Below are 144179 nucleotides of genomic sequence, written 5' to 3' on the forward strand. Positions count from 1 at the left end.
TACCTCTAGTTCCATCCACATTTTTGCAAATGGCAATATTTCTTTTTTTTTTTTTTGATTGCTGAGTGATACTCCATTGTATATGTATACCACATCTTCTTTATCCATTCATCTGTCGATGGACATTTGGGCTCTTTCCATACTTTGGCTATTATTGATAGCACTGCTATAAACATTGGGGTGCACATGTCTTTTCAAACCAGCACACCTGTATCCCTTGGATAAATATGTAGTAGTGCAATTGCTAGGTTGTAGGGTAGTTCTATTTTTAATTTTTGGAGGTACCTCCATATTGTTTTCTGGAGTGGCTGCACAAGTTTGCATTTCCACCAGCAGTGCAAAAGGTTTCCCCTTTCTCCACATCGTCACCAACATCTGTTTTTCCTGAGTTGTTAATTTTAGCCATTCTGACTGGTGTGGTTTTGATTTGTATTTCCCTGATGCTGAGTGATGTTGCACATTTTTTCATGAGTCTGTAAGCCATCTGGATGTCTTCTTTGGAGAAGTGTCTATTCATGTCTTTTGCCCATTTCTTCACTGGATTATTTGTTTTTTGGGGGGTGTTGAGTTTGATCAGTTCTTTATAGATTTTGGACGCTAACCCTTTATTGAATATGTCATTTGCAAATATTTTCACCTATTCTGTTGGTTGCCTTTTAGCTTTGCTGATTGTTTCCTTCGCTGTCCAGAAATTTTTTATATTGATGAGGTCCCAATAGTTCATTTTTCTTTTGTTTCCCTTGCCTCCAGAGACGTGTTGAGTAAGAAGTTGCTGTAGCTGAGGTCAAAGAGATTTTTGTCTGCTTTCTCCTCTAGGATTTTGATGGCTTCCTGTCTTACATTTAGGTCTTTTATCCATTTTGAGTTTATTTTTCTGTATGGTGTAAGAAACTCATCCAGATTCATTCTTCTGCATGCCACTGCCCAGTTTTCTCAACAGTATTTGCTGAGACACTGTCTTTATCCATTGGATATTATTTCCTGCTTTGTCAAAGATTAGTTAGCCATACGTTTGTGGGTCCATTTTAGGGTTCTCTATTCTGTTCCATTGATCTGAGTGTCTGTTTTTGTGCCAGTACCATACTCTCTTGATGATTACAGCTTTGTAATACATTTTGAAGTCTGGGATTGCCATGCCTCCAGCTTTAGTTTTCTTTTCAGGATTGTTTTGGCTATTCAGGGTCTTTTCTGGTTCCTTACAAATTTTAGGATTGTTCTAGCTCGGTGAAGAATGTGATAGGAATTGCATTAAATATGTAGATTGCTTTGGGTAGTATTGAGATTTTAACAGTATTTATTCTTCCAATCCATGAGCATGGGATATTTGTCCATTTTTTTGTGTCTTCTTTGATTTCTTTCATAAACTGTCTATAGTTTTCAGTGTATAGATTTTTCACCTCTTTGGTTATGTTTATTCCTAGGTATTTTATGGTTTTTGGTGCAATTGTAAATGGGATCAATTCCTTGATTTCTCTTTCTGTTGCTTCATTATTGGTGTATAGAAATGCAACCAATTTCTGTGCATTGATTTTATATCCTGTGACTTTGCTGAATTCATGGATCAGTTCCAGCATTTTTTTGATGGAATCTTTTGTGTTTTCCATACAGAGTATCATGTCGTCTGTGAAGAGTGAAAGTTTGACTTCCTCCTTGCCCATTGGATGCCTTTTATTCCTTTGTGTTGTCTGATTACTGAGGCTGGGACTTCCAATTCCATGTTGAATAACAGTGGTGAGGGTGGACATCCATGTCATGTTCCTGACCTCAGAGGGAAATCTCTCAGTTTTTCCACATTGAGGATGATATTAGCAGTTAGTCTCTCATATATGGTTTTTATGATCTTGAGGTATGATCCATTTATCCCTACTTTCTTGAGTGTTTTTATCAAGAAAGGATGCTGTATTTTGTCAAACGCTTTCTCTGTATCTGTTGAGAAGATTGTGTGATTCTTGTCCTTTCTTTTATTGACATGATGAATCACATTGACTGATTTGTGGATATGAACCAGTCTTGCATCCCACTTGATCCCACTTGATTGTCGTGAATAATTCTTTTAATATTGTTGGATCCTGTTGGTTAGTATCTCGTTGAGGATTTTTGCATCCATGTTCATCAAGGAAATTGGTCTGTAGTTCTCCTTTTTAGTGGGGTGTTTATCTGGTTTTGGAAGATAATCTCTATTTTAAATGGCATGTATGGATCAATTACTTTTTTTTAATCAATTACTTTTAATGTAATTATTGGTGTGTTTTTAGAAGTAACTCCAAGCATATCAATAATTACATTAAATTTAAATGTAATTATTTACATTTGTTTCCTCTGTTTTAGTCCTTCACTTCTCATTTCATGCCTACTTTTGCATTATTTGAAAAAATTTTTCATATTCCACTGAAATTCATTTATTTATTATGATTTTGGCTATCTCTTTTTTTTCAGATTTTTATTTAAATTCTAGTTAGTTAACATACAGTGCAATATAGCTTCAGCAATAGAATTCAGTGATTGATCAATTATATGTAACACCCAGTGCTCATTATAAAATGTGCACTCCTTAATACCTGTTATCTATTTAGCCCATCCCTCACCCACTTTCCTCCATCAACCCTCAGTTTGTTCTCTATCTTTAAGAGTCTCTCATGGTTTGTATACCTCTCTCTTTTCCCCCCTCCCATATGTTCATCTGTTTTGTTTACTTAATGCCACATATGAGTGAAATCATGTGGTATTTGTCTTTCTCTTACTGACTTATTTCATTTAGAATAATACACTCTAGCTCGATCCAAGTAATTGCAAATGACAAGATTTCATTTCTTTTGATGGCTGAATAACATTCCATTGTATATCTATACCATACCTTCTTTATACATTTATCAGTATGTTTTTCAGAGTACAGATCTTTAACCTCTTTGGCTAGGTTTATTCCTAGGTATCTAATTGTTTTGGTGCAATTATAAAAGGGATCAATCCCTTGATTTCTTTTTGCTGCTTAATTATTGATATATAGAAATGCAACCTATTTCTGTACATTGATTTTATATCCTGTGACTTTGCTGAATTCATGGATCAGTTCTAGCAATCTTTTGGTGGAGTCTTTAGGGTTTTATGCATAGTGTATCATGTCATCTGTGAAGAGTGAAAGTTTGACTTCTTCCTTGCCAATTTGGATGCCTTTTATTTCTTTTTGTTGTCTGATTGCTGAGGCTAAGACTTCTGTATCTCTTTGTTTAATTAAAAATTAAAAAAATGATTATTTATTTTTGAGAGAGAGAGAGAGAGAGAGAGAGAGAGAGCATGAGTAGGGGAGGGACACAGAGAGAGGGAGACACAGAATCAGAAGCAGGTTCCAGGCTCTGAGCTGTCAGCACAGAGTCCAATGTGGGGCTCAAATGCATGAGCTGTGAGATCATGACCTGAGCTGAAGACAGATGCTTAACCGACTGAGCCACCCACGTGCCCATCATTGTTTAATTTTTTTAAAGTAAGTTCTGAGGAATTACAATATACATGCTTAACTTTTCCTGGGCTACCTAGAATCAAGATCTTACCACTTTAAATAGATGTGGATACCTTAACATCATATAGGTTTCTTTGTCTTCTCCACTTTACCCTTTGAAACACTAATCCCTTGGCTTCCCAGGGGAATTCTACCAAGCAGTTAAAGAAGAGTTAATACTTAATTCTTTTGAAATGTAATTCTTCTGAAACAGTTCCAAAAATAGAAATGAAAGGTAAAGTTCCAAACTCATTCTATGAGGCCAGCATTACCTTGATTCCAAACCAGATGAAGGTGTCATTAAAAAGGAGAATTACAGACCAATATCCCTGATGAACATAGATGTAAAAGTTCTCAAAAAGATACTAGCATATCGAATACAACAGTACATTATAAGAATTATTCACCACAATCAAGAGGGATTTATTCCTGGGTTGCAGGTCTGATTCAATATTCATAAATCAATCGATGTGATAAAATTAATAAAAGAAAGTATAAGAACCATATGATTCTCTCAACTGATGAAAAAAAGCATTTGGCACAATACAGCACCCTTTTTTGATAAAAAACCCTCAAGAAGGTAGGGGTAGAAGAAACATACCTCACCATCATAAGGGCCATATATGAAAGAGACCCATAACTAATATCCTCAATGAGGAAAAACAGAGCTTTTCCCCTAAGGTAAGGGATGTCCACTCTCACCACTGTTGTTCAGCATAGTATTGGAAGTCTTAGCCTCAGCAATCAGACAACAAAAAGAAATAAAAGGCATCCAGATCAGCAAGGAAGAAGTCAAACTTTCACTCTTCATAGATGACATGATACTCTATGTAGAAAACTCAAAGACTCCACCAAAAGATTGCTAGAACTGATACATAAATTCAGCAAAATTGCAGCATATGAAATCAATGTGCTGAGATAGGTTGCATTTCTATATACCAATAATGAGGCAGCAAAAAAGAAATCAAGGGATTGATCCCTTTTAAAATTGACCAAAACAATTAGATACCGAACCAAAGCAAAATATCTGTACTCTGAAAATTATAGAACACTTATAAAAGAAATTGAAGAAGGCACAAAGAAATGGAAAAGCATTCCATGTTCATGGATTGGAGAACAAACATTTTTAAGATGTTTATACTACCAAAGCAATCTACACATTCAACACAGTCCCTATTAAAACACCAACAGCTTTTACACAGAACTAGAACTAACAGTTCTAAAATTTGTATGGTACCAGAAGAGACCCTGAATAGCCAAAGTAATCCTGAAAAAGCAAAGCAAAGCTGGAGGCATCGCAATTCCAGACTTCAAAGTGTATTACAAACCTGTAATCTCAAGACAGTACTATACTGGCACAAAAACAGACACATAGGTCAATGTAACAGAATAGAGAACCCAGAAATGGACCCACAACTATATGGTCAACTAGTCTTTGAAAAAATGGGAAAGAATATTCAATGGGAAAAAGACAGTCTCTTCAACAAATGGTGTTGGGAAAACTGGATGGTGACCTGGACCATTTTCTTATACCCGACACGAAAATAAATTAAAAATGAAAAAAAAATTCTAAAGGGATGAAGGACCTAAATGTGAGATAGGAAACTATCAAAATCCTAGAGGATAACACAGGAAGCAACCTCTTTGGCCTTGTCAGTAGCAACTTCTTACTAGAAACATCACCAGAGGCAAGGGAAACAAAAGCTGAAATGAACTTTTGGGACTTCATCAAGATAAAAAGCTTCTGCACAGTGAAGGAAACAATCAACAAAATTAACATGAAACTGATGGAATGGGAGAAGATATTTGCAAATGACATATATGATATAGGGTTAGTATCCAAAATCTGTAAAGAACTTATCAAACTCAATACCCTAAAAATAAATAATTCAGTTAAGAACTGGGCAGGAGACTTGAACAGACATTTCTCCAAAGAAGGCATACAAATGGCCAACAGACACATGAAAAGATGTTCAACATCACTAATAATCAGGGAAATACAAATCAAAACCATAATGAGCTATTACCTCACACCTGTCAGAGTGGCTAAAATTAACAACACAAGAAACAACAGGTGTTGTGAGGATGCAGAGAAAGGGGAACCCTCTTGCACTGTTGGTGGGAATGCAAACTGGTGCAGCCACTCTGGAAAACAGTATGGAGATTCCTCAAAAAGTTAAAAATAGAACTACCCTATGACCCAGCAATTGTACTACCAGGTATTTATCCAAAAGATACAAAAATACTGGTTCGAAGGAGCAGATGCACTCCAATGTTTATAGCAGCACTATCAACAATAGCCAAATTATGGAAAGAGCCCAAATGTCCATTGACTGATGAATGTATAAAGAAGGTGTGGTATAGATATACAATGGAATATTATTTGGCAATCAAAAAGAATGAAATCTTGCCGTTTGTAATGATATGGATGGAACTAGAGAGTGTTATGTTAAATGAAGTAAGTCATTCAGAGAAAGACAAGTTCTATATGATTTCATTCATATGTGGAATTGAAGAAACAAAACAGATGAACATAGGGGAAGGGGAGGAAAAATAAAATAATATAAAAACAGAGTGGAAGGCAAACCAGAAAAGAGTCTTAACTATAGAGAACAAACAGGATTATTGGAGGCAAGGTATGTGGGGGAATGGGCTAAATGGATGACGGGTTTTAAGGAAGGCGTTTGTGATGAGCACTGGGTGTTACATGGAAGTGATTAACTGGATTCTATTACTGAAAACAATACTTATACTGCATGTTAACTAACTTGAATTTAAATAAAATCTTGGAAGAATAAAAAAATTGGGAAGTAGTGCAGATTATATCTAGTACATTTAATATATAGAAAATAAAAAGACAATACAATAAAAATAAAACACCAATTCTTAAAAACTTTGGATACTGTTTCTTAATTAAGGCATGCCCATCTTTAGGCATCCCTTTCATCTCAGCCTCCTTAGGTTCATCAAAATGATGCTAATGCTAAGGCACACTCATAGAGTCCTATAGGTTTTGACTCTTGCTAACTTGGTTCATGATTCCCACTCTTCTGAATCGTCCCTTAGGAGGAGACTGGATATTCACTCTGTTAGGGATACCTTTGGTAATAGTTTTCATTTTAATTTCCTGACTGGAAAGAGAGATAGAGTGAGAAATATTAACCCTACAACTGGAAACCCTACAACTGGAACTCCTAACCTTAAAGGAGACAGTTTCAGAATTGTCAGAGCAATAAGGATGAGAAAGGAAATTGTCTCAAACTTGAGAAAAGATGCCCTTTATTGCAAGAATGGAACTTTATTGAAAGATGTAATTACTAGCCTCTTCTGGAAAGAGTGTGATAATTTCTGATAATTTGGACAAGTTTCTGAAAGACTTTGATTAAAGTAAGAGCTTCACATATACAGCTAAACTTTACCAGAAGCCCAGGATCATCAGTCTTGTGACATCCTAGTAATTTTTATTCAGCTATTCCCTTCTTGTACCCAGACTAACAATGTTATCCAGTGACATCTTTTTCCTATAAAAATTTATCTACTAAGGGGTTACATTTATATCTTTAAAAATCATATTAGAAATTAAAACAGAACTTACAAAAACTATATATTAATTTGCTTTAAGATAACTATAATAAATACATTTCTTCTTAGCACAAATAATGTATTTTTATTTTAAATAACTATATTCTCAAAATAATGTGAAGAGTTGAATTATCTTACATTTTTGCAACATTTTAAACTGTCAAGTTAAAAAATCTATTAACTAGAAATAAATATGTGAACAATTTTTTGGGAAGAGTTTCCCCTCATTGGCAAGTTTGAAATATAACTTTGGTACCTCCTTACAATGAATTCATTTGAAGCATTGCTTTAATAAGGAGAGGATTAGAGAAGCTTTCTCTATGTTTTCATGGGGAGAAATTTCATGCATATTGTTCAGATTTTCCTTTGAGTTTGAGGTTTTTACATTCACTAAATACTCATAATCTTTCTGGCCACATCCTTGAAGGCTTGTTTTACTTGTTTGTTCCTTAAGGTGTAAATGAATGGGTTCAATAAAGGGGCAACTGAGTTATTGAGCACAGCTACCCCCTTATTGAAGGCAACCCCTTCTTTAGCTGAGGGTTTTATGTACATGAAGATGCAGCTGCCATAAGAGAGGGAGATGACAATCATGTGGGAAAAACACGTGGAAAAAGCCTTTTTCCTTTGCTGAGCTGAGGGGATCTTGAGAATGGTCCAGACGATGTTTGTGTAGGAGAGAATCACCAGCACCAGAGTGACCACCAAGGTCACAACTGCTAAGATAAAGTCAACCAGCTCCAGGAATCTTGTGTCTGAGCAAGATATTTCTAGGAGGGGTCCATAGTCACAGTAATAATGATTCAGCATGTTGGAGGCACAGAAATCCAGCTGACTGGTCAGGATGATTGGGGATATGATGATTAGGAATCCAGCCAACCAAGAGCAGAGGACCAGCTGGATGCAGACTCTGCTGCTCATAATGGTCATGTAATGCAGGGGTTTGCATATGGCCACATAGCGGTCAAAGGACATGGCAGCCAGAAGGTAAAACTCTGTGGCTCCGAAGAAGATGGCAAAGAAATACTGAGTGAAGCAGCCAGCAAAGCTGATGCTCTTGTTTCCAGTTGTGATGCTGAACAGCAGCCTGGGAGTAAAAGTGGTTGTAAAGGAAATTTCTAAGAAGGAGAAATTCCGGAGGAAGAAATACATGGGAGTCTGGAGGTGGGAATCCAGTAGAGTAAGGGTGATGATTGTCAGGTTTCCAATGATGCTGAATATGTAGGTGAGGAAGAGAAATATAAAGATTACAAGTTGGATCTCCGGGATGTCTGATAGTCCCAGCAGAATGAATTCTGTCAGAAAGGTTTGGTTTTTCATTGCTAACCTTTGCTGCCTATAAAGGTACAGAGGAAATAAATCAGTGATGAGAATTGAAGAGGAGCTCAGGAACATTTAGGAGAAGCTAAGTCTTTTCTGTTGAGTCGGTTCAAATATCTATTTTTTGTCAATTTGATTCAAATGAGAGATTTTCTATTGGACAGAGAGGCTGGATCTTCACAAGAATTATTATTTTAAATTTTCATGCAGGAAAATTTTCTCCTTGGTTCCATTTTAGGCTCTTCATGTACTTTCCTAGCCTACCTTCTAAACCAACTCCCAAGTTATCATTCTCTCCATTTTCTGTTTTTATTTTCACTTTGAACATTGAGTCTACTTTTGATCTTTCACTATATCTGGTAACTTGGCAGTGATGTCTCATTTCCATCACTCTCTTGGTCTCAGTGTGAGAAGAAAAGCTGTGTAGTTCACAGTTGAGGAGGCTTTAGGAGGGAATCAGCACTCCCATTATAATTGCAGTAACCAAAGATGCCCTCAACTTCCCTTCAATTTTTTGAATTTGTGGACTGTTGTAACTAACATCATCAGTCTGTAAATCTTTGCTGCCAGTGTCAGCTTTCTTTCGGTCTCAGGACTCCTGTCTTAGATGGTTTTAGCAGTGGACCAGGTGCTATATATCCAAGAAGATACCTGATATCATTTTCTTTCATATCTGTTGGTACTAGTAACCATGTAATTTTACTCTGGCTAGACAAAGAGAACTGAAATCAAAAGGTGCAAACCTCATTTAAGAGTTTGGTGCTGGCACAAAAACAGAGACATATGTCAATGGAACAGAATAGAAAACTCAGAAATGGACCCACAACTATATGGTCAACTAATCTTTAACAAAGCAGGATAGAATATCCAATGGAAAAAAGACAGTTTATTCAACAAGGCTGTTGGGAAAATTGGACAGCAACATGCAGAAGTTGCTTGCGACTAGTTATATCATACTTCAAGAGGTTGAGTATTTTTTAGTTTATTTGAGTAGTTTAGTTGAGTATTTTAGTTTATAGGTGAAGAACATTGTTCTGAATAGTTACATAGCTATTATGATAAAATTTAACTTAAATTTAAAATTCAGACTAAATTTTATTTAACCTTCTCTATAGTTCTCAAATTCTCAGAGCCTTTTTCAGCAGGTAACATACTTACAGTTTATTAATAAGTAAAATTTCCTCTGGCATCATCCTCCACATCTACCTTTCTTTTATCAAGACATTTCTGTCCCTGTACTCATCTTCTCATACCTCTTTTCAAAAGAGTAGATGACTCTTCTTGTGTCAGAGGCCAGTCTCTTTCTAACTCTTGAAAATACAAACAAGTAACAAACATATTTATTTTACCATCTTCTCCATTAAAAAGCATTTTATGTACATTTACTTGGTTATAACTATGATAATAACTGTCATCACTTGAGTTGCCAAACCTTGTCATTATTTTATTTGATTCCCATAATAACTCTTTGAGATAGGTAACCCATTACTATCTCCATTTTGCAGATGAGGAAAGGGAGCTTTGGAGCAGTTGATAAATTGTTCCAAATCCCACTAGTGTCTTGTGGGGCCAGAATTATGTCCCAGTACTGCCTGATCCCTAGTCTGCACACTCAACTACCAGGTTGTACTGCTTTCCCATCCTCATTCAGGAACAGAATGATTTGAACTATTATCTGAATCTTACAGATGAGATAATGTGCATTAATGATATTGTGAGGATAAATAGTGGTGATGATGATAAACTGAGGCTGGTAAAATTTTAGTGGTTTGGCTAAGCACACATAGCTGCAAATTCTTCTATTTTATAATACACATGCACCAGACATGCTTCTTTGTTTTTTAACATATTTATTAAGCAGAGATTGCATATTCTTAAAAAAATTCTGTATTTTTATATTTTGTCTCAATATTGTCTTTGATTTTTTTCCTTCTAATATTTTCTTAATTTCTGCCTTTAGCTAATGGCTTCTTCCTAATTTTTCATCCTTTCTCGAGATTCTAATGATGTTCTCTTACTCTGGCTTTACATTCCTCTAAACACATTTTTCAGAAGTTGTTGCTGGCTTTAGTTTTAAAATGTGTGAAACGATTCTGTCTTATACTTGCCTCATACTGTTAGTCCTGGATTCCTGTTTCATTTTCAGTCCCATATTTTTAACTCTCTATAATACATTTTCTTTTGGACATATTCCCCTCAAATTAAGCTTAGGGGAAGTTAGGGAACTAACAAGAACTTCCAAGAGCCAGTTTAGGATAAAGTTGCTTGAATACAAAAATTGATTTTTTTTCCATTTCCTTTCTCTCTTCCACTGATGAGTGGAACACATCAGGACACATCATGAGTCTTACCTGGTTCTGCTGGAATTTTGAATGTTAAAATATATCTCAGCGTCTTATTTTTTTCCTTGTGATAAAGCCTATTTAAATTTCCAAACTCCTTGATAGGTTTTTTGGTTAAATGTCAAGAAATTTAATTTTGAAAAATAGTAACTCTTAAGAGTCAGGGTTCAGTAAGTGTTGGTTCTCTTGCCCTTCCCCTGCTTTTAAGGAACTTACAGTCTATTTTTAGAAAGATGTCATATACATAAAATAGAAAATGGTTAATTATTGAATAGAATGCGTAATTACATTAATTATTATTTAAAAAATGTTATTTTATAAAAACTGGCAGTTTTATCACTCCCAAGTTTTCTTTCAGAAGGTAGTTGAAAAAGTTATGTTTGTAGACCATTGATCTAAATTTAACTTCCTGTATATTTATCCATATAAATCCTAAAGGAGATTTCTAGTATTTTCAGGCAAACTTTTAATAGGAAGATAGTCCTTACATTAACCCTGAAAAACACCTGGCTCAAGCTACTAGAGTCTTTCTCTGTTTCTATAGCCAAGACACTATAGAAATGGGAATTTATCTCTTCCTCCACTTCTGGCAGATCTCCTTGTGCAAATAGAGACAGAAAATCAGTAAATTGAGTCCATTTGCTAGGCACTATCATCTGAGTAAGACAACCCGTAAAGAGTGTCATTAGCATTTGTGAGATGCTTTGTGGAATTAAAAAAATTGTGGTAAAAAACATGGAACATAAAATTTACCATCTTAATCATTTTTAAGTTCAATAGTGTTAAGTATATTTACTTCAGTGTGCAACAGATCTCCAGAACTTTTTATCTTGTAAAACTGAAATGCTATAGCCATTTAACAACTCATTTTCCCCCTTATTTCCTGCCTCTGGCAAGCACCATTCTACTTTCTGTTTTTATGAATCTATTTTAGTTAGCGCATATAAATAAAATCATACAATATTTGTCATTTTGTGACTGTTTTATTTTGCTTAGTGTAATTTTCTCAAGGGATGTTCTCCTTTTTAAAGGCTGAATAATGTTGCATCATGTATACATCTCATATTTTGCTTACTCAGTCATCTATTGATGGATGTTTGGGTTGCTTCTATTTTGGTTATTGTGTATAATGGTGCTATAAACATGAGTGTGCAAATATATCTTCGAGATCCTACTTTCGGTTCTTCTGGGTATATACCTAGCAGCCTGTATTGTTGGATCATATGGTAATTCTATTTTTATTTTTTTGGGGAACCACCATGCTGTTTTCCATTGTGGCTATACTCTGCGGAATTTTTACATCAAAATGAACATCTGAATATCTGTGACACAGCATAAATGCAGAGAGATGCCTGATTCTAAGATAAGAATTAATGTAAATGATGCATTTTATTCAGGCATTAACTATTTTGTGATATATATTAAGCAGATATATAATTAAGCATATATATCTGTATATATCTATCTCTGTATCTATCTGTGTGTGTGTGTGTGTGCACACACACACACACACACACACACACACACCATCTTTCTAAGAATGGACTATAAATTCCTTAAGAGCAGGGGAAGGACAGGAGAACCAACACTTATTGAATGATTGTAGTGTTGGTTTATGCTAGGCATATTATAAATATATTATTCCTCTTTTTTGGTATTCTTTTATTCTCCAATTACAGTGGCAAAAACACACAGTATGGTCAAAATACATAGTTGTTAAATAAATGAAAAAAAGATAGTGCTCTTTTTTCTCTTCCCCTCCTTAGTTTGTTCTCTTTGGTAATTTACCACATAAATTGTATATATGTTTTTGCTTTTTGGTCTAGTAACTAACAGGAACTTCCAAGAGCTAGTTTAGGATAAAGTTGCTTGAATACAAAAATTGATTTTTTTCCATTTCCCTTCTCTCTTCCACTGATGAGTGGAACACATCACGACACATCATGAGTGTTGCCTGGTTCTGCTGGAATTTTGAGCTGAGAGCCAGACCTCTATCGGCAAGGTGTTTTTTTTTTTATTTTTTTATTTTTATTTTTTAGAGATTATTTTTTTCATAGTTTGTGCTCTTCCATCACCAAATAAGAAAAATCTGTATTTCTTTTATTTGTTATTGAATTTTGAAATGCTTTAATAAATGTAGAGTTTGGGCACACAACTCCCTCATGCTTTGTTTTCAGGATACTTATCTGTCTCTCATGGAAAGAGAAACCTCAGACATCAAATGATTTCAGGGGGGCTTTCATGAACTACTTTAAATTTTTAACACTGACTCTACTCTTAGGGAGAAGTGTTCATCTGTACCTGGACTCCCCCATCCTGTCTATCTAAGCCTCTTGGACAGGCTGAGTCATTTCCTTGGCCCCAATACAGAACCAGGAATTCCAGATATTTTGTTGTAATATTCTTTTTCAAAAAGGTCAGTGATTGTCCTAAGAAAGAAGCCTCAAATGTCTTTGGGCATCCTATTTTTGTTCTGATCTTCTAGGTTCCCTGAAATAAAGAAATCCTAAGACCCTGAATCCTAAGCCCTCTACACCTGGGCTGTGTGCCTATCTGGAACACCAGAGAGCCATCTTTGCTGTTGTTCCCAAGGATGTACTAATCTCGAGGATGTGTAGAATGAGCTAATGTCATCCAATGATGTGAATGTCCAAGCTCTTGCGCTTCCTTGCCTTCATTTTCGGTCTTTGATGAACAGCTTTATGTTGTCATTCAAAAGTTCACATTTACATTCCATATAAATTCTGTAATAAATTCACTTCAATAGTTTTATAATATTGTTTGTAGATGTAAAAAGTTGGAAACAATTTGAATTTCCACCAATAGGGAAATGATGAAAAAATTTTGGGATATCCAAACTACAAAATGCCAATAAAAATGAATGGCAAAGATTTATGTGAACTCATTTGGAAAGATATATTTTTTATATTGCTATGTGAATAAAGCAAGCTGCTGAACTATAGTGTATTGTGTGATCCCCATTGGGTAAAAAAAGATATATCTCAATATCTCTATATCTTATAAAAGTATATTTTTATATGCATAGTCACATAGATCTGGGAGAGTAAAGGATCAGTATTATCTTTATGAAGTTAGATGAGGAAGTGAGGGACATAGGGGAAGCTGTCTGTTTATACTTTGTACTGCATGAATGCTATAAATTATTTTTAAAAATTGAATTTTAGGTGACATACAATGTTATATTAGTCTCATATACAACATAGTGAATTGACCATTCTATACATTACTCAGTGCTCACCACAATGAGTATAGTTACCATCTGTCATCATACAATGTTTTCTCAATATTATTGACTATATTCCCTATGCTCTACTTTTCAGCTCCATGACTTATTTATTTTATAACTGAAAGTTTGTACCTTTTAATCCCATTCACCCGTTTCACCCATCTTACCAATCCTCCCTGCTGGCAACCACTAGTTCTCTATTTATGAGTCTGTTTCTGTTTGTTTTTTAGACCCTACATATAAGTGAAATCATATGGTATTTGTATTTCTCTCTCTGATTTATTTCACTTAGCGTGATACTGTCTAGATTGGAACCGTCAGCAAAATGAAAAGGCAACCTAGTGAATGGGAAAAGTTAGTTTTTAATAAAAACCCCCACACTCATATGATTTCATGCTCCATAAGCACAAACAGGTAACATTGATATAGCTATAAAATGCAAATATACTTACACTTGACTTTCAGGGCAAGTGTGAGATATTACCCATACATGTCCGTGGGATGAATCACAATTTAGGAGTCTGAAGTGGATGAACGATGGCATAAAATTGAACTTGTTTGCTTTCCCACCTGTACTTATTGACCTAATTGTCCACAAATTTCACAAACTTATGAAAATTTAGTAGGAAAAACCCTACTCATCCTGCTCTATATCAGCTTAACTGTGCCACTTTTTCATTCTACATTAATTTAAAATGCACCCTGGACACCCTTGAGATAAGATTTATTTAAATTAAGCATAGTTAAGTAGTGATAACGGGAAGCATCCTTCTTCAAAGACTTTTTCCTTTGTTCTGATTTGTTTGAGCCTGGGTATGTGCTCCTTATGATTTTATAGCAGAATGAAGCACATTTTAAGTGTTCTATTCAGAAGAGACCTCAGCACGATCATTTGAGGACAGAAGGTAAAGATCCCAGGAGACCAACATTTAGAGCATACTAATAAACTCTATTTTGTTGAAAACTCTGGAATTGAACTTTTAATAAAGGGTTGGGGAAGAAGTCCAAAGGGACTCTGAGGAAGCTAATAGGAGAACATCAGCGTAGTACAAAAGCCTTGTGGAAACTGCAGTAATGATAGTAATTAAAAATAATAACAGGCAATAGAAAACAACATGTTTTTTGAGCAGTTTACTACATGCTGTGCATAATGCTAAATAAGATACCTTTATTACATTTATGTATAACTCTAGACAATATAACGTAATTATTTGCTTGATGTATAGAACACTGTATGTCTTCCCAAGGTAAGATAGTAGCACTTGGGGCATTTGCTTTCTGTTGCTGTGGTGATCTTCATATTCGTCAAATAACATGAGATATGGAGGAGAGGTTAATATTTTTCCCAGTAGCCCCTTTTCTTTCCCGTCAGTCTTTTGTGCCCTGATAACTATTCTGAGATGGAAGACTGGAGGCCCTGTATCCTTCTTCCATTTCCTCAGTCTTGAAAAAATCCCTCTTCTACTTCCTGACTGACACTCTTGCTCAAACTTATTCAAATCCATTATCAAAGTCTAAATATTTTATTTTATTTTAATTCCAGTGTAGTTAACATACAGTGTTATATTAGTTTCAGGTGTACATTATAGTGATTCAGCAATTCCATATATTACTCGGTGCTCATTAAGATATTTCTTAATCTCTCTTAATCATCCTCACCTATTTCATCCATCCCCCACCCACCTTCTCTCTGATAACCATCAGTTTGTTCTCTGTAGTTAGAAGTCTGTTTCTTGGTTTCTCTCTCTCTTTTTCTCCTTTGTTCATACGTTGTGTTTCTTAAATTCCACATGAGTGAAATCATATGGTATTTGTTGTTCTCTGACTTATTTCACTTAGTGTTATACTCTCTAGCTCCATCCATGTTGTTGCAAATGGCAAGATTTCATTCTTTTTATGGCTGAATAATAGTCCATTGCATATATATACACACACCAGATCTTTATCCAGTCATCTATTGATAGACACTTGGGCTGCTGTCATAATTTGGCTATTATAAATAAGGTTGCCATAAACTTAGGGATACCTGTATCACTTTGAAATAATGTTTTTGTATTTTTGGAGTAAATACCTCGTAGTGTGATTACTGGATCATAGAGTAGATCTATTTTTACTTTTTGAGGAAACTCCATACTGTTTTCCACAGTGGCTGCACCAGTTTGTATTCCCACCAAGAGTGTAAGAGGGTTCCTTTTTCTCCACATTCTTGGCAACACTTCTTTCTTGTGTTTCTGATTTTAGCCATTCTGACAGTTGTGAGGTGATATCTCATTGTAGTTTTTTAAAGTTTATTTATTTTAAGGGGAGAGGGGCAGAGAGAGAGGAGGAAAGAAAATCCTAAGAAGGCTCTGTGCTGTCAGCGTGGAGTCCCATGTGGGGCTCGATCTCACGAACCATGAGATCATGACCTGAGTCAAAATCAAGAGTTAGATGCTTCACTGACTGAGCCACATAGGCGCCCCGCCCCCCTTTGTAGTCTTGATTTACATTTCCTTGATGATGAGTGATGTTGAGCATCTTTTCATGTGCCTGTTGGCCCTCTGGATGTTTTCTTTGGAGAAATGTGTGTTCATGTCTTCTGCCCATTTTTTAATTGCATTATTTATTTTTTTGTGATAAGTTTTATAAGTTCTTTATATATTTTAGATACTTCGCAAATACCTTTTCTCATTCTGTAGGTTGCCTTTTAATTTGGTTGATTGTTTTCTTCAGGTGCAGAAACTTTTTATTTTGATGTAGTCCCAACAGTTTATTTTTGCTTTTGTTTCTGTTGCCTCAGGAGACATACCTAGAAAAATGTTGCTACAGCCGATGTCAGAAAAATTACTGTCTGTGCTCTCTTCTAGGATTTTAATGGCTTCATGTCTCACATTTAGATCTTTCATCCATTTTGAATTTATTTTTGTGCATGGTATACGAAAGTGGTCCAGTTTCATTCTTTCATATGTTGCTGTCCAGTTTTCCCAACACCATTTGTTGAAGAGAATATCTTTTTCCCATTGCATAGTCTTTCCTGCTTTGTTGAAGGTTAATGTGCCATATAATTGTGGGTTTATTTTTGGATTTTCCATTCTGTTCTATTGATCAACGTGTCTGTTTTTGTGCCAGTACCATACTGTTTTGATTACTGTAGCTTTGTAGTATAACTTGAAGTCTTGAATTGTGATACCTCCACTTGTGTTTTTCTTTTTCAAGCTTGCTTTGGCTATTAGAGATATTTAGTGGTTCCATACAAATTTTAGGATAGTTTGTTGTAACTTTGTGAAAAATGCTGTTGGTATTTTGATAGGGATTGTACTAAATGTGTAGATTCTTTGGGTAGTATAGACATTTTAACAATATTTGTTCTTCCAATTCATGAGCATGGGATGTCTTTCCTTTTCTTTGTGTCATCTTTAATTTCTTTCATGAGTGTTTTATTTATTTTTTATTTTTTAAAATGTTTTATTTGTTTTTGAGAGAGAGAGAGAGCTCGAGTGAGGGAGGGTTAGAGAGAGAGAGACCCAGAATCCAAAGCAGGCTACAGGCACTCAGCTGTCCACAGAGCCTGATGTGGGGCTCGAACTCATGAACTGTAGGATCATGTCCTGAGCCAAAGTCAGATGCTTAACCGACTGAGCCATCCAGGTGCCCCTCTTTCATCAATGTTTTATAGTTTTCAGGGTACAGGTCTTTCACCTCTTTAATTAGGTTTGTCCCTAGTTATTTTATATTTTTGGTGCAATTATAAATGGGATTGATTCCTCGATTTCACTTTCTGCTGCCTCATTATTGGTGTATATAAATGCAATAGATCTCTGTACAGTGATTTTGTATCGTGTGACTTTACTAATATCATTGATCAGTTCTAGTAGTTTTTTGGTGGAGTCTTTGGGATTTTCTATATAGAGTATCATGTCATCTGAAAATAGTGAAAGTTCTACTTCTTCCTTGCTGATTTGGGTGTGTTTCTTTTTGTTTTCTGATGGCTGCACCTAGGACTTCCAGTACTCTGTTGGATACAAGTGGTGAGAGTGGACATCCTTGTCTTGGTCCTGACCTTAGGGGGAAACCTCTCAGTTTTTTCCCATTGAGTGTGATGTTCCTTGTGGATTTTTCCTCTAAGGCCTTTATTATGTTGAGGTATTTTCCGTCCAAGCTTACTTTGTTGAGGGTTAGAGTGAATGGATGTTGTACTTTGTCACATGCTTTTTCTGCATCTATTGAAATGATCATATGGTTCTTATCTATTCTCTTACTGATGTGATTTATCACATTGATTGATTTGTGAATGTTGAGCTACCCTTGCCTCCTGGGAACAAATCCCAATGAATCGTGGTGAATTATTTTTTTAATGTATTCTTGGATTCCGTTTGCTAGTATCTTGTTGAGGATTTTTGTTACCTATGTTCATCAGAGATTTTGGCCTGTAGTTCTCTTTTTGCTTTTTGGTACCTTTATCTGGTTTTGGTATCAGGGTAATGCTGGCCTTGTAGATCGAATTTGGAAGTTTTCCTTTCTTTTCTATTTTTTGGAAGAGTGAGAATAGATGTTAACTCTTTAAATGCTTGGTAGAATTCACCATGAAGTCCTCTGGTTATGTATTTTTGTTTGTTGGAAGTTTTATGATTACTGATTCAATTTCATTGCTGGTAATCAGTCTGTTAAAATTTCCTGTTTCTTCCTGGTTCAGTTTTGGTAGTTTATATATTTCTGGAATTTATTTGTTTCTTCTAGGTTGTTCAGTTTGTTGAACAGGCATATCATTTTTCATACTATTGTCTTACAGTTGTTTGTTATTTCTGTGGTGTTGGTTATTTCTCCTCTCTCATTTCTGATACTGTTTTTTGGTTTCTCTCTTTCTTTCTCTCTTTTTTTTAATGAGTCTGGCTAGAGGTTTATCAATTTTGCTTATCTTTTTAAATAACCAACTCCTGGTTTCTTTGATCTGTCTATTGTTCTTTTTTTTGTTTGTTTCTATATTATTTATTTCTGCTCTAACCTTCATTATTTTCTTCCTTCTCCTGGTTTTGTGTTTGTTTGTTGTTGTTTTCTTTCTAGATATTTTAGGTGTAAGGTTAGGCTGTTGAGATTTTTTTTTTTTTTTGCCTCTTGAGGTAGGTCTGAATTGCTGTAAACTTCCCTCTTAGACCTGCTTTTGCTGGATCCCAAAGGTTTTGGACCAATGTGTTTTCATTTTCATTTGTTTTCACGTAACTTTTAATTTCTTTCATTTCTTGGTTGACCCATTCATTGGTTAGTAGCATGTTATTTAATCTCCACATATTTGTGTTCTTTCCAGGTTTTTTCTTGTGGTTGATTTCTAGTTTCATTGAGTTGTGGTCAGAAAAGATTCATGGCATGACTCAGATCTTTTTGAATTTGTTGAGACTTGTTTTATGGGCTAACAGGTCATCTATTTTTGAGAATGTCCATGTGCACTTGAAAAGAATGTCTATGCTACTGTTTTAGGATGGAATGTTCTGATTATATCTGTTAAATCCATCTGGTCCAGTGTGTCATTCAAAGCCACTATTTCCTTGTTAATTTTCTGTTTCGATGATCTGTCAGTTGATGTAAATAGGGTGTTGAGGTCCCCTATACTATTGTATTACTGTCAGTCAGTTCCTTTATCTTTGTTACTAACTGCTTTATGTATTTGGGTGCTCTTATGTTGGGTGCATAAATATTTACAATTGTTGTATCTTCTTGTTGGATTGTTATCTTAATGATTATATGGTGTCCTTCTTTGTCTCTTGTTACAGTCTTTATCTTAAAGTCTGTTTTGTCTGGTATATGTATTGCTCCCCTGGGCTTCTTTTGACATCCATTTGCATGATAAATGTTTCTTTTTCCTTTCACTTTCAGTCTGCAGGCATCTTTAAGTCTGAAATGTGTCTCCTGCAGGCAGCATATAGATGGGTCTTGTTTTTTTTTATCCACTTTCTTTGTTTTTTTTTATCCACTCTGTCACCTTATATCTTTTGATTGGAGCATTTAGTTCTTTTAAATTCAAAGTAATTATTGATAGATATGTATTTATTGCCATTTTGTTACTTGTTTTGTGGTTGTTTTTTGTAGTTTTTTTCTGATTCTTCTTTTGCTGACTTTCATGGTTTGTTGGGTTTCTGTAGTGATATATTTGGATTTCTTTCTCTTTATTCTTTGCATATCTATTACTGGATTTTGATTTGTGGTTCCCAGTAGGTTTGTACACACATTAGAGTCATTATTAATTGTGATGATCCAGTTGCCCCAAGTTTGGTCAGTGGGAGCCCCTACAAACTGGCTTCTGTGAATTTTTTAGTTTTTCCCAATTTCTTTGGGAGACTTCTTATTTTATAATACAATAAGATGTCCTATCTTACTTGTACTTTCTTTTTACTAGCACTGAAATCAGTTATTCATCCTAAGAGTCCTAGTTTCTTTTGGTGGAGGATGGTTTTTAGAAACCAAGATTTGGGTGGTTTAGATGTGAGGTGTTCTCATTGCTACCAGAGTGCCATTGCTTATAACAGACAAAGCTAGGAAATATATATATTGACACACACATGTACATGTGTGCACACAGATACATATTCATAACTCTTCCTCTCTTTGTTTATATATATTAAACACCATGAGTTCATGTCAATTCTAATCCAACACCACTGGATTAAGTCTAGCCCCCAACTTTCTGTATTTGTAACTCACTTTTATGATAGTGAGAAAACTGGTTCCTATTATTCTTAGTATATTTACTTTCCTCAGTTCCCCGGTATGTAACCAATTTCTTTGCTGGCTGAAAGCCCAGCCCTAGACATGCTGCCTCCTTCTCCAAGTTATTTCTGACTTTGACAAAGATTATGATGTTTTAAATGAAAGATTGAGGAAGTTGAGAGCAACCAATGTATGTGTTGAGTGTCCAAAGTGAAGCTATTCAGTTTGTGTGATAGGACAGACATACTATTGTTATTCAAAAATATCTGTTATTCCTTTCTGGGTATTATAATATCCCACCCTGTTGACATCAGGCTTGGCCTTATGGCTTGCTTTAATTAATGTTAATTAATTAAATGTGAGTGGAAAGGGTATGAATTACTTTATCACAGTGTTCCAGACAGAAGCTTCTCCATTAGTGTGGATACGTGAGTAAAAATAATATGCAGCAGAGCTTCAGTTGTTCCACAATGGACGTACATAATGAACAAGAAATAAAGCTTTGTCTTTGTCCAGGTTGTTACTGCAGCATAATGTTTATAGTCAGACTGATATGTCTGGATTTGTATATTGGAGCCCAGTGAGAATTTTGATAGTCATTGCATCAAAAATGTAGATTACTATGGGTAGTATGAATATTTTAACAATGTTAATTATTTTCTGCCCATGAACACAGAGGATCTTATCATTTATTTATGTCTTCTTCAATTTCTTTCATTAGTGTCACATAATTTCAACATGTAGTTCTTTCATATCCTGGTTAAATTTGTTCCTAAGTATTTTATTGACTTTTATGCCATTATAAATGGGATTATTTTCTTAATTTCTCTCTTTTTGTTTTTTGAAAAAATTTTTTAATGTTTATTTATTTTTGAGACAGAGAGACAGCATGAATGGGGGGGGGGTCAGAGAGAGGGAGACAAAGAATCTGAAACAGGCTCCAGGCTCTGAGCTGTCAGCACAGAGCCAGACATGGGGCTCGAACCCATGGACCGTGAGATCATAACCTGAGCCGAAGTTGGCCACTTAACCGACTGAGCCACCCAGGTGCCCCTCTTAATTTCTCTTTTGATAGTTCATTGTTAGTGTAGAGAAATGCAACTAATTTTTGTATGTTGGTTTGTATCCTGCAAGTTTACTGAATTTATCGATTAGTTCTAACAGTTTTTTGGTGGAGTCTTAAGGGTTTTCTATATATAAGATCATGTCATCTGCAAACAGATCATTTTACTTTTTCCTTTCTGATTTTCACACCTTTGCTTTCCTTTTTTCTTTTCTTCCTTCCTTCCTTCCTTCCTTCCTTCCTTCCTTCCTTCTTTTCTTGGTTATTATTATTGTTATTCTTGTTTATTGCTCTGGCTAGGGCTTCCAGTGTTATGGCGAATAAAAGTGGTGAGAGCGGGCACCATGTCTTGTTCCTGATTTTAGAGCAAAAGTTTTTAACATTTCACTGTTGAATATGATGTTAGCTGTGGGATTGTCATATATGATTTTTACTGTGTTGAGGCATGTTTCTTCTTTACCCACTTTGTTGAGAACTTTATCATGAAAGTATGTTGTATTTTGTAAAATACCTTTTCTGCATCTATTAAGCTGGTCATATTACTTTTTATCCTTCATTTTTGTTAATGTGTTGTATCATATTTATTGATTTGTTTGTGTTGAACCACCTGTGTGTCCCAGAAATAAATCCCACTTGATCATGGTATATGATTCTTTTTAGTGTCCTGTTGATTTAGTTTGCTAGCATTTGATAAGAATTTTTGCATCTAAAGTCATCAGGGTTATTGGCTTGTAGTTTTCTTTTTCTGTAGTGTCCTATCAGTGTAATACTGACCCCATAAAATGGATTTGGAGTGTTCCATCCTCTTCAATGTTTTGGAAGGGTTGAAAGGGATTGGCATTAATTGTTTAAATGTTTGGTAGAATTCACCCATAAAACCATCTGGTCCTGGGCTTTTTTTGTTGGGAGGTTTTTGATTACTTGTTATTGGTCTGTTCATATTTTATGTTTCTTTATGATTTGGTCTTGGTAGACTGAATGTTCCTAGGAATTTATCCATTTCTTCTAGGTTGTCCATTTTAATGGCATATAATTTGTCATAGTAGTTATTCTAATCTTTTGTATTTGTGTGGTGTCAATTGTAACGTTTCTTCTTTCATTTATAATTTTATTTATTTGAGCCCTCTCTCTTTTTTCTTGGTTAGTGTAGCTAAAGCCTTGTCAATTTTATTTATCTATTAAAAAACTAGCCGTTAGTTTGGTTAAATTTTTCTACTGTTTTTCTTGGTTTGTTTCATTTATTTCTGCTCTGATATTTGATAGTTCCTTCCTTCTGCTAATTTTGGACTTAGTTCTTTTTCTAGTTTCTTGAGGTGTAATGTTAGTTTTTTCTATTTGAGATCTTTCTTTTTTCTTAAAGTACGCATTTATAGTTACAAATTTTCTTAGAATTGCTTTGCTGCATCTTTGCTGCAGTTTTAGAATGTTGTATTTCAGCATTATCTAATTTCTTTTTTTTTTGATCCACTGGTTGTTTAGGTGTGTATTGTTTAATTTCCATGTTTCACTGAATTTTCTAGCTTTTATCTTGTTGATTTCTAGTTTCATACTATTGTGGGTGGAAAAGATAATTGATACAATTTCCATCTTCTTGAATTTGTTGAGAGTTGTTTTTTGGCCAAACATATGATCTATCCTAAAACTGTTCTGTATAAATTTGTGAAGAATGTGTATTCTGCTATTATTAGATGGAATATTCTATATATTTGTTAGGTCTAGTCTATTTGGTTTATAATTTAGTTCAAATCTGGTGTTTCTGAAAGATCTCTCTTTGGATGATCTATCCATTGTTGAAAATGAGATATTAAAGTTTTTAAACTATTACTGTGTTGCTGTTTATTTCTTTCTTCAGTTTTTGCTTTATATATTTATGTGCTCTGATGTTGAGTGCATATGTATTTATAATTGTTATATCTTCTTGATGAATTGACCTCTTTATTATAACATAATGACCTTTATGTCTTGTTAGTTTTTCACTTAAAGTCTATTTTGTCTTATATAAGTATATCTACCCCTGCTTTCTTTTGGTTTCCATTGCATGGAAGATTTTTTTCTATTCCTTCACTTTGAGACTATGTATTGTCTTAAAGCTTAAGTGAGTCCCTTGTAGACAGTAATGTAGCTTTGCCTTTTTTTCCCTTCCCCATTCAGCTTTTTGGTTGGAGAATTTAATCCATTTATATTTAAAGTCGTTATTGATAGGTAAGGACCCAATAATGCATGTTTTTAATTGTTTTCTGGTTGTTTTGTCATTCTCTTGTTTCTTCCTGTCTTGTTCTTTTCTATAGTGGTATGTTTTGATTCTCTTCTGTTTATATTTTGGTGTATATTTTTGTGGTTAACATAAGGTTTAACATAAAACATTTTATAGACATAACTGTCTATTTTAAGCTAATAACAGCTTATCTTTGATCACATACATGAACTATACTCTTTTACTCCCTTTCCAATTTTATGTTTTTAATGTCATAATATACTTCTTTTATATTGTGTATCCATTAAGAAATCATTGCTGCTGTAGTTATTTTTAATACCTTTGTCATTTAATGTTTATGCTAGAGTTAAGTGATTACCATATCACTGTCTTATAGTATTAGAGTGTTCTGAATTTTACTATACACTTACCTTTACCTTTTATGTGTTTTACATATTCCTGTCTTTTCATGTTATTAGTTATATCCTTTCATTTCAGCTTGTAGAACTCCTTTAGTATTTCTTTTAAGACATATCTGGTGGTATGAACTCCCTCAGCTTTTGTTTCTTGGGTGGGAAAGTCTTTATTTCTATTTCATTCCTGTTGGACAAACTTGTCAGATAAAGTTTTCTCAGTTGGCAGTTTTTTTCTTTCAGCACTTTGAGTATATTATCTCATTCTCTCGTTGCCTGTAAGATTTCTGCTGGAAAATTGCTTATAGTGTTATGGGGATTCCCTGTTTTTTTTAATGTTTATTTATTTATATTGAGAGAAAGAGAGAGAGAGAGAACAGGTGAGGGGCAGAACCAGAGAAGGAGAAACAGAATCCCAAGCAGGCACTGTGTTATTAGTGCAGAGCCTGACATGGGGCTCGACCTCATGAACCATCTCAAGAACGATGAGATCATGACTTGAACTGAAATTAAAGTCAGATGCCTAACTGATTGAGCCACTCAGTTGCTCCAGGGATTCCCTAATTTTTGAGGATTATTTTCTTCTTCTGCTTTTAAGCTTCTTTTTTTGTTCTTGGTTTTATCATTTTGTTATAATGTGTCTTGGCAGGATCATTTTAGGTTGAAATTTTGGGGGATCTATGAGCTTTATGAACTTGGATGTCCACCTCTCTCCCCAGATTTAGAAAGTTCTTAGCCATTATTTATTTACATAAACTTTCTACCTCCTTTCCTCTCTCTTTTCCTTCTGGAACTCCAATAATGTGTAGATTGTTTGTCTTGATGGTATCTTATAATTCATGTAGGCATTTCTTCACTTTTTTTCATTCTTTGTCCTTTGGCTTCTCTGACTGGATAATATCAAGTGAACTGTCTTGAAGTTCACAATTCTTTCATCTGCTTTGTCAAGCTTGATTTTGAGGCTCTCCATTGAATTCTTTGGTTCAGTAATATTAGATTCTAGGTTTCTATTTCTTTGTTGAACTTCTCATTTTGTTCATTCATAGTTTTCCTATTTTCTTTTAATTGTCAATCTGTGGTTTCTTGTAGTTCACTAAATTTTTTAAGATGATTATTCTGAATCTTTGCCAGACAGACCATAGATCTCCATTTCTTTTTTTCTCTTTCCAAGTTTTTTTAAAAATTTATTTTGAGAAAGAGAGAAGAGAGCAAGTACACACAGCAGAGGAGAGGCAGAGAGAGAGAGATAGAGAGGGAGAGAGAGAGTCCCAAGCAAACTCTGCACTGCCAGTGCAGAGCCTAATGTGGGGCTCGAACTCATGAACCCGTGAGATCATGACCTGAGCGGAAATCAACAGTGGCACACTTAACTGACTGAACCACCCAGGTGCCCCATCTCTTTCCAAGTTTTTATTTAAATTCCAGCTAGTTCACATACAATGCAATATTAGTTTCAGGAGTAGGCTTTAGTGATTCATCACTTACATACAACACCTGATGCTTATCACAAGTGTCTTCCTTAATACCCATCACTTATTTAACCCATCCCTTATGTCCACTACCCCTCCAGTAACAATCAGTTTGTTCTCCATAGTTAAGAGTCTGTTTATTGGTTTGCTTCTCTTTTTTCCCCCTATGTTCATTTGTTTTGTTTTTTAAATTCCACATATGAGTGATATCATATGATATTTGTTTTCCTCTGACTGACTTATTTCACATAGCATTATACTGTTTAGTGACATCCATGCCATTGAAAATGGCAAGATTTCATCTTTTTTTATGACTAATGTTCTGTTATATATGTTATATATGTATATGTATCTATATATCCTATATCTTTTTAAAACTTTTAAAAAACTTTTTAATGTTTATTTACTTTGAGAGAGAGACAGAGAGTGAGCAGGGAAAAGGCAAAGAGAGAGGGAGACACAGAATCTGAAGCAGGCTCCAGGCTCTGAGCTGTTAGACAGAGCCTGACATGGGACTTGAACCCATGAACTGTGAGATCATGACCTGAGCTGAAGTGGATGTTTAACCAACTGAGCCACTGAGGCGCCCCTATCTCACATCTTCTTTATCCTTATCAGTTGATGGATTTCTTCAGGGTCAGTTATTGAAGTTTATTAGTTTCCTTTGGTGGTGTCATGTTTTCTTGATTATTCATTATCCTTGTGGCCTTGTGTTGGTGTTTGCACATTTGAGGAAGTAGGCACTTCCTTCAGTCTTTATAGGCTGGCTTTGGCAAGGAAAACTCTTCACCAGTCAGCCCATCTAGAGATTTGGGTGGGCCATCTACTGGAGTCCCTTTGGCAGGCAAGACTCTTGTCTGGTTCATCAGGTGGGCTGGACTGGTGCCTGGGTCTGTGAGAGTGGGGCTGAGTTTCCTGGGTTGAGCCTTAGTACCTGTCTGTAGTAGTGTTCCTGGGGTCTGGGTCTGTGTGGGTGGGATTGAATCCTGGGTTTGAAGAACTGACCAGGGGCTGGGGCCACTGGGATACGCCTGTGTCTGTGGGCTGGCTGGAGCATGGGTCTGTGAGAGATAGCCTGGAGGCTGGGTACATGGGGCTGGCCTGGTTCTAGGGTGGGCTGGGTGCATGGGTCTGTATGAACTGGTCTAGAAGAAGAGTTATGAAAGCTGGCTTGGTGCTGGTGAGTACCAGTGGTGCATCACCAGTGAAGCTGTGAACTAACTTCACTCTCTCTTTCCCTTGGGAAGGGTGTCTCTGTCAACTGGGTTGCCCAGTCTTGGGGGATGGATGATGGGGGGTATGTGAAATTGCTTTCCTACCCTTTCAGTGTGTCTTTTCTTATTTCTGTGCTTCATCTAGGTGCTGTAAATCCTTACCTGGAATTCTTAGTTCTTTGAACGTATTTTTGCACATGGGGTTGTTCAAATTGATGCTTCTGGGAAAGGATGAACCCTAGAAATTCTTATACCACCATTTTGCTGCTGTCATTCTCGAATGAATGTTGATAGAGAAGAGAAGAGGACTAAGAGCTGAACCTTGGGATGTGCACTTCAACTTTAAGAGATTGGAGAAGAGATGGAACCGTAAAGGAGACTAAGATGCGCAATCAGTGAGTAGGAGGAAACTAAGGGAATTGTGTATCTTGGGAGGCAAGTGTATAGAGGAGAAAGTGATTGGTTATGTCAAATGTTGCTGGTAGGTAATGTGAGATGAGGGCTGACCATTGGATTAGTAATATGGCAAGAGATTCTAGACCATGGAGATTTTCAATTTCTTACAGCAACTCATTTAAAAAAAAGTTTACATATTTATTTTGAGAGATTGAGAGTATGCAAGTGGGGGAGAGGGGCACAGGGAGAGAGAATCCCAAGCCAAGCATGGAGCCTGACACAGGGCTTGATCTCATGACTGTGAGATTATGACCTGAGCTGAAATCAAGGGTCGGACACTTAACCAACTGAACCACCCAGGCGCCCCTCTTACAGCAATTTAACTTGTAGTCTCACTTTTATAGCTCCAAAGCCAATAACTTGTAAAAACTGCAAAGAAGTCTGAGAAGGAGTAAGTAGTGAAAGTAGGAAGAAAAACAGAGTGTGATATCTCAGAAGCCAAGGGAAGAAAGTGATTCCAGAAGGAAAGGGAGATACACTGTATAATGCTGCTGTTATGTTACATAAAATGAGAACTAAGACATAGCCAGTGGGTTTGGCAACATGGAGGTTGTGGTTGACCTTGACAGGAGCAGTTCATTCCTGTGATGGCAGAAGCCTGTTTAGACTGGATTTAAAAAGGAATGTGAAGAAGTACATAGTGAATATCCCAACCTTCTGAGAAGTTTTTCTATCAAGAATAACAGGGAAATGGGAGGAAGAGAGAGGAAAGAGAGCTGAGGGTGCATGCAAAGGACCATTTGATTGGTTGTGAACTGTAGAATACAAGCCAGAGAAGGAGTTATGAGTGTTAAATAATGAATGATGGTAGAATCATTGGGAAGCCATTTGGGGTTGAAGAAGTTTTGGAAAGAAGGAAGGAAAGAGGGAGTGATTTGGGAAGATTGAAAGTTACAGTCATGCTAGGTAGCTTGGAATTGAGGTTTTAGAGGTAGTGTAGTTATTGTAAATGACAAAGTCTAGGGTAATAATGTGGGAGTGGGTGGTTAACAAGGCCACTGGAAGTGATGATGTCAAAAATCAAGAGGCCAGAGTCTTGTCTGGATCATCTATGTAGTTATTCAAGTCACCAAGAATGGTAAGCAGTTTAAGTGGTAGATTAGAAGTAAGCCAGTTGCTAACATTTCAGTGAACCAAGGGCATTTGAGGGAGAACAAGGAATGGTATAGTCTGATGGCATGTGCTTTAAGGGAGCTACAATTTTTGAGGAGAAGGGAGGCAATAATCTGTAAGAGTCAATGGGGAGCAAGAAGGCACATACTCCATCTCCAGCATCAGAAATATGTGGAGTGAAAACAGTCATTGCTTGAGGGAACTGCATAAGAAGGTTTTCAAAGGATAGGAGGTTTCAGTTAGAGAAGGACTGATGTGAAGAGAATTTTCAGAGGAGAAGTTGAGGATCTAAAGGGATTAAAAAAATGACAGATCACTTGGGGGTAATGAAGGGTGATAGATAGCTTATAATTCTGGTGGTGGTTAAGGTAGACAAGGAGTAATAACAGGATGCATATGGTCCTGAAGTTCTCTTTGGGGAAGGAACATCAATTCCAATTATAACCTCTTCAGGGCTTGGTTTCTTAGTCAGTGGGCAGGGTGGCCAGAGCCAGTTCGTGTAATGCCGTTGTAAGTTATAGTAAGGAATTTGGAATTTAAGTAATGAGAAGCCATCAGAGGGTTTTAAGAAAGAGAATGACATGATAAGATTTATGTTTTAAAAAGATCAAACCTCAAGAAGCTGTTTTTCTCATTCTGTCTCACTCCAATTTTCATGGCAGTAGTTAGCTCTGCCAAATTTCTGTAGCCAATCCTGTTTCAACTTGGCTGCCATTTGGAAAGAATGTCACATATTCTAGCCTATAGAGTGTTCTCACCTTTGCACACAAGTTCTTATGGTCTTTTGTCCCTTCACGTGTGTGAGAGATCACACTTCTTGGATGCTTTGCAGTTGTTAACTTGTTTTAACCAGTGGATTTTGAGTGGAGCATGTAATTACAGGTTTGAGACATTCTGTGTCTCTGTGTTTCCTGTTGTGTTCCTTAAAGCATGGCACTTAGAGATGGCAGCCTAATAAGCAGATGTGGGAAGAGCACAAGAGCAGAGTTCACTGCTGATCCACATAGGATATATAGGATGAAAGATTATAAACTTTTGTTATTTAAGCCACTGAGATTTGGAGATGTTCGCTACTATAGTGCACCGGTACACCACCTCTCTTAATTGCATTTTAATAGGATTAAAGACTTAAAATCAAATAATTTAATCCTTTGTAATTATTAAAAGATAAGAGATGGGGAATACATTCTTTTAAAAAAGGTATGTGTGTCTCTTTGACTTCTGAAAATTCCTAGATCTGCTTGACCTCTGCTAAATTCCTAGATCTGTCTTGAATTCCAGATGCTTTGACATTATGGGCATTTAATTCATGCAAAATGAGATTTAACTTAATTCAAAACTATAGCTATCATCTTCACAAACCTTTTCCCCCTTCTTTTTGTATCATTGAAATTAATGACATTTACTCAATCCTTTTGGATTGAAATTCTGTGCTCCTAAAAATAGTATTCCTTCTACCCAGATTTCTCTTTCTCTATTTTTGCTTGTTTGACTTACTCCTACTTGTTAAGACTGAGTTTAAATGGTATCCCCTCTGAAAACATTTATTGACTGTAGCTCAGATTGTGCTTTTTCATCTATAAAATAGCCTTAATAATTTCTTTATATGAAAACTTAACAGGTTGTAATTTATTTATTTCCAGGTCCCTCTCACTGGCCTGGAATTTAACTCTTTCTTGGATATGTAGTAAGTTGGCAGAGGGCTTGGTACACAGTAAGCACTCAACCATTAAAGCTTCAATTCTGAAATTCTTTAAAGATTCACAAGCTTTTTGACTATATCCTTGAAGGCTTGCTTTACCTGTTGGTTCCTTAGGGTATAAATGAAGGGGTTCAATAAAGGTGTGACTGTAGTAATGAGTAGAGCTACTCCCTTGTTAAATGTGTTCTTTTTTTTGCTGAGGGGTTAATGAATGTGAAGAAGCAGCTTCCATAGGAGGGAGAGATCATGGTCATATGGGAAGAACAGGTGGAAAAGGCTTTTGTCCTTTGCTGGGCAGAGGGGAGCTTCAGAATAATCTTGATTATGAACACATAGGAGAGAGTCAGGAGTCAGAGTGACCAGTAGGGTCACAGATGCCACAAGAAAGACAACCTTCTTGATGAGGCTTGTGTCTGAACAGGAGAGTTTCCGAAGGGGCTCATAGTCACAGAAATAATGATTCAGACTGTTGGATGCACAAAAGTCCTGTTGACTCATCAGAGGGATTAGTGGTATAATAACCAATAACCCAGCCAGCCAAGAGTAGAGAACCATTTGGGTACAGACTCTGCTGCTCATAATGGCCATGTAATGCAGGGGTTTGCTTATGGTCACATAGCAGTCATAGGACATGGCAGCCAGAAGATAAAACTCTGTTGCCCCAAGGAATATTGCAAAGAAATACTGAGTGAAGCAGCCAGCTAAACTGATACTCTTATTCCCTGTTGTGATGCTGATCAGGACCCTGGGAATGAAAATGTTTGTGAAGGACATTTCTAATAAAGAGAAGTTCCAGAGAAAGAAATACATGGGAGTCTGAAGGTGGGAGTCCAGCAAGGTGAGGATGAGGATAGTCAGATTTCTGATGATGCTGAGTAAATAAGCAAGGAACATAAAGGTGAAAACCACCACCTGGAGTTCAGGGACATCTATTAGACCCAGCAGGATACATTCAGTCAACCTGGTTTTATTTTTCATTGTTGAAAAATTTTGAGTCTGAAGAGAAAAAAGTGATGATAATAAAAGGTGAGAAAGGAAGAGGTGCTCTGAAATGGACAGGTGAAATGTGAAGAGAACAAAGAGTGATGGACAGTGAACTTTTCCTCTGATGACTTGACCCAGACCAGTGGCCCATTTGAATGGTGTTGTATCCTTTCCAGTCTCGTTTGCCCTGTATAGAGAAGTTCTTGCCATTATTTTCCCACATGGTACTCTCCCCAGTGCCAACATGAGGCAAGTCTCTTCCTCACAGGTGATGTTCAGAAAGTTTGTGGAATGAGTTAGAAAAGGAATGCTTCCAGCAGCTGCTCCCTTCCAGACTAGTTACTATTTTCTCCCCCTGTATTCACTTTCCATACTTCCCATTGATTCTATACATTGCTTTACTTTGTCTACTTAACTTTTCTTAGAATTGCTGTTTTTCTTACTCTTTCTGCTGTTTATTTTTTTCTCATATAATTATAGTAGTCTTTTATTTATTTAAAATTTGTTTTTAAAGTTTATTTATTTTGTGAGAGAGACAGAGTATAAGCGGGGGAGGGGCAAAGAGAGAGGGAGACACAGAATCGGAAGTAGACTCCAGGCTCTGAGCTGTCAGCATAGAGCCCCGTGTGGGGCCGAAACTCACAAACCATGATATCATGACCTGAGCCGAAGTCAGACACTTAACCGACTGAGCCACCCAGGCGCCCCTCTTTTTTTTTGTTTATTTTTGAGAGAGAGAGTGTGACAGAGTGCAAGCGGGGTAGGGAGAGAGAGAGAGAGAGAGAGAGAGAGCAGAATCTGAAGCAGGCTCCAGGCTCTGAGCTGTCAGCCCAGAGACTGATACAGGGCTGGAACCCATGAACCCTGAGATCATAACCTGAGCCAAAGTCGGATGCTTAACCGACTGAGCCACCCTGGAGCCTCCAGGGTTTTCTAGGAGATGCTATATTTAAGCATTTCAAGAGCATTTCAAGTCTCTACTGATTTGTGAACTCATGTGATTTAAGAGTCACATTATGTAGGAGTGTCTTTACTGATTTATTCAAGAAGTTTTCTGTGTGTTGTTATAAACATTTATAAAGCAGTAGCTTTCAAGAATTTTTTACTATAATACGTTCTACATTTTATATCATTTTCTGGCATACATCTGTATCTAACCTCAGTAATAGTTCTACAGAACACTTCTTACTTACTATATGGGATACAATGTGATATTATTTTTTGTTTTATTCTATTTAAAACATTTTTATTTCAAATGCTGGTTGCAACCCATTAAATTGATTCCAATCCACTAATGGCTTGCACTCCACAGTTGGAATCAGGGATCAAGATAAGTTACACAATGTTCTGGATGCCTTTCCCCTCCTGGTTACCAACCTGCAATCTTCAGGGAGTGGCTGAATGTTCACATCTGCATCAGATTCAGGCTTCACAACCACAGAGAAGTAAAATCAATGAAGTTATAAACAGGGAACATACTTCTTCACTTGACTATCATACTAGTCATAGTTGGATTCTATGAGGTGAAATTCTTAGAGGTGAATAAAGATTGTAAGGCCACATGATTAAAAAATAATATATTCGCATTTTCTACATTATCTGCCACCAAGTCCTATCCTGCATTTCATGGAAATAACAAAAACTTCCGGGGCTTCTCATGTAGAAATAGTCTTCTGTTGTCCCTTATTAGTATAGTGGGTATTTACCTGTTTCTATTCTTCCACTAATTCAGACAGGAGCTGAATCAGAGTTTTTGGGTAGTCTATCTTCTTAAAGTGGACCAAAAAATAGGAGATCAAAAGAAGGATGAGGAGCAGAGTAGTTCTGGATGAAATGAGGTTGTTGATTTTTCTCTTCTGGATGAAATGAGGTTGATGATCTCAGAAGGCAGATTATGTGCTCCCCCTCCCACCGCAGATTTATAATTTACTCAGAGTGACACAGGTTATATTTGCTCTCTTGAGAGCATGCACTGGGGAAACAACAGAATGAGGAACACAAGTTGCCTCTGGAATCCTTGTTTGGAACAGGCTAATGAATGTCCTTTGTTGACAATTTTGGGAACAAATTCTGAACATATAGTTAAGGGATGAGGGTCCAGAGAGACTAGCTTAGAGGTGGGGTTGGGAGGAGCAAGGGAGCTACAGCTGATTTGTCTTCCCCATGAGTGGGAATAGCTGCACTTGACCATGGATAAAGAACTTAGCCAGAACCATTTGCGGGCCACACAGTCCTGAAAAAAGTCCCATTTTCTAAACATCACTAACCTAGTTGTAATTAGCCCATCTATAGACTATTGGCGAAAGATAGTAAGCAGTAATTTTCATTTTTTTTTTGCAATACCCATGCAGAAATAAAATACAGAATAGATAAAAGTGGAATGCTCAGATTGAGGTAGGAGTCTTATATTGGCCTGTGAGTTACTTCTGAGAAAACACTTGAACATTTTCGGTTGAAGGCAATGAAGAACTTGTTTTATATATGTGTGTATACACACACACACACACACACACACACACACACACACACATATATTGTGGGAGGCCAGGCCCCGGTGCCAGGCTGAGACCGGGTTGAGCAACGGCTCCCTGTCGACTCAGCCAACCCGGTGGTTCCCCCTCCCATTCCCCCACTTTCAAGGGCATACGAAAGCCTTGTCAAGGCTGAGAAAGTTAATTCCTGAAGCCTGTGGTCTGCAGGTGTTGGCAGTAATGCTACCTCCCTTTTTCTACCCCAGGTCAAATAGAAACAAACATGGGAACTGTGTTTTGCTAGCAATCTATCAACAAGGTCTTGTGACCCGTTCAGAAAGTTCGCAAGGTACACAGAACTAAATGTTTTGGTTGGCAGTGATCATGTGAAACCTGTTTATTCTTAGAATGACCTGATCCATAAGAGTCTTATATTATAAAAGATTGTGTACAGCAACAATAAAGCCGTCACTTGGGCCATCAGCCCAGGGGACCCTCCTGTTCCCAAACTGTCTTCTCTTCTCTCTTTTTTTCTTACATTCCCCTACCCTCAGGACCCTGATCTCAGTGTTTGTTGTGCCGGTCGCAACAATATATGGCTAACCTTTTGCCACCCGAAGGTGCCTTCACAGCAGTTAATTTAACCAAATATAACACAGTGACCCACTCTCTCTTGAATGACACAAGAAATTTCATGTCTCTGAATCTCTCTTTCCTATTCTGTAAAACGGAAATCATAATGCCCATTAAGTAGGCTTGTAATTGTTAAAGGCCAGTAGTTGGTATATGGTATATGCCCCACAAATATTTCCCATTTTCTCTTCTCCAGTGATGGAATCACTATAAAAGTGTATCTGGAAATGTTCAGTTGTTTCTTTCAAATATGTTTATAGAGATGAAAGCAAAAATAAAAATGTATTCTGAGCTTTTGGGTGCATTTTTCTACAAGCATCTATTATATATATATATATATATATATATATATATATATATAATCAATTATATTGATAATATATATATTATCAATTATATTGATCGAATCTTCATTTTACTTACTCATTTCTTTGTTCTATTAATTACTGAGATACAGATATTAAAATCTTTTACTCTGTGTTGCATCTGGCTATTTCACCTTGTGGATATATGTGCCTTATAGATAGATATATAAGAAATATTTGGCCTTTGTCCCTCTTCCTGGCACAGAGCTCCTAAAACTCTTGGAATTTCCTGATTGATAGGGATGTCTTTTACTTTGAATTTATGCTAGTAAGGTGACTTAGGATGAGGACCCTAGTTAGCCTTAGAATGTGGCTGGTCATCAGAAAGACCACATGACTAGAGGACTGGAAACTTTAGCCCCATTTACTGTTCTTTGGGGAGGGCAGAGGGGGATGGAGATTAAGTACTATTAAAAAGTTGAACAAGGTTATTTGGGGAGGTTCTGTGTTGGTGAACACATTGAGGTACCAGGAGGGTGGTGTGTTAGGAGAGGGCATGGAAACTCTGTGCCTTCCTGATCCCCCACCCCCCATGAACCTCTTCCATTTGGCTGTTCCTGAGAGGTATCCTGTATAGGAAACTGGCAGTAGTACATACACCACTTGCATATTACTATGGGCAATATTTGGAAGGACGAACATTAGAATAGTAATGTTTCTTTCTGGATGTTGCAGTTTCTATGAATTTTTTCACTTTTCATATCTGTCTGAATTTTTCTGTAATATTTGTTATGTATGTAATTTAGACAAGAAGGCTTACTTCTTGTTCTTCTTACTCATTACATTTGTATGAATCATGTGTAAACAAATGACTAAGAACAGATAGCTTATTTGTCAGTGCAATCTTATTATTTTATGCTTGGACTGTGTTTATTGCTATTATTGCCTCTTTTTCTCTCTAAAGACATTATCCCCATTGTGCTTGGCTTAGGATTTTTTTTGTCAAAGTAAATTATACTTTAAATTCATTAGAGACTTTGAATCAGGGCCTCCAAGGACTTTTTAAAGTAGTTTTCAGCATGTGTGTTTGGATGGAGGAAATAAACAGGGTCATAAGTGTAAAAACATGTTTGTCCAGAGAAAATCAGAACACCTACTTTTGCAGAGCTAGAGAGGCTTCTGAACTCCTCCTTGCTCTTTAAAGTTTATTATTTTCCTTCCAGTTTCCTAGCATAGAAATGTTTCCCAATTTTAAATTAGAATAGTATTTTTTACAAATTCAGAAACCATGTGTATACATATATGGTTAATATAGGTTCTTGGGGGGCCAGGGATTAGGAATATACTTAGCTGATACTATTAGTATGTTTTTGCTCAACTCTGAGGCTCACTAAGGTCATTTGAGGTATAGCTTCCTGGTGATACAATGAGGAATGTCAAAGGTGAGTACTGGCACGTTTTCAAGCCAACTGTCACCAGATCAAAAATGTGGGAAGGATTCATCCAATTCATCTTTAAGTTGGTGAAATCCCATGTACAGTGATTTGACTGGCAGAAACAAGTTTATAATCACTCTCTCTACACCTCTCCATTTCTCTGTCTCTTCTCATCCATCTATCTGGTATCTATCTATATTTATATCCCATATGTCTCAATTACCACTGGTAAACATTCTATTTTTTTTATATCCACCATTTTCCAGTACTGGTATCACCTGTTTGCAAACCATTTGTCTCATAAACCCAGGGTAATGCCCCTTTTTCTATCATGATATCTGTAACCTGGCAAGGTAGTATAGTAATCTGTAGTTCATGGGAGTTGATTTTATGTATTTATGTATTTATTTATTATTTTTGGAGAGAGAGAGTGAGAGTGCATGAGTATGAGTGGCGGAGAGGGGTAGAGGGAGAGAGAGAATCCCAAGAAGACTCTGCACTCAGTGTGGAGCCTGATATTTGAAAGTGGAGCCTCATATATGGGCTCAATCCCATGACCATGAGATCACGACTTGAGCTGAAATCAAGAGTTGGATGCTTAATGGACTGAACCAAAGAGGCACCCCTATATTACTTAATTAAAATTCATAGTAATCTTATGATGTAGTATTCCTGTTAACTCTACTTCATATTAGGAATTTGGAGAACAGAGAGATTAAATGACTTGCCTAAGGTCACTCAGCTAGTAGAAAACAGATATGATTTGATCCCAAACTGTTTCAAGGTCCATACACTTAATGCCTGTGCATTACTGAAACATGTATCACACTTCTGTTGGTTATGAAGGAGGGAAAGCAAAGTATGTTTTGATAAATCCTTCAGCTATTTGTAACTTTACCCATGGTTTTCAAATTATATTAAAATAATCATTCATTAAAGCCTTCTCTGCTGAGGACAGGGATGGAAAATAAAGGGATAACAGACAAACTTAGAAAGTCAGGAGAAAGGACTATTGAAGGACTGGTTTCTGGGAGAAATCTAGTTGACCTTTAAATAATGCCTAGTTCACTAGGAGAGGGATCTGGAGAATCTAAGTAGGGCATAACCAACATCCTCCATATATTTTGCATTTTATCGGGCACCAAAACATAAAGCAAAACAGTTTTAGGATTTAGCTTTTGAGTACAAAAGTCTTAGAATAAAGGGACTGTATGACCCATCAAAGTATAGCTCAAAGCAGTCAACTCCTGATCTAATAGGGGAAATCTCAACCAAAGTATGAGCTTAAAAAATAAATTGGAAACAAGTGCTGTGAACTGGGAGACCTGGAATATTTGAAAACAATTTCAGTAGCAGCAATTTTCAAGAGAAACTTCCCATAGCTTAGCTTCCCAGTGGTATATTTCAGTGGAGCTGAGAGAATTACCTCATCAAAACCTGCTTATCAAGTTACAGAAGGAAATGAATGTGACTTGGTTTGCTTGGTATTGGTAGTCACTGTCTGATCCTGTCATATTGTGACATTGCTCCTCAGATCCGATTTCTGTGACTTTTATGTGAAGATTGGGCAGTAGTATGAAGTCAATGATGAGAAACCATTCGGCAATAACAATGTTCATCATAATGGGTTTGACAAATGACCCACAACTAGAGATTCTGGTTTTTATCTTTCTGTTTATCACATATATGATAAGTGTAATTGGGAATCTGACCATAATTTCTCTCATCTTGGTGGATTCTCATTTAAAAACAGCTATGTATCTTTTTCTTCAAAATTTCTCCTTCTTAGAAATCTCATTCACAACTGCCTGTGTCCCCACATACCTGTACATGATATCAAGTGGGGACAAAACCATCACCATCAAGGCCTGCTTCAGCCAAATCTTTTTTATTGTTCTCTTTGGAGCTACAGAATTTTTCCTCTTGGCTGTGATGTCCTACGACCGCTATGTGGCCATCTGCAAACCCCTGCATTACGTGACTATCATGAACAACAGAGTCTGTTGGAATCTTATCCTGTCTTGTTGGGTGTCTGGCTTATTGATTATCTTTCCACCCCTTGGTTTGAGCCTCCATCTGGAATTCTGTGACTCTGATATTGACCATTTTTTCTGTGATGCTTCTCTGATACTGAAAAATTCATGTTCAGATACGTGGTTCATAGAGCAGCTGGTCATAGTCTGTGCTGTGTTGACCTTCATAATGACCCTTGTGTGTATAGTTCTGTCCTACATATACATCATTAGGACAATTCTAAGATTACCTTCTGCCCAGCAAAAGAAAAAAGCCTTTTCCACCTGTTCTTCCCACATGATTGTGGTTTCTGTCACCTATGGCAGCTGCATTTTTATGTATATCAAACCTTCAGCTAAGGATGAAGTGGCCATTAATAAGGCAGTTTCTCTGCTCACTACATCTGTTGCCCCTTTGTTGAACCCCTTCATTTATACTCTGAGAAATACACAAGTAAGGCGGTCTTTCCATGACATCCTTAAAAGACTTGCATTTCTTTCAAAGAAATATTAGATTCACATATTGGGAGTTTAAATTGAAACAAAAACAATTTATCATATACTGACATGATATCATATATTACAAACAATCTATTGATTTAGTATATAGATGGTTATTAAGTTATGGGAGTTGTGCAATTCTCATAATATTGAGGAACAATAAAGAAAACTGGGAAGATAATCTAAGGAAAAATTGTGATAGGTGCAGCATTCTGTAGATGGATATTTTTCTTCTTTTCTGAAATGTGTATGTCTTCCTAATTTACATTTCAATCAACTCTTTTTAAATGTTATTTATTTATTTATTTATTTATTTATTTATAAATAAAGCATGAGCAGAGAGAGAGGGAGGGAAAATCCCAAGCAGGTTGGAGCAATCGGTGCAGAGCCCAATGTGGGGCTTGATTCCGTGAACCATGAGATCATGACCTGAGCTGAAATCAAGAGTCGGATGCTGGGGCACCTGGGTGGCTCAGTCAGTTAAGCATCCGACTTCAGCTCAGGTCATGATCTCACAGTTTGTGAGTTTGAGCCCTGCATCGGGCTCTGTGCTGACAGCTGAGAGCCTGGAGTCTGCCTCAGATTTTATGTCTCCCTCTCTCTCTGTCCCTCCCCCACTCACACTCTGTCTCTGTCTCTCTGTCTCAAAAATAAATAAACATAAAAAAAAAAAAGAGTCAGATGCTTAACCAACTGAGCCACCCAGGTGCCTCTTAACTCTTTTTAATCTTGTCATGTATACCTTAACCATTACTCCTGTGTGTTGAATCTATTCCATTCTTGTCACTGCTTTCCCTTCCTTGCAACACTGCCTCTTTCAAAATATTTTCTCTTTTCAAGAGCATAAGAACATTGATTTTTAGGAAACACAAGTTCCCTTCACATTCAACTCCACTTTGTTAATGCTGCCTCACAATAAACATGTGGATTTGAACAAAATTGTAATCCTTGTTCAATTGTAATCCTTGTCTCTTGTAATCTGAAGTTATTAAAACATGTGCAAAAAATCATTAACATAAAAATATAACCAAATAGTCTTTTATGATAATTGATAGGCTTTGTCTTCTGAGTAATTGTTCCAAAAGCAATTACTGAAGGCAGGTAAAACACATGTATCCTTGACTTGAGGGCATCAGATTGTGGCTGAAACAATGAGGACCAGAGGGGTAGATTATGAAAAGGGTAGAATGGTGGAAGGATGAACTAATTGTAAATAGCTGCTTTGGCTCTTGAGGGCATTTTTAGATTCATGACTCTGGTGGATTGAAGATACTTGCAAGTTCTTCGTTACTTTCCAGATCAGAAGTTGTAGTTTCTTTCGTCTCCCCTTTCATCTTGACTATCTTTATGACTTGATTTTGACCATGAAAATGTAGTAGAAATGAAGGTGTAGTACTTCAGAAATTAGGTCTTTGGAGATCTGTAGCTCTCATCTTTTTTGGAACAAACGCTTTGGGGAAATCTGTTGTTATGTGAGGAGTTTGAATACCCTGAGATTGTCATGCAGTGAGGAGCGAAATACTTGCAGAGAGGCTACGTAGAGAGAAATACCTGATAAGGTCCCATCTCTTTCAGCCATTGTAGCTTTGGTGACATCTGATGAAGAACCCACCTTGGACATCAGCTCTGATGAGTCTTCACATGATTCCAAATCAATTCACCAACAATTACGGCTAAATGAAAGACCCATGTGAGAACCACCCAGCTGTTCCTGTCCACTTCTAGAACTGCAAGTGATAAAAAAAAATGTTTTATCCACTAAAACTTAGAGTGATATGTTACACAGCAATAGATTGGAAGAATAAATATTGTTAAAATGTCAGTACCCAAAGCAATCTACATATTCAATGTAATCCCTATCAAAATAACATCAGCATTCTTCACAGAGTTAGAACAAACAATTCTAAAATTTGTATGGAACTAGAAAGACCCGAATAGCCAAAGTAATGTTGAAAATAAAAACCAAAGCTGGAGACATCACAATTCCTGACTTCAAGCTATATTACAAAGCTGTAATCATCAAGACAGTATGGTATTGGTATAAAAAGAGACACATAGATCAATGCAACAGAATAGAGAATGCAGACATGGACTTACAAATGCTTGTTCAACTAATCTTTGACAAATCAGGAAAGAATATCCAATAAAAGAAAAGACAGTCTCTTCAGCAAATGGTGTTGGGAAAACTGGACAGCGACATGCAAAAGAATGAACATGGACCACTTTCTTACCCCATACACCACTTACACCATACACAAAAATAAAATTAAAATGGATGAAAAACCTAAAGGTAAGTCAGGAAGCCATGAAAACTTTAGAGGAGAAAACAGGCAACAACCTCTATGACCTCAGCCTCAGCAACTTCTTACTAGACATATATCTGGAGGCAAAGAAAACAAAAGCCAAAATGAACTACTGGGACCTCATCAAGATAAAAAGCTTCTGCACAGTGAAGGAAACAACCAGCAAAACTAAAAGGCAACTGGTGGAATGGGAGAAAATATTTGCAAGTGACATATTCTATAAAGGGTTAGTATCCAAAATGTATAAAGAGCTTATCAAACTCACCATCCAAAAAAGAAATAATCCAGTGACGAAATAAGCAAAAGACACGAAGAGACACTTTCCCAAAGAAGACATCCAGATTGCTAACAGACACATGGAAAGATGCTCACGGTCACTCATCATCAGGGAAATACAAGTCAAAACCACAATGAGATACCACCTCACACCTGTCAGAGTGGCTAAAATGAGCACCTCAGATGTTGGTGAGGATGTGGAGAAAGGGGAACCCTTTTGCACTGCTGGTAGAAATGCAAACTGGTACAGCCACTCTGGAAGACAGTATGGCGTTTTCTCAAAAAATTAAAAATAGAACTACCCTACAATCTAACAATTGCACTACTAGATATTTATCCAGAGGATACAGGTGTGCTATTTTGAAGGGACCCAGGCACCCCAGTGTTTATAGGAGCGCTATCGAGAACAGCTAAAGTATGGCAAGAAGCCAAATGTCCATTGAGTGATGAATAGATAAAGAAGATGTGATATATATATGTGTGTGTATATATATATATATACACACACATATATATATACACATATATATATACACATATATATATATTATACACAATAGAATATTATTTGGCATTCAAAAAAGTATGAAGTCTTGCCATTTGCAACAACACGGATGGAACTAGAGTGTATTTTGCTAAGTGAAATAAGTCAGTCAGAGAGAGATAAATATATGATTTCACTCATATATGGAATTTAAGAAACAAAACATGAACATAGGGGAAGTGAAGAAAAAATAATATAAAAACAGAGAGGGAGACAAACCAAAGGGACTTTTAAATACAGAGAACAAACAGACGGTTGCTGGAGGGGTGTTGGTAGTATTTGGGTTGAATGGGTGATGGACATTAAGGATAGCATTTGTGATGAGCACTGGGTGTTATATGTAAGTGAAAAATCACTAAATTCTACTCCTGAAACCAACACTACACTATATGTTAATCTTGACTTTAAGTTAAAAAAAAAGAAATAAAAATGCCTGGTTTATTTTATTTATTTTTTTATTAAAATTATTTTTATTTGTTATTTTATTTATTTTAGCCACCAGTATTCTCAGGATAACATTAGAGCAGAGTTAGAGCAAGGAAATAATAGAAACACATGAGAGCTGACCCACCACACTTCAGCATTGGTTCCTCTATCCTCTATTCCTTCATCCCCGGTGGTTATGGACTACAGATACAAATCTAAATACGTAGTATTCTCCCAATGCTTCCCCTTGCAAACAGTTAAAATAAAATTCAAAAGAAAAAAAAAAAGAGTATTTTTTAAGATGGCAAGTTAGGTAAGAACACTTCTATAATACTTGGGCCACCTAGCCTAAGGATCTTCTTTGTCATTTCTCTAAATTTATCCAGAAGGTCACGAATCAGGGCCTAAACTTCTATTCCTATACATCACTAGATAGTAGAGCTAAAGCCTATACATATGTAATGAGTTCAGAAGCCAAAATCTCTGAGCTGTCAGCACAGAGCCCGATGTGGGGCTGGAACTCACAAACCATGAGATAGTGACCTGAGCCAGAGTTGGATGCTTAACCAACTGAGCCACCCAAGTAGCCCTATTTAATTTAATTTAGTTTTAATTTTATCTATTTTTTTTGAGAGAGGGAGAGAGAGATAGCGAGCAAGTGGGGGAGGGGCAGAGAGAGAGGGAGACAGAAACCCAAGCAGGCTCCATGCTGTCAGCACAGAGCCCTGTGCAGGGCTTGAACCCATGAACTGTGAGATCATGACCTGAGCTGAAGAGTCTGACGCTCAGGTGAATGAGCCACCCAGGTGCCCCCCAAAAGTCTGGTTTCTTAAGGTGTATATTTTCCTTATAGATCCCATTTCAGCATACTTAGAAATATCCAGCCTTCTCTATTATAGGAAATGTATTATTATTTCCTGTTATTCCACCCCTTCTCTACCTGTAACTCTTATTATATAGGTTTATTTTGGCATCTGCACTTATCTTTTGTTGTCTAATTACCCAACTACCTGTTTTTCTATCTAATATAGTAACTTTATTGTTTTCGGTTATCTATCTAGTCTCTTTATCTTTTTTTTTTTTTTTTTTTTTTTTTTTTTTGCTTTATGGGAGAACACATCAGATCTGATTTAGCTCACTATTTTTGTTTTATCTCTCCAGGTATTTATCCTCATTGTTTTATTATTTATTTCACTCATTATGTTTTTCAACAGTCTTTTCACCCAGTTTTTAAAATAATGCTTTGTCCTTGATTTTGACAGTATCATTCATATCTTTTTGATAAATTATACTTACTTTAAATTATTAATGTTTCTGTTCCAGTAATTCTTTGCATCATATGTTGTGTGGTGTGTAATTTTGCACCTCGCTGCCAGTGGATATATTCCTAACATGGGTGGTGATTTTGGCTTCTGAACTCATTACATATGTATAGGCTTTAGCTCTACTATCTAGTGATGTATAGGAATAGAAGTTTAGACCCTGATTTGTGACCTTCTGGATAAATTTAGAGAAATGACAAAGAAGATCCTTAGGCCAGATGGCCCAAGTATTATAGAAGTGTTCTTACCTAACTTGCCATCTTAAAAAATACTCTTTTTTTTTTCTTTTGAATTTTATTTTAACTGTTTGCAAGGGGAAGCATTGGGAGAATACTATGTATTTAGATTTGTATCTGTAGTCCATAACCGCTGGGGATGAAGGAATAGAGGATAGAGGAACCAATGCTGAAGTGTGGTGGGTCAGCTCTCATGTGTTTCTATTATTTCCTTGCTCTAACTCTGCTCTAATGTTATCCTGAGAATACTGGTAGCTAAAACTGTTTCTTTTGATTCTTGTGTCCAGTGGTGACAGGAGGGATAATGCCCACTAACTTATACATTTAGAAACTGAACATTCCAAAGTTTTAGCTGCAGGATCGATAAACGCATTCCTCTGTTTATCTATAACTTGGATTACATTCCAAGTATGTGCTAGCATAAAGCCAGCTTAATGAACAGTTTCAGAAGTTGTCTTTTTTTTGACAAGCTCGTTTAGAAGGTAATATGTTTCTTTCCAAATTAATTTCTAAATGCTGATATTATGAAGGCTGGGTGAAGTCCTTTTTAAAAAATTTTTTTAAAATCTTTATTGTTTATTTTTGAGAGAGAGAGAGAGAGAGAGAGAGAGAGAGAGAGAATGAGCAGGAGAGGGGGCAGAGAGAGAGGGAGGCACAGAATCCGAAGCAGGCTCCAGGCTCTGAGCTGATAGCACAGAGCCCGATGTGGGGCTCAAACCCACAAACTGTGAGATCATGACCTGAGCCGAAGTCAGATGCTTAACCGACTGAGCCACCCAGGCGCCCCTGGGTGAAGTCCTTAAAGTGTTCTTCAACTTTGACTCACACCAAGTATCCTCCTTCCTTATCTTGTGTGCTTCTAGGGCACATGGAGTTGAGGTAGCTAGGTCCTAATAATCTGTTGCCAAATGTTCTGATTGGCTTTATCTGAAGTGTGGATAAGACCCTCATTGATCTGGCTATCCTAGGATGCAACTGGACATAAGGGAAATGTAAGCAAGCTGACCTTGGTGCAGAGGGATTACACCTAGAATGGCCAACGTTTATATAGTCCCAGTCATATTAAACCAATCAATTTAGCATCTCTTTTACTAATTAAGCCCCACTTTCTTGAGAAGGTATTGTTCACCATTATCATACTGTTAAAATGGGTATCACTTATTAAACATTTAAGTATTAGCTTTTAAAATGTTTTATGCCTATTATATCATTTAATGTTCAAAACTATCATATACAATAGACATAACTATTTATCCACATTTTAGAATTTGAGAAAAGTAAGCCTTAGAGAGGTCATAAACCATCCCAAGGCAACTGTTGTAAAACACAAATCTGGGATTCGAACTAAAGCATATATATTTTTTTTTTAATTTTTTTTTAACGTTTATTTATTTTTGAGACAGAGAGAGACACAGCATGAACGGGGGAGGGGCAGAGAGAGAGGGAGACACAGAATCGGAAGCAAGCTCCAGGCTCTGAGCCATCAGCCCAGAGCCCGACGCGGGGCTCGAACTCGTGGACCGCGAGATCGTGACCTGAGCTGAAGTCGGACGCTTAACCGACTAAGCCACCCAGGCGCCCCTAAAGCATATATTTTTGACCACTATATGGCATTATCTTCCACTTCACCATAGATTTGGGTAAAAGTGTGGATCTGTGGGAACATAATGATTGAAAGGTGGCTATTTGATAACATTTCTATATCATTTGATAATAGCTCAGTAAATTTGTGTTGGTTCATAACACTCTTGGGAGCTTCTTGGGTGAAATCTGAAGCTGGCCTCTGTACTCAGAAGGCAGGGAGAGTGTGGGGGGCCAGGCCCCGGTGCCAGGCTGAGACCAGGTGGAGCAATGTTCCCCGTTGACTCAAGCCAACCCGGTGGTTCCCCCTCCCATTCATGTGGGAGGCCGGGCCGGTGCCAGGCTGAGACCTGGTCGAGCAACGTTCCCTGTTGACTCAAGTCAACCCGGTGGTTCCCCCTCCCATTCCCCCACTTTCAAGGGCATACGAAAGCCTTGTCAAGGCTGAGAAAGTTAATTCCTGAAGCCTGTGGTCTGCAGGTGTTGGCAATAATGCTACCTCCCTTTTTCTACCCTGAGTCAGATAGAAACAAACATGGGAATTGTGTTTTGCTAGCAATCTTATCAACAAGGTCTTGTTGTGACCCGTCTAGAAAATTCACAAGAAACACAGAACTAAATGTTTTGGTTGGCAGCGATTATGTGAAACCTGATTATTCTTAGAATGACCTGATCCATAAGAGTCTTATATTATAAAAGATTGTGTACAGCAACAATAAAGCCGTCACTTGGGCCATCAGCCCAGGGGACCCTCCTGTTCCCAAACTTTCTCTTCTTTCTTTTTTCTTGCATTCCCCTACCCTCAGGACCCTGACCTTGGTGTTTGTCGCGCCGGTCGCGACAGGAGAGACTGAAGAAAGAAGCAGTCCATTCCAGGTTGGTAGGTGGCAGTTTTAATGAGCAAAGGGAATTTACGTATGAGGCTTGCCTTGGGTGGCAGCAAGGCAGTTGGATCCTCACAGCTGCCCACTGCTTCTTAAAAGTTTATAAATAGGCTTTAACTGGGTTCAGTCACTTATAACGTGCAGGTGTTCTCCACACCATGTAACTATCTCAAGGTTGTGTTCTTGGAGCAGCCTCTGGGAGTGGGAAAGGCAAGTGGAGCCCACATTCCAAGGATAGGGGAGGGAGGGAGGAGCCTCCAAGTATGGGTCCAGCTCGTGGGTCAATCTGTGGTCATGTCTTTTTGATGATGTTCCCCAACAATTTGTAATAAATTAAAAGGCATCACCAATCTCTATCTTAGTCACCAAAGAAATCCAGATATTCAAAATAGCAATGGCTTTACATAAAAGATGCTTTATTCAAAATATGATGCGCTCTTCAATATTTTTATGGTTCTGGAAATTTTCTCTCATAACAAGTCCAATACAGCTTGTTTCTTAAATTCCCAAGAAGCATCATTCCACCAAATAATATTACCACATATAAAGCATGTGAACACATCAGATGATGTTTCACTGGTGCTTCAAACAGTAACCAGCATTCTACAATGCATTAGGATATTACTAAAATATTTACAAGTACTCAGATTTCCAAAAATGTTCTTAGTTCCTTTGAAGTTTAGGCCCATCACCAATTCATATTCAAGTTGTTGTCACCTTAAATCCATGTATAGAGTCCTTGGTAGGGTAGTCTCTATTCCCATTTGGTTGCTAACACTCATAATTTGGAACATTCTAGATATAAAACCATATTAATACTTTATATTCATTTGCAGTTTATGCAAAAGGCATCCCTGGATTATGTTATAAACAAAAGCAAAAACTTGGGGGAAAGTTAAAAGAATGGAGTCATATCACAGAAGGTGTCCTTTCTGATATCTAATAAAAGTAAACAAAATGTGAAAATATAATAGCAAAAAAAAAAAAATCACCAAAACTACCAAAGAGAGAGAATGGGAAATCTCAGTCATTAACTTAAAAAGATGTCAGTGAAGAAAAGCAATAGATCCTGTGTAGAAGTGGAAGACTTTTAACCTTGGCTCTAGAATACTCTTGGAACCATAACTTCTAGAAAATGGATGGGTAAGTTGATAAAAATCTTGAGGGTTTTCACTTCATTTGGAGAAAAGTGGACCAAATGTATATCCTTTTTGTTTTCCTTTATGGAAGGATAAAAGTTGTAATGGCTACAGCGAAAGGTGAATGAAAAGGGGAGGAGAATAAAAATTATTGACACTTTGATGGAAGCATAGTTTCTAGGGCCTCATGATGAAGAAAAATGGCAATCCTAGATTTTGGCCTCTCTTCCTCTAAATTCTTATTTTTCCACTCTTCTAAATAAGCAATATGTTTTGCCTCTTGAATTTCAAGTGATTTCTGGAAAATAGTTAATTCTCTCTAACTGTTCTTTTTGTGGATTCTCATTTATCTTTCTCTAATAGCCCTTACCACGTAATTTTATTTTATTTTTTGTAAGCTTATTACGTAAGTATACAGTTTATATACCTTTCTATCATACTAGGCTGCAGATACCTTGAAATTAGGATATATGCCTTTGATTGAAATGTATTCTGTTTTTAAAGCTTCACAATCTTTTTGACGGTGTCCTTGAATGCTTGCTTCACTTGCTGATTTCTTAGAGTGTAAATGAAGGGGTTTAATAAGGGAGTAATTGAGGTAATGAGCACAGCTATTCCTTTGTTGAAAGCGCCTTCTTCTTTTGCTGATGGATTAATGTACATAAACATGCAGCTGCCATAAGAGAGGGAGATGACAATCATGTGGGAAGAACAAGTGGAAAAAGCCTTTGTCCTCTGCTGGGCAGAAGGGATCCTCAAAATGGTCCTGATAATGTATGTATAAGAACATGTCACCAGCACCAGAGTAACCACCAGAGTCACAACTGCCAAGAAGATGACCATCAATTCTAGGAGGCTTGTGTCTGAGCAGGCAAGCTCCAGAAGGGGCCCATAGTCACAGTAATAGTGATTCAGAACATTGGAGGCACAGAAATCCACCTGGCTCATCAGGATGATTGGGGGTAAGATAGCTAGGAATCCTCCTAGCCAGGAGCAGAACACGAGTTGTATGCAGACTCTGTTGCTCATGATGGTCAGGTAATGCAGGGGTTTGCAGATGGCAACATAGCGGTCGTAGGACATAGAAGCCAAGAGGTAAAACTCTGTTGCCCCAAGGAATATAGCAAAAAAATATTGAATCAAGCATCCAGTAAAACTGATGACTTTATTTCCTGTTGTCACGCTGGTCAGAAATCTGGGAATAAAAATGGATGTGAAGGAAATTTCTAAGAAGGAGAAATTCCGGAGGAAGAAATACATGGGGGTCTGGAGGTGAGGGTGTACCCGAGTGAGAATGATGATAGTCAGATTTCCTAGGACACTTAACATGTAGGTGAGGAGCAGAAAGATGAATATCACAATTTGGACCTCAGGTTGATTTGTGAAGCCCAACAGAATGAACTCAGTAAACGTCCTATTTTTCATTGTTGACCCTTTGGAGATCTGAAGGAAAAAGGTGACTGATGAAAAATGAGCTTTCTCAGGGTAGGAGAGACAAAGCTGATAGTAATGAATCATGTCATATATTACTCTCTATTCAGTTGTCCCAAACCAGTATCACATTGCAGTGGCCTTGGCTCCATGGAAGCCCAATATCTTCTATGTGAATGACCTTAATCCTAAAGTCTTTTTAATTCCCCAGTTGATATGTTTTTGGACACTTAACAGAATCTGTTACAGAATAATTACTCATTTTTCCCCCAGGAGAATATATTTTGAACCTATCCTTTAATCCCCAAGTGTTTACAAAATCTCCATATTTAAGTCACTTTCCTCTGACTCCATTAGTTTTTCATACTTCTGTACTCTTGGTGGAAGTTTTTCTATCAGATTCTGTTTTTTTGTGATTCCTTTTCTCCTCCTTGTGCTCTTTCCCCTTCTCTGTACCGTTTGACACTTCTCTGGCTATCTTCCATAGATCCTCGTCTCCATAATTGTCCAAATCTCTGACTTCCTTGATTCAGCAACCAATAGGAAATTCCCCACATGGATATGGTTGAAGGTTTTGATGTATAAGTGATTTATTCTGCACCCCTATTTCTTTTGAAGCATAAATTTGTAATAGACCTTTAAGACTTATGATCTTTGGTTCAGTATATCTCATATTGTGAGCATATTTTGGTACATGAACAAGGCTATGGTGTCAATAAATCATATTTATTAGCATTTCTTATATGTTTCTCTGCCATGTATATTTGGAATATATCTCTGAGAATAGAGATCTTGAGATACCCACAGGAAGCATCTCAGTGTGGATTTTGCTCAAAGTCTTAAAGATTTCTTAGTGGCAAACTAAGGATGACAGTTTCTCTCTTCTTGGTATAGAGACAAGGAAGAGGGACTTTTTTGTTTCTGACAATGAGTCCTTTGTAGATAAATTGGTAACCCCCAAGGAAGGAAACTTTGGCAGTGGTATCCTGCATACATTTTTAGATTTTTCTGAGTCAGAAGCAAAGACAATGTAAAAGGCCCTTCTAATTCACATGCATATGGGTAAGAAAAAAATCATATCCTCACAATCATTCTTATCAATCTCCCCATACTTCCTTATGCTGTTGGAGGCACTAGGCACTATTAAACATTGACCTGGATTCCCCTACAGCCCTCCCTTCCCTGTTTGTACTAACCTCTGGTCTGTGGCAAGTACTGCATTTTCATCCAGATTTTCGTGACTGATTGACCTCATGATCCACATTTATAGAATAATAACATCAGTGACTTTAAAAACATACAGTGCTCATACCCTTGACAATCTGAATGACTGTAGTGGGACGTTTATTTTGTTGATCCTAAGAGGTAAGTCAAGGGTGAAATGTGCCCTGTGAGTCTTGAGTAGTATAAATTTTGACATGCTCTCTATTGGCTTCCTGTCAACATTCTCCCCTTCACTCTCTCTTTTTGTTGCAGGAGTCACTGGCCATAGGTGGCTATTTCTTTATTTTAAGAAATTGAATAATAATTGACCTACAATATTCATTATTTTCAGGTGTGCAACATAGTGATTTGATAATTTTTTAATGTATTATGAAGTGATCACCAAAATAGCCTAGTTACTGTCTGCCACCATGAAAGTTCTTAAAAACATTATTATCATCTATGCTGTACATTACATCCCTGTGATTTATTATTGGAAGTTAGTCCCACTTAATACCCTTTACCTTTCTTACCTTCCTCCCCCTATTCTCTCCCCACTCTGGTAATCTACAGTTTCTTTTGTAGATTATAAGTCTGTTTCTGTTTGTTGTTGTTGTTGGTTTTGTTTCTTAGATTCCACATGTAAGCATTCCACTTTTCTCTTAATGAAAGTACCCAAGTCTTTGGGGCTTAACTTAGGAAGCATATTACCTTCCATTCTATTAATGCAAACCAGAATCAAATGATACTTCCTGAGAAATACAGTCCTTCACATGTATAATAAAAGAAAAACAAATAAATGAATAACCCCCTACTACAGCAATGATAGAATTAGAAAAGTGGACTTTGATAGATGGAAAATTCCTTAATATTTCTTTTCTAAGAGAGATGATTTTGAAGTTCTTAGAAGGCAGGATATGGGCTTCTTTGCATTCTGTGTTAGGCAGAATGCTGCAGGTTTTATCTGCTCTTTTCAGAACAGGCACATGGGGATCAATTCCCTGAAGAAGTTAAACATGCCCTATGGACTTAAGTTCAAAAGCTGCAAATGAACCGCAATTGTTGACAGTTTTAAGAACAAGTTGTAAACATATGGCTGAGGAGAGAAGGTCCAGAGAGACCACGATAAGGGTTCCATGAGAGAATCTGCCACAGACATGAGGTTTGTGAAGCTGAGAGCCATGGAGTGAGACCCCTGAGGATTGGTGTGCCTGGCCTACTCATCACTTCTATTATTTCTCCCTTTAATAACCCAATTTGGCCAGTGGTCAAATGTGATATAAATGAATTCACTTCGCAGTGAATTACCATAACCTTAATGCCATCATAGTTTTCATTAAGATCTGCATTACTAATTTTACTAAAATTAATAGGAATCAGCAACTGGAAAATATTTTGTTGTTATAGATTTGGCTCATATGTTGTATTCTATGAATAGCTCTTTACTTTTAAAGGAATGATACATTTTCACTCACCTCCCCATGAGACATTTGCCAATGTTCATTCCTTTACACATCTTAACTACGTCCAACTTATTCCAAGAACACAGGTATGGTGTTAGGTTGATAACATAATGTCTTTCTGCAAGGAAATTCAAGCTCCAGTCAGGGTTGGGCCATTGCATCCTATAAAATTCAAGTCCTGCTTACTTAAGTAAAATTTCTGGACATTACTTGTCAGCTCAGGGATGATCCATACCTGATGCAGTAAGGAACCGACTTCTCACTGACATCGGCACTTACTACTTTAAGGTAGACTCAACAGGGGCGCCTGGGTGGCTCAGTCGGTTAAGCGGCCGACTTCGGCTCAGGTCATGATCTCGCGGTCCATGAGTTCCAGCCCCGCGTCGGGCTCTGTGCTGACCACTCAGAGCCTGGAGCCTGTTTCAGATTCTGTGTCTCCCTCTCGCTGACCCTCCCCTGTTCATGCTCTGTCTCTCTTTGTCTCAAAAATAAATAAAACGTTAAAAAAAAAAAAAAAAAAGTAGACTCAACATTTACTGTGTTTATTTGGGTTTCAGAAACAACATCTTTTACATTTACATTTTTTATTTAGATTCATTATACTGTTACTCACAAATTGGCTTACTTTGTTTTTTTGAAAAAAATATTTTTTTAATTTATTTATTTTTGAGAGAGAGACAGAGTGCAAGTGTGTGTGTGTGGGGGGGGGGGACAGAGAAGGGGGGGGACACAGAATTTGAAACAGGCTTCAGGCTCCAAGCTGTCAGCACAGAGCCTGGCGTGAGGCTTGAACTCATGAACTGTATGACCATGACCTGAGCTGAAGTTGGCCACTTAACCAACTGAGCCATCCAGATGCCCCTAAATTGGCTTACTTTGAATGGGCTATCCAATGACAAAAGGCTCTAGAATCTGTCTAAATTGCAATAAATCAGGGGCATCTGGGTGGTTCAGTCGGTTAAGTGTCTGTCTTCAGCTCAGATCATGATCTCATGGTTCATGGGTTCGAGCCCCACATCAGGCTCTATGGTAACAGCTCAGTGCCTGGAGCCTGCTTCAGATTCTGTGTCTCCCTCTCTCTCTGTCCCTCTCCTGCTTGTGCTCTATCTCAAAAATCAATAAACATTAAAAAAATTAAATTGCAATACATTAGGCACTCTCATTTGTGTCCCCCGCAAAAGCTCCTTCATTGTAGAGGCTTCAACAACCTCCTCACATTCCTTCTGGGGTTTTTGGATCAGCTATGGTGGTCATAAGTTGTTCATGGACTTTTGGCAAGAGACTATTTTCCTTGGCCGAATCCTACACACCATTGGGATGGCAACTGTTGGCTGCATTGTGTGCTCTTCTTGAGATAAATGCTTTCACATGTCCTGAGCTTGTGACTCTCTGGACCCAGTTGCCCATTGTGCCTGTGGTCATTGAGTCAGCACTCCACAAACTTGGCATAGATGCTTCATTATTAAAAGGAAAATGCTACTTATGGAGCCAACTTGGGCCCTCTGGCATATCCCACCTGTAAGAGGAAGTGGTTTCCACATTATCAGTCCTTTGCTAGATGCAACAGTGCCTGAAGAGGTCACCCTTTTCTCCTATCCGTTGGCTACCTAACAACCCCATTGGGATTAATTTAGTGAGTAGGAAAGGGAGTTTGTATTCTTTATAGATGTTAGCACCACCATCATGCATGGTAGAACCTACTGAAGAGCTACTGCATTCCATTCCCTAACTGGGACACCCCTAATCAAGCAAGGATGGAACCTGTGGGTCAGCACAGTTATGTTAGCATTAGACAATGTTCTGGCCAACACTTGGCCCCTTCCTCACATTTTTATAGACTTTAGTGCCATTGCCAATGATATGGTCATCTGGTTTGACTAATGGCAGCAATAATAATTCCTTATCTGAGGTGTTCCCCCCTATCTTTCAAGTAAAGAACTTTAGGGATTTTTTGCCTCATAGATCATCAAAATGCAAATCAAGGCCACACATATTCTCCACATACTAAAATTTAGTTTTCAGGGACTCATTATAATACACAGGTAGATAAATTGGTTTTGATTTCTGAGACACATATTGGCACAGCCTCAGATCTGATGCCACTAACTCTGGACTGGTAGGCTTATGAAATATCAGGCCATGGAGAAGCTAATGCCTTGAAGTCCTGAGAAGAATGAAAGGGACTTCCCCTCTCCTCTGCCATGGGTAACGTAGTGACTAATGTACCTTATATGGGAAAATGTGCCACTGTCTATATAATTGATGAGGCTTAATTCCCTGGGGACTATCCGTTAACCAATGGCAAATAGATTTTATGGGGTCGCTGACCCTCTGCAGAAGATACTTACTATTCTCTGACCGTGGTGGTACATTTATAAGGGAATATTACTCGTCTATCCTTATAGACATGTTACCATTGAAGCCACAACACAAGGTACCAACAAGACACTTCTTATTCTCTTCAGACTTCCAGGCATTATTGATAGTAACCAAGGCACACACTTCAGTTCTCAGAATTCACTGTGTTGGGCTCTTGAAAAGGCATTCAGTAAAACTACCCACCCCCTTCACTCTACCCCCGTGCCAGCCTCAGGCTAAAGGCTTTAAGTGCAAGGAAGCTTACTTAAAGAAACCTTGCTAAAATTACATGATTAATACATGGTTTTCCAAATGACTGTCACTGCCATCAGCAACTGTATTTATGCTCAACTTCTGGCAGTTAAGACCCCTTACTTTGTTCTGATCATTGGGCTTACTGGCACCTTATAAATAGAAACCTTCCTGTACAAGACGTTTCTGTCAAAATAGTCACTCCTGTTAGGTCTTTGGTTTCATTGTTATATACCCCAGTCATATCCCATTCTCAGGCCTTCCTCCTAACATCACCTGTATTCTGTGTACCTTTTATGCCAATGTTTTATTTTGGGCAACAGAACTTCCCTCAGTCTCAACACCAACATGCTCTTTTCCTGCTAATTGTGCTTACTTTGCTCACAATCCTGGGAGTCACAGGCATTGCCTTAGGCACACATAACACCACCACACAAACTTATGTTATTAATGCCCACCAGGAAGTATCAAAGATGCTTTATAAACACATGCAACAGCATTGTACCACATTGTATGAATTTATTGTAAAACTTATTTATCCATTTTTGGAGCACCTGGGTGACTCAGTCGGTTAAACATCTGACTCTTGATTTGGGCTCAGGTCATGATCTCACGTTTCATGAGATCAAGGCCTGCAGCAGGCTCTGTGCTGACAGCGCCAACCCTGCTTGGGTTTCTATCTCTGTTCCTCCCTCACTTGTGCTGTTCGTGTCTCAAAAATAAATGAATAAACATAAAAAAACCCACCTTATTTATCCATTTTACTGCTGATAGAAATTTAGGTTGTTTCTGTTTCAGGGAAATTTTGAACAAGTTGCAATGAGCATTTTTGTACATGCATACTACAGCGTTTTTAGAGAGGTTTGTTCAGGAAACATATCCAGGTTATTTGGTAGTGCATTTAAAATATTCAAATGTATTACTAATTTCTGGTTATACTTTTGATATTGATTTCTGGCTTAATTACACTGTGGGCAGAGAACAAATCCATATTTCCAATCTTTTGAAATTTATTGAGATTTGTGTTTTGATCCTTTCATTATAAAAATGTACTGTTTGTTCTTTTGTTGTTGTTTGTTCTTGAAAAGAAAGTGGATTCTGGATTTGTTGGGTACAATATACTTTCCATATTTTTATTAAGTCAAGATTTTAATCTTGTGCCTTAAATCTGTATATTCTTTGTCATGTCCTACTATTGATTTTATGGCTTAAAAAATTCCCCCATAATTATAGATTTAACCATTTTTTCATTACATGTCTACCAATTTTTATTCTGTTAGTTTTGAGGGCTAGTTGTTAGGGGCACAAAAAATTATCAAAGTCTATAGTTAGTTATTATCTTTACCCTCCTCCCAGTCAGCAAAAGGAATGTAGGGCTTTATCTCCATTTCATATATCTTAATTAGTGTGACATTTTTGTTTTATATTTTTATGTTCTATATATTGTTAAAACCCCGTAGTATATGACTGTTACTGATTTTGCAGATGTTCACTTAGATTTACCTATATATTTACCAGTTTAATTGTTATCCATTCTTTCTTTCATGTTATTTCTTCCATTTTCACCCTAATATAGAGAGATACCTCAGAGAAATCTGGTGTACCCTTTACTAGTTTCCCAAGATAGTAACATCTTGCAAAACTATAGTATAGACAGGATATTGCCATTATAATCCATTGACCTTTTATAATTTATTATAGTCTGGTTCTTCTCGTGGCTAATTTTTTAGTTTTTTACATGTGAAAATCTCTTTAATCTTTTGTTTTTAAAATAAATCTTCTTTTTAAATTTAGCATGCAGAAGAAAAGTACACAAAAAAGAAGTGCCACGATGGAGTAAATATCACATCTAAATAACTAGCACCCAGAAATTCAATTGTGATGTGTCTTGGTGTGCATTGCTTTAGCTTTCTTCTGTTTTAAATCTGCTTGACTACTTGAATCTGCAGGTTTATGTGTTTTTCCAAATTTTGGAAGTGTTCAATAATTATTTCTTAGAATCGTTTCTCAGCTCTCTTATTTCCTTCTGGGATTCCAATTTAGCAATGTTAGCTCTTTTCCAATTGTCTCATGGATGCCTGAAGCTTTTTTTATTTTTAAAAATTGTATTTACTCTCTGTTGTTCCAATTGGGTAAATGCTACTGATCTGTCTTCAAGTTCACTGATCTGTCTTCAGTCATCTATATTAATGAGGTCATCCAGTGAATGTTCAAAATTTGTTATTGTATTTCTAAGTTCTGTATTTCCATTTAGTTCATTTTATAACTTTAATTTCTTTGTGAGATATCTATGTTTTCATTTTTTAAAAGAGAATCCACAGCTGCATTGAAGCATTTTTATGATGGCTGCCTTAAAATTCATGTTAGATAATCCCCAAATTTGATTCATCCCAGTGTTGGCATCTGTTGATTATCTTTCTTCATTCAAGTTGTGGTATTTTTGGTTCTTTGTGTTATGAGCAATTTTGGATTGTACTTTTGATATTTTTGATACTTAATTACAATATTCAGAATCCTATGTAATATATATTTTTCAGCAGCCAGTCTCTGTTGAGGTGAAGCACAAGACCAGGTGAGTGTGTGTGTTTGGTCTCTGGCTCAGCCCTGCCAACACCATCCTGAAAAAAGTGGAACTTTCTACCCATGTTGCCTCATGCAGATGGGTGGAGTGGAAGTTCAGCTTCCTTCTCAGCCTTGGTGACACCTTCACACTGAGAGTAGGGCATTGATTCATACTGTCTTTTTGTCAGTGGGAGTATATACTTAAACCAGGCCCTGCTACCATCAGGGAGAGGCAAGCACAGATCTGACTCACACTACTGTTGCTGCAGGGTCGGGCTTCCCAGTTTCATGCTCATCTTTGCTGGCCAGGGGAAGTCTGGCCAGAGGGGCCAACTAGTCCATCTCATACCACTTCATCCCACATCATTGATGGTAGGTAGAGGTGGAGGGTCAGCTCCCCACTGGGCCTTGCTCACACAGAGAAAGGGGCAGTGGAGTATCCTCTACCTCTACCTCACACAACATCATTCTGTCTTGTTAATGCCAGATGGGAGTGGAGGCTCAGCTCCACACTGGCCCCGCTTACACTGTAGGGCACAGGAGTGTTGAATAGACCAGGTTTGCACTGAGTCATTTGGTCTTATTGCCCTTAGGTGGGTGTGGAGTTTCAGTTCCCAATTAGACCTCAATGACTGCAAGGATGGAAGAAAGTAGAGTGTAGCCTCAAATAACACCACCTCCAGGTGGGAGTGGAGGCTGGCTCACCACCTACCTGATGATACTACTCTGCAGAAGGATTGGAAGCATTGCCTATTTCCATGGGATGAGAATGAAAGATTAGCTTCCCACTCAGCCCACTGACAGCACCCTGCCTGGGAAATCAGAGTGAGCTGCTTTCATTGTGTAGGGGATGGACCACCTGCTCCTCTCTTGGCTCTGATGACAGTAGGTGATGGAGGAATTAGAGAGCCACCTGCGACAGTCAGCTATCTTCTCAGGCCTGGCATCATTGCTAGGTAGAGGAAATCACTGCAATACCACTTATGCAGGGTGGGAACATGGAGTTGAAGATCAGCTCCCTGTCTGGTTCCTCTGAAGCTGCAGAGGTTGAAGTGTGTTTTTGTTTGGCTGGAGTAGGGCAGCTATTCCCCAAGGGTTCTCCATTGTTAGGCCACCTTTTTCCTGGTCCTTTGGTTAGGAGAAACAGCCTTTTTGAGGAATTTTTATATTTTTATGCTTGTTGGTGGTTCTGGATTGAAAGCTTCTGAATTTCCCTGTGTGGGATATACAAGAGGTGATAGAATACCCAGAGGTCTCACTGTCGTGGTGTTTCTCAATTCTTGAGGTCCCTAGGTAGTCTTCCTTCTTCTTTCACGTTTCACAGTCTTCTTATGCTTGCTTGTTGTGTTCTCTGAAGGTTTTTTTAGTTGTAAGATCTGTGAAGAATGCTTCTACTCCATCTTTGCTGGAACTAGAAGTAATCTTTAGTTTTTTTCTTAATGTGTATTTATTTTTGAGAGAGAGAGAGAGAGAGAGAGAGCCAGCAGGGGAGGGGCAGAGAGAGAGGGAGACACCGAATTGAAGCAGGCTCCAAGCTCTGAGCTGTCAGCACAGAGCTCGATGCGGGGCTCAAACTCATGAGCAGAGAGATCATGACCTGAGCCAAAGTCAGTCATTTAACCAACTGAGCCACCCAGGCACCCCAATCTTTAGGTTTTAAGGATACTTCATGCACTATAGATTCTAAGGTGACAATTTATTTATTTCTTTATTTTTGTGTATGTATGTATGCATGTATGTATTTATTTATTTACCTATGTTGAGGTATAATTGACATACAAAAATGCTATATGTATGTAATCATCTTGATGAGTCTGAAGTATACACTCGTGAAAATGTCATGATAAACAATGCCATGAACTTTACTATCATCTCTAAAAGTACCGTTTTTCCCTGTTTTTTTTCCTTCCTGTGTGCTGAGAATATTTAACATAAGATCTACTGTCTTAACAAATTTTTCAGTATTATTAACTAGAGGTATTGTACTTTATAGTAGATCTCTAGGACTTATTTATCTTCCATACCTGAAACCATGTACCCTTTGATGAATACTCCCCCAATTCTCCCTCTCCTAGCCCCTGCCAACTAGCATTCTACTCTCTGTGTCTATGAATTCAGTGTCTTCAGATTCCACATAAAAGTGAGATCAAACAGTATTTGTCTTTCTCTGTGTGACTTATCATATATTTATATAAATACACTTATCAATACCAAAATCAATCATCATTTATTACAGCATTACTTCATTGTAAATGCATAAGCACATTATTTTCAGGAGGAATTAGCATTTTCCAGCTTAAAGAACTATTCTCTTTCATATCCAATTTAGAAAGGTAAATATTAACATCCACAAAAACTCTTGTTGGAAGCTTGTCAAGGCACAATGCTAGAAAATTCCTAAATTTTATAATCATACCAAACATATCTGTCCTAGAAAAATTTGCTGAACACATTTCTTGGCTCTACAGTGCATAAATATGGTCTCTGATACTCAGCTCAAGTTGAAGATCTTTCCATAAGTTGCTGTACCAAATGTTGAAGTGGTTTAATTTCCATCTGAACTTTTTTTTTCTGCCAGAAATACATCGTTTATTAATGCTTATAATCTGGGCCTTCAGGCTTTTTTCTTTCATTTTTATTCCTTGGCTTTTAAAATAAACTTTATCTGTCCAGTAAATTTAATTATGACATATAGAAGAAAAATGCTGAAAATGTAGTTAATTATTGCAAAGTGGACTTGTCTGTGTAATCACCACCTAGATAAAGAAACAGAACTTACTAACATCCTGAAAGTTTCCCCTTTACCTAAACAAAACACTCTCCCTCTTTTCCCCAAAGTTAACCCATATCCTGACTTCTAACACCATTGATTAATCTTGCCCGTTTTAAGCATTTTACAAATGGATATCTTATGATATGCATTCTTTCATGTTTGGTTTCTTTCACTCAGCATTGTATTTGTGAGATTTATACATGTTTTTGCATGTGGCAGTAAGGTGTTTATTTTCATTGCTATAGAGTACTCCATTGTATGGATATACTTCATCCATATGTGTATTAACCATTTAGATATCCTCTTTTGTGAAGAGCTGTTCAAATGTGTTGCCTGTTGTGTTAAAGTCATCTGTCTTCTTACTGATTTGTAAGCATTTAAAATATATTGTCTATGCGACCTTTGTAAGTTGTATATTTTGCCTATATTTTCTCACTCTCTGCATTGCTTTTTTACTCTCCAGTGTTTCTTGACAAATGAACTTCATCAGGTTATAAACTGATGTAATGGTAAAGTAGTCCAACTTACTAGACTTTTCTTTTATAATTAGTGCTCTTTGTTTTCAACTTAAAAAATATTCTTTATCCCAAGATCATGGAGATATTCTTCTAGTTCTCACCTAGAAGCTTTCCTATTTTTTTTTCACATTTTTTACGTTCAAGGTTATTTATTAAGGAGACTGCATGGTAGAGTTGTAATTAGTTAATTACCATACTCTGTTTTCCAGAGATATAGTCATCCATATCAAAGCAGCAGGTGAGTATGTACTTGACAAGAAGCATATCTTAGAAGGAAATAAATCTGTGTATACAACTTCAGAAATTATTTCTTTTCTAAAAACAGCTTTATTGAAGTATAATTGGTATATAAATGCACATATTTAATGTATACAATTTGATGTGTTTGGACTTAGGCATATCCCCATGAAACTAATACCACAACCAAGGTAAAAAACATATACATCATTTCCAAAAGTTTCCTTACATCCCTTTGGTTTTTTGAAAAATGTGTTAAGTGCTCACTTAACAGGAGATCTACCCACTTAACAAATTTTTAAGTGCATAATACAGTATTGTTAAGTAGAGGCATTACATTGTATAGTAGATCTCTAGAGCTTATTCATTTTCATAAATTAAAATTCATACCCATTGAAGAACAACTCCCATTTCTCCACCCCCTAAACTCTGATATGCACCTTCAGTTCTCTACTTCTATGAGTTTGATTATTTGAGATACCTCACATAAGTGAGATTACACAGTATTTGTCCTTCTGTGACTGGCTTATTTCACTTAGGTAATATCCTCCAAGTTCATCCACGTTGTTCCATTTGGCAGGATTTCCTTATTTTTAAAGGCTAACTAGTATATTATTGTATGTATATAACACATTTTCTTTAACTATTCATCATTAATGGACATTCAGGCTTTTTCGTATCTTGCCTATAGTGAATAAGGCTGTAATGAACATGGAAGTGCAAAGATCTTGTTTCTAATGCTTTGGATAAATAGCCAGAAGTGGGATTTCTAAGTTATATGGTAATTCTATTTTTAATGTTTTGAGGAACCTCAAAAAATACTATTCTTTATAGTGGCTGCACCAATTTACCTTCCCACCAACAGTGTACAGGAGTTCCAATTTCTCCACATTCTTACCAACACTTTTGTTCTTTTTCATAATAGTCATCCTAGTGTGAGCTGATATCTCATTGTGATTTTGATTTGCATTTCCTTGATTATTGGTGATGTTGTAACACCTTTTCTTGATTATTTCTGTTATTTTCCTTGATTATTGGCAATGTTGTAACACCTTATCTTATACCTGTTGGCTATTGGTATGTCTTCTTTGGAGGTATGTATGTTTAGTCCCTTTGCCCACTTTTGAAAAGATTTATTATTATTATTATTATTATTATTAATTAAACTCTATGTCCAGTATGGGGCTTGAACTCATGACCCTGAGATCAGGAGTCACATGTTCCATCTGTGAATGTGTTTTTTGGAAGAGATTAACAATTAAATTGGTAGACTTTGAGTAAAGCAAATTACCTTTCATAATGTGGGTGAATTTCATCCAGCCAGTTGAAGGCCTTCATAGAACAAAGACTGACCTCCCTGAGCAAGAAGGAATTCTACTAGCAGACTGCCTTTGGACTTGAATTGCAACTCTACCCTTAGTCTCTGGCTTGCTGGCCAACCTTCAGATTTTGGACTTACCATACCTCCACAATTGCATGAGCCAATTACTTAAAATAAATGTCTATTTATACACATCCTATTGTTTCTGTTTCTCTGGAGAACCTAATACACATGATATGGAAAACAGTCCCTGGTATGACACCCAATAATTTCCACCTCCTGGTGTCCATGCCTTTGTGTAATTCCCTCCCTTTGAGTACAGATAAAATCATTTACTTGATTCTAACCAATAGAATGTGAAAAATATAGTGGGACTGTAACTTCTTTGATTTGGTTGTGTTATATGACAATGGTAATGTGATGCCACTCCCATGATTATGTTACATCATATAAGACTCCATCTTAGCAGGCTGAAGCAAAATTCTTTTCCTGCTGGCCTTTAAGAAGCAAGTTGTTGTGACGTGAACTGCTTATGGAGTGGGTCACATGGCAGGGAACTGCAGGTAGTCTCCAGGGGCTGAGAGCCTCAGTCAGTAGCAGCAAGGAACTGAATTCTGCTAATAACCATAGGTACTTGGAAGAGAACTGTAATCTCCAGGAAAGAGGGCAGCCTGGCTGATGCCTTGATTATAGCCTTATGAGACTTTGAACAGAAGACCTAGCTAAGCTGTGTTCAGACTTCTGACCCATAGAAACTGTGAGATAATAAATGTGTCCTGTTTTAGGTCACCTGGGTGGCTCAATCAGTTGAGCATCTGACTCTTGATTTTGGCTCAGGTCATGATTTCACCATTTCATGGGTTTGAGCTGTGCATTGGCCTCTGTGATGACAGCCTAGAGCCTGTTTGGGATTCTTCCTCTCTCTCTACCCCTCTCCCATTCATGCTTGATCTCTCACTCTCAAAATAAATAAATAAGTAAACTTAAAAAAAGTGTGCTGTTTTAACTTATAAAAATTGTGGTAATTTGTTATGCAACAAGAGAAAAATTAATATGGATGGCTATTGCTAAGTGCTATTGGCATTTTAGAAGAAGATAATAAAAAGCTGAGCATGATTAATAAGTGTTCAAAAAGCCTGAAGGCCTGTCTGGTAGCTTGCATAGAGGCTCCCATCTCTTATAGTGAGAGTGCAAGGAATATTAAAGATCAAGCCTTCAGTAGCTGGAAAATATGCCATGTAGAGCATATGTTGGGTTCAGTGTGAGAATCATAACAAAGGTTTGTGGGGTTCTGAGAGACAAGGCTAAACCATCTTCACTGGAGAGTTACCCATTTTTTGAAAAAAACTCCTGGTGTGCTAATTGACCTTTCTAGGTGCAGAGCATATGACCATGGGATAGCAAGTGGTCGTGCTTCTGGAATTACCAATCAAGAACTGAGTTTGGACAGACCAACCATGTTATAATATTGAGCAGGCCTGACAGCAGTACATCATAAGATGCAAGTGGTACATCTGGGATTGAGCAAAAGTTTCTTGTACACAAAGGGAGCAGGGAGGACTATGTGGTGCCCATGTGATACACTTAGCTGTCATTAATCAGAAAAGGCCACATAATCATATGGCAGGAATATGGAAGGATTCCTCTCTTTCCTTTAACTTATTTCATTCCACATGTGTTTTCACCATTTGAAGTACCTAATAAGTGTTATGAACTTTAAATATATACTTTCTTACTTCCATAACAATCTTGAATTATGTGTTCTTTCCTCCACCTTACTACTGACATGGATAAGATCTAGTTTAATTATGTCTTAGAGAGAAGAGAGAATCACTAATCACTAATACCACAGAGCTAAGACTTGTGTGTCTGTACTGGGTGGAGAAGAGTCTTGGATAGGATGTGGAAAGATGAATTGTGTGTGGCAAGATAACTTTTGAGATAATGAATTAAGGGTTTTATAACTTTTATTTCTGAAAGCCTGAACCTACTGAGAATATAGTACAAAGATTAAAAAAAGACTAAATAGATTTTGTGGGTACTCCACATAGAAGGCAGCCTATGCATTCCTCCCTGGCAGCTACAACTCAATGGGATTCACTACATGGTACTAGATCCTAGGCCTAAGATTCCTAGGCCCTTTCTTTCCCAAAGATTTCCAGTTACAAGCATGGCATGGAAACAGAAGAGCTAGTGAACATGAAAGGACATGCAGGTGGGGCCAGTGGATATTTTCTTGGTTATTGCCTAGAAGAGCTTCTCCATGGCCTTGGTAAGACCAAGGACCTTTGTATTACCTGGGTTGGGGTTAGGGGGACAATGGCTGAGGCTATCTTCAGCTCAATGGAAGAGGTGCATGGAGTAAAATTTAACTCCATTCAAAATACTGTTGGTAAGTAAAAGTAGACACAATCTTTGACTTTATGGAGTTTAGTGTTTAGTGAAAGAGAGGGCCTAGTGTCTAGAGCAGTAGAGATCAATTAATAAAATAATAACAACAAATATGTCATATGGTTAGGGGGTTATTCATTCTCAAAGTTTGGTGAAAAAGATAAGAAAAATCATTATCTTCAGCTATACCCTTTGTTTTTATCTATCCTTAGCAAACTAAATATGTCCTTTAATTACTCTTTTAGCTTGCTAATCTCATTTAATAATCAAGCTTTGCTTAGCCCACTACTCAGAATTCCCACAAGGCTTTCTTTCTCATTTTATTTTAAAAAGCATTTTCTGTATCCAGTGATTTCCAGTGGACAGAGTGTGAGTAGGATTGAGGGAATGAAGATTCATTTCCCCTCATGTAATTTTTAGTATAAGAAAAGACTCATTAATTCTTTACCTCTGGCATCAAGACTGCTGATCCATATACCAGTTCCTTAGTCTTCTAAATCAGCTTGGAATATCCCTCTACTCCTAAGTATCCCTGGAATTTCTTGCCTGTTTTCTAGCTACCTTACTCCCTACTTTGTCCCTTCCTGACATTGAAAGGGATGAGGAAAGTTAGAAGATGTGTCTGAATTGGTGGTAGTAAAAGCCTAGTTGCAACTTGGACTTTCTGATTCCTGGTACAGCGTATGTCTTCCTAGAGCATCAGATGAACAGTAGAAAATTATGATGAAAGAAAGGGGTAGTGGGGAAGAGGCACCAACTTGAAAGGCCAAAACTGGGCACTTAAAAATTATTCTTTATTCATTGGTTAATTTTGTAAGCTTTTGTGTTTGAGATTGGATTGTTTTTGAATGTAAAAAAAATCATTACAGTGAATAACTTGGATAACAGAATAGAATGCAAGTTTAAGCTGTCACTTACATTTTATCTGTCCCATTAATCTTTTTAAGCCTGTTAAGATGACATTCCAAAAAGGAAAACAAATGCACACAGACATACACAGAGACACACAGATGATAAGAATATGAAATTCTATTTTGAAAAAAGGCTGGGTTTTTATAAAAAGTTGTACAACTTTTAAGCAAATGGTTTTAGAGGAAAATTTTAGCCTACATTTATATCTCCCTGAAAAGTGAGAGAGACAGAGTAATGAGTATTATCCAATAGAGTGATAGCAGGGTCATTCCTTTAGACCTAGATTCTCATCACTGATGTTCCTAAGAAATTAGGCACTCAGATCAGGACATATCAGTACAAGAGGGGTAGCTGAGCACTCATATGATAGTAATTGATGCTGTCAAATTTCTTAGTCCTATAAGTAAAAGCAGGTGTATTGTTATAAATATTTACTGCAGAATTATTCCCATGTGTTTCTCAGAATAGATTGAACTAAAAAATTAATGTGTGTATCAATAGTGGGCACTAGGTGTAGCAGAATGGGGCTGTATATATATAACTATGAACAATATACAATTAGGGAAAAATAAAACAGAGGTCAAGAATTCTTCTATAACTTGTCATTCTGTCCTCACTAGTCCTTTAGTTATTTGAGATAGATGTAACCTTTCAGATCATGTATTTGAAAGCTTGTACTACTTGCTTGTTCCTCAGAGTAGAAATGAAGGGATTCATCACTGGGGCAAAGGAGGTGGTAAGCACTGACACCACCTTATTAATAGCAACCCCTTCTTTTGCATGAGGTTTGATATAGATAAAGATGCATCTTCCATAAGTAATAGAAACCACAATTATATGGGGAGAACAAGTAGAAAAAGCCTTTTTCCTTTGCTGGGCAGAAGGGAATCTGAGAATGGTCCTGATGATGTATGTGTAGGACAGAATTACACACACCAAGGTGAAAATGAGTGTCAGCACAGCCAGGACCAAGACAAATTGCTCTATAAACTCTGTGTCTGAGCAGGTAATCTTCAGGATGGAAGTAGCATCACAGCCAAAGTGATATATGACATTGGAGTCACAAAACTTGAGCTCAAGCCCATGCCAAATGGTGGGATGACAATGATCAGAGCAATGATGCAGGTTCCAATCAGGAACTTGATGCAGACCCTGTTATTCATGAAGGTTATGTAATGCAGGGGTTTGCAGATGGCAACATAGTGGTCATAGGACATGGTTGTCAGGAGAAAAAACTCAGTTACACCCAAGACAGTAACAAAAAATAATTGAGTGGCACATGCACTGTAGGTAACGTTATTGTCCCCAGATGCCATTGTGTAGAGGAATCTGGGAATGCAAACAGTTGTAAATGACACTTCCAAGATGGAGAAATTCCAGAGGAAAAAATACATGGGACTTTTAAGGTGGGAATCCACCAAGGTGAGAGTGATGATGGTCAGATTCCCTACAACACTTAACAAGTAAATTAGAAACAAAAAAATAAAAAGCAGAATCTGTAGATTTGGGTCATCTGTTAGTCCCACCAGGATGAATGTTGTTATTGCTGTATAATTTTTCATCACGGATTCCTGACTATGGCTTGGTCTGTGTATGAAAATAAGAGAGAAATTAGATCAGAGAGAGAGACTGTCAGCACAAGTTAGCAGTGGGTTGAGTTGAAAATGTTAGCTGAGCCAGGATTTTATTTTATGTGCCACCTGTTAATGAAGATATGCTTGTCATCTTAGTTCCATGTGAGGCAAACAGGGTTGACTGGTTAAAGTTCTGAAGTTAAATCTTTCAGCCTCTGCTTTCTACTCACTGTAGTAATCCAAATTCTCATCTAAAGTATTTTATGCATTTCTGCTCTCTTCTCTTTCTAAACTACACAAAAACACTCTTGCAAGTCCATTCTAGAGATAGAACCAGAATGATCTTTTAAAATAATACATGGGGCACCTGGGTGGCTCAGTCTGTTTAAGTGTCCAACTCTTGATTTTGGTTCAGGTCATGATCTCAAGGTTCGTGGGATTGAGTCCTGCTTTGGGCTCTGGGCTGACAGCCAGCATGGAGCCTACCTGGGATTCTCTCTTTCCTCCCTCCCCCAACCCCCTCTCAAAATAAGCAAGTAGACATTAAAGAATTAAAACAATACATGAGGTGTACTTGGCTGGCTCAACCAGTAGAGCATGTGACTCTTGATCTTGGAGTCATGAGTTCAAGCCCCACTTTGGGCATAGAGCTTTCTTAAAGAAAAAATGCATGAGATCCCCTTCTGTGTTTAAAGCCACTCAATAGGGTTCTGTTTCCTGTGGGATAAAATTCAAACTCCTTACTTTGGTTTATATGGTCCTTCATGATCTCATGGCTGTGTAATTCTAATTCATCTCTTGCTTATCCAGCTGTACTAGTCTTCTTCAGTTTCCTGAAGATGTCAAGTTTTTCCCATCCCAGGGCTTTTGCAATGGTTTCTCTCTTCTTGAAATGCTCTGAATGCATTCTTGAATGGCTGGATTTTATTTTTCAGGTGCCAGCTTAAATATAACCCCTTCAAAGATGCCTTCCTAATGAAGCAACAGAAAGACAAATAAAGAAACTGATCCCATTCACAATTGCACCAAGAAGCATAAAATACCTAGGATTAAATCTAACCAAAGATGTAAAAGATCTGTATGCTGAAAACTATAGAAAGCTTATGAAGGTAATTGAAGAAGATATAAAGAAATGGAAAGACATTCCCTGCTCATGGATTGGAAGAATAAATATTGTCAAAATATCAATACTACCCAAAGCTATCTACACATTCAATGCAATCCCAATCAAAATTGCACCAACATTCTTCTCGAAACTAGAACAAGCAATCCTAAAATTCATATGGAACCACAAAAGGCCCCGAATAGCCAAAGTAATTTTGAAGAAGAAGACCAAAGCAGGAGGCATCACAATCCCAGACTTTAGCCTCTATTACAAAGCTGTAATCATCAAGACAGCATGGTATTGGCATAAAAACCGACACATAGACCAATGGAATAGAATAGAAACCCCAGAACTAGACCCACAAACGTATGGCCAACTCATCTTTGACAAAGCAGGAAAGAACATCCAATGGAAAAAGACAGTCTCTAACAAATGGTGCTGGGAGAACTGGACAGCAACATGCAGAAGGTTGAAACTAGACCACTTTCTCACACCATTCACAAAAATAAACTCAAAATGGATAAAGGACCTGAATGTGAGACAGGAAACCATCAAAACCCTAGAGGAGAAAGCAGGAAAAGACCTCTCTGACCTCAGCCGTAGCAATCTCTTACTCAACACATCCCCAAAGACAAGGGAATTAAAAGCAAAAATGAATTACTGGGACCTTATGAAGATAAAAAACTTCTGCACAGCAAAGGAAACAATCTACAAAACTAAAAGGCAACCAACGGAATGGGAAAAGATATTTGCAAATGACATATCAGACAAAGGGCTAGTATCCCTAGCCCTTTAAAATCTATAAAGAGCTCACCAAACTCCACACCCAAAAACAAATAACCCAGTGAAGAAATGGGCAGAAAATATGAATAGACACTTCTCTAAAGAAGACATCCAGATGGCCAGCAGGCACATGAAAAGATGCTCAACGTCGCTCCTCATCAGGGAAATACAAATCAAAACCACACTCAGATATCACCTCACGCCAGTCAGAGTGGCCAAAATGAACAAATCAGGAGACTATAGATGCTGGAGAGGATGTGGAGAAACAGGAACCCTCTTGCACTGTTGGTGGGAATGCAAATTGGTGCAGCCACTCTGGAAAACAGTGTGGAGGTTCCTCAAAAAATTAAAAATAGACCTACCCTATGACCCAGCAATAGCACTGCTAGGAATTTACCCAAGGGATACAGGAGTACTGATGCATAGGGGCACTTGTACCCCAATGTTTATAGCAGCACTCTCAACAATAGCCAAATTATGGAAAGAGCCTAAATGTCCATCAACTGATGAATGGATAAAGAAATTGTGGTTTATATACACAATGGAGTACTACATGGCAATGAGAAAGAACGAAATATGGCCCTTTTGTAGCAACGTGGATGGAACTGGAGAGTGTGATGCTAAGTGAAATAAGCCATACAGAGAAAGACAGATACCATATGTTTTCACTCTTATGTGGATCCTGAGAAACTTAACAGAAGTCCATGGGGGAGGGGAAGGAAAAAAAAAAAGAGTTGAGTGGAAGAGAGCCAAAGCGTAAGAGACTCTTAAAAACTGAGAACAAACTGAGGGTTGATGGGGGGTGGGAGGGAGGGGAGGGTGGGTGATGGGTATTGAGGAGGGCACCTGTTGGGACGAGCACTGGGTGTTGTATGGAAACCAATTTGACAATAAATTTCACATATTGAAAAAAAAAAGATGCCTTCCTGTGAAATTCTATTTATATTCTGTCCCCACTGCTAAAACAAAAGATATGTTTATTTAATTTAGAGTATAATTAGAGTATAATTGGTAATTTTAGATTCTTTTACTTTTTATCCCTATCCCCTAATTGACGGCAAGTTCCATGAGAACACAGACCATATCTATTTTGTAAACCACTGTAGATCCAGGACTAGAGCTTTGCCTGGAACATAGCAGATAATCAGCAAGTTTTTATTGGATGGATGAGACCAGGCATTTTGTCCTTGACATTGATTGATTAATTATGCTTAAAGTGTAATCTAAAGTTTACATCACCAATCTATTTACATTTTAGGATTTAAATATTCAATTAAGGACCTCAATGTATTGAGGCAATTTTAGGCATCAGGAAGATAAATGGTCACTTTTTGTCATAATCGCCCATAATTACACCAGGCTATTTCATCTGTACCTAAGAGTAAATAATTAATCTTTTTTTTTTAAATGAAATTTATTGTCAAATTGGTTTCCATACAACACCCAGTGCTCGTCCCAACAGGTGCCCTCCTCAATACCCATCACCCACCCCCCATCAACCTTCAGTTTGTTCTCAGTTTTTAAGAGTCTCTTATGGTATGGCTCCCTCCCTCTCTTAACTTTTTTTTTTCTTTCCCATCCCCCATGGTCTTCTGTTAAGTTTCTCAGGATCCACATATGAGTGAAAACATATAGTATCTGTCTTTCTCTGTATGACTTATTTCACTTAACACTCTCCAGTTCCATCTGCATTGCTACAAAAGGCCATATTTCATTCCTTCTCATTGCCACGTAGTATTCCATTGTGTACATAAACATTGTGTACTTTGTGGTCCTTGCAACATTTCACTCACAGAATCCCCGTTAGGATCTCTTATAGGGCTGGTTTAGTGGTGATGAATTCCTTCAGTTTTTGTTTGTTTGGGAAGACCTTTATCTCTCCTATTCTGAATGACAGACTTGCTGGATAAAGGATTCTCAGCTGCATATTTTTTCCGTTCATCACATTGAAGATTTCCTGCCATTCCTTTCTGGCCTGCCAACTTTCAGTAGATAGGTCTGTCACTAGTCTTATCGGTCTCCCTTTATATGTTACAGCATGTTTATCCCTAGCTGCTTTCAGAATTTTCTCTTTATCCTTGTATGTTGCCAGTTTCACTATGATATGTTGTGCAAAAGATCAATTCAAGTTACGTCTGAAGGAAGTTCTCTGTGCCTCTTGGATTTCAATGCATTTTTCCTTCCCCAGATCAGGGAAGTTCTCAGCTATGATTTCTTCAAGTACACCTTCATCCCCTTTCTCTCTCTCTTCCTCTTCTGGAATTCCTATTGTACGGATATTGTTCCTTTTGATTGCATCACTTAGTTCTCCAATTCTCCCCTCATACTCCTGGATTTTTTTTTATCTCTCTTTTTCTCAGCTTTCTCTTTTTCCATAATTTTATCTTCTAATTCACCTATTCTCTCCTCTGCCTCTTCAATCCGAACTGTGGTCAACTCCATTTTATTTTGCACCTCATTTATAGCATTTTTTAGCTCCTCATGGATGTTTCTTAGTCCCTTGATCTCTGTAGCAATAGATACTCTGTTGTCCTCTATACTTTTTTCAAGCCCAGCGATTAATTTTGTGACTATTATTCTAAATTCTTCTTCTGTTATATTGCTTAAATCATTTTTGACTAATTCGTTAGCTGTCGCTAATTCCTGGAGTTTCTTTTGAGGAGAATTCTTCCATTTTGTCATTTTGGGTAGTCCCTGAGGTGGCTCCAATCTGCAGAACACTTCCCCTGTACTGCACAGTAACTTGCTTTGGTGGGCAGGCTGCAGTCAGACCTGATGTCTGTCCCCAGCCCACCGCTGGGGCCACAGTCAGACTGGTGTGTACCTTATCTTCCCCTCTCCCAGGGGCAGGACTCACTGTGGAGTGGTGTGGCCCCTGTCTGGGCTACTTCCACACTGCCAGGCTTGTGGTGCTGCTTTGATGGGATCTGGCATATTAGGCAGGGTGGATCCACAAAGTGCACAGAGGTGGGAGGGTCAGGCTTAGCTTGCTTTGCCATCAGTGGTCCCCTGTGGGAGGGGCCCTGCAGCACTGGGAGGGAGGCAGACCCATTGGAGGGATGGATCTACAGAAGCACAGCGTTGGGTGTTTGCGTGGTGTAAGCAAGTTCGTTCAGGGGAACTGGTTCCCTTTTGGATTTCGGCTGGGGAGTGGGAGAGGGAGATGGTGCTGGCCAGCCCCTTTGTTCCCCACCAAGCTGAGCTCTGTGTTCCTGGGCTCAGCAACTCTCCCTCCTGGTGTCCTCTCGCCCTCCCCACTCTCCGAGAGCAGAGCTGTTCACTTTTAACATTCTAGATGTTAAGTCCCCCTGGATGTCAGAACTCACACAGTCCAGCCTCTCCGCTTTTGCAAGCCAGACTCGGGGATTCTGGCTTGCTGGGCGGGCTGCCCCTCCACTGCCTGGGCTCCCTCCTGCCGTGTAGCATGGCGTGTAGCACACACCGCCTCTCTGCCCTTCCTACCCTCTTCCGTGGGCCTCTCATCTACGCTTGGCTCCAGAGAGTCCGTTCTGCTAGTCTTCTGGTGGTTTTCTGGGTTATTTAGGCAGATGTGAGTGGAATCTAAGCTATCAGCAGGAGGAGGTGAGCCCAGCGTCCTCCTATGCCGCCATCTTCCTGCTCTCAGTGCTTGTAATCTCCAGTCATCTAGATTTAAACTCTACAAGTGACTTAGACTTTTCTTTCCTCTCACTTCATATTAATCAATCAGTAAATATCATTAATTATTTCTAATTTTTATATCTGCCTTAACATTTTGCTTAGGGATTTTGCTGAGGTAGAAAGATTTACCCAAGAGTTTTGAAACATATTCTCATTAATTTGTTTAATACAGGTTTTGTTGTTGTTGTTGATGATGATGTAAGAAATGCTCTGTGCTTAATTTTTTGCCTTTTTAGTTCTTTTTCTGGGTGTAAAGAGAGTTCTGTCTCTTCACAGGGCCTGCCAGAATGGATAACAGTATTGTGTTCTGGTCATTTATGGACTCTGGATCCAGATTACCTAGGTTCAGAGCTCAGCTTTTTTTTTTTATTGTTTTTTAAAAAAAATGTTTATTTTTGAGAGAGAGAGGGCATGAGTGGAGGAGGAGCAGAGAAAGAGGGGGACAGAGGATCCAAAGTGGGCTCTGTGCTGACAGCAGAGAGCCTAATGTGGGCTTAAGCTCACAAACTGTTAGATTATGACCTGAGTTGAAGCTACCTAGGTGCCCCCAGATCTCAGCTTTTCTATCTATTAGTTGTGTGTTTTAGGGTCTGTTTCTGAGTTCCCTTATTTGCATTACAAGAATGATAATGGTGGTTTGTAATAATAATAATAATAATAATAATACTATATTGATGATAATAAGATATAGTATATGAGTTTTAATAGATTCTGTTATTACTGTACATATTTCTTAGAATTATGCCTGACACATAGTAAATAGCAGAAATGCAATAACAATTTCACTTGACTACAGGGAGCTCCCTTCTGTATTCAAAGTACACATGATCTGTGTACTTCAATATATGTTGGCTTGTGCAGTTTCTTGTATTGTTAACTTTTCACATCTGTATATTTTATATATTGTTTTGTTGTCCTGGGGTAGACTTACTTTGTTTATTTTGTATATTGCATAGCAAAATGTTGGACATACATATACTCAAATATTTACTAAATTGTATACAAAACATGTGTTGGAGGCCAGAGAATTTCTAGAGCTTTTTCTCTTAGGAGAAATGACTTGAGCAAGAGACATTAGCTTTCTGGGGAGTTTTTTTTTTTTTTTTTTTGAGGTTTTTTTAACATTCAAAGTAACAAACATTTTTCTCTCTTCAGAGCAGCCACTTGAGATCAATTGTGCTGGCAAACAATACATTCCCTGGGGGTCCTTGTTCTGAGAGACTAATAAAGATCCTTTTTTGCTATCTTCAAGAACAAAAATTTAATAGCTGTTTAAGAGAAGTCATCCCAGAAATATTGGTGAGGATGGTGAAGAAATTGCAACAGGAGATTGAACACAGGTCATCAGCAAGCTAAAGAAAAGAATGAGAGAAATGGAACAATGGTGTAGAATGGCATCCTGTGTTGAATAGCCTGTAAAAGAGATGTTTAAATTTTCTTCCAAATCCATCATTTAAGTAGCTGTGCATTTTTCCAGCATGGAGAAAATAGTTGTCATTTAAAAAAATATTTTAATTATTTATTTATTTTTTAATTTACATCCAAGTTAGTTAGCATATAACGCAAAAATGATTTCAGGAGTAGATTCCTTAATGCCCCTTACCCATTTAGCCCATACCCCCTCCCACAATCCCTCCAGGAACCCTCTATTTGTTCTCCATATTTATGAGTCTCTTATGTTTTGTCCCCCTCCCTGTTTTTATATTATTTTTGCTTCCCTTCCCTTATGTTCATCTGTTTTGTATCCTAAAGTCTTCATATGAGTGAAGTCATATGATATTTGTCTTTCTCTGACTAATTTCGCTTAGCATAATACCCTCTAGTTCCAGCCATGTAGTTGCAAATGGCAAGATTTCATTCTTTTTGATTGCCGAGTAATACTCCATGGTATACCACATCTTCTTTATCCATTCATCAATTGATGTTTATAGCAGCATTATCGACAATAGCCAAAGTATGGAAAATAGTTGTAATTTAACTTATGGATTATATTTATTTTTTAATAGACCTTATTTTTTTAGAACAGTTTTAGGTTTACAGAAAAATTGAGTAGGTAGTATAGCTGGTTCCCATATATCATACGTCCAGTTTCCCCTATTATTAATATCTTATATAAATATTATACACAAACATAAATATGATGCATTTGTTACAATTAATGAACCAATATTGATATATTATTATTAAATAAAATCCATATTTTATTCATATTTTCTGAGTTTTCACCTTTCAATATCTTTTTTCGATTCCAGGATCCCATTTAGGATACCACATTCCATTTAGTTGTCATGTTATTTTTTAGGGTCCTCTTGACTGTGACAGTTTCTCAGATTTTCCTTATATTTGAAGACCTTGACAGTTGTAAGGATTGTTGGTCAGATATTTTATAGGATTCCCCACCATAGGAATTTGTCTGATGCTATTGGGAAGAAGACCACAGAGGTAAAGTGGCATTTTTATCACATCATGTCAAGTAGACATACTGTCAACATGACATGATGGTTGCTATTGATCTAGATTGCCTAAGAGATTGTCATTTTTTCCACTGTTAAGTTATGGAGTATCTACATAAATTATTTGGAGTACTTCTGCACAGAAGATTTATCTCCCTTATTTATTAATCAGTCATTTATTTATATCAGTATGAATTCTTGGATATTTATTTTATACTTTGGGTTATTATCTAATTTTTATTTATTTTGTTAACTAAATTGTTCCAATTTTGGCCATTGGAAGCTCTTTCAGTTGTGTTCTCTGTTCCTTTGACATATGTCATCAATGTGATTATTTTTATTTTCAGGAAGTCCATACTTAAAGAAGGGTTCTAGAGACTAAGGGAAAGAGTGAATTTGGGAGGTCCTATTTACATATAAGCATCATCTTTTTACTTTTTGAGGGTGGAATACAACTTCCATGAGGTCAGAAATTTTGTCCTATCTGTTCATAAAGAGTACCTGGCACATAGTAGTTACTCAGTAATTGTTGAATGAATAAATGAAAGAATGATGACAGGTCTTGGATGGAAGCAGAAGAAACAGTATGGGTAATTATAGTGTGAGGTTTAAGTGATATTAAGTGATACCAAATTAGTTTGTATCTAATCAGGAAGGGAGAATGTGGTTTCATTAGAATTGTTGGAGCAAAGTTAAGTCAAACTCTGAGGAAATAATGTATAAATATTAAAAACATCTACTATCATGTATTATTGAACTATATGAAACCTCTTATAAAAAGAGTTCAGATTAGGCAGTCAGATCTGTACAATTGACACCTAGTATAGAAGTGATAAACTGGCATTTATTATTAAGAAAATTTTAAAATACTTCCTTTGTTAAAGGTATTTGCTCTTGGAGAATTATAGAGACAAGATTAAATGTATAGAACATAAACAATGCAAACCAGTTGGGGAATAATGACAAAATATGTGGAATTAACAAGAATGGGCTGTATGCAAATAGGAAATCATTTGAGGAAGAAAGGATGAGAGGAGGGAAATAGAAGATGGATTTGAGCTGGGCTCTGAAAAATTACTTATGTTTGAATGGGGTATAAATAGATTTGAATAGGGGAAATCTAAGGGTATTTCATGTAGGTGACTATCATGTGAAAAGCTTAGATTTTGGATTAGGGTTAATGTTGAGGAATTGCAGCAAAAGTTTAGTGCGGTTGAACATAGATTTTGGCAATTCCTGACTGCTAAGAGAATGAGTTTCAAAACTAAGATCTAGAAGGTTCTAGAAGATTTAAAGCAAGAAGTAAACGAATTAAAATAGTGTTTTAGGATACTATGTATTGTAATATTGCTTAGGATGACTAATACAGATATCATTGGGCAGTTGTCAAGATAATTCTGGTTGAGAGATAAAATTTTAGATTAGAAACATGATGGGAATATGAGATGTAAACAAGAAACTTTTTTCTGAGATGTAAACAAGGATTTTTCATGGAAGAAACTGATAATACTGAGTGACTGAAATGGGTATCTAGAAGGAAGAGCTGAGGGAGAGCAGTCTGGCTCTAAAATGTGCCCCTTCCATGTGAAGGGAACTTACACATAAAATTTAGTTCAAGAAAGTTCTGAATATTTTCATTATTCAAACTGGGCAAAGTGAAAAGTCATGATCAATTTCAGTAATATTTGAGTTATGTTTAGGAACTAGAATTGGGTCTAAGCATGACCTCATTTGTTTGATGTACTTACTACCCTCAGCTCCAAAGACCTGATATAATGCAACCCTTTTTCATTTTCTCTTAGTGAGTAAGTGAACAAGAGGGGAGTATCTGTTTCATGAACCTACTGAATTTCCAATATTGAACCTATCCAGATGCACTTGGTTCTTTTTTTTTTTTTAATTTTTAATGTTTATTTATTAAAAAAATTTTTTTTAATGTTTATTGATTTTTAACAGAGAAAGACAGCATGAGTGGGGGAGGGGCAGAGAGAGGGAGACACAGAATCTGAAACAGGCTCCAGGCTCTGAGCTGTCAGCACAGAGCCTGACGCGGGGCTCGAACTCAGGAATTGTGAGATCATGACCACCTGAATTGAAGTCAGACGCTCATCTGAATGAGCCACCCAGGAGCCCTGCACTTGGTTCTTAAATGGCAAGTTAGGCAGTTAGGTATGGTATTTTTTTCAATCTACAATATTCTTCCCCTTCCCCTTCCCTTTCCCCTTCCTCTTCCCCTCCTCCTCCTTCTCCTCCTCCTCCTTCTCCTCCTCCTCCTTCTCCTTCATGTTAATTTATTTTTGAGCGGGCTGGGGGGAAGGGAGGATGGAGAGAGGGAGACACAGAATCTGAAGCAGGCTCCAGGCTTTGAGCTGTCAACACAGAGTCTGACATGGGGCTTGAACTCATGAACTGTGAGATCATGACCACAACAGAAGTCGGATGCTTAACTTACTGAACCACCCAGGTGCCCCAAATCTACAATATTCTTAACTTTTTTCATTATCATTCAAAGCAAACAATGAAATTCATATACAAACTTTGCCTGCTAAAGATTCACAAATCAGGGGCGCCTGGGTGGCTTGGTCGGTTAAGTGTCCGACTTTGGCTCAGATCATGATCTCAGGGTCGGTGAGTTCGAGCCCCACGTCGGGCTCTGTGCTGACAGCTCAGAGCCTGCAGCCTGTTTCAGATTCTGTGTCTCCCTCTCTCTCTGTCCCTCCCCTGTTCATGCTCTGTCTCTCTCTGTCTCAAAAATAAATAAACGTTAAAAAAAAATTAAAAAAAAAAGATTCACAAATCAGGTGAAGTGATCAACCCAACCATTAAGTAAATACATACATCATATAGATTCAGGCTTAAATTAATTATCAGAAGGGAAGCTAGGCAACATTTAGTGGGATTTTGTTGTTTTTTTAGAAATTTTAAATGAAAAAAGAAGAAAGGCCTTGGAGAATGGAGTTCCATTTTCCCTGAATATTTTTGAAATGTAAAAGAAACTTATATGATAGCCATTACCTTGTATGAACAATTGAAAATAAAGGGTACACAATAAAAAATACATTTGTGCAACTGGATGATATCTAATAAACATAGATAATGGTTGTATATGTACTATGAGAGCATACAACTTTACTGTCACAATTACTGTTTTTTACCCTTTAAGAGAAAGAATTCCAACTATTTGGTCCAAGGTCCCTAAATAACTGTTACTCGCCCCTCCCCCATGTCTCCTCCTTTTTCTATTATTTTTTTTTGTGATACCTGGATTTTATCTTCAGTAGTCAGTTTATGCTAAGCAACCAAATGCCCCTTCTCAAATTAGTAACATTTTTTATTTTTGATCAGGCCTCCTAATCTGTAACATTTATCTTTTTTAAAAACTGAGGTAAAGTTGATATGTAACATTATATAAGTTTCAGGTCTATATCATTATAATTGACATCTGTATACATTTTGAAGGGATCACCACAAGTCTAGTTACTACCCACCACCATACACTTGACCCCCTTCACCCATTTCGCCCACCTCTCACTAACATTCTTCTTAAATCAAGGGATAATGTAAGTCTGGATATTGAAGAAGTTATCTGACCAGGACTTAGTTGTTGTATCCCTAAATCCAGTCTTGTTCTCCTTGAGTTTATGTTTAAACACCATCAACGATAATGTCAGTAGAACACATTCAGTACTTGGAAGTCTTGTTCTTTTTCTTCTGTAGTCATATCATGTTTCAGGATATGGTACACTCAAAAAATTTCCAGAATGGGCAGAAGATTTTTGAGGATAAATTGGCTTAAAGGAAAGAATCTAGTTAACTTAAACCATTTATTTGGCAAATTTATGAATGTTGCTCATGGGTTATTTGGATTCAAACTTAATTCAATGTAGCCTCAAAGAACAATAGTCTCTTACTTCTTGGTGAGAAATACAATCCGTTTTACTGTGTCTTTGAAGGCATCTTTCACTTGTTTGTTTCGAAGTGCATAAATGAATGGATTAAGCAAAGGGGCAACTGAAGTAGTGAGCACAGACACTACTTTATTAGTAGCTACCCCTTCCTTTGCTGAAGGTTTGATGTAGATGAAGATACAGCTGCCATAAGTGATGGAAACCACAATCATATGGGAAGAGCAGGTGGAAAAGGCCTTTTTCCTTTGTTGGGCAGAAGGGAATTGTAGAATGGTCTTAATGATGTATGTGTAGGAGAGGACTACACACACTAAAGTAATAATGAGTGTCAGCACGGCAAAACTCAAAACAATTCTCTCTATTAACACTGTGTCTGAGCAGGTTATCTGCAAAATAGGAGATGCATCACAGCCAAAATGATCAATCACATTTGAGTCACAGAATTCCAGCTGGAGGCCCATGCCAAGAGGTGGGAGGATGATTAACAGTCCAGCGAACCAACAACAGAGAATGAGGGTAGTACAGACTCTGTTGTTCATGATGGTTGTGTAGTGCAGGGGCTTACAAATGGCCACATAGCGGTCATACGACATGGCAGCAAGGAGAAAAAATTCTGTTGCTCCAAAGAGGACAACAAAAAATAATTGGGTGGCGCAAGCATTGTAGGTAACAGTATTGTCTCCAGTTGTCATCATATACAGGAATCTGGGAATACAGACAGTGGTGAATGAGACTTCTAAGAAAGAGAAATTCCGGAGGAAAAGATACATAGGAGTTTTAAGATGGGAATCCAAAAGTGTGAGGGTGATAATGATGAGGTTTCCAGCCACACTCAACATGTAGGTGAGAAACAAAAATACAAAAAGCAGAACTTGTATTTTGGGGTCATCTGTTAATCCCAGAAGGATGAATGTTGTTACTGCTGTGCAATTTCTCATCACTGCCTTGCACCAAATCAAGAGGGATTCCACCTGGAGAGAGAAGTATCATAAGAAGCTAGTATTGGAACCTGAAGGAAAACATCCTGGCAAGCCTACTCACATGCACTTTCTTCTTTTACTTAATAATCAATTTGTTAACAGAGAGAACATTTATAGGAAATATCCAATATGGATCTTGTGCTTGTAACTCTCTAATTAGAAAGCATATTTACAAAAATGTCAAATAAAAACAAAATGAAACATAAATCATGTCTGATATGCAGTTTCTCAACAATATTGCCATGTTGTACAGATTTTATTTGTCTTTATACTGGAGGCAATTATGTTAGTTTTGAGCCCCCACCCCATCCTTATCTTCCTTTGTTTTTCCACACCATGTTGAAATGCTCCATTTTCAAGAAGGATCTGTTACTTAGTATTTTTTTGTGTGTTTTAAAATTAAAACTTTTTTTTTAGAGTAATCTTAGGATCACAAGAAAATTGAGGGGAAGATACAGAGATTTCCCACACACCTCCTGCCTTCACAAATGCATAACCTCCTGCATTATCAGCATCCGCATCAGAGTGGTAGCTTTGTCATGATTGGTGAAACTACATTGAGACATCAGAGTCCATAATTTACATTATGGTTCACCCTTGGTGTTGTACATTTTATAGGTTTAGACAATTGTTTAACTAGTATTTTATGTTGATCATCTTCTGTTATGCTGAATTTTAACAATAGCACATTCATTTAAAAGCATTAGTTCTGCTCTTTGCACTTTGAATTTTTTCTGAATAGGGAGATAAAAAGTTTAAAATACAAAGATGTAGTTTTGTTTTTCACCCTGTGTCCTAGGCAATGAAAGTATTTTAAAGCCAGGTTGGGACTGCTTAGGCAGAGGTTTCCTGAAGTAGTATAAAGAAACTTTTTCTGGAACTTGAATATAAATCCAAATTTACATATACTTTATGTATAAGTCCAGTTGTGGTGCTTTGGGTCATAGATAGAGCTCAGAGGGAATGATCTGTGGTATTTGTTTCTTTGCCAGCCTGCTCAGCGTGAGCAGCCCTGTGCACTCAGCCTTCAGAATCTGCATTAGGGTTTATCTTAGTGATCTCTTCTTTGAGCAATTTCTGCTGCTCCCAGCTTCAAATCAACTTTCCTTGCTAATTTACCAACCAGCTCTCTAACCCTACTGCTTCTGTTCTGAGTGTTGATATTTGTGACTTGCCCAAGCAACATCCAGAAACAAATAGACACATAATGAACCAATCTTCGTAAACAAGTTATAAAGTACCCTACCTTTCTCAATGACACTTGTCACTGTCCATTTCTGCACCTCCCAGGAGTGTTAAGCCTCCCTGTACTCCAACTTACATTTTTTATCCAGAAATCCCATTAGAGAGATGCTCAGGAAATTCCCCCTCCTTCATGTCAAAACTTAGTCTCATTGAGATTCATATTTCTCTCTCAGCTGCTCTCAGGTATCTGTTCTGTAAAGGAAGATCCAGTAAATGCATTCTCATTGAGGATATCAGTAGTTAATAATAACTTGATATATGGGCCTATAATATGTCTTTGTGTTTTAATAGGGGGAATTGATTGTTAAATGAGCAAATTTGGGCATAATTTAAGTGTTTGTAGGGAAATCCTATACACTTTTACACGAGAGCAAAAACGAATTTCTCATGTTTTAAACAATTGTCCCAGTTATACCCAGTGTATGTTTTCTGAACAGAGAATCAAAATTGCATTAGGTTACTCCTACATTGCTCAAATAAATCATCTACATTTATTTATCCAAATAAATATCTAATGAGCCTCTGCTATTTATTTATTTATTTATTTATTTAATACAATTTATTGTCAAGTTGGCTAACATACAGTGTATACAGTGTGCTCTTGGTTTCGGAGGTAGATTCCCATGATGTATCACTTACATACAATACCCAGTGCTCATCCCAACAAGTGCCCTCCTCAATGTCCATCACCCATTTTACCCTTTCCCCCTCACCCCCTCCCCCATTCACTCTCAATTTTTTCTCTGTATTTAAGAGTCCCTTACGGTTTACCTCCCCTCCTCTTTGTCTGTAACTATTTTTTTTCCCTTCCTGAGCCTCTGTTATTTAAAGAACATCATAACCGAGACTGGAGCTCCAGTCATTAATAAGTTGCTTCCCCAAGGAGATTTCAGGCTACCAGTAGGAGACAATATTTCGTTTTGGTGCATACTCAGTGACATCGTAACACAAGATAACAGTGAAAATGCAGCTTTGGATTTGGGATGATAACTACTCCATGCTTGTTCCTTGGCAATCACTCTTAGTTATATTGGTAGCTATTTATATTTTCCTATATTCACTCAGTTTTTCTAGTTTTTTTTTTCTTTTTATGGAGTTGGCTGTGACATCTGTCATCATAAACTGAGTTAGCAAGGCGTATTGCTCAGGATTCACAGGATTTTGGAACAGAGACAACCTCTCCCCCCCTTACCTCATAGGAGAAATGACTTACTGGAGGGATGGTATCTTGCCATGTACTTGCCAGGAGAAGACTCTGATAGGTCAAACAGAATGATGGGTCAGGTTCATTTCTCCATTCCTAATTTTTCTCCCTCCCTCCCTTCCACTGTAGAAGAGTTTAAATCTTTATACTGGCTATTGACATTGTAATTCCATTTCTCTTTCTCTTAGGAAGTTCTTAGGATCTAAAATTATTCCTCTATTATCAAAATGTTAATTCTTCTACATTGATAAGAAAGACTGACGAACTCAGTCATATTAGCATTTGACTGATCATGAATTTAATGTTTAAAATGCCTAATATGATATGTGTTAACCTTCAACGACACAGTTTTAAGTCATGAAGCTTGTTGTGACTTTTAATAATGCAGTTAAGTCTGTGGGAGCAGATCCTTTGGATCTAAGACTGCTACATTTTGTTTTTTCCCAGAAATCAATCATACCAACGCTCTCTGTTATATTGGGAAAATTTCTCTGGGAGACTAAAAGTTATTTATTTAGTTTGAATTCAGATCAATTAACATTTGAAACAGTTTCATTAAACAAATAATACAGTTTATCACCCTCTTCCCATAAGTAGTGTTTAATTAATGTTCTCAGTTAGGCCTTGAGGACTTACCTATGCAAAACTACCTACTCTCAGTCACTTTGGAAGTTGGATGAGTGACTGAGAGTCAGTTTATTCCTTCATTGACTGCCTATTACAGGTGACTATATTTGAGAGACTTTGATGCTCCTTATGTTTGGAACAAACCTCACTGAGTCTTCCTTTGGGACGGAGGCTGCCCATGTACTAGAGAGTAGAGATTCAAGAAGAGTAAAAAAAGAGAAAAGTGGCAAAAAGGACCCAAATAACAGATAGAGAATAAGGGGAGGTTCCCTGTAAGTTAATTTATAATACTGCCATTATTTTATCTCTATGACATTAGGGTATTATTGGGTGTCAGTGTCTTTTCTGTTGCCTTTTATTTTTCTCTTTATTAAGAGCTTCCTCAGCTCATAGTTATAAATTAACCATGGGAAGAAAATCCTAACTTCATGTTCCTTCAAAATAACAGCATATCAGAAATGATTGTTGACTACTTTTCTGCACTATCAATTATGATGAACTGAATTCCAGATTTTAAAACTGTGTTCACCCTCTGCTCATGTTTGGAGAATTTGGAAAAATGTGGCATGACAATTACGCACTTACTTTTCCAATAGTTCTTTATCTGAGACCCTTGAGGGAACCACAGTTTGAGTAGCATTCAGTTGGTGAAGGGTTCTGTGTGTACTTCTGTTCCCACTCTCATATTCCACCTGTCACAACCCCCAGCCTCACCTTCCACACAAGTGTGTGTGCACACATGCACTCTTTCACAGACAAGCCTGACAATTGACTGACCTCTCCTAGACTACCATGGCTTCTGATATTAGGAGCCCAGTTTCAGCCTCCTCTTCTCTCAGCAAGTCTAAAATGGCACCAGATACCAGATTTCCCAGTCATTCTGTTAGTTTAAAGGACGAAAAGATGCAGAGGTAAAGGAAGTTTCTCTCTAGTTTTGTCAGAGGGGCACATTTGATCTTCCTGGGCAGGGAGGCAGGCTTCCCTGCAAATTCTATAGTAGCATCATTTCTTTTATATGTTAGTATGTTACCAGTGCAGAGGGAACATCTGAGTGAACAAGATAGTCCTTGGTGACCCAGTTTTAAAAATTACTAATGAATTGGTGGCAGTATAATCAACAATGTAAAAACACATGCAGCAATGGGAACAATGTCCTCAGAGACCTTGAGGATGGTCTGATGTCATCTGAATTCCATTTTGATTTCTTTGTTGAATCTTTATATTTCTCCTAGAACTAGACACTCTGGCACTTTATATATATATTATGTATTATTTTTGATATAAATCATAAAGTAAAAAGAAGCTATCCTCATTTTACAGAAGTAACTGAAGAGCAGACAAATGATTGGTCAGGAGTGCCTAGGTGGCTCAGTCGGTTGAGCGTCTGACTCATGATTTCAACTCAGGTCATGATCCTAGGGTGGTGGGATTGAGCCCTGCGTTGAGCTTGCATCGGGTTCCATCTGCTTAAGATTCTCTCTCCCTCTCTCTACCCTGCTTTCTCTCTCTCTCTCTCAAAGACAAACAAACAAAATTAAAAAAACAAAACCAACCAAACAAAAAATGACTGGTCAGAATGTCCCACAGTGGTGGTGCAGGTTTTGGATAAAAGTTTATCTGAATACAAATATCCTTCTTTCCTCATGCTACTCTAACTACTTGTCCTAATATTTAAGAGACTTACCCATATTTAAATGTCAAACTTGATGTTCTCTTAGTGCTACCTGGCCTTTCTTTTCATTGTTCCTCCTTCTACGTAAGACTTTTCAGGTAGCCAATGAAACTACTCTTGGAGGTTGAAGCACTGGAGTTTTGCATCCCAAATACTGGATAAAAAAATTGCCTGGTTCCAGGATATGTTTTTGATTTTGCTATAGTTTATTACTGCCCAGCGCACTTGAATAGAGCTTTTTCTTTGACTCTCTTTGCTGTCACTTCTGTTGCTGTTCCTATTGATCCTGGTGTCACATGATGGAACAGAGGTGTTCTTCCTGTCCCCACAGAAGCAGGTGTCTTTGCTGTCCCTGTACTCGATCCACCCATTGCTCCTCTGCTGAGGTTTGTCACACTGACTAGCCACATCAGATCACACTTTTGTCATCCCATGGTTGGCAGAGAGCGATTCAAAATCTTCCCTGGCATGGGGGATAGGCTGGGGAGAAAGGAGATCTCTCTCTATATTTAGAGTTTTTGAAGAACATCCTGATGGGCTGTGGCAGAGACTGGAGATATCCGGTCTGGTATTTTTCTTCCCATATCCACAGCAACTGAACCTCAATTTTATACAGGGGGCAAAGTGCCTGGATGAAATTCTATACAGCTATGGCTAAGATTATGGCCAATGATACACACATGATACACATGATTTTAATCACTATTGTTGCTATATAGCCATTAATTTCCCTACAAATAGTGCTTTAGGTGCATCCCACAAATTTTGATATTCGTTTTCCAGTTAGGGGTGTTTCTCAGGAAAATTTGTTACTGATTTCTTATTTAATTCCATTTGGCCAGATAATATACTTTATATCATTTGAATCATTTAAAATTTAATGAGGCTTGTTTTAGAGCCCAAAATATTGTCTAACTTGATAAATATTACCTGGGAATTTTAAAACAGCTCTACTCTTTTTGTTCTTAGGGTGTTCTATAGATGACAGATCATGTTGATGGAGCTAAGACTTCTGTATACCTAATGAATTTCTGGGTTATGATTCAGCTAATTATTGAAACATGCGTGCTGACATTTATTACTATAATTCTGGTTTTTTCCTTCTTGCCTGGCAGTTTTTTTTTTTTCTTCATTGACATTGTCCTTTTTTTATTTCTTCAAATTATAATCCACTCTTATTAGAAACCCTAAACATACTAAGGAACCGAGTCTCCGTATTCTGAATATTTTTTTTAAAAAAATAAAGCAATTGGGATTTTCATAACCTTAAGATAGCACAGATTTGCAACTTTGACCAAATTAACCATGACTTTACTGTTATTTCACCAAATAAACAAATTTCAACTGGAGAACTTGAGAATTTCCTCTTAATGGTTTTCTCACTGCAGACTAAATTCCCATACCTCCTCTTCTGATATTTAGTGACTGAAAATAATTTGCAGGGGGGCTTCCTGGAAGCATTCCAGTGCAAACAACCTAGAGAGTTATAGTTCTTCATTAAAAACAGGCTAATTTAAGCTTAATTGCCCTTTGGCTGATCTTTCTGGCTCTAAGCTCATTCATTCATAACCACAAATATAATACAACAAAATATAGCATTTTCTTCTTTATAAAGATTTTTTCCAAAACTATTTTTTCATTTAAAAGCATAATGGCACCACAATGTGGTAGATTGCATTGTTGTTCCCAATTTTTTTCCATCCTAACATCAACACTCTTCTCATGGCCTCATTGTAGGTGGAGTAAACTTTCTTGTCCCTTGACTTTGGGCTTAGCCATGCCACTTCCTTGGGTCAGTGGCCTGTGGCAAGAAATGATGAAACATCATTTCTGAACCTAGACTCTAAGAAGCTTCATGTTATTCCTTGTACCCTCTTGTAGCTCTTGCCTGGCAGTTTTATCAGCTTTTGTGTCATGTATTTTTGAAGCTCTTTATTTATTAAAAATGTTTTTCAATGTTTATTTATTTACTTATTTATTTTTTTTTTGAGAGAGACAGAGCACGAGTGGGGAAGAGGCAGAGAGAGAGAGGGAGACAGAATCCGAAGCAGGCACCAGGCTCTGAGCTGTCAGCACAGAACCCCACTCAGGGCTTGAACTTGTGAACCATGAGATCATGACCTGAGCTGAAGTCGGAGGCTTAATCAACTGATGCACCCAGGCGCCCTGAGGCTCTTCATTATATGCATAAGTTTTTAGGGTAGTTAAGGTTTCTTGAAGAATAAACCCCTTTGTCATTGAAAAAAAACTACTCTTTTATCCTAATTAATATTCTTTGCTTTAATCTACATTGATGCTAATATAGCCACTCCAACTTTTTTTGATTAGTGTTATCATTGTATATATTTTCCCATTTTTAACCCCCCCATTTCTGCCTTTATTTTAAAAGTTAGTTTTCTTTAGACAGCCAAGAGTTGCCTCGTTTTTTTCCTCCCAATGTGACAATTTCTTTCTTTCTTTCTTTTTTTAGTCAAGCATTTATTTGGATAAGAAAGGAGTCCCCAGCACTAGGGTCTGGGGGACTGGCCTGGGTTTCAGGCCTGGGACCCAGCAGCCTGAACAGGCTGGGAGAGGCACTTTTTCTTGCTGAGGTTGGTGAGGGTCTGGGCCTGGCTGGATCAGTAGAGAGCCATGAAGTTCTCTGGAGGAAGGATAGGACCTCTGTTCTCTTCCACCTGGCCCATTGTCAGAAAACTGGCTCCTTTCTTCATGCCGGGGGCACTGCTTGCAGGGCAGGCAAAACCTGAGGGGAGTGTCAGTGAGTGCCGAGGGCATCTTCAGGCCTCCAGTTTTGTCAGCACCAATGAGACTGACAGAGAAGTGAGGCCCTTCCCTGGGCGCCGAACCATGGACTGTGCTGTTGGCAGTCACCACCAGGTTGCTGGTTCAAAAGTTGCTCTGCAAGGTGCCTATCTATCGGCACTGCTTTGGGCAGGGGACACGGGGTGCATTGGGGCTCCCCTGGAGCTGCCTGGGTCTCAGATGAGGACTTTCAGTTTCTCCTCAGTGGGAGTCTTGGCTTGGGGTCAGAGTTGGGGAGTGGGGCATCCTCCCCCGGCCCCGGGCCTGCCCTTCTTTGGCAGCACAAAGAGGCAAGTGTCTTGTAAGAGATGGAGAAGCTGTTGGCCATGACATTGAGGTCAGAGATGAGCTGGAGAAGGAGCTTATTCCCTGTGGAGGAGATGGGACCTGAGGCTGTGTCACAGCAGAGATTTGCCTCTTGGCCTCATCGCTGGCTGCTCCGTTGAACATGCTGATGGAGCTGTAGCAGAGTAGGTGTCAGACTCCAGAAGCCAGACTTCCCCGACGTCAGCGAGATCACCTTGTTTGCAGTGACTCATCACAGGTGTAATTTTACATTTTTGGTTTGAGTGCAAACAGTTCTGGGTCTGCTTTTGTTACCCACCAGAGCGAGCTCAGTGCCTGGGACATACCAATTGGTCAATAAATCTTTGCTGGCTGCATGCTGGAGGAGCCAAAGGCAGCCCGTTGCTGGGGGTCGGTATCTGGTTTGGAGGCATGATGATGTCCCATTGTGACAATTTCTGCCTTTGAAGTTTGATGTTGACAGAATTTACATATGATATGATTGTTGATATGCTTGGAATTAAATATAATTTACTATTTGTTTCTTATTGGTACTTTTTCTTTGTTTCTTTTTTCTAATTTTGTGCTTTCTTTGAGATTAATTCCCTTTGATTCCATTTGTCAACCTATTTGTTATTAACATGTGTTATGTTATTTTTGGATTTATTTTTTTTTAGTTATTTAAAAATGTTTTATTATTTTTGAGAGAGAGCATGAATGGGAATGGGGAAGGGGCAGAGAGAGAGGGGAACAGAAGATCCCAAGTGGGCTCTGTACTGACAGCAGCAAGCCCAGTCCAGGCTCGAACTCACAAACTGTGAGATCATGACCTGAGCCGAAGTCCTATGCTCAACCAGCTGAGCCCCAGGCATCCCTGGTTTCTTTATAGTATACATATTAAACCTATCATAATCTACCTTCATTTGAAGATATATCACTTCATATAATTATATACATACAATATATACACAAGTCATACAAGAGTAAACTATGTTTACTCTTCCGCCTTTATGCTACTGCCCTCATACATTCACTTTTACATATGAACTCCACAAAATAGTGGAGAAATTGCAAGTCTTGTGACTTTTTGGTAGGAATGTAAAATGGTGCAACCATTGTGGAAAACATTATAGAGATGCTTCAAAAAATTAAACATGGAATTACCACATGATCCAACAATTCTACTTCTCAGTATATACCTAAAAAAATTGAAAGCAGCAGATTAAACCAATATTTGTACACCAATACTCATAACAGTGTTATTCACTATAATCAAAAGATAGAAGCACCAAAATGTCTACTGACAAATGAATGGATAAAGAAAATATAGTATATACATGCAAGGAAATGTTATTCAGCATTAAAAAGTAATATAATTCTGACACATGCTACAACATGGATGAAATTAAAGACATTATGCTAAGTGAAATAAGCTGGACACAAAGGTAAATTATTGTATAATTCCACTTAAATGAACTACCTAGTATAGTCAAATTGGTGGAGACAGAAAGTAGAACAGTGGTTGCCAGAGGCTGGATATAGGGGTGATGTGGTGTTATTGTTTAATGGGTGCAGAATAAAGTTTGGAAAGATGAAAAACTTCTGGAGAAAAATGTTGCTACCAATGATATTAGAGAAATCACTGTGTTCTTTTCTAGGATTTTTATGGTTTCAGTTCTCACACTTAGGTCTTTAATCCATTCTGAGTTTATATTTGTGTATGGTTTTAGAAAGTGGTCCAGTTTCATTCTTTTACAGGTAGCTGTTCAGTTTTCCCAGCACCATTTGTTGAAGAGACTGTCTTTTCTTTATTCTTATCTCTTTTGTTATAGATTAATTTACTTAAGGTGTGAGTTTATTTCTGGACTCTCTATTGTGTTCCGTTGATCTCTGTATGTTAACTAACTGGAATTTAATAAAAACTTAAAAAAAAATGAAAATGAGTAGCACTCTTTGTTACCTAATAGAATTTTATTATCATTTGGGGTGAATGTTGGTGGTAGGAATAGCAGGGAAGGTAGGAGATGAGATACCATACAAGATCTTGCCATCTAGCTTAGACATGAGTCAAGCACCCATTAAATGTTGATTTGTAGAAATATCCATAATACTTTACAGTCTTCCTATAAGTAGATGGGTTTTGTCACCCCTTGAATGTTGGCTGCCATTATGGCTTGCTTTTACCAAGTGGCTGCTATCATGGAATGTTTTAGTGGAAAATGAGGAATATAAGAACTGTAACTTTGGTTGTTTATTTTGAAGTATCTGGAGACCTTGCAGAAAGAAAAGTGATTATCTCAGGATTTTAAATTTCCATCTCAAGGTATGAAAAAGGAGTTAGGAAACTATGACTTCCCTAAAAAAAAAAACAAAAACCTGTATCTCCTGTAACTACAGGATTGAAACTTTTGGAAACCCAACCAAGTCTAATCTTGTGGATGAGTTAATTTTGATTCAAATTGAATTCACAATCTCCAGGGGTTACTAGAGGGCACAGGTTAGTAGATTTTACTGAAGCCCCAGAGAAGCAGACACTTACTATCCTGTTCAAGGGTTTGATCTCTTCTTGTCTGAAAAACATGTAATGACCTCTTTTGAGGTCATTTAAACTTGTTCAAGACTTACCCCACTTTATCTCCTTGCTTGGTGTCCAACAACAGACTCAAGTTCAAACAGACTCCAGGGTATTGTAAACACACTATGACCTAGAAAAAGGTAATATATACACCAAAAAAATTTGGAGACAGTAAATTTGTATCAACAAAAACCTGTGGAATATCTATGGGAATAGATCACAAATGTTTTGGAATCAGGATAAAGTGAGAAGTGACATTAGATATCTATTTTTTTAATTTAAAAAATCTTTTTAGTTTTCTAATCCTTTGAAAGAAATGCCATCTTTTTAATTGAGTATTTGAAGGCTTGTTTGACTTGCTTATTCCATAGTGTGTAAATGAAAGAGTTTATCAATGGGATAACTGAGGTTTTGAGCAATGACACCACCTTATTAATGGCAACTCCTTCCTTTGCTGGTCTGATATAGATGAAGATGCAGCTTCCATAGGAAGATGGAGACTACGATCATGTGGGAAGAACAAGTGAAGAAAGGCTTTTTTCTTTGCTGAGCTGAAGGGAGTCTTAAAATAGTCTTGATGATGTATGTGTAGGACATAATTACACAGAATAATGTGACTATGAGGGTCAGCACAGCCATGATTAAAATAAGTTGCTCTACAAATTGGTGTCTGAGCATACAATCTTCAGAAGAGGAGATGCATCACAGCCAAAATGGTCAATGAGATTAGAGTTACTGAAATCTAGCTGGACTCCCAGGCTAAGCGGTGGGAGTATGACAATTAACCCAATCAGCCAACAGCAAAGGACAACCATGGTGCATACTCTTTCACTCATGATGGTACTGTAGTGCAGGGGTTTGCAGATGGCCACATAGTGATCATAGCACATGCAGTTAGAAGAAAAAATTCTTTTGCTCCGATGAGGATGACAAAAAAGAATTGGATGGCACAAGCATTATAGGTAACATTTTTGTCCCCAGTTGTCAGGCTGTACAGGAATCGAGAAACACAGACAGTTGTAAATATTATTTCTAAGATGGAAAAATTCCAAAGGAAAAAGTACATGGGTGTTTTGAGGTGAGAGTCAACCGGAGTGAGGAGAATAATGATTAGATTTCCAGCACCAGTGAAAATGTAGGTGAAAAACAGAAATACTGAAAGAAAAACCTGTAGTAGTGGGCTACCTGTCAATCCTAGTAGAATGAATGTTATTGCAGAATGATTTTTCATCACTGTCTTCAGATATATAATGAGTCTGTATTAATAAATCACAAACCTTGAATCTGAGGAATAGAACATAAAAATAATATTTCAATACCTATATAGTGAAAAGTAGCCCAGCAGGCCAGTAGAAGCACATTTTGACACTTTTATTTGATTGTCAGTAATCTGATGTTACAAGTGATTGCATTGTGCTTCATTTCCCTGGACTCTGCTTTACCTTGGGCTTCAGAATGTGGTTTATAGAATAGATCCTTCTGGAGTTTCATTTCCACTCCAGTTACAGGAGTGGAAAGTTTTTTTTTTTTTAATGTTTATTTATTTTTGAGAGAGAGAGAGACAGAGCGAGTGAGGGAGGGGCAGAGAGAAAGGGAGACACAGAATCCAAAGCAGGCTCCAGGCTCTGAGCTGTCAGCACAGAACCCAATGTAAGGCTTGAACTCATGAATGTGAGATCATGACCTGAGCTGAAGTTGAAAGCTTAACAGACTGAGCCACCCAGGTGCCCCCAGGACCAATTTTAAAGTAGATAGAAAATACCACAAGGATTTCACAGTTCTCTGGGATTAGGGCAGCCTCGGGGATTAAGGCAGTATCCCCAATCCTCAGTGTAGAGCAGGAGATCCATGAATATTAATAAATAGAAAAAATATGTATAAAATTTTTATTTCACCATTTGTCAGGACAGCATATCAGCAAATCATTTTCATATCCTATCATAATATAATACTATCAGTGGCTTGGTTATATTATTTTCCATGCTTTGCAACACTTGTTCCCTTCAAGTAATTCCTTAATCTCCCCAGCATCCTGGAAAAGCCTTTACTGTGTGGGTGAACTGGGAGAATTACATGAAATTTCTTGAGTCCCACACTGCTACAGTATTTCTTCTTTGCTTTCCTTTTATAATAGGCTGAAATATTTGAGTTTTTGGCTTTCCAATATATCAGTTTTATTGGCCTCTGTTTTGTTTCCTTTTCTGAATTCCCATTTAAACATCCATCTGTTGTCTAGAATCCCACCCTTCCCAAGCCCCCCTAGAACACTGACAAGTAGGATGTTCTGATATCCTTCCTAGAAAACAGAATTCTGTCCTTAGGTTTCCATGATCTGTATTGGAGTTCTGTAGTTTAACGCATAGATATTTCAGTTTCCAAATGCCTTCTAAGGCTACTTGCCATCTCTATTAATAACGTAACATCTAGATCCTCCTAGGTGGGCAGACATAGGGGAATACCACTTGGGTAAGGAGTTGCCTTCTTTGCCGTGCTTCCATTCTCTGAAGACTCACTTTGCCTTTGGTAATGTCACTAATCTTGCTGCCCTTATCAATGCTCCTCAGCACTCTGGCCCAAAGATAGGCTCAGCCTGTGCTTATTTCCCCAAAGAACAGTTATTATCAGGCGTTAATACTTAACACAAATTAAATATGACATGGAGAATACATGAATCTGGTTATTAGGTATGGATATTCTTAAAAGCTGAAAAATCACAATCCATTCTTATGAGTTTCCCTACAAGACTATCTCCCTGTGTTGCTTCTTTTGAGGATCCTGTCAAAGAAACCATTGTCACCATCCTCCATGAAGCTGTTGAGTACTTTTTCATTTCTCACATTTCCTACCTATTCATGTACCCTTCCCAGCAATTGTGGCAATACTGTTCTTCTAAGAAGTACCAGAGCTGGAATTTGAACCAGAAACTGGATTAAAGTTTAAGTGTTTCAGGAAATCTGTAATTTTAGGATTTGGGGCAATTGCTTATCCTTACTCAATTCTAATAATCACAAATTCATTAAAATGTTAGCTTTTCAAATGTTTCCTAACCACAAACAGTATTCTGGAGCATCTGTATTTCTTCAGTGAATGACTAGAATGAGGGGCACCTAGGTGGCTCAGTTAGTTAAGTGGCCAACTTCAGCTCATGGTTCCTGAGTTCAAGCCCCGCATCAGGCTCTCTGCTGTCAGCAGGGAGCCTGCTTCAGAACTTCTGTCCCCTTCTCTCTCTGCCCCTCTCTTGCTCATGCTCTCTCTCTCTCAAAAATAAATCAACATTAAAAAATAAATGACTAGAATGAAATCTGTTCATGAGGCAGCAATTATTTTGTAATACGAATATTTTTTAATGTTGCTTTAAGATATTCCCTATAAAGTACTTTAAGTGTTTTTTCCCTTCCATGCATAGGGAAGTCATCATTTCTTTTCTATTGACGAGAGTTGCTGCAGTGTGATAGGGGTTACAGATGCCATCATAGGAAAAGGCTGATGACCTAGGCTTATGGGATAAAGGGTTTGCCTGAGTGTCAGCAGATGAATCTCATGCAGAGATTGCTTTCCTAAACCAAGACATGAAGGTTTCTTAAGAGCTACATATTTTCACTTAGTGCCACTAATGTTCTTCTCTTCATTTTCTTCTACCTGCATCACCCAGTGCATTTGTGTTGGCCAATACACTGACCCCAGTTAATATCACTAGGTTATACACTATTATATATCATAAAATGTGTCATCAATTCGGTGGAAATGGCTGAAATGAGATTTGTAAATAACTTCACATCATTGGATGATTACTTTAAGAGGAAAAGATCAGGATGAAGAAATTAAATACTGAAGTTTTAAACCATGATTGTTTCATTTCCTGACGTCAGGGATAATTTTAAATTATGGAGATTGTTATTATTTTTCTCTTTAAAGATAATGTTACTTGTTTGAATCCTCCATAATAAAATGAGTAGATATTCATTTACTATATTCATCTACAACCAATAAAAAAGTGTAATAAAGAAAGGAAAATCTCCTATAATGACAACACCCACAGTCCATCATTATTATCTTGTATTTATCTACAACCTGTTTGTACATATAATTGTGTTTTGCATTTTACTTATATTTTATAAAAATAATATTATATTGAAATTAACATTTCGTTCTTTCCTCTCTCAACCTCACATTATCCATTCAGTTATTTTCAAAGCACTTATGATGTATTTTCCTCATGTGATTAAATATTCTTCAAATACAATTTTACTTGCTTGTCCTGTCCCATCGTATAAGGAAGTAAATCATAAAATTAGTAGTTCTAATATTGAACATTAAGATTGCTTCCATCTGTTGTCTAATGTTTTAGTGGACATTCTGTATATAAATCTTTTTATCCTCATCAGGTTAATTTCACATTTAAGAACTGGTGGATACAGAGGAAGATGGCGGTGTAGGTGGACACTGGGCTCACTGCGTCCTGCTGACCACTTAGATTCCACCCATATCTGCCTAAATAACCCAGAAAACTGCCAGAAGACTAGCAGAGCAGACTCTCCAGAACCAAGCATAGATGACAGGCCCAGGGAAGAGGGTAGCAAGGGCAGAGAGGCGGTGCACACTACACGGACTGGTGGGAGGGAGCCCGGGAGGTGGAGGGACAGCCCTCCTGGCAAGGCGGAATCCCTGAGTCTGTCTTGCAAAAGCGGAGGGGCCATACTGCATGAGTTCTGACAGCCAGTGGGACTTAACATCTGGAATGTTATAAGTCAACAGCTCTGCTCAGAGAGCGGGAGGGTGAGAGGAAACCGGGAGGGACAGTTGTTGAGCCCCAGAGGACAGAGCTCAGCTTGGCGGGGAACAAAGGCACTCACCAGCGCCATATCCCTAGCCCATCCCCCAGCCAAAATCCCAAAGGGAACCAGTTCCCATCAGGGAACTTGCTTGCACTGTGTAAACACCCAACGCTGTGCTTCTGTGGATCCATCCCTCCAACGGGTCTGCCTCCCTCCCAGTGCCACAGGGCCCCTCCTGAAGCAGACCACTGAAGGCAAAGCAAGCTGAGTCTGCCCCTCCTGCCCCCTGCACCTTGCGGATTCACCCTGGCTAATTTGTCAGATCCCAATGAACTGGTACCACAAGCCTGGCAGTGTGCAGGTAGCCCAGACAGGGGCCACACGACTCCACAGTGAGTCCTGCCCCTGGAGAGGGGAAGATAAGGTACACACCAGTCTGAGTGTGGCCCCAGCGGTGGGCTGGGGGCAGACATCGGGTCTGACTGCGACCCCGCCCACCAACGCAAGTTACTCCAGACAGCACAGAGGAAGAGCCCTGCAGTTCCGCACCACCTCAGGGACTATCCAAAATGATGACACAGAAGTATTCTCCTCAAAAGGAACTCCAGGAAGCAGCGACAGCTAACGAACTGATCAAAAACGATTTAAGCAATGTAACAGAAAATGAATTTAAAATAATAGTCATAAACTTAATTGCTGGGCTTGTAAAAAGTATAGAGGACAGCAGAGAATCTATTACTACAGAGATCAAGGGACTAAGAAACAGTCATGAGAAGCTAAAAAATGCTATAAATGAGCTGCAAAATAAAATGGAGTTGACCACAGCTTGGATTAAAGTGGCAGAGGAGAGAATAGGTGAATTAGAAGATAAAATTATGGAAAAAGAGGAAGCTGAGAAAAAGAGAGATAAAAAAATCCAGGAGTATGAGGGGAAAATTAGAGAACTAAATGATGCACTAAAGAGAAATAATCTACGCATAATTGGTATTCCAGAGGAGGAAGAGAGAGGGAAAGGTGCTGAAGGTGTACTTGAAGAAATAATAGCTAGAACCTCCCTGATCTGGGGAAGGAAAAAGGCATTGAAATCCAAGAGGCACAGAGAACTCCCTTCAGACATAACTTGAATCAATCTTCTGCATGACATATCATAGTGAAACTGGCAAATACAAGGATAAAGAGAAAATTCTGAAAGCAGCTAGGGATAAACGTGCTCTAACATATAAAGGGAGACCGATAAGACTCATGACGGATCTCTCTAATGAAACTTGGCAGGCCAGAAAAGAATGGCAGGAAACCTTCAATGTGATGAACAGAAAAAATATGCAGCTGAGAATCCTTTATCCAGCAAGTCTGTCATTTAGAATAGAAGGAGAGATAAAGGTCTTCCCAAACAAACAAAAACTGAAGGAATTCATCACCACTAAACCAGCCCTACATGAGATCCTAAGGGGGATCCTGTGAGACAAAGAACCAGAGACATCACTACAAGCATGAAACCTACAGACATCACAATGACTCGAAACTCATATCTTTCTATAATAACACTGAATGTAAATGGACTAAATGCTCCAACAAAAAGACATAGGGTATCAGAATGGATAAAAAAACAAGACCCATCTATTTGCTATCTACAAGAGACTCATTTTAGACCTGAGGACACCTTCAGATTGAAAGTGAGGGGATGGAGAACTATCTATGATGCTACTGGAAGTCAAAAGAAAGCTGGAGTAGCCAGACTTATATCAGACAAACTAGACTTTAAATTAAAGGCTGTAACAAGAGATGAAGAAGGGCATTATATAATCATTACAGGGACTATCCATCAGGAAGAGCTGACAATTATAAATGTCTATGCACCGAATACGGGAGCCCCCAAATATGTAAAACAATTAATCACACACATAAGCAACCTTATTGATAAGAATGTGGTAATTGCAGGGGACTTTAATAAGCCACTTACAACAATGGATAGATCATCTAGACACACGGTCAATAAAGAAACAAGGGCTCTGAATGATACACTGGATCAGATGGACTTGACAGATATATTTAGAACTCTGCATCCCAAAGCAACAGAATATACTTTCTTCTCAAGTGCACATGGAACATTCTCCAAGATAGATCACATGCTGGGTCACAAAACAGCCCTTGATAAGTATACAAGAATTGAGATCATACCATGCATACTTTCAGACCACAATGCTATGAAGCTTGAAATCAACCATAGGAAAAAGTCTGGAAAACCTCCAAAAGCATGGAGGTTAAAGAACACCCTACTAAGGAATGAGTGGGTCAACCAGGCAATTAGAGAAGAAATTAAGAAATATATGGAAACAATATATGGAAACAATGAAAATGAAAATACAACAATCCAAACGCTTTGGGATGCAGCAAAGGAAGTCCTGAGAGGGAAATACATTGCAATCCAGGCCTATCTCAAGAAACAAGAAAAATCCCAAATACAAAATCTAACAGCACACCTAAAGGAAATAGAAGTAGAACAGCAAAGACACCCTAAACCCAGCAGAAGAAGAGAAATAATAAAGATTAGAGCAGAAATAAACAATATAGAATCTAAAAAAACTGTAGAGCAGATCAACGAAACCAAGAGTTGGTTTTTTGAAAAAATAAACAAAACTGACAAACCTCTAGCCAGGCTTCTCAAAAAGAAAAGGGAGATGACCCAAATAGATAAAATCATGAATGAAAATGGAATTATTACAACCAATCCCTCAGATATACAAGCAATTATCAGGGAATACTATGAAAAATTGTATGCCAACAAACTGGACAACCTGGAAGAAATGGACAAATTCCTAAACACCCACACACTTCCAAAACTCAATCAGGAGGAAATAGAAAGCTTGAACAGACCCATAACCAGCGAAGAAATTGAATCAGTTATCAAAAATCTCCCAAAAAATAAGAGTCCAGGACCAGATGGCTTCCCAGGGGAGTTCTACCAGACGTTTAAAGCAGAGATAATACCTATCCTTCTCAAGCTATTTCAAGAAATAGAAAGGGAAGGAAAACTTCCAGACTCATTCTATGAGGCCAGTATTACTTTGATTCCTAAACCAGACAGAGACCCAGTAAAAAAAGAGAACTACAGGCCAATATCCCTGATGAATACGGATGCAAAAATTCTCAATAAGATACTAGCAAATGGAATTCAACAGCATATAAAAAGAATTATTCACCATGATCAAGTGGGATTCATTCCTGGGATGCAGGGCTGGTTCAACATTCTCAAATCAATCAACGTGATACATCACATTAATAAAAGAAAAGATAAGAACCATATGATCCTGTCAATCAATGCAGAAAAAGCATTTGACAAAATTCAGCATCATTTCTTAATAAAAACCCTCAAGAAAGTCAGGATAGAAGGAACATATTTAAACATCATAAAAGCCATTTATGAAAAGCCCACAGCTAATATCATCCACAATGGGGAAAAACTGAAAGCTTTTTCCCTGAGTACAGGAACACAACAGGGATGTCCACTCCCACTGCTGTTGCTTAACATAGTGTTGGAAGTTCTAGCATCAGCAATAAGACCACAAAAGGAAATCAAAGGCATCGAAATTGGCAAAGATGAAGTCAAGCTTTCACTTTTTGCAGATGACATGATATTATACATGGAAAATCCGATAGACTCCACCAAAAGTCTGCTGGAACTGATACATGAATTTAGCAAAGTTGCAGGATACAAAATTAATGTACAGAAATCAGTTGCATTCTTATACACTAATAAGGAAGCAACAGAAAGACAAATAAAGAAACTGATCCCATTCACAATTGCACCAAGAAGCATAAAATACTGAGGAATAAATCTAACCAAAGATGTAAAAGATCTGTATGCTGAAAACTATAGAAAGCTTATGCAGGTAATTGAAGAAGATATAAAGAAATGGAAAGACATTCCCTGCTCATGGATTGGAAGAATAAATATTGTCAAAATGTCAATACTACCCAAAGCTATCTACACATTCAATGCAATCCCAATCAAAACTGCACCAGCATTCTTCTCGAAGCTAGTACAAGCAATCCTAACATTTGTATGGAACCATCAAAGGCCCCAAATAGCCAAAGTAATTTTGAAGAAGAAGACCAAAGCATGAGACATCACAATCCCAGACTTTAGCCTCTACTACAAAGCTGTCATCATCAAGATAGCATGGTATTGGCACAAAAACAGACACATAGACCAATGGAATAGAATAGAAACCCCAGAGCTAGACCCACATATGTATGGCCAACTAATCTTTGACAAAGCAGGAAAGAATATCAAATGGAAAAAAGACAGTCTCTTTAACAAATGGTGCTGGGAGAACTGGACAGCAACATGCAGAAGGATGAAACTAGACCACTTTCTTACAGCATTCACAAAAATAAACTCACAATGGATAAAGGACCTGAATGTGAGACAGGAAACCATCAAAACCCTAGAGGAGAAAGCAGGAAAAAACCTCTCTGACCTCAGCTGTAGCAATTTCTTACTTGACACATCCCCAAAGGCAAGGGAATTAAAAGCAAAAATGAACTATTGGGACCTCATGAACATAAAAAGCTTCTGCACAGGCAAAGGAAACAATCTACAAAACTAAAAGGCAACCAACAGAATGGGAAAAGATATTTGCAAATGACATATCAGACAAAGGGCTAGTATCCAAAATCTATAAAGAGCTCACCAAACTCCACACCCAAAAAACAAATGATCCAGTGAAGAGATGGGTAGAAAACATGAATAGACACTTCTCTAAAGAAGACATCCAGATGGCCAACAGGCACATGAAAAGATGCTCAACATCGCTCCTCATCAGGGAAATACAAATCAGAACCACACTCAGATATCACCTCACGCCAGTCAGAGTGGCTAAAATGAACAAATCAGGAAACTATAGATGCTGGAGAGGATGTGGAGAAACGGGAACTCTCTTGCACTGTTGGTGGGAATGCAAACTGGTCAGCTGCCTGTAAAACAGTGTGGAGGTTCCTCAAAAAATGAAAAACAGACCTACTCTATGACCCAGCAATAGCACTGCTAGGAATTTACCCAAGGGCTACAGGAATGCTGATGCATAGGGGCACTTGTACCCCAATGTTTATAGCAGCACTCTCAACAATAGCCAAGTTATGGAAAGAGCCTAAATGTCCACCAAGTGACGAATGGATAAAGAAATTGTGGTTTATATACATAATGGAATACTACATGGCAATGAGAAACAATGAAATATGGCCTTTTGTAGCAATGTGGATGGAACTGGAGAGTGTTATGCTAAGTGAAATAAGCCATACAGAGAAAGACAGATACCATATGTTTTCACTCTTATGTGGATCCTGAGAAACTTAACAGAAGTCCATGGGGGAGGGGAAGGAAAAAAAAAGAGGTTAGAGAGGGAGAGAGCCAAAGCATAAGAGACTCTTAATAACTGAGAAAAAACTGAGGGTAGATGGGGGGTGGGAGGGAGGGGAGGGTGGGTGATGGTTGTTGAGGAGGGCTCCTGTTGGGATGAGCACTGGGTGTTGTATGGAAACCAAATTGACAATAAATTTTATATTAAAAAAAAATAAGAATTGGTAAAAAAAATGGAATAAAATACTTCTCATACTTATTCCCAAACTAGTCCTTTGGAAAATGTGTCTCTGTGTATACTCCCACCATTTGTAAATGAGAATCTCTATTTTCCAAAGCCTTGGGCATTTGGGAATTATTATTTTGAGTATTATTTTTAATATTTTTTCCTAACATGATAATCCTGATAATTGTTTCACTGGCATTTTTCTTATAGGGAGGTACACCACTTTATTCTAAATGGTTATTTCAGTAAAAAATCATCATTACATTTCCCTGATCTTTTAATGTTTTAAATGAATAATAAATGTATTATTTTACATGTTTTTTATTTGACTGAATTCACCAGTAAAAAAAACAATGAACATCAGAGGCTCCAAATCTTACAATGATGTTTAACCTAATTAACATGACATTAATTACTATGAGTTCTTTTAGGACTGAGGGAGCCCAAGAGATGGGCTGGAAATGTTCAAGGATAATTTAACCATTTAGCAGGATGTTTTAGGTGGGTGGTTGCCCCTTTGAAATTATTTCTAGCTCTTGTGTTCTAAGAATCTATGAAAAAGGGAGAGAGAATTTTTGATAGCCTTTTTTTGGTCCTTCTCATTATAGCACAGCAGTAACTACACCCCACCCCCCACCCCCCGCCCCCAGTTGTGTGTGGCTGGCTGGTCTTATCCTTAACTCTGATCTTTTCCAAGAACACTGCTCAAGAATCATGTTCAGATTCATTACTATGTTATAATAAACAAATAGCAGCCCAGAGATTACTTTTCAGATCCTTTCTGCACATGAAAGTACTTTTGTACTCAGATTTTTTAGCAGAAATATCTAAATTCACTGTCTTTTTTTTTTAAGTACACATGGAACCATTCATATGTATTTTTTTTTAATGTTTATTTATTATTGAGAGACAGAGAGACATAGAACATGAGCAGGGGAGGGGTAGAGAGAGGGGGAGCCACAGAATCTGATGTAGGCTCCAGGCTCTGAGCTGTCAGCACAGAGCCTGATGCGGGGCTCAAACTCACAAACTACAAGACCATGACCTGAGCTGAAGTCGGTCACCTAACCAACTGAGCCACCCAGGCGCTCCTAAATTCACTGTCTTTACCCAGGGACAGCTTTTCTACACCTTCTACGATTCCAGTTCCTGAACATTTAGCCACAAAATGACAAATGTTTCATACTTACTTTCTGGTGGTTCCCCATCATTTTTTGGGACATTTAACCCTAAGTTCCTTCTTGGGTCTGAGAAACACTGGGTACTAGTGGCTATAATTTTGAGTTAACTTTGGCATACTTTGAAGCCCCACATAGTCTTCCAGGTAAGAGTGCCTGCAAATGCAAGATAATATGCAGTGGCATAGGGAATGGCACCCTTTGCTCTTATCATCACTAAGTCTAAAATGGATCTGATGAGAGTTCCTATCTCTCTTTAAGCTATCAAATAATATTTTTCCTGAATTCTGTGACTGAAAGAATGGACAAACAATGCTAAGTAAATGTTAGTAACTCTGCCTGGCTGTGGAAGTGAACATGGCCTGACCTCTCTGCAAAGAAATGGGTTGCTCTATAAATTTTCATTAATAGAAATGACATGTGCTTTATTGGTTTTATCTGCTCAAGTGCACAGGGAACAACTAAGTGGAAAAATGAAAATGTCCTTGGTGACTATTCAAACCACTAATGAATCTATGGTGAAATTAACTTTGGCAAACAAAACAAAACAAAGAAAAACAAAGAAAAAAACTTAACCAGCACCTGTGGGGCAGTGTCCACAGAGGTAAGAAATGTAATCATAATAGTATCAGTGGCAGTAAAAAAAAAAAAAAAAAAAAAAAGATGATGAAATTATTCTCACCATGTTCTTTTTACCCTGTTGAAATGCTGGGAATCATCTGATGAGTTCTGTTGTAGGACATACTCATATGATCTACTCAAGTCACTCTTCCCCATCTGATTATTAATTTTTTTTTATTAAAAAAAATATTTTTTTTAACGTTTATTTATTTTTGAGACAGAGAGAGACAGAGCATGAACGGGGGAGGGTCAGAGAGAGGGAGACACAGAAGTGGAAACAGGCTCCAGGCTCTGAGCTGTCAGCACAGAGCCCGACCCGGGGCTCAAACTCACGGACCGCGAGATCATGACCTGAGCCGAAGTCGGCCGCTTAACCAACTGAGCCACCCAGGCGCCCCAATTTTTGTTTTTTAAATATATTTATTTTACTTTTCAGAGAGGGAGAGAGAGCATGAGCAGGAAAGGGGCAGAGAGACGGGGAGACAGAGAATCTCAAACAAGCTCCACACTATCAGCCCAGAGTCTGACGGGGGACTCAATTTCTGAACCTGTGAGATCATGACCTGAGCCGAAACCAAGAGTCAGATGTTTAACTGACTGAGCCACCCAGGTGGCCCCATGGGTCCCATTAAAGCAGAACTAATTATCATTCATATATTCATTAATCATTGCTAATTTATAAGTCAACTGCTGCTATTTCAAACTCAAAACGTGCAGGGAACTTGCTAAACCCAAAGATGTCATTCAGCTTACCAAGAATACAGGATCTGGGTATGTTGTGCTAAGTAACCATCATTTTATCCCAAGTCCAGAGATCACCCCTCAGCCTTCCACAATGCTCAGCAGGGCCAGCTTTTCATAAAGCTCAGTAGCTGAGAACTTGAGAAATCTGAGCTGGCATCAGAGAATCCACATGTGCATGTAAGTGACTTGCTGGCTCGTAGCCCCTGTCTCCACCCAAAATAATAAAAAAAAAATTCTGTATATCCCTATAGAATTGCAGAAGTCACACTTACTGTAGAAATGCCTTCAGATCTTTTACAAATGTGAGTCAGTTATCAAGAGAGAAGGGCAAGCCCTCACAACAATATTAGAGCTTCCTTCTATTGGGAAGGAGGAAATAGGGGCTGAGGTGGGGAAGGAGGGTCCAAGGGAGGTAAGACAGGCTTGGGAAATGGAGACAGGGAAACATTCACATGGGTCTCTTCTGCACTTCCTTTTCTATCCTATTGGTCTATTTTTCTGTACTATTGCCAATATAATTCTGTTCTTTTTCAGGGGTGTTTGTCTAGTTTTGGTTCTCTGAATTTTCATATAAATTTTAGAATCAGATGATTATAGGAAAATAATTTGCTAGGATCCTAATGGAATTTGTTTTAAATTGAAGGGTCAATTTGGGAATAATTTACATTTTTAGTTTTTAATTAAAAAATTTTTTTAAAGTTTGAGAGAGAGAGAGAGAGAGAGAGAGAGAGAGAGAGAGAGAGAGAGAATGAGAGAATGAGCATGAGCAGAGGAGGGGCAGAGAGAGAGCAAAAGAGAGGATCCCAAGCTGACAGCACAGACCCTGATGTGGGGCTCCATCCTATGAACTATGAGATCATGACTGAGCCACCCAGGTAGCCTAACAATTTACTTTTTTATTTTATTATTTATTATTTATGTATGTATATATTTATTTTTGGTGCAAAAATGTGGTTTATTAAAGCACGGACATGACCTGTGGGCAGGAAGAGCTGCCCCAGGACCATGAGGAGAGACTGGTTATATACTATGGAGTTGGGGAGGTAAAGTCCAGGGGAAGTTTCCAGTGAAATTTCCATATGCTAAAGAAGACTCATAGGATGCTGGAGGCCTAGCTATTGTCAAACTAAGGTGGTTTTTCCCTTTAGCAAAGCATTAACATTAAGACAGTAAGGAGTTACTGGAGAAATGTTTTACTTTGCCTGCCTCTTGTATCTGTCAATGGGCTGCAGGTTATAAGGAAGTTTAGTTCTATCTGCAATTTCTTTCTGTCTTTGTTTCCCATATCACTATGGAGGGGTGATGGAGACTTAGGTCTTGCAGGACTGTGATCTCTATCGGTTAACCATTTGTTTTTCCCTTTGTTCTTGGGCAGCCAGGAGTGCCTGAGGAGTATCACAATATCCCATTGGTGGGGGTTGCATCCTGTCAGCTTGCCTTATCCTCCCTCATCAATAATTTTTTAATAAAGTAACATTATGTATTAGTTAATGCCCTCCCAGGAGATGAAAATACACATAAAATGTTATGAGAAGCAAGGGGGAGCAGGAAGGGGGGGAACCATTTAGGCAAACATTGAACTTCCTCATTTTAGAGCTGTGTTAATCTCTTTACAAATGTGCTTTCAATTTTACTTGATTGTTTTAGCAGTAGCAACTTGAACCTTCAAAACCCAGAGCTCTGTGTAGCAACTGGTGGTAGGGGGTTTTTCTCATTAGACTGAGAGACCAGGAGACTTCACACCTCTCCTCCCGGCATTAAGGGGGTGGATGTTCTGCAATTACCAATTCAAGGAAGAAACAAAACAAAAGCAAATACATTTCAGCACGGGCTTGCCCTACCCAGATCTTACTGAGGTCTTTTATTTTTGTCTTTGGTTGTTGTTTGTTTTTTGGTCTCCATCTCCAGTCCAAGGGCATCTTAGCACTATGGTTCCTCTTTTCCACGCCTAGAAGAGAAAACTCACAGGAATATGGTGCCCATGTTTTCTTTCTCCACTCACTTCTAATCAGAATGTGATTAACTGGTTCAATGATCAGTCAAGAAGCTGTGCTGCAGGTTTTTCCTCTCTCCTTTAATCCTCCTTGCTTCCTCACTGGTTATTAGACAGCTGTTAATATTAAACAAAGTGATTTAATCACCTTCTGCATTTTATAAGCTCTACCTTTTTTCTTTCTTTTTTCCTGTAGCAGATTTAAGGCCACTTCTTAGTAGAGACCTGGCCCTGTTCTGAACATTTGGAAGAAACAGTTTTTAAATATAACCTACCAGAGTGATTCCTACACAGATGCTCATCCAAGCTGCTTAGTAACCCAGACAATACCACAGTCATCACACTCACGTGCTCCAGAACGTTTCCAACTAAAAGAAAAAAAAAATCATTACTTAGCCCTGAAAGTCAACACCTGAAAACAACAAATTAATTGGGAATTGGACACAGGTGTTTACAAAGAGGTTCAAATGCTCTCTAATTAATTTTAAAATTTTGTCTTAATTTAAAAAATATAAATATTGGTAACTTTGGTAGACAGAATAATGGCCCCCAAAGATGTTCATGTCCTAACCGGTGCATATATTACCCAGAACTGGTGCATATATTACCCAGAACCGGTGCATATATTACCTTGTTTGGCTGGGGAAAAAAAAAAAAAGTCTTTACCTATGTGATTAGGTTAAGGGTCTTGAGATGGGAAGATGGTTTTTGGTTATCCAGGTGGGCCCAATGTAATCACAAGGATCCCTATAAGAGTGAGGCTGGAAGCCGGAAGTGGGTAGGTGTGCGGTTGGATGTAAGTGCGTGGGTTGGAGCGTTGCAAGGAAGCAGCCATGAGCCACAGAACACGGGAGGTCTTTGGAAGCTCCAGAACCGTAAGAAAACAAGATTGTGTTGTTTTAAACGCTAAGGTTGTGGTACTGTAGTGGTGAGTCACACACAGAGAGTCGGGACATTTAGGCTTTTCTTTCCAGGAGGCAGCTTTCTTCCTGCTGGCACAGGCCTATGGGGCTAAGACCCAAAAGGCTAAGCCCCGAGCATAGCAGGGTGGGAGGTGCCTATTGTACAATTTTTGCTTCTTTGTCTCTCATATATGGTAGCATACAGTCGTCAATTTACATTTTTAGAGTAGTGACTGTTCCAATTCATTAACATGGTATCCCCATTCATTTATTTGGTTATTTTAAAATTTCAGTATTTTGGGGCGCCTGGGTGGCTCAGTCGGTTAAGCGGCCGACTTCAGCTCAGGTCGTGATCTCGCGGTCCGTGAGTTCGAGCCCCGCGTCGGGCTCTGTGCTGACAGCTCAGAGCCTGGAGCCTGTTTCAGATTCTGTGTCTCCCTCTCTCGGACCCTCCCCGGTTCATGCTCTCTCTCTGTCTCAAAAGTAAATAAACGTTAAAAAAAAAAAATTAAAAAAAAATTTTTTTTCAGTATTTTATAGTTTTTTCTTTTGGGTTCGTATGTGTCTGTGTGTTTAGAATTGCACATGACTCGTTAGATTTATTTATAAGTATTCATTCTTTTGGGTGCTGGTGTAAAGGAAATCATTAAAAGTTTTTATCTTCCCAGTTTTCATTCCTATATAAGAAGCAAACATGTTTAGTGAGTACTAATTTTGTATTCATGAACTTTAAGTTGCCTTATAAATTCTGAATTTTTTTCCTTAGATTATTTTGGATTTTCTACATAAAAACAATTTCATTTCTAAGTAAACTTAGTTTTGTGCATTTCTTTTAAGTTCTTCTATTTCTTTATTCCTTTCTCTCGATTTATTGTTCTGGGTAGAGCCTCCAGGACACTGCTAAGTAGAAGTGATGATATCAAATATCCTTGTCTTATTCCTGATCTCAGAAATAAACTATAAACATTTCAACGTTAAGTATGATGTTTGCTAGATATTTGTGGGAATATGGGTATAGTTTATCAGATTAGAGAAGTTCATTTTTTATTTGTGAAAGGGTTTTATCATGAAAAATATGGAATTTTATCAAACTTTTTTGAAATTTATTGAATCATATGATTTTTATATTCTATTAATGTGGTAAATTACATTAATTTTCAGATCTCAAATCAGCCTTGGATCTTAAGAATTAATAAGAATTTATCTTGGCTTATCATCTTATTTTTATTATTTTATTTTTTTAATATGAAATTTATTGTCAAATTGGTTTCCATACAACACCCAGTGCTCATCCCAACAGGTGCCTTCCTCAATGCCCATAATATCATCCTTTTTATATATCATTGGATTAATTTTGTTAACATCTTGTTTGCGAATTTTGTGTTTGATCATGAGTGAGATTATCCTAAATATTCCCTTCTTGTAATGTAACTGACAGTTTTTTTAAGAAAGTTTTATTGATATGTAATTCATATACCATGCAATTTACCCATTTAAAGTGTACGATTCAATGGTTTTTAGTATATTGTGCCACTATCACCATAGTCAATTTTAGGATATTTTTGTTGTAGTGTGACTTAAAATGGGAACTATCCTGCAGAATATGCTGTATGCCCCCCAAGAGGAATGTGTATTCTGTTGCTGTTGGGTGGAATGTTCTGTAGGAGTTTGTTAGATCCATTTGCTTTGTAACGCTATTTAGATCATCTGTTTCCTTATTGATTTTCTGCCTGGATGTTTTATCCAAGAAGTTGGGGTATTGAAATTTCCTATTGTATTTCTGTCTATTTTCCCCTCAGTTTTGTTAATATTTGATTTATGTATTTGGGCACATGTATATTTATAATTTACATTTTCATGATGAATTTTTTGAAATATAATTTATTGTCAAGTTGGCTTACATACAACACCAGTGCCCATCCCAACAAGGGCCCTTCTCAATGCCCATCACCCACTTTCCCCTCTCCCCCACCCCCCATCAACCCTCAGTTTGTTCTCTGTATTTAAGAGTCTTTTATGGTTTGCCTCTCTCCCTCTGTTTGCAAATATTTTTTCTCTCCTCCCTTCCCCCATGGTCTTGTGTTAAGTTTCTTGGTTTCCACATATGAGTGAAAACATATATCTGTCTTTCTCTCACTGACTTATTTCATTTAGCATAATACCCTCCAGTTGCATCCATGTTGCTGCAAATGGCATGATTTCATTCTTATTGTCCAGTAGTATTCCGTTGTATATATAAACTACATCTATATCCATTCTCAGTTGATGGACATTTAGGCTCTTTCCATAATTTGGCTATTGTTGAAAGTGCTGCTATAAACATTGGGGTACATGTGCCCCTATGCATCAGCACTCCTGTAGCCCTTGGGTAAATTCTTGGCAGTGCAATTGCTGGGTCATAGGGTAGTTCTATTTTTAATTTTTTTGAGGAATCTCCACACTGTTTTCCAGAGTGGCTGCACCAGTTTGCATTCCCACCAGCAGTGCAAGAGGGTTCCTGTTTCTCCACATCCTCACCAGCATCTATAGTTTCCTGATGTGTTCATTTTAGCCACTCTGACTAGTGTGAGGTGGTATCTCAGTGTGGCTTTGATTTGTATTTCCCTGATGAGGAGTGACATTGAGCATCTTTTCATGTCAGTTGGCCATCTGGATGTCATCTTTGGAAAAGTATCTCTTGTCTTCTGCCCACTTCTTCAATGGATTATTTGTTTTTCGGGTGTGGAGTTTGGTGAGTTCTTTATAGATTTTGGATACTAGCCCTTTGTCTGATATGTCATTTGCAAATATCTTTTCCCATTCTGTTGGTTGCCTTTTAGTTTTGTTGATGGTTTCCTTTGCAGTGCAGCTTTTTATGTTCATGAGGTCCCAATAGTTCATTTTTGCTTTTAATTCCCTTGCCTTTGGAGATGTGTCATGTACTTAACACAAACTATACTCTGAAAGTAGTTGAGATGGTAAATTTTGTTATATATATTTTACTAAAATTATAAAAAGTAAAATAAAGCATAAACAAAACAAAAATAAAAATATTGAGGGTAACCACAAATCATACAAAAACAGTTAAATCTCTGAAAGTGAGCAATTTGAAAGAAAACTAGTAAAGTCACTATTAAAATATTTACCTCTGTTAATAAACAAATTTGAAAAATAGAACAGCATGGTTCATTTTAAAAGTATAAAGTGAGAAGAATATATATGAAAAATATGTAAGATGCAGATAAATATACATTTTTTTCTGAATATATCATGAGATTCTATGCTAAAAAAATGAAGCATGGCATAAACACAATTAAAGACCAACAAAAGAGTGGGGAAAATATTTGCAACACACATAACAATTAAATTGTTAATATGCATACAAGTAGTAATGCTCACTTCTAGGAAATACTGTAAATAGACAAAGATTTTCAAGAATGCATTTTGCATCACAGCTGATAGTTGATTTAAAAAGAGACAACATGAATTTATAATAAAAATTGTAGAACCATTTAATCAGTTCAAAGTAGTTATTTTTTATAATGGTGAAAACAACTTTTTAGAAATTACAAAGTTTCAACTGTTAGGATTGATATCTAATTATGATGAATTCTCCAAAAAGAAATATTACATGGTACCTAAATGATACAAATTTGTAATTATTGAGATAAAAAGTTTTAAGTTTTTAATTATCAAGTAATCTGAAAAATATGCAAAGAGTGTTTCATATTTTAAAATATAACAATATGAATATATTTACACAGGAAATTTCTTGAAGGCTGTAATCTGAGATATTAGGGTGGTTATTACATTTAAGTTTAACTTGTCTATATTTGTTTATAATGAGTCATTTAAGGTAATGTTACAGAAGGAGAAAAGGGGTAACTGTATTCTGTCAGCAGCTATTAGCAGCTATAGATGTTATTGAATAAAAGGAAGAAATGGTAGACTTGCTCTTTTTAATTTGGTTTTTATTTTGTGTAAAAGTCCTGTGTTGAATATCATTGTCGAATCTTCAGGTCTCTGAGGACATGGTCCCCAGTCCTACATGTTTCAGGATCTTTGCCAAAAGATTACACAAAAGATTCATTAATAACATTGGAACCCAATTCACCTGGGACTTGTGTTTATTCACTCATGTTTGGCACATAAAACAAACATCAATCTTGGTAAAATTCTCATTTTTATTGATTTTGGAAGGTTCAAATATCAGGGCTATGTAAACCAGAGGGAATTCTTGGTTTATTCTCCCAGACTTTGGAGTAGCAATTACCTTTATTTTTTTTTTTTCTTTTTTTTCTTATTTTTTTTTTATTTATTTTTTATTTTTTAATATATGAAATTTACTGTCAAATTGGTTTCCATACAACACCCAGTGCTCATCCCAAAAGGTGCCCTCCTCAATACCCATCACCCACCCTGCCCTCCCTCCCACCCTGCCCTCCCTCCCACCCCCCATCAACCCTCAGTTTGTTCTCAGTTTTTAACAGTCTCTAATGCTTTGGCTCTCTCCCACTCTAACCACTTTTTTTTTTTTTTTCCTTCCCCTCCCCCATGGGTTTCTGTTATGTTTCTCAGGATCCACATAAGAGTGAAACCATATGGTATCTGTCTTTCTCTGTATGGCTTATTTCACTTAGCATCACACTCTCCAGTTCCATCCATGTTGCTACAAAAGGCCATATTTCATTTTTTCTCATTGCCACGTAGTATTCCATTGTGTATATAAACCACAATTTCTTTATCCATTCATCAGTTGATGGACATTTAGGCTCTTTCCATAATTTGGCTATTGTTGAGAGTGCCGCTGTAAACATTGGGGTACAGGTGCCCCTATGCATCAGTACTCCTGTATCCCTTGGATAAATTCCTAGCAGTGCTATTGCTGGGTCATAGGGTAGGTCTATTTTTAATTTTCTGAGGAACCTCCACACTGCTTTCCAGAGCGGCTGCACCAATTTGCATTCCCACCAACAGTGCAAGAGGGTTCCTGTTTCTCCACATCCTCTCCAGCATCTATAGTCTCCTGATTTCTTCATTTTGGCCACTCTGACTGGCGTGAGGTGGTATCTGAGTGTGGTTTTGATTTGTATTTCCCTGATAAGGAGCGACGTTGAACATCTTTTCATGTGCCTGTTGGCCATCCGGATGTCTTCTTTAGAGAAGTGTCTATTCATGTTTTCTGCCCATTTCTTCACTGGGTTCTTTGTTTTTCGGGTGTGGAGTTTGATGAGCTCTTTATAGATTTTGGATACTAGCCCTTTGTCCGATGTGTCATTTGCAAATATCTTTTCCCATTCCGTTGGTTGCCTTTTAGTTTTGTTGGTTGTTTCCTTTGCTGTGCAGAAGCTTTTTATCTTCATAAGGTCCCAGTAATTCACTTTTGCTTTTAATTCCCTTGCCTTTGGGGATGGAGTAGCAATTACCTTTAGAAATAGCACAAATACCTTGGTAGGAAGGTCTTGGCCACATGTTAGAAATGAAATGATTGGATAATCAATACCATCCCAGAGCTGTCTGTGAGGTGAGTCTGGGTCCATGAGTAAGAGCGACCAGAAGTCCACATAAAAGCCCATACAAACATAATCTTCATTTTTCTAATCCTCACGATACTCAGGGATAATCAACTAAAACCATTATGTCTATGGTTTTTGAGAGACTTAGAAAATTATTTTCTCTTAGAAACAGTTTCATATGTCTTGCCAAAATTAGATGGAATAGTTAATTGAATTATAGTTAAAAGAAACAAGAGTTCATAATTTTTTAGTTGATTGAAGATATTGATAGGTCTGGGTTTGTGCAGTATTGAATATCAGGTCACCTAAAAATATGTGAAATAAAGGACTTCAAGAAGCATCCCTGAATTGCAGATTATCTGCCGATATAAGTAAGGTTACCCTTCACTCTAAGATGCTCAGTTCTCTAAAAGACCTAGGAAGTAAATAGGTGTGAATCAAACAAGGGTGTCAATTTATTTTTCAAGATATTTAGGAGCAAGGACATGATCTAGTTTCCAGAGTTGTGTAAGGCATCAATTACATGCCTCAAGTATGAGGAAAAGAGGGGCTGGTGGACTATATATGTAATCCTTTTCTATATCTGGAGTCTATTTTTCACTTACTAAATCTACTGTTAATATTCATTTAATCTGTTGTTACTTGTGTGATACATTCTTGGGAGTGCTCTCAGCTCCTCCTAAAACATTACAGCAGTCCTTCATCTCTTTAATGGAGTCTAAACACTGGGAGATTTATTCTGGGAAATGGGTGGGTGGTGTATAGACAGTATCTTCCACTTCTGGAAGAAAAGAATACTTTAAAGCAATCAAATGAAGCCTTCACATAATCAGTTACTTGGAATTTCCAAAAGAAATTCTGGGTTTTTTTCCTCCCAATTTATTGATGGCCTTAAACAAGCCTTGGAGAGTGAAATAATTTCAGCTGGTGTTAATGTAGTTAGTTGATGTTGGCTGAGGAACAATCCCAGAACAGCTTTTGGTCCAAATCCAGAATTTAAGTTTCTTTAATCTCTGGTGTTAATGTTTCTGATAAGTATATTGAGGAGGCATGAGTGGAAACCGTGAAAGGAAAGCTATTTCTGTGTCAAACACAGTGATAACACTTTTTGCCTTAATGTAGGTATTATATATGGGCTGACAGATCGGCATGGTGTGATTTAAATGCCACTCAGAATATTTTCCCCACCAAACATAAAAGCCAAAAAGAATTCCCTAAATTAGAGTCAGGGATATGGAAAAAGTAAGAGGTGTCAGATTAGTTTTAAAATTGAGTCAACATAATAAACAATATAAGATGATCTAGGTCTGAGGGCAAATATTATCTTTAACTCTATATCAGACTCCTTTAATTTTGTGGTTATTACATTAAACAACATAGAAATCGTATTTCTGACACTTTTTTTTTTTTTAACATCGTCTATTAAGCATAGGGAGTAACAAACCACATAGAAAGGTCATAAATGTGGTTTGTTGTGATTTGGAAAAACTCCTTTGAAGATCCAAGCAGGATACAGGAATGAGTCCCTAAGAGCCAGTTACAGGTCAGAATCAGCAAACAGATGGAGAAATGGGGAGGGGAAAACCATAGATGATTAGATGACAATGTTTTTTCCAGGCAGGTAGTCCATGTAAGATGACTACCACATAACTGGCTCTCACTATGGTGTGTTTTTAGAGTCCATCTTTGTAGCTCTATCTCACCAAACAAACAAAACTTACCCCTTGTTAGAGTCAGGGAAACAGCAAAACTAAGTGAAAGTACTGGCAATGTCAAGAGAATTTCAAGAGAAGTCTAAGAAACAATATAGCTTGATATCAATTGTTAATATATAGCAATAAACATTAGGTTTTGGTCTTTGTATAGCAGAGTAAGACAAGGATCAATAGAAATACAGAAAATGGGGCAATCCGTTTTTAACAAATTCATCTAGAGGGAATGTAAAATTTCCAGGGGCAGGTGTCTAACATTCAAAGATCATTATCAAAATGCACATTTTGAAATATCAAGTTTTATGTGCTAAGTTGAAGTCATGGGATTTAATCAGTTCCCAGGAAAAGCACATACAGAAGCAGCTAAGAGGATTTACGGATGAGGTGTGAGAAATATCAGTGTTACAAAGGTGAGTAGGGGAAGAGATAATTACAAAAGAGAAAACAGAAGGGTGCGGTGGGGGGGGGGGTAGGAACCCAACCAGGAGTGTGGATATCATGCAAACAATGTGTCAAGAACCTCATAAAAAGGAGTGATTGACAAGGAAAAGTGCAAATAAAATGGCTACACTTCACTGGTACTTAAATATCAGGGAAACTCATCAAGAATAATTTCAGTGGAGTGGTGTATTCAGGAGCTGTATCATAAGGAAATGGTTGGAGGTCAGGAATCAGAGAAAATTATTAGAAGCTAAGGATAGAAGTTCGATTGGTGAATGCATTTAATACTCAGAGCTGATTATAACATCAGTGACTTGCTAAGAAGGTCTAAGTATTTCAGTCAGACAAATAGACTGAATTACAAAGCATTAAGGCTATTCTTCAGTTGTGTGTAAAACATTTTCTCACTTATTAGTGAATTTGGTGTGTATCAAAATGTTCTCTGTTTTGCACCAAAGTGGGGCAATCAGTAAAAATCAGATAAGGGCAACAAAAATTTGAGAAAATTGTGGGAAAGATCTGGGAAAGAATTTATTTTATTTTTTAAAAAGTGTATTTTTTTATTTTGAGAGAGAGTGAGAAAGCAGGGGAGGGGGAGAGGGAGAGGGAGAGAGAGAGAGAATATCCTAAGCAGGCTCCATGCTTTTGGCACAGAGCTTGACGTGGGGTTGGAACTCATGAACAGTGAGATCATGACCTGAGCCGAAAACAAAAGTTAGATGCTTGACTGAGCCACCAAGGTGTCCTTAGGAAATAATTTTTTTATATGGAAAAGGTCTTTTGTAGATTAATTTTAGATTTGGTCATGGCAGTGGAACAGTGTCCTTAGCTGCTTGGTAGGTGGATATAGAAACATCTTGTGCCATAACCACTTCTCATGTGTTTCCCATTTATCCAGGAAAAAAAAAAAGCTTCAAGCAGATATTGAAACGGAGTAAAACTTCAATTAGTGATAAGGGAAATATTCTTAGAAAAAAAGATTCCCTGAAGTTTATGATTTCATTGCCATCAGGCTTCGAAGAATAAATCTATTCTAATGGGTAAAGTTAAAGTCCAGTGTAAACTTCAAAATCATAAAAAATTGTTTTACTTGGACTATAAAGAATCCCTAGATTTATTTTTCTCAAATATAGATCATGACCATTTAGTAGAATATGAAGTCAACTTGGTGATTTTGTATTTATTTTTGATGAGATAAATTAGAATAAGAAACATCAGAGAGCAAGGTAGATTTTTTTTTGGACGTTTTTTAATTTCAGTAATATGCAAGTGTGTGTATCTATGTGTGCATATACACTGGACTGTAAAATGTGTATCTTACTATAAATTGTGGTCAAAATATTTGAAAGCTAAGTTTCAAGCATATTAAATGACATGACAACAGAACTGAGAGCATGAATTATTAAAAAAATGTTCATTATCAAAGAAAACAAAATACTATGTGTAAAGTACATTGTTTGGCTTTTCTAAACAAACCCATTGTAACCTTGTTTCTATCCTATTCTCAACTGTTAAGTCCCTCAGTTTTACCTGAATATTGGGCAGAAGTCAGGACCTAGGAATCAGAAACCATACTTCCTTAACCAGTTGCATCCTTCTGGGATTGACAGATAACACTCAACTACAGATTCTCATTTTTATATTTCTACTTATCACCTACATGTTGAGTGTAACCAGAAGCCTGACCGTCATCATTCTCATATTAATGGATTCTCACCTTAAAACTGCAATGTACTTTTTTCTCCAAAAATTTTCCTTCTTAGAAATCTTATTCACGTCTGCTTGTATTCCTAGGTTCTTGTACAGTATATCAACAGGTGATAGGACTATTCCCTATAATGCTTGTGCATGAAACATTTTCTTTACAGATCTTTTTGGTGTAACAGATTTTTTTTTCTCCTTGCCTCCATGCTCTTTGATCGATACGTAGCCATCTGCAAACCCCTTTGTTACATGACCATCATGAACCACAGGGTGTGCAAAAGGCTTATCTTCTGCTGTTGGATGACTACTTTGACCATTTCGCATCACTTGGCTTGGGATTGGACCTGGAATTCTGTGACCACTTTGCCTGTGATTCTAACCCTATTCTGAAAGTCTCATGCTCAGACACATGGTTCCTTGAGCAGATGGTTATTGTCTGCTGTGTGTTAGTCTTCATCATGACTCGTGTGTGTGTGTGTATGTGTGTGATTTTGCTCTACCTGTATACCATCAGAACAACTCTAAGATTCCCCTCTGCCCAGCAAAGGACAAAAGCTTTTTCTACCTATTCTTCCCACATTATTGGGGTTTCTATAACCTATGGCAGCTGCTTCTTTGTCTCTATCAAACCTTCAGCAAAAGATGAAATGACCATTAATAAGGGAGTGTCTATACTTCTTCCATTTCCCCCATGTTAAATCCATTTATTTATACTCTGAGGGACAAAGAGGTGAAACAAACCTTTAATGACTTAGTCAAAAGATTTATGTTGTTCTCAAAGAACTAGGGGAATGTTGAAGTCAGGATCCCTAAGCATATTTTCAATTTTTATTTATTTATTTTTTTAATTTTTTAATTTTTAATTTTTTATTTTTTAATATATGAAATTTACTGTCAAATTGGTTTCCATACAACACCCAGTGCTCATACCAAAAGGTGCCCTCCTCAATACCCATCACCCACCCTGCCCTCCCTTCCACCCCCACATCAACCCTCAGTTTGTTCTCAGTTTTTAACAGTCTCTTATGCTTTGTCTCTCTCCCACTCTAACCTCCTTTTTTTTTTTTTTTTTTTTTCTTCCTTCCCCTCCCCCATGGGTTTCTGTTAAGTTTCTCAGGATCCACATAAGAGTGAAACCGTATGGTATCTGTCTTTCTCTGTATGGCTTATTTCACTTAGCATCACACTCTCCAGTTCCATCCACGTTGCTACAAAAGGCCATATTTCATTCTTTCTCATTGCCACGTAGTATTCCATTGTGTATATAAACCACAATTTCTTTATCCATTCATCAGTTGATGGACATTTAGGCTCTTTCCATAATTTGGCTATTGTTGAGAGTGCTGCTATAAACATTGGGGTACAAGTGCCCCTATGCATCAGTACTCCTGTATCCCTTGGATAAATTCCTAGCAGTGCTATTGCTGGGTCATAGGGTAGGTCTATTTTTAATTTTCTGAGGAACCTCCACACTGTTTTCCAGAGTGGCTGCACCAATTTGCATTCCCACCAACAGTGCAAGAGGGTTCCTGTTTCTCCACATCCTCTCCAGCATCTATAGTCTCCTGATTTGTTCATTTTGGCTACTCTGACTGGCGTGAGGTGATATCTGAGTGTGGTTTTGATTTGTATTTCCCTGATAAGGAGCGACGTTGAACATCTTTTCATGTGCCTGTTGGCCATCCGGATGTCTTCTTTAGAGAAGTGTCTATTCATGTTTTCTGCCCATTTCTTCACTGGGTTATTTGTTTTTCGGGTGTGGAGTTTGGTGAGCTCTTTATAGATTTTGGATACTAGCCCTTTGTCCGATATGTCATTGGCAAATATCTTTTCCCATTCCGTTGGTTGCCTTTTAGTTTTGTTGGTTGTTTCCTTTGCTGTGCAGAAGCTTTTTATCTTCATGAGGTCCCAGTAGTTCATTTTTGCTTTTAATTCCCTTGCCTTTGGGGATGTGTCGAGTAAGAGATTGCTACAGCTGAGGTCAGAGAGGTCTTTTCCTGCTTTCTCCTCTAAGGTTTTGATGGTTTCCTGTCTCACATTCAGGTCCTTTATCCATTTTGAGTTTATTTTTGTGAATGGTGTGAGAAAGTGGTCTAGTTTCAACCTTCTGCATGTTGCTGTCCAGCTCTCCCAGCACCATTTGTTAAAGAGACTGTCTTTTTTCCATTGGATGTTCTTTCCTGCTTTGTCAAAGATGAGTTGGCCATACGTTTGTGGGTCTAGTTCTGGGGTTTCTATTCTATTCCATTGGTCTATGTGTCTGTTTTTGTGCCAATACCACGCTGTCTTGATGATGACAGCTTTGTAATAGAGGCTAAAGTCTGGGATTGTGATGCCTCCTGCTTTGGTCTTCTTCTTCAAAATTACTTTGGCTATTCGGGGCCTTTTGTGGTTCCATATGAATTTTAGGATTGCTTGTTCTAGTTTCGAGAAGAATGCTGGTGCAGTTTTGATTGGGATTGCATTGAATGTGTAGATAGCTTTGGGTAGTATTGACATTTTGACAATATTTATTCTTCCAATCCATGAGCAGGGAATGTCTTTCCATTTCTTTATATCTTCTTCAATTACCTGCATAAGCTTTCTATAGTTTTCAGCATACAGATCTTTTACATCTTTGGTTAGATTTATTGCTAGGTATTTTATGCTTCTTGGTGCAATTGTGAATGGGATCAGTTTCTTTATTTGTCTTTCTGTTGCTTCCTTATTAGTGTATAAGAATGCAACTGATTTCTGTACATTGATTTTGTATCCTGCAACTTTGCTAAATTCATGTATCAGTTCTAGCAGACTTTTGGTGGAGTCTATCGGATTTTCCATGTATAATATCATGTCATCTGCAAAAAGCGAAAGCTTGACTTCATCTTTGCCAATTTGGATGCCTTTGATTTCCTTTTGTTGTCTGATTGCTGATGCTAGAACTTCCAGCACTATGTTAAACAACAGCGGTGAGAGTGGGCATCCCTGTCGTGTTCCTGATCTCAGGGAAAAAGCTCTCAGTTTTTCCCCGTTGAGGATGATGTTAGCTGTGGGCTTTTCATAAATGGCTTTTATGATCTTTAAGTATGTTCCTTTTATCCCGACTTTCTCAAGGGTTTTTATTAAGAAAGGGTGCTGGATTTTGTCAAAGGCCTTTTCTGCATCGATTGACAGGATCCTATGGTTCTTCTCTTTTTTTTTTTTTGTTAATGTGATGTATCACGTTGATCGATTTGCGAATGTTGAACCAGCCCTGCATCCCAGGAATGAATCCCACTTGATCATGGTGAATAATCTTTTTATATGCTGTTGAGCTCGATTTGCTAGTATCTTATTGAGAATTTTTGCATCCATATTCATCAGGGATATTGGCCTGTAGTTCTCTTTTTTTACTGGGTCTCTGTCTGGTTTAGGAATCAAAGTAATACTGGCTTCATAGAATGAGTCTGGAAGTTTTCCTTCCCTTTCTATTTCTTGGAATAGCTTGAGAAGGATAGGTATTATCTCTGCTTTAAACGTCTGGTAGAACTCCCCTGGGAAGCCGTCTGGTCGAACTCCCCTGGGAAGCCGTCTGGTCCTGGACTCTTATTTCTCATTTGTTAGTAGGGTGTTCTTTAACCTCCATGCTTTTGGAGGTTTTCCAGACTTTTTCCTGTGGTTGATTTCAAGCTTCATAGCATTGTGGTCTGAAAGTATGCATGGTATAATTTCAATTCTTGTAAACTCATGAAGGGCTGTTTTGTTACCCAGTATATGATCTATCTTGGAGAATGTTCCATGTGCACTTGAGAAGAAAGTATATTCTGTTGCTTTGGGATGCAGAGTTCTAAATATATCTGTCAAGTCCATCTGATCCAATGTATCATTCAGGGCCCTTGTTTCTTTATTGACCATGTGTCTAGATGATCTATCCATTTCTGTAAGTGGGGTGTTAAAGTCTCCCGCAATGACCACATTCTTATCAATAAGGTTGCTTATGTTTATGAGTAATTGTTTTATATATCTGGGGGCTCTGGTATTCGGCGCATAGACATTTATAATTGTTAGCTCTTCCTGATGGATAGACCCTGTAATTATTATATAATGCCCTTCTTCATCTCTTGTTACAGCCTTTAATTTAAAGTCTAGTTTGTCTGATATAAGTATGGCTACTCCAACTTTCTTTTGGCTTCCAGGAGCATGATAAATAGTTCTCCATCCCCTCACTCTCAATCTAAAGGTGTCCTCAGATCTAAAATGAGTCTCTTATAGACAGCAAATAGATGGGTCTTGTTTTTTTATGCATTCTGATACCCTATGTCTTTTGGTTGGCGCATTTAATCCATTTACATTCAGTGTTATTATAGAAAGATACGGGTTTAGAGTCATTGTGATGTCTGTATGTTTTATGCTTGTAGTGATGTCTCTGGTACTTTGTCTCACAGGATCCCCCTTAGGATCTCTTGTAGGGCTGGTTTAGTGGTGACAAATTCCTTCAGTTTTTGTTTGTTTGGGAAGACCTTTATCTCTCCTTCTATTCTAAATGACAGACTTGCTGGATAAAGGATTCTCGGCTGCATATTTTTTCTGTTTAGCACACTGAAGATATCGTGCCAAGCCTTTCTGGCCTGCCAAGTTTCAAAGGAGAGATCAGTCACGAGTCTTATAGGTCTCCCTTTATATGTATATGTGAGGGCACGTTTATCCCTTGCTGCTTTCAGAATTTTCTCTTTATCCTTGTATTTTGCCAGTTTCACTATGATATGTCGTGCAGAAGATCGGTTCAAGTTACGGCTGAAGGGAGTTCTCTGTGCCTCTTGGATTTCAATGCCCTTTTCCTTCCCCAGCTCAGGAAAGTTCTCAGCTATAATTTCTTCAAGTACCCCTTCAGCACCTTTCCCTCTCTCTTCCTCCTCTGGGATACCAATTATGCGTATATTATTTCTTTTTAGTGTATCACTTAGTTCTCTAATTTTTCCCTCATACTCCTGGATTTTTTTATCTCTTTCTCTCAGCTTCCTCTTTTTCCATAACTTTATCTTCTAGTTCACCTAGTCTCTCCTCTGCCTCTTCAATCCGAGCCGTCGTCGTTTCCATTTTGTTTTGTATTTCGTTTAAAGCGCTTTTCAGCTCCTCGTGACTGTTCCTTAGTCCCTTGATCTCTGTGGCAAGAGATTCTCTGCTGTCCTGTATACTGTTTTCAAGCCCAGCGATTAATTTTATGACTATTATTCTAAATTCACTTTCTGTTATATTATTTAAATCCTTTTTGATCAGTTCATTAGCTGTTGTTATTTCCTGGAGATTCTTCTGAGGGGAATTCTTCCGTTTGGTCATTTTGGATAGTCCCTGGAGTGGTGAGGACCTGCAGGGCACTTCCCCCGTGCTGTGGTGTATAACTGGAGTTGGTGGGCGGGGCCGCAGTCCGACCTGATGTCTGCCCCCAGCCCACCGCTGGGGCCACAGTCAGACTGGTGTGTGCCTTCTCTTCCCCTCTCCTAGGGGCGGGATTCACTGTGGGGTGGCGTGGCCTGTCTGGGCTACTTGCACACTGCCAGGCTTGTGGGCCTGGGGCTCTGGCGTATTAGCTGGGGTGGGTAGGCAAGGTGCACGGGGGCAGGAGGGGCAGGCTTAGCTCGCTTCTCCTAGGTGATCCACTTCAGGAGGGGCCCTGTGGCAGCGGGAGGGAGTCAGATCCGCTGCCGGAGGTTTGGCTCCGCAGAAGCACAGAGTTGGGTGTTTTCGTGGAGCGAGCAAGTTCCCTGGCAGGAACCGGTTCCCTTTGGGATTTTGGCTGGGGGATGGGCGGGGGAGATGGCGCTGGCAAGCGCCTTTGTTCCCCGCCAAGCTGAGCTCTGCCGTCGGGGGGCTCAGCAGCTTTCCCTCCCTTTGTCCTCCAGCCTTCCCGCTTTCTGAGCGGAGCTGTTAACTTATGACCTCCCAGACGCTAAGTCGCGCTTGCTGTCAGAACACAGTCCGTCCGGCCCCTCCGCTTTTGCCAGCCAGACTCGGGGGCTCTGCTTGGTCGGCGAGCCGCCCCTCCGCCCCGGCTCCCTCCCGCCAGTCCGTGGAGCGCGCACCGCCTCGCCGCCCTTCCTATCCTCTTCCGTGGGCCTCTCGTCTGCGCTTGGCTCTGGAGACTCCGTTTTGCTAATCCTCTGGCGGTTTTCTGGGTTCTTTAGGCAGGTGTAGGTGGAATCTAAGTGATCAGCAGGACGCGCGGTGAGCCCAGCGTCCTCCTACGCCGCCATCTTCCCTCCAACCGCATATTTTCAATTTTTATTCCATTTTGTCTCTTCCTGATCTAGACTTGGGTTTCCATTCAGCACTGACTCTAATTGAGTCACGCTTTGCCTCTCCTTATAAGCCAACCTCTTTGAGAATGATAATCTTTATTAAGAAAAAATGAGAATACTTGATTCAGGAAATCTAAGCATGACCTCACTCTTAACCTTTCTTTTACCAATGCTGAAAGGATTGGGAAATGTATCATAAAATATTGGTGTGATAGTACACATCATTCCTCCAGTAAAAACCTCAGGAAGAGAAATAATATTAAAAAGAATCAACACTTTTCTAAGTGTAACAAGCAAAAAAATTTTCAAAACTCAAAATATATTTTAAAAGAAGGAATATTCATAAAGATTTAAAATTTCAAAAAAGCATTTACTGATGAAGAAGCTTTAAAATCACCAAGATTCACTTATTTTGTTGGATGGATCCAATCCAATATCATTTATTTAAAAACTGTCAAAGGGACATGAATTAAATTAAGATGAAGGGAGAAAGGCACTAGTAATTCCTACTAAGGAATTAAAGCCTGCATTGAAATGACATAAAACAGATTGATACTGACATACTAAATGAAATGTTACATCTTGAATGTAGGGTATTTAAATTAAGCAAACAGATAGCATCAGGTCCAAGGGAACTAATAAGGCTAGAAGAGTGATAAATAACCAGCAAGCCAAATATACTATGAATGGAGAAGAGAGAACATATGAATATTAATATCAATACAATGATTTGCTTTTTAAAAATGAAATCTTTAGGGGCGCCTGGGTGGCGCAGTCGGTTAAGCGTCCGACTTCAGCCAGGTCACGATCTCGCGGTCTGTGAGTTCGAGCCCTGCATCAGGCTCTAGGCTGATGGCTCGGAGCCTGGAGCCTGTTTCCGATTCTGTGTCTCCCTCTCTCTCTGCCCCTCCCCCGTTCATGCTCTGTCTCTCTCTGTCCCAAAAATAAATAAAAAACTTGAAAAAAAAAAAATAAAAAAATAAAAAAAATAAAAATGAAATCTTTAGTCATTTCAGGGGTGCCTGGGTGTCTCAGTCAGTTAAATGTCCGACTTTGGCTCAGGTCATGATCTTGTGGTTCAGGAGTTCGAGCCCCGCATCGGGCTCTGTGCTGACAGCTCAGAGCCTGGAGCCTGCTTCAGATTCTGTGTCTCTCTCTCTCTCTCTGCTCCTCCCCTGCTCACATACTCTGTCTCGGTCTCTTTCTGTCTGTACCTCTCAACAATGAATAAGCATTAAAAAAAAATCTTTAGTCATTTTAAGAGTCAAAAGTATGCACCTGGTGATAACTCTCAAAGAAAAATCAGCATTTAGTTAAATTTTCCCCCAACTTCTATAGTTCATCTTATTAAAACTTCCTTTGATTCTTGTTCTTTTACTTCAGGCCATGCTCAAATTGTGGCCTGTGTAGGCAGGGGTTTCCCCCCCTTTTTCTACTACCGCATCCCCAGGTTTCTCCCATTGAAATGACATTCCCACAAGGAATCTTTATCTTACTGTTCCACTACCACCACCACCACCAAGCCTGGTGAGTCCTACCCATTATATTATCATCACCACCTAGCTCCTGCTCTCATAACTCTTATCAAACTACAATGTCAAGTTTCTTGCCTTTGTTCTACTCTAGATGGCAAACGCCTTGGGGAATGTCTTTATTCCACATGCTAAAATACGTTATTCCTGGCACTGAGACAATTATTAATCCCATAGTAGATAACCTTCCAATATGGCGATTTGATACTTCTGACAATGCAAAATGAGAATTTTTATGTGAAGATAAAAAATACAAAAGTAACATTTGACATTAATTTGTGAACAAAGGATGAAAGACATGGCTTGTAGGAGCTATCCTGTTAAAATATCTATTTAAAAATTTCTGAATGAAATTGAAGGAAAGTCACAATTTATTGAAAATTTATAATACTGAGAAACCTGAAAATATCCCTGCAAATTATATTTATAGTCATAATTTATACTGGAGAAATGTAGAGAAATCCAAATTTAGAAAAATGTTCTATCGCTTACTAGCAAGAGTTTTAGGATTTAAAGCTAGTTTTATTGATTTTTGGAAAGATTCTGTTCAAGTAAATGCATCTGCTTTTCCAGGGGGAGCAAGATGATTTCAAGGAACATCCCAAGAAATATCTTCCAGTACTAAAATTGAGAAAGATTTATATCATAAACAATGTACAAAGATAAAAGTAACATGGGATGCATTATATATATACATATGCATTATTAATACTATGTTAATAATAAATGATATTAATATAAATGGTTAATATACTATAAAAAGATAAAAAAATCAGATTACCAATAAGATATAGAAATAACAAATGGGAATGGAAAAAGAAGTAAAAGCAAGCGAAGAGGAAAAAAGGAAAATGGCCTTATAACCTGGATCTTCAGCTTCACTGAGGAAAACCTGGTTCTAGGCTTTTTTCTTGGTGTTAATTGTCTGTTTCATGACAGAGCTTCCTACTGTGAGTCCATAAGGAGATGAAAGGGCCCTGCATGAATATCTCAAGATCTTAGAGTGCTTAAGAGAGAGGTTCTCCAAGTTCAGTCCCCATTTGTACCAAAAGTGTTTAGCAACCTTCCAAATTTCAATCAGGCAAAAGCACTGGGGCAGCCATCCTCACCCTATGGGTATGGTTTAACTTCGGATTTCTAAAATATTTAGCTTCTCTGATTTTTTGGTTCTGCCATAACCTATGCTACTAATTCATCAGCTTAAATCTAGGAGATACATATATTTCAGTTAAGATTTAACCTTTGCTTTTTTCTCCACATGGGAGTTTCTTAGCCTACCTAGAACACTAAGATGGGGGAATAGAGTTTAACTTCTGAATAGCAAGAGCTCAGTATCTAAATTTATATAAGTGCTGTCACATCATGATTTCTGACTTGTTTAACCAAAGGTGACACATCATTTTCTATACAAGTCTGGTTAATCTTCTGGGCTCTCTCTCAACCTGGTCATATATGTAAATGTTGTCCATGATATTAGTTTTCCAAACCATAACATGGCTGCTAGTTGGTATTAATCACATGTTTCCTCAATATGTGTTCCAAACAAATTGGGAACTAGGCACAGAAGTCAGACGAGTATAAAAATTTGCTTCATTCATGATAAAAGTAGATTGAAGAACATGGCGAAGATGAGTTTGTTTAAACGGGTCTGATTTACCTGCTAAATTAGAACCTGAACATTTCTGAAATCTCTAGGTGAGGACATATTACCAAAGTGAGCTAACTCAGTGGCAGATGGAGGAAACAGGGCAGTGTGCTTGTCTTATACGTAGCCACTCACGAGCAATGATTTTTACCCCAATCTCAACAAGCAGATAAATTTTGTAGAAAATGATCCAGTAATCTAGGTTTTAAGTCACTCTCGAATGGGAATTTTTAAAGATTCACATAAGGAGACAAGATATAATAATTATAAACATATTAAAATTATTTTTCTCTATTTCCCCTTACTCTTCTATGTTTTGGTTGGCATTTCATCTTCTACTGTTTCACCCATAAATTCATTGCATCTTATGCCCAAGTTTATCAGTAGGTGCATCTAACTGCTAAGAAAATTTTCTTTTACCTACCATCAGGCCAATATCAGCATTATCAATAAATTGTAATAGATTCTCATATCCAGTGTGTATTTTTTCACAATTAAGGTGTTTGAATCAAAATCCACACATCATATTTGGTTATTTTGTTACTTACAACTTTTTTTATTCCCTTATAGTCCTTTCATTTTTTCCCCCCTTGCATTGACGGATAAATGACAGCATTTGTAGTGTATAATGTCCTTGGTTAAATGATTGCTTCCTTATAGACTTGTTTTTTCATTACCAAATTACCGCTTATATGTTAATTATATTTATTGATTACATCTAGATTTGTATTTTTAGCAAAAAGTTGATAGAGGAAGCTATATGCTTCTTATTGAATTACATCATGAGACTTGTAATGTCTGCTTGACCTACTTTCAGTAATACGTAGATTGATCAGTGTATCAGTCTTGGCACCCTGATATCTCTATTATAAATATCACCATCAATATTTCACAAATCATTTTTAGTACATACTGACACATTGTCTAGATCTATTCTTGCATTAAGAGGTCCAAACCGTTGTATCCTTTGATAGCTCAGCTGGTAGAGTGGAAGGCTGAGGGTTAAAGAGGTCCAAACCACTGTTTTATTTTGTATTTCTGGGAATTCACAACTTTTTTGATAAACTATTTGATTACCTGAAGTACATTATATACAGGCAGAGAGGATAAACATTTGATTCCTCCTCTCGGCTATCAATGTTTTGTTGTAGTAATTTGATGTTCTGGCAACTTCCACTGATGATCAGTCGTTTTCCTTTTATAATGCTATACACTCAGGGATTTTTATATATTTGATAGGTTTCTATATGTTACAGTCATTATTATATTTTTTATGCTCGAATTGTCTCATTTTAGGCTAGTAGGTACAATCCAAATTGGTTCCTGTGTCCTCATGATATACATATATATATATTTGCTTCCTTTTCTTCTGGCACAAAAAGATGTTCCAGGCTCAGTTCATATGTTTCCTACCCCTAAGGTGGAAAGAGTTCTTTCTCCAAGAAGACCTGGTTCCTTTCAGTGGGAAATAGTATTTAGAAACTACACCTTGCTACCAGCATTGTTTGCAATCTAACATGAATAATGGGCCCCAATTAGTGCCAAAGAATTTACACCATTTAATTCAACAGTTTTAGTTTCTGTTCTTAGAGTTCGTTTTCTGAGTGCGTTCTATCTTCGTAGTTCTACCAATTAATAAGTGGCTCAATATACTACATATATTTGCAAAACTTGATAGCTGCTATGTTTTCCATAAATTTAAAGAATATGTCCATTTAATAACTTGTGTAAGGCTTAAACTGCTTTAGGTCTAAGTATTCTACTTCTATATAGTGTTTATATCACACTTTTTAAAAAGTTTATTTGAGAAAGTACGAGCAGGAAAGGGACGGGGTGGGGGGGGTGGAGAATCTTAAGTAGGGCTCCATACTCAGTGTGGAGCTCCACGTGAGGCTTGATCCCATGACCCTGGGATCATGACCTGAGCTGAAATCAAGAGTCTGACACTCAAGAGTCAGACACTCAACTGACACAGCTGCCCAGGTTCCCCTGTATTACATTTTTATATGCAGTTAATCAACTATTTGATTGCAAATACAGACTGATCTTGGAATTAATACTAGATCGTAAATACTTCTTCATATCTTGCATTGTAATACTATCTCCACTGTTACTGTATGTGGAAATGTTCATTTGCCAGACATTCAGATCTACTTACTATAAAATACATACTTGTCCTAGACTTAATTTTAAACATAGCCTTGGGTAGCTATTTTTTAATCAAATTGTGTTTTATATTTTCATCCTCTCATGACTTTAGTAATCAATCTTGAAATAATTTTAGGAAATACTTAAGTATTTTAGCTATTTTTTCACAGAGCAACTAGGTATAAATACACTAAAATTTAGTTTTGATTTTGACAGGCATTCTATATGTCAAAGAGAAATATTTTGCACCTTATGTTTATTATTGACTAACATATGGGGTTATAGTATAGAACATATTTTCAAACTCATGTCATCATGTATGCTTTCATTTTTGTTTTATGAACAGAGCTAAATTGTTAACCTCACATAAGTTTCCAAGAGAATAGGCTCTAAGAGATATTTTCCCCTACTCTCAGATACTCCTGTAGACCAATTAAAAATTCCAAAGAATAATATAGGAGATTATGCCAAAAAGGAAATAATAGAACTTCAAATGCAAGTATTAATATATTTTGTATAAGCCCATTTTAGAGGCAATATAATTATCTTCTGCAGAGACTCTGAATTTGACCTCTGACGTTCATTTGATTTTTTCCTTCAATAAGTTATACACATCAGTCTTTATCTTAGGGAATGTGCATTAATGTTTTCACATTTTCTTTCTCACATTTCTTCAAAGTATAGCAATACTTTATATTAAAACAACTTGGTTAACAAGAAGAATTTCCTGATTTTTCTGAGAATTTATTCTATATTGCTGTTATTACCAGTAACATCACCAAAGAAAGGCTCAATTAACTGGAATAGAATATTAAAAGTGCATTTTAGGTGTGCTTGGGTGGTTCATTTGGTTAAGTGTCTGACTCTTGATCTCAGCTCCGGTCTTGATCTCAGGGTCATGACTTCAAGCCCCATATTGGGCTCCGTGCTGGGCATGAAGCCTACTTAAAAAAAAAAAAAAGGGCAATTTAGCATTTATGGGAAAATGATCATTACATTCAAATAAGAAATGTTTTTGATACAGAAAATAGATTTATTTAATCAGGAAAATTCTGTGGAACAGGTAGAATATACTTTAACCTCTAAAGTAAGGCAATGAAATAAATTCTTACATTGTAATTCAATTCACTGGCATAGGTAAACATCTCTTTCAGGAATTCAAAATTTTAGAAATTTAATGAACATTTTCAGTTGGGATCATATAGAATCTGATTATTATTTTCTCATTTATGACATATACAAGGATCAAAATTTATTATCTTACAGAAAGAAAAGCATTTTGTAAAATTATAAATTTTCTTTGACTTTATAATTTGTGCAATGTGCTCACACATTAAAAAATGACATTTATGAAACATAATCTCCATAGCATAAAATGCTATCTATTATCAGTGAACTGTTTTCTTGATTGAAAATCGACTTTGTGATCTGTTTCAAATATTCATTTTTGTCCTAAAAATATGATTCCTATCACAAACATTCCATTTACATGCCATATTCTGGAAAGGCTTCTAACATGAAAGTTCATACAGAGACTGATTAGACATTTGTTTCATACAGTATGATCTGTGAAAAATAATCACATTTAAAATTCTGCATTTCTGAAATCAATAAAGAAACAGATTTGTGGAATAGAATTTCTAGCCAGAAATAATAGCATGGAAGGAGTCCCAAAGTGGGCTGAAATTGCTAATATAATTTGAAAATATGTACAGAGTAAGACAAAATAAGATTAAAAGGGCAACATTTTCATTCATTTTTCCCTTCATACTTTTTTAGAATTTTCTCATTTGTTTGAAGCAAATAAGACTTTCTGGACCATATCCTTAAAGGCCTGTTTCACTTGCTGGTTTCTTAGTGTATAAATGAAGGGATTCAATAAGGGGGCAACTGAGGTATTGAGCACAGCTACTCCTTTGCTTAAAGTCACTCTGTCATTTGCTGATGGTTTTATGTACATGAAGATGCAGCTACCATAAGAGATGGAAACTACAATCATGTGGGAAGAACAGGTAGAAAAGGCTTTAGTCCTTTGCTGAACAGAAGGGAATTTGAGAATTGTCTTGATGATGTAGCTGTAGGAGAGAATCACTAACATCAGTGTGACCATTAGTGTCATCACGGCCAAGAAAAATGACATTAGCTCTAGGAAATGTGTATCTGAACAAGAGATCTGCAGGATGGGAGAAGAATCACAAATAAAATGATCAATGACGTTGGAAGCACAAAATTCCAACTTGAGTCCCAAGATTATTGGAGGAAAGATGACCAAGAATCCAGTTACCCAAGAGCTGAGTACAAGTTGGTAGCAAACTTTGTTGCTCATGATGGTGGTGTAATGCAGAGGTTTACATATAGCCACATAACGGTCGAAGGACATAGCAGCCAGAAGGTAAAATTCAGTTACTCCCAAAAAGATAAAAAAAAATAACTGAGTCATACAGCTCATATAGGAAATAGTCCTGTCCTTTGTCACAAGGCTCACCAGGAACCTTGGAATACAAACAGTTGTGAATGAGATTTCTAAAAAGGAGAAATTCCGTAGGAAGAAATACATTGGTATCTTTAGGTGGGAATCCAGCAGAGTGAGAGTGATGATGGTTAAGTTTCCTGTCACACTCAACAAGTAGGTAAAAAATAGAAAGAGGAAAATTACAACCTGCAGTTCAGGGTCATTTGTCAGACCCAAAAGAATGAAGTCCGTGTGGATTGAATGGTTCCTCATTTCTCTTATCGGTTTTAACAAAGCTACACAAAGAGTTTAAAAAAAAAAATGGTCCAGATTAGCTATTAGAGTCAGTAAGAAAGAGCAAGGAGAATGAGAAGCTAACATTCATTGATCACCAACAATATACAATGTACTGTTTGGAGATTTACATAAATGTTCTTATCTACAGCAAACTTCTTTGAGTGGAATATTACAATCCTCATTTTTTAGAGAGGGAAATTGAGGTTCAGATTAAAGAGTTTGTCTGGGATGTGTATCTAAATCCCAGCTTTCTAAAGTTGGTAAATTTTTAACAAAGATAAATACCCAACACACAACCTAGACAATTCATTTGAATATTTGGGTGAGATCTAGGCATTTGTGTTTCTATGAAGTTTACAGGTTCATAGCCAAGTGGAGAAGTATTGTTAGTAATTCAGTTGGGAACTGAATCCAAAACCATTTAAATACTACACCTTTGTTCTTTTTATCCTACTGAATATACACCTTTGTTCAGTTCTATCCTACTGAATATCCAGTATAAGATCTTAGCCTCGAATACACGAATAGATTTCAGAACATTCACGAATGCACTTTAATTCTACGGAATTGTGTGTAAAGAGGGCACACTTTTCTTTTTTTTAAAAGGGCACATGACACAACATGTTTAAGACTCACTAGAATATATGTTATTGCTTCGTAAATGGCAGCAATAAGAACATAATTCAAAACCTATGCCATTTGGGTGGCAAATCGGAAAATTGCAGATGGGCCTGAAAATCATAGAACATAGTCACAGCTTCTTAGACTAAAAAGAAACTTCAGAGATCATTTGTCCAATCTTGTACATAAAGCTAAAATCCTCCTTACAAAATTAAGGAAGGTATGTAGTTATTTAGATTTTACTTTTAACACAGTAATTACGATAATGGATAGCTTTGAAGAGTAAGAAAAACTTTGCAACACAAACAAATATAAAGGGAGAAATTGTTCTGTAAATTCAAAAACATACTCTTAACAACCACATTTTAAATAATGGTTTTCAATACCCTAAAACATTTTAGAAATTAGCTATATTGTTTATAAGATCTATATCAAGAGTCCTCTTCCTCCTTCTCCTTTAGAATGTTTTGTTAGCCAGATTGTAGACCAGTTGGGCTATTTCCTTATGGAATTTACCATTAAAAACACGATCCCTAAGAAACAAAAAACAAATCAAGTAAGCAAAAACAAAATGCATTTTCTTTTCTTCAGAATTATCTTTATCTGTGAAACTTTGGACTGCTGGTAATGACTTTCTTTCCTAATACAGTCAACTCTTCAACTGTCTTTTAATATCTACTATATACCTAAAATTTCTACCATTTTATGTTTATTTCTTTTTCATGGTTCTCATGTCAAAATTTATGCCTGCCCAGAAAAATTGTGTATTGCTTCTTTAATAGTTTTCTCCTCGTTTGATTTAAAAAAATAAAATAAAATTTGACCTAGTTCAGAAGGTTGTCTGAATATCAGTGATTTCCAGAATCAAGTGAGAAAGTATTTAATGTAATTCATGATACCTTCTGTCTAAAGCTGCTTTGTGTTTATTGGCTGTTAAATGGAAGTAATGTATTCCTTTTCACATCTATTCTTGTAATCACCATCTTCATAACTATTTTTTAAAATTAATGAATGGAAAAATATTTCTCTAGGAAGGTATAATTAGACAAAAAATTGATACATAAAATGTAGTAAAATGATGGTCATAGACTGAATATTTCTCTTTCTAAAGATCATTTCATTAGTCTTTTTTCCTCAACTTATACATTGCTATATTAAATTTATATAATAAAAAAAGCAGTGGACAGGTTTAGGTGCATTTTGTAAATAGGTACCTTTTATACATTTTTGTATTTCTATACCAAAAAAGAGTAAAATGTTTAACCAAAAAGAAAAAAATCAAGCTTCTTATAAATATCTGCCTTTGATTACCACAAAATTACCTTAATTTCCAGTTAAAAATAAAAGATCCAAACTCTTAAGCATTTACCTTAATTCCTGTGTTTTCCCATATTTTCTTCTAGGATGTGAAAAGGCAAAAAGAAAAAAAATGATGAATTATGCTAATTCATCTAATTAAGCTAATGATGAATTATGAGTGTACTCAAAGCCTAGACAATATTGTTTTAGTAAGAAATTGAAAGAAAAAGGACTTTAAGTTGTAACTTAATGCAAAAAGGTGGAATATATGGTGTGTTTTTGTAAATTTTCCACTTTTCACCTCACCCTTGTGTGTAAGTTTGAACTTAGACCAGTTCTAGATTTGGATACTACTATATTTGATTTTATTTTTGATAAGATAAATTCTCTAGCCTTACTATGAACACATCTAGGTTATATCTATTATTAATACTAATGAATTTCAAGTGAAATTCATTTTTATATTCTTTACATTTGGAAATGGAAATGGAAAAAAAATCCAGGAAAATCTGATAAAAGTGTTGTTATATCCAGTAGGTAAGGGGATATTTCATTGTTAATTTTACATGCTAAAAATGAGTGTTCTTATATCATTTAATTAATTGCACACTCAAGGGATTCTGAGAAGGAAAAGGAAAACAATACAAAGAAACCATTACCCAGGGATTAATAATCAGAAGACACTAATGATATATGATAAAAGTAACTTGTATAGCACATTGTAATAGAATATGAAGGGTCAGTATCTATGACAAAGCAAATAAGAGCAATTAGTGGGTCATGACCACATTCATTTTATTCCATAATTTAATACTTCAGGTTGGAGGTATATAACCCCATTAGATTTACCACACTTAACAAAATCTTTCATTCAGAAAGTCCTTGTTAAAATGGTTGCAAGGTTACTCATTTTATCATATGTTGTGGCATGCTTCAAGTTAACTGATTTGGGGATCCATTATCTGAGAACATAAAGTCCAAAACAATGTGGAGAGCAGTATCCTAAGATCCAAAAGAAACATTACTAAATGAAATGAGATATGAGGTTAAGTGGTGATATGAGAGTTGTATCCAAGAAGTATAAAACATAGGATACTTCTAGTGGCATAGAAATTAGGGAAGAATGACAGTCAGACATTAGTAACTTTAAGGTATTTCTCTTAAATTTGTTAGAAAAATAAAAATATTAACAGACAGGGTGCCCCAATTCTTGACTTGCCACATAAGAAATAGAAAACCTGTGACCTGGAAAAGAAATCCAGCTTAACCTGCTAACATACCTTAACGCAGAATGGGAAGGGTTGGACATTTACATGAACAGTGAGGCCATCAGGAGGCACAAATGAAAATGAAGCCCATGGTGCTGTTGGAAAGTTGTATCAGGAAAATAGAGTTCTTGTTCATAATGATGGCTTTCTTCCAGGCACATAATAGGCATTGTTTCTGCTAATTCCTAATAGAACAAACTGAAATATAACTCATTACATGATTACTTGCCGCTCTGAATTACTCCTGATGGTAGCATTCTTGCAATGATAAAGAAGAGATTTGATAAACCCAAACTTTAAGTTCTTCCATTAACTGAACCTGAGAGATTTGAACTTACACTAAAACAATTCTAAAAGAAGGCATCATAATTCTCAATAATGAATAAGCTAGCCCTTTTGTAGAAAACATGAGAGAAAAGGGAAATATTATGTCATAGTAAGAGGGAAAGGAAATATCTGAGAAGAGCAAATACTCTTTTATGAAATTTAATTGTAAGGAATATGGAAACATTGAGAAATGAATAATTTGTGTTCAAAGAATAAACGAAGGCATTCCAGCTATGAAGTAAAAGGTATGGATAGGAAAGGGAAAATATGAATTTTCATAATGATAGCACAGAAATTAAAGCATATTTTTGGTTGTCTTTGAAATACCAGCATTTATTATGTTTTAGAAAATCAAAATGAAAGATTTTCTAGTCCCTCCTCTCTGAACAAATTTTGAAATCCAAGGAGTGGGTTGGCAGAAAGTGGTAGTGAATTGTTTTAAGTTTTTCTCCCCTGCATTTATTGAGCATAAATGACATATAACATTGTGTAAGTTAAACATTTTTTAACGTTTTTTTATTTTTTGAGAGACAGAGACAGATTGTGAGCAGGAAAGGGGCAGAGAGAAGGGGGTCACAGAATCCAAAGCAGGCTCCAGGCTCTGAGCTGTCAGCACATGGCCTGAACTCACAAACCGTGAGATCATGACTTGAGCCAAAGTCTGATGCCTAACCGACTGAGCCACCCAGGCGTCCCTAATATTGTATAAATTTGAAGTGTACAATGTGTTGATTTGATACACTTATATATTGCAAAATAATTACCAACATAATAGCTAATACTTCTATTATGTCACATAATTACCGTTACTTTTTTTGGGTCAGATCCTTTAAGAGCTACTCTGTTAGCAACTTTCTAGTGTATGAAACAGTATTATTAACTATAACAACTACACTGTATATTAGATCCCCAAAACTTAATTGTCTTATAAGTGGAAGTTTGTACCCTTTGGCCAACATCTCTTCACTTCCCCAAACCTCCAGCCCTTGCTAACCACCATTCTACTCTGTTTTTAAGAGTTTTTCTTTTTCAAATTTCACATATGAGATTATAAAGTATTTTGTCTTTCTCTGTCTCATTTATTTCATCTAGCATTATGCCTTCAAGTTCCATCCATGAAGTTGCAAATGGCAGGATTCCCTTTTTCATGGCTGAAGAATATTCCATTATATACATTCACTATATATTCATATATACACATCCATGCATAGTCGTATCTCCTTTATCCATTCGTGTGTGTGTGTGTGTGTGTGTGTGTATATATATATATATATATATATATATATATATATATATATATATATATATAGACATTTAGGTTGTTTCCATATCTTGGCTAGTGTGAATAAAACTGTAATGAACATGGAAGAGCAGGCAACCCTTCAAGATTCTGATTTCATTTTCTTTAGGTATGTACCCAGAAGTGAGTTCATTGATTTTTCTTCTGCTTGGTTTAGTCTGATGTTGAAGATTTTTATTGAATTCTTCAGTTTTGTTATTGTATTCTTCAACTCTAGGATTTTGGATTTTTTTGTTTTTCTTTTTGGTTGGTTTCTATTTCTTTGTTGATCGCATTTTGTTAGTGCGTTATTTCCTTAATTTTGTTGAGTCATCTCTCTGTGTGGTTCTTACGGTTCACTAAACTACATCAGGAGGATTATTCTGAATTCCATATCAGCCAGCTCACCTATTTCAATTTCTTTAAGGTCAGTTATTGGAGATGTATTAGTTTCCTTTAGTGGTATCAGGTTTATCGGATTCTTCATGATCCTTGTATCCTTGTATCAATATCTGTGCATTTGAGGAAATTGTCTCATTTTCCAGGCTTTATTGGTTCTGTGTGGCAGGAAAAGACCTTCACCAGTCAGGTCAGCCTGGGTTTGTGGACAGGTCACTGAGTATTGAGTGGGGTGGGCAGGCAGGGCTTGTTATGAGGGTTATAGTTGGGTCAGGCCACTGCATGTGCTCTGTGGTTTGGTGGGACTACTGGCTGGGCTCCATGTCAAGTGGGGCTGCTGAGTGGTCTCTGAGTCAGGTGGGACTACCAGCTGGGCTTTGCAATCACCTCTGGTTGCACAGTGTCATAGGCTATGTTCCTTGGCAGGGCAGTGCTGCTGTTTGTACTCTATGATTGGCCAGGACTCTGGGCTGGGTTCAACAAATGCTCCTTGTTGGGTGGGGCCTCAGGCTGTGCTCCCCAACTGGTTGATACTGCTGACTGGAGCCCTTGTTCAGGTGGGGCCACAGACAGGGCTTTGCTGTCCAGTGGGGCCTCTGTGACTGGATGGGGCCATAGGCTGTGCCTGAATTTGGGCAGAGCTATAGGCTGGTTGTCCTGGTTGGGTAGGCAGATGGCTGTGCTCTGTTGTTGGAGGAGGGCACTGGCTGGGTACTCTGGCTGGCTGGCTGGCCTACATCTGTGCCACACAGTTGGATGGGGCTGGAGACTGTGCTCTGTGATTAGAGGGGTGGGTCACTGGCTGTGCTCCCTGCCTGGATGTGTCCAAAAGCTGTGTTCAGCAATCACATCCAAAGGCATGTGATTTGGCATGGCCAAAGGCTGGGCTTTGTAGCTGGATGGGGTTGTAGGATGGGCTCTAGGGCTAGATACTATTATAGACTTGGCTCTCAGGCTCCCTAGTGTCTCTATTCAGGCTCTTTTGTTTTGTGAGGCCTGAGATTATGCTCAACAGTTGGGCAAGGGCTTCTAAGCCTGGGTCCCTGCCTGAGCAGGGCTGTAGTATGGGCTCTGCAGCTGCCTACTTTCTCTGGCTAGGATTTCTGGTGGGATAGGACTGGAAGCTACGTTCAGCAGTTGGGTGGTGCTTCCAACTTGCTTCCCTGCCTAGGTGGGCAATAAAATGTGCTTGGTGGTTGCCAGACATCTCCAGCCAAGCAGAACTGTTGAGGCAGAACTATTGGATGGGTATTGAACTTCCTTCCCTGCCCAGGAAAAGGACTGTTAAATGGGTTCTGTGGCTGGTACAACCTGTTGTCTGGGAACATAAATCAGGCAGAACTTCCAGCTGGGTTCTCTGTCCAGATGGGGCCACTCTGCAGATGGGCCTCCTTTCTGCTTAAGTGTCACTGCTATCAGTCTTCAAGATCCGAGAGATGGTTACTGTAAATCCCCTTCCACTTTTCCATTTCTGTCTGATCCCCAGTGGTCTAGTCCCACACATTCCCCTAATAATCCTTGTGAAGTGAGACTCAAGTGGGGCACCTGGGAAGCATTTTACGATGTTTTTGAAGCTTGATGTCCACTTTGGGCTTTTTCTCACTGGAGAAACTATAGGCCAGGGCATAGGGGGAGAGCCCTCTTGGTATAGTGCCGACTCAGCCTGGGGGAGGGGTGGTACAGCTAAAGTGAAACCTGTGACTGATTTTCCCTTTCCCCACAAAGGAGTTGGGACCCCTGGAGAAGCCTTCTGCCTTTCCTTGAGAATCCTTTTTTGAGAACTTTGGGTGTCACAAATCCAAAATGAATTTGAAACTGAGCATCAGACAGCACGAACTTTATTCAATGGCCAAAGAATGGAGAAACAGGGAACTAAATTCAAAGATCAACTTCTCATTTGGGGTGTGTTCAGAGAAATTTTGTGGGGTTAGGATAATGAGGACAGAATTATGCATAAGTTTTTCTGGAGAGGGGCATGACTTTTCTGGAACTGGGGTGTCACCTCTTTTTCTTCCTGATATGGCTCGGGTCAGTACTGTCATGGCTCTTGTGGGTGTGTCATTTACCATGCTAAAGTATTACAATTAGCATATAGTATAATTCTTTGGAAATTCATCCAAGTTTTTGCATGTATCAGCAATTGAGTAGTAGTATATGGTATGGATTTACAACAGTTTTTTTTTTTTTTTTTAAATCATGCACCTGTTGGAGGACTTCTGGGTTATACCAATTTTGGCTGTTATGAATAAAGATGTTGTAGGTATTCATGTATGGGTTTTTGTGTGAACATGTTTTCATATCTATGGGATACAATGTGGAAGAGTGTGATTGTTGGGTTAGATAGTAGATGTAAGAAGTAGCTTATTTTTTTTTTTTTCATTAACTCTTTTAATCTTTACTTTTTTTCCAATATATGAAATTTATTGTCAAATTGGTTTCCATACAACACCCAGTGCTCATACCAAAAGGTGCCCTCCTCAATAACCATCACCCACCCTCCCCTCCCTCCCACCCCCCATCAACCCTCAGTTTGTTCTCAGTTTTTAAGAGTCTCTTATGCTTTGGCTCTCTCCCACTCTAACCTCTTTTTTTTTTTTTTTTTTTTTTCCTTCCCCTCCCCTATGGGTTTCTGTTAAGTTTCTCAGGATCCACATAAGAATGAAAACATATGGTATCTGTCTTTCTCTGTATGGCTTATTTCACTTAGCATCACACTCTCCAGTTCCATCCACGTTGCTACAAAGGGCCATATTTCGTTCTTTCTCATTGCCATGTAGTACTCCATTGTGTATATAAACCACAATTTCTTTATCCATTCATCAGTTGATGGACATTTAGGCTCTTTCCACAATTTGGCTATTGTTGAGAGTGCTGCTATAAACATTGGGGTACAAGTGCCCCTATGCACCAGTACTCCTGTAGCCCTTGGGTAAATTCCTAGCAGTGCTATTGCTGGGTCATAGGGTAGGTCTATTTTTAATTTTTTGAGGAACCTCCACACTGTTTTCCAGAGTGGCTGCACCAGTTTGCATTCCCACCAACAGTGCAAGAGGGTTCCCATTTCTCCACATCCTCTCCAGCATCTATAGTCTCCTGATTTGTTCATTTTGGCCACTCTGACTGGCGTGAAGTGATATCTGAGTGTGGTTTTGATTTGTATTTCCCTGATGAGGAGCGACGTTGAGCATCTTTTCATGTGCCTGTTGGCCATCTGGATGTCTTCTTTAGAGAAGTATGTTCATGTTTTCTGCCCGTTTCTTCACTGGGTTATTTGTTTTTCAGGTGTGGAGTTTGGTGAGCTCTTTATAGATTTTGGATACTAGCCCTTTGTCTGATATGTCATTGGCAAATATCTTTTCCCATTCCGTTGGTTGCCTTTTAGTTTTGTTGGTTGTTTCCTTTGCTGTGCAGAAGCTTTTTATCTTCATAAGGTCCCAGTAATTCATTTTTGCTTTTAATTCCCTTGCCTTTGGGGATGTGTTGAGTAAGAGATTGCTACGGCTGAGGTCAGAGAGGTCTTTTCCTGCTTTCTCCTCTAGGGTTTTGATGGTTTCCTGTCTCACATTCAGGTCCTTTATCCATTTTGAGTTTATTTTTGTGAATCGTGTGAGAAAGTGGTCTAGTTTCAACCTGCATGTTGCTGTCCAGTTCTCCCAGCACCATTTGTTAAAGAGACTGTCTTTTTTCCATTGGATGTTCTTTCCTGCTTTGTCAAAGATGAGTTGGCCATACGTTTGTGGGTCTAGTTCTGGGGTTTCTATTCTATTCCATTGGTCTATGTGTCTGTTTTTGTGCCAAGAAGTAGCTTATAAGAAACCGTGACCCTGTTTTCCAGAGTGGCTATCCCACTTTATATTCTCACCAACAATGCCTTAGTGATCCAATTTCTTCATATCCTTGCTAGACATTGATATCATCACTATTTTTTTAGCCATTCTGAAATGCGTGTGGTAATAATCGCTGTAGTTTTTTTGTTTTGTTTTGTTGTTGTTTATTTATTTGAGAGAAAGAGAAAGTCAGGAGAGGCAGAGAGGGAGAGAGAATCCCAAGCAGGCTCTGCACTGTCAACACAGAGCCTGATGCGGGGCTCAAATCCACAAACCATGAGATCATGACCTGAGCTGAAATCAAGAGTTGGACATTTAACCGACTGAGCCACCAGGGTGCCCCTATAATTACTGTAGTTTTAATTCATTTCTCTAAAGGCTAATGATGTTGAAAATACTTTCATGCATTTATTTGCCATCTATATATTTTATTTTGTAGAATATCTCTTAACCCACTGAGCCACCCAGGTGCCCCATTGTAGAATATCTCTTAATGTCTTTTGCTCATTTTTAAATTGGATTATGTTTATACTTTGATTTGACTTTGAGAGTTCTTTATATATTTCACATACTAGTCCTTTGTTTGATAGATGATTTGCACATTTTCTCCTAGTCAATGGCTTGTCTTTTTGTCCTCTTAGCAGTGTGTTTCACAGAGTAAAAGTTTGTAATTTTGATGAAATCTGATTTATCTTTTTCTTTTTATGGATTGTGCTTTTGGTTTCTTTTTATAGATTGTGCTCTTTATGATGCCCTAGAACCCAACGATGTTCTTTTTTGAAATAAATTTTTTTAAAGTTTGTTTATTTCTTGAGAGAGAGAGAGAGAGAGAGAGAGAGAGAGAGAGAGAGAGAATGAATAAATATGAATGAGCATCCCAAGCAGGCTCCGAGCTGTCAGCATGGAGCAGGAGGTGGGGCTCGAACTCACGACCAGTGAGATCATGACTTGAGCTGAAATCAAGAGTTGGAGGCTTAAGTGATTGTGCCACCAAGCACCCTTTCAAAATAAAATTTTTATAGTTTTACAATTTACATTTTTAAATTTTTTATATTAAATATAATTTATTGTCAAATTGGTTTTTATACAACACCCAGTGTTCATCCCAACAGGTGCCCTCCTCAATGCCCATCACCCACTTTCCCCTCTCCCCCACCCCCCATGAACCCTCAGTTTGTTCTCAATACTTAAGAGTCTCTTATGGTTTGCCTCCCTCCCTCTCTGTAACTTTTTTCCCCCTTCCCTTCCGCCGTGGTTCCGTTAGTTTCTCATGATCCATGTAGGAGTGAATAGTACAATTTACATTTAAATCTATGATCCACCTTCAGTTGTTTTTTATATAACGTGTGAAGTTTAGGTTGAGGTTCTTTTTTTTTTTGTTTGTTTGTTTTGGTCTGTGGATGTGCTCTTCTCTAGTACCACTTGTTGAAAGGCTATCCTTCTCCAATTGAATTGCTTTTACACTTTATAAAAAGTTGAGCATATTGATGTGTGCCTACTTCTGAGTTTCTCTTCTGTTGATCTATGTGTCAATCCTTTGTGAATAGCATAAAGTTTAGAACATGGTAACTAAAGAAAAAGTCTTGAAGTCTGGTAGGCTAACTCTGCCTACTTTTTTTCCAAAATTGTTTTGCCAGTTGAGGTCATTTTGCTTCTTCATACAAATTTTACAGTAATTTTATCCACATATGTAAAAAAATCTTGCTGGAATTTTGATATAAATTGCATTAAATTTGTATGTTATGGAAGTGTATAAATAATTGAATATTAACTGTAATAGGTAAATGTTTATGGAAATACAGCATTTGATAAACTCTTTTCACAAGCTGATTTCCAGGCTCAAGTAGTTTCACTGATAAAATATCTGAAAAATTTAAGGAAAAAATATTATCAAATTTTACACAACAATTTCCAGAGCAAAGATAAAAAGAAGTTCCCTTTCTAGTTTTATAGAGCTAGCATAACATTGATATCAGTACCTGTCAAGTTAAAGTAAGTTAAAATTATAAACTAATCTCTCTTTGGCATATGGAAAGTTAAAAAAAAAAAAGCATTAAATCTAATGATATATAAAATTGATACTACATCATGACCAATTTGAATTAATTCTATGTATGTGAGGTTGATTTGGCACTAGAAAACAAATTAATGATTCATTACATAAACAGATGAAAATCATATGTTAATCTCAGTAGATTAAAAACAGCATTTGATAAAATCCACTAATCATTTATCACAAGATTCTTGACAACCTTGGAGTAGAGGGAGTTTCCTTAATTTGATTCAGAAAACCTAAATAGGAAAAGTAAACTCTCTAGCAGATATCATATTTAGTGGTGAAATATTAAAAGCTATTCCTCTGAGATGAGAAAAATACTACTCTCATTATTTATATTCACAACGTTGTATTCCTATTTTTGGCCAGTTTAAAGGGGCCAAATTAAGAAAGAAAAGGTCAGTCAATTGAAAAAGGAAAAATAAGTGTTATTGATTATAGATAAGAGATTATGTATATAGGAAATCCAAATGATTCTAGAGAAAACATTAAAATTAAACACTGACTTTAGCAAAGTCACTCAGGTCACATACAAATATAGATTGTATATTTATACTTACAACAAAGAATTAGGGAATGAAAATAAAATACTGATACTACTTACAGTGTCATAAAAATATTAAATACTGGCTCATTTGCTTAAGCATCTGATTGTGGCTCAGGGCATGATCTCACTGCTTGTGGGTCCAAGCCCTGCATGGGGCTCCGTGCTGATGGTGTAGAGCCTGCTTGGGATTGTTGCTCTCTGCCCCTACCCCACTTATGCTTTCTTTCTCTCTCAAAATAAATAAACTTAAAATTAAATACCAAGGAAGATATCTATTAAAATATGTGGAAAACTGCTGCCTTGGAAACACACAAAAAATCACTTTATTATGAGAAACTAGAGTGACAGAGAGACAAAACTGAAATCAGGCATTTAAAACACTATGAAAACACCAGTAGTTGATGAAATAATGAAGGGTGACTCTGTCCCTTCTTAATTCTCACACTTTTCCTTTGAGGAGGGATTGCCTATTCATAGAGGGGACCATCTCCACAGAGATCATAGTCTGTCATTGCCACCCCACAACACACACAGGTAGTTCCTCGGGGGTAAATGGATTATCCAACTGTGTTTTGTAAGTGGTGGGTACTTCTCATAACTCTGAGAACATTTGGAAAATTAAAGTTTACTGAATCTTCTTATTTGTCTTTGAGTTAAAAATTTAGAAGGCAGTGTGGAGCCTGCTTCAGATCTTCTGTCCTCCCCGTCTCTCTCCACCTCTCCTGCTCACACTGTCTCTCAAAAATAAACATTAAAAATAATTGAATTCTTAATTATATATTTATGATAAAGAATGTAGACATATCATTGACTATTTAGGTATCTTAACTTTTTATCACTTAGATTTTTTAAAAAAATTCAGACTGTGTCGAAGACCCCAAATTTTAATTTTTTTGATCTAACCCTTATGTGTAAAATTGATATCCCACACCAAAGAGATTAACTATGATCTTGCAGAAACCAATACTTGTAATGGTAATAACTGAGGATAAAGTAGAAGTATCCTTTGCTGAATAAAAAATGTGGATGGCTATATGTAGTCATGTATTGAAAGTTCAATGTTATAACAATGTCCGTTCTCTCCCAATTTATCTTTTGAGTCAATGTGATGCAAAAACCTGTAGCATTTTAATTTTAAGAAATTTCAGAAGTTTATTCTAAGTTTAGATGGAAATGCAAAGGACAAAACATAGCTACACACTCTTGAAGTACAACAAAGTTGGAAGACTTATTGCAAATATCAAGATTTCTAAAGCAACAACAATTAAGATGTTGTGATATTGGTACAAGAAAAATTAAAAAATGAAATCGGCCAGCAAAATAAAATAGAAATTCCAGTAACAGATCTAGACTTATTTGATTACCTGAATGACAGCAAATTCCCAGCTGCAAGAAGAAAGGAAAGATTCAATAAATGCCATGTCAACTGGATATTCCTTTGGGAAGAATGAATGAAATGTAACCCCTACATTACACCTTTGTATATAGTGAAAGTTTACCACAGTGGTTGTACTGATTTTCTCTCCAAATGGCAGGTTATGAACCACATTGGCAAACAATTGTTTTTTAGCCTACAAACAGCCAAACAATTTTGCCTATTTTAGCCAGGCTTGTATGTATAGATCAATGAATGAATGAAAGAGATCTGACAGTTACTAATTTGTCCACCTTGATTTTTAGATGCTCAGGATCCAGAGAAATGGTTACTAGGTGGGACTGTGGACCCATTGGATCTAACCCATGGTTAGATAGGATTCTATCACTTGGCTTTGAAACACACAAACTCTGTTTGCATTTGTGTCCTGTGGTATCAGAGTTCCAACAGAAATTGAAAGGTCAGTTTTAACACACCTTGAGAGAACTTGGGAGTGTTTTTCCTAGGTCTAGAATTACTCTGATAAATGGTCATACCTCTTCTTGGGGAAGAATTGGCTAAAAAATTTTTGTCAGTATTTTCTGGGACATTGCAGGATCCTTCCACAAGAAGACATGGACTCTCATTCAATGATAGGTTTGACAGTTGGAAACTGGCTCAGGCATGGAAACTGGGTAAGAGACTGAATTTCCATTGGGGTGGCTTCCCTCAGCTTTCTTTTGGAAGCTTCTTGATTACATAGATCAAATAATACCCTCTTTTGCTTCCCATTTCAGTCTTATTCAGAGCTCTGTAGGTCAATGACCCTGTATTTCCATTCCCAGACAAACAAAAATTAGTCCACCTTGCCTTTAACAGTAAGTGTTGCTCCCTGGCTTTTGATACTCTGAATCTTGTCATTGACAAATAGCATGTTCCTTACCCAAATCATTGATTTACAAAGAACAGTCATTACTGAGGTCCCAATGATGCTGATGTTGCTTCTACTAGAACATTTTTTTTGTGAAGAGAATTTCCTTTGGCTTCTCACAGCTCGTGTGTTCTCTGGTTTTAGTTGGTAAATCCAATCTAATATTTCTTTTTGAGACTTATGCACCATTGATAAACACTGTATAAAGCCTCATTTGCTGTAGGCTCCAATGTGTCCAAGCTTCAAGGAATCAGACTAGCAGTACATTAGGATTAGCTCTAGGTGTTTTTGCCAGGATGTCAAATTATGAGCCCCTAAAGAGTGACCTCTATATCCATAATCTCTGCCTTATTCAACATTTTATTTAACCCTTACTCAAGTCTAGTACTGTCATGGTCCACTCTTAGGTGTGCTATCTTGATTCCTGCAGTACACTTTAGCTATTTTGATGAATAATTATTTTCCTTCTGTAGAAGGGGAAGTACTTCCATAGGAAGGCCATGTTGAAACTTGGTCTTAGATATTGTTATAGAAGCCATGATTTGAGGTGAGGGCAGACTTTATGGAAAATAAGTATCATCTTCCAATGCATTTGCTTCAGATGAGGACTATATATACTCTAAGTAGGAGGAGGCTGTTATTTTCTAGCGAGGAAGACTGGACCACTTCTTTAAGTCAGAGAGTGTAGGAGAATCTAGGGGTTCAAGATTCTTAAGCACAGTTACTCATTTCCATCCTACTGTGGAAACTCGGGACAAGGGTAAAACACATGCTTCAGAATTCTTCCACTTGGAAGGTCAAGGGAGAATGGAAGAGAATACGTGTTAACTCTTCTTTAAATGTTTGGTAGAATTCCCCTGCAAAGCCATCTGGCCCCTCTTGTTATTTGCGAGATTTTTGATTACTAATTTGATTTCTCTACTGGTTATGGGTCTGTTCAAATTTTCTATTTCTTCCTGTTTCAGGTTTGGTAATTTATGTGTTTCTAGATATTTGTCCATTTCTTCCAGATTGCCTATTTTATTGGCATGTAATTGCTCATAATATTCTCATTATTTGTATTTCTGCTGTGTTGGTTGGTTGGTCTCTTCTCTTTCATTCTTGATTTTATTTATTTGGGTCATTTCCTTTTTCTTTTTGATCAGACTAACTAGGGATTT

General features: G+C 37.5%; 6 protein-coding genes and 3 pseudogenes across 6 annotated transcripts; 2 read left to right on the forward strand and 7 right to left on the reverse strand.

Moving 5' to 3' along the window:
- Positions 1 to 7465: 7465 nt before the first annotated feature.
- On the reverse strand, positions 7466 to 8395 carry LOC109270591 (olfactory receptor 6C4-like). Its single transcript, XM_019455271.2, has one exon. The coding sequence runs from the start codon at positions 8393 to 8395 to the stop codon at positions 7466 to 7468; it is 930 nt and encodes a 309-aa protein (XP_019310816.1).
- A 21942-nt stretch (positions 8396 to 30337) lies between these two features.
- LOC109270590 (olfactory receptor 2AP1-like) lies at positions 30338 to 31264 on the reverse strand. The gene is given in 3 exon segments (XM_019455270.2): positions 30338 to 30474; positions 30477 to 30637; positions 30639 to 31264. Coding segments are annotated over 3 exon segments (924 nt in total).
- Positions 31265 to 37702: 6438 nt separating this feature from the next.
- LOC109270239 (olfactory receptor 6C2-like) lies at positions 37703 to 46213 on the forward strand. Its single transcript, XM_019454655.2, has 3 exons — positions 37703 to 38612; positions 39529 to 39586; positions 46123 to 46213. The coding sequence occupies exons 1-3, from the start codon at positions 37703 to 37705 to the stop codon at positions 46211 to 46213; spliced, it is 1059 nt and encodes a 352-aa protein (XP_019310200.2).
- Positions 46214 to 47837: 1624 nt separating this feature from the next.
- Positions 47838 to 48764, reverse strand: LOC109270589 (olfactory receptor 6C4). Its single transcript, XM_019455269.2, has one exon. It carries the CDS (start codon positions 48762 to 48764, stop codon positions 47838 to 47840), a length of 927 nt encoding a protein of 308 aa, XP_019310814.2.
- A 16620-nt stretch (positions 48765 to 65384) lies between these two features.
- Positions 65385 to 66322, reverse strand: LOC109270238 (olfactory receptor 6C2-like; annotated as a pseudogene).
- Positions 66323 to 78242: 11920 nt separating this feature from the next.
- On the reverse strand, positions 78243 to 79181 carry LOC109270588 (olfactory receptor 6C2-like). The gene has a single exon (XM_019455268.1). The coding sequence runs from the start codon at positions 79179 to 79181 to the stop codon at positions 78243 to 78245; it is 939 nt and encodes a 312-aa protein (XP_019310813.1).
- A 10751-nt stretch (positions 79182 to 89932) lies between these two features.
- Positions 89933 to 90864, reverse strand: LOC109270237 (olfactory receptor 6C2-like; annotated as a pseudogene).
- A 21112-nt stretch (positions 90865 to 111976) lies between these two features.
- LOC109270236 (olfactory receptor 6C2-like) lies at positions 111977 to 115570 on the forward strand (annotated as a pseudogene).
- A 12578-nt stretch (positions 115571 to 128148) lies between these two features.
- On the reverse strand, positions 128149 to 129087 carry LOC109270587 (olfactory receptor 6C75-like). Its single transcript, XM_019455267.2, has one exon. The coding sequence runs from the start codon at positions 129085 to 129087 to the stop codon at positions 128149 to 128151; it is 939 nt and encodes a 312-aa protein (XP_019310812.2).
- Positions 129088 to 144179: the final 15092 nt, after the last annotated feature.

This window comes from Panthera pardus, unplaced genomic scaffold (assembly GCF_024362965.1).
Source record: "Panthera pardus isolate Hobbes unplaced genomic scaffold, ASM2436296v1 HiC_scaffold_6, whole genome shotgun sequence".
Lineage (NCBI taxonomy): Eukaryota > Metazoa > Chordata > Mammalia > Carnivora > Felidae > Panthera > Panthera pardus.

Coding starts and splice junctions, on each gene's coding strand:
- LOC109270587 (XM_019455267.2), bottom strand. CDS start 129,087: ATGAGGAACCATTCAATCCACACGGACTTCATTCTTTTGGGTCTGACA.
- LOC109270588 (XM_019455268.1), bottom strand. CDS start 79,181: ATGAGAAATTGCACAGCAGTAACAACATTCATCCTTCTGGGATTAACA.
- LOC109270591 (XM_019455271.2), bottom strand. CDS start 8,395: ATGAAAAACCAAACCTTTCTGACAGAATTCATTCTGCTGGGACTATCA.
- LOC109270239 (XM_019454655.2), top strand. CDS start 37,703: ATGAGAAACCATTCGGCAATAACAATGTTCATCATAATGGGTTTGACA. Junction 38,613..39,528: donor TTTCCATGACATCCTTAAAA/GACTTGCATTTC, acceptor ACTCCACTTTGT/TAATGCTGCCTCACAATAAA. Junction 39,587..46,122: donor ATTGTAATCCTTGTTCAATT/GTAATCCTTGTC, acceptor CCCTACCCTCAG/GACCCTGACCTTGGTGTTTG.
- LOC109270589 (XM_019455269.2), bottom strand. CDS start 48,764: ATGAAAAATAGGACGTTTACTGAGTTCATTCTGTTGGGCTTCACAAAT.